The sequence below is a fragment of the Myodes glareolus genome, chromosome 6 (assembly GCF_982192425.1).
Source record: "Myodes glareolus chromosome 6, mMyoGla1.1, whole genome shotgun sequence".
In the NCBI taxonomy this organism is placed as follows: domain Eukaryota; kingdom Metazoa; phylum Chordata; class Mammalia; order Rodentia; family Cricetidae; genus Myodes; species Myodes glareolus.
In genome coordinates this window covers 23897588-24040454 of record NC_142031.1, presented here as the reverse complement: position 1 = coordinate 24040454, position 142867 = coordinate 23897588, and the positions used below count along the sequence as shown (strand labels likewise).

Sequence of the window (142867 nt, the reverse complement as noted above, 5' to 3'; positions counted from 1 at the left end):
TGGAACTTAAAGCCTCTCTTAAAAACTGATGAACATCAGAAATTAAATATCTCTAAATCCAACTTGTTGCACATAGCATGGATGTACAAAATGGAATTTCCCGCACAAGATAAGGGTGCTTACATTGACATAATCATTTTGGAAAATAAGATATCATCTAGGCAATAGAACTAACATTCAAAAATTCTAATCCTAAGTGTTATCTCCTAGAAAACAGCTGCATAAATTTAGCAGAAAATGTCTTGGCATAGAGTTAGAATACCTTTAAATTTCAAAAGTTAAGAAATGATACAGTTGACCACCAACAAGTAAATAACGACACAGAACAGAAGAAGGGGAACTTGGAGACTAGAAGTGGGGCATGGAGCAGGGGATGGGGCGGAGCCTCACAAAGAGAGATCATGAGCAGACAGATTCAAGTCATACTTCAAACATCTGTGTTCCCAAGACCTTACAGCTGACTTTGAGAAAGGCAATATCCTTGGTCATCCAGGTCACACGGCACTGATCTTTGATCACCTTACCAGCTTCTCCATTTTCTATTGTCTCCTCTCCATGGTTTCTCCTACAAGCCAGTTTACTTTCTGTGCTGCTTAGACAACTTAGGATACCCATGCCTTTCAAGCAGAATGTTACCCCCTTAACAGTTCTTCTCCTAAGATAAACACTAAGACTGTGGTAAGTGCCCTGTGCCTGAGTCACTCCGTTTCATATTTAGGGAGGACGGCCAAAGTGAGTGGGACCAGAAGCAAATGCTCCGGCATAATTCAGCCCTGCCTCTCATACTGCTGAACTGTCCCCCAGTGTCCCAAACCAGAAGAGCCAGTAACCCGTATCTCTTACTGGGTACTAGAAGCTGCAGAGAATAGGGGAGCCTTGGCCTGGAGGGAGGGAAGAACGCCCACCTGGACAAGGCTCTCCCTGTGGACTTGATTCTTCAGCAGCATGTTGTTCCTCCACTGCAGGTACTTCTCCTGGTGGGTCTGGATCTCTTCTGGGAGGGTAGAAGTCTGACGCTGGATGTTCCCATCATTGGGAGTGGGCTGGAGAGATGGGGCTAACAGTTTTGCATCTGTGAGTTCCTCCTGGGAAATGGGTATCCCGAACTCTTGGCTCAGGTCTCTAACCATGGAGGAGGAAGGGAGCAGGTCTCTCATAATCACCTCCTTGAGCCTGGTGCTGTTGTGGCAGATGTCATGGATCCTGAAATGAAGAATGGCCAGCCACTCAGTTTCACCTGCATAATCATCGCATTTCACAGCAGAAATGAAAGTTCAGCTTGGCCAGGGGTGCTGGGTCAGAGCTGGTTTAGTTGGCTAAGTTGGACTCCTGACGTATGCTCCTTTTCCCTTTCCTCCAAGTCTGCTAAAGTTAGGGACTGCCCACGATATACCCTGGGTATTTTTCTGTGGCTGTGGGTCTGTCCATGGTCTTCCTCAGTCCCACACCCCACTAGGAAACCACCCTAACATGCTAGTCAGCCCTCAGCAGGTAGATCTCAGGGTCCTCCTGCACCAGAGAGGACGATGCCATCACAGCTCACTCCCGCATAGAGTTTGAGGCCTGAGGAGTAGTCCCACCTCCCCAGCCCCAGAACTTCCTGTTGGTGGCAGTGGAGTACACCTGTGTTGCCCTGCAGTGGACAGAGAATATACACCAACACCATCTGGGAACTTCGGTGTGCTACTCACTGCCCCTGCTGTTTCCCAAGTCTGAAATGAGGTATGTGGCTGAATCTGTGGGCCTGCCTCTTGCTTGGCCTTTCTGGATCTCTGCTTCCTCAACCATCAGAAACAAAGCAAAGACAGAGTCGCTGTGGTTGTAGCATTGTGTTGTTGCTGTTATCAAATATCTAACAAGAAGCAACCTAAAGGCAGAGGAGTTGGTTTGGCTTTTAGTTTGAGGGGATACGGTCCCTGTGGCTAAGAAGGTGCAGCTAGCAGGAGGGTAAGGTGGCAGGTCACACTGCATCCACAGCCAGGACACAGAAAAAAAATGAACGCTGGCACAAGCTTTCTCTCTTCTTTTTAGCCAGTCCATAATCCCAGCCCATGGGGTGGTAGCACCTGCATTCAGGGCAAGTCTTCCTTTTGCGAAAGACCATCACAAACATACTAAAAGATATGTTTCCCTGATGATTCTAAACACCATTACATTGACAATGAAAATTAACCATCACAAGTCCAACCCTTTCAAACTTGACCACTAAACACATCACTTAGAAATTATAACATTCCACCTCTTGATTCTAAAGTCTTATTTTTATCTCATAATCCAAAATACATTTAGTCCAATTCTAAACGCTTCCATTAAACACAAAAGTGTTTAACAGTCCTAGAATTATTCAACAGTCCAAAACCCAAAGCCTTTCCTGAGATATGAGGCAATCTCTCAACTGTGAGCTCCTAAACAATAAAAAAAGAAGCCACATGAATCAAATACATTACGACATGGAAGAATATGCCAGACCAAAGCAAAACAGAGGACAAACATCAAATCCTGAGGCTCCATATCCAGCATCTGAAACTTGTGACAGAATCGTCTGGGCTCCAAACCCTCCACTCTGCCTCCAGCAGCAAGCACTGCAGCACATTAGTGTTCATTGACCAAGTCCACTCTGCACCGAGAGCTTTCCTAGCTGCTATACCATGGTCTTAACATCTCCAACATCCCAAGATCTCCACTGAAACTTAGACCTCACCTTCACAGCTTCATGCAGTGGCCTTTCGGGATGTGCTTGCAGGAACTCCAACCCTGCCACGTACTTTCTGGCCTTGCTGGCCTTCAAGAATCTTAGTACAAGCCTCCATGACTCTGTTACTCTTGTATCCTTATTGCCTGCAAAACCAAGTTCTGCTACCAAGTTCTACTATCAGTTCAAGATGAGCCTGGACCACTTGGATCACAACTGCATTGGCCTCTATTTCCTGAGGCTGGTGGGCAACACTACCCAGAATAGCCCTTCGGTGGTATTCTCAGACTAGGCCTTCTCCTTTCAAATAGCTCTACATTTTCACAAGATGGACCTTCTACGGGTTGGGTCTGGCCCTCTGGCACCTTTCCTATTGAACACAGGGTTTCTCTGTAATGGGGCTAATCTTTAATAATTGCAGCTGTTTTCTCAGCAACCCTGCCTGCCAGTCCCTTTCCCATACCAAACAGCACGTTTTCATCTTTCTGCCCAGCTTAGTGTTGAGCCGAATCAGAACGGGAAGCAGTAACCACAGCACAACCTGACGCCATCCCATCCTGAGTTTTCCTCCATCAAGCAAAGTAGCCCATCACTTTTTTAATTCAACCTCACCAGAATACAGTCAGATGGTTTGCCTAAATATAATCCAAATGCCCTCTAGTACATTAGAGCGCCTGTCTCTCTCTGCGGCCTTGACCGTCAGCGCTTCTCTCAGCTTTCTGGATTTCCAAATTCCTCCTAGATTGGCTCATCAATCTCTGCTTAGGGCATTCTTTAGTTCTCCAGCCCCAGCTCCAAGCCCTTCCACATTCTTCTCTTGAACCAGTTACAAGGACGTGTGAACCATGGGTTCATGTTTATCACAGCAACAGCCTCGCTTCTCAGTACGGATTTTCTGTGTTAGTTACTTTCTCCATTGCTGTAATCAGCTCTTGACAAGACTTAACTTCAGGGAAGAACAGTTTCTTTGTCTTACACTTCAAGGGGATACAGTCCATCATGGCAAAGAAACTGGCAACATCATGCCCACAGACAGGAAGCAGAGAATAAGAAATGTTAGTACCTTGCTGTGGGACAGTGGTCTTGTACTTTGTAAAGATTTGTCACTTGTATTTTAATAAATGCTTATTGACCAGTAGCCAGGTAAGAAGTATAGGCGGGGCAACCAGAACAGGAGAATTCTGGGAAGAAGAAAGTCTCAGTCTGTAGTCAACATAGAGGAAGCCAGACACAGAGGAAGCAAGATGAAAACACCTCACTGATAAAAGGTACCAAGCCATGAGGCTATCACAGACAAGAATGATGGGCTAATTTAAGATGTAAGAGTTAATAAGAAGCCTGAGTTAAAGGCCAACCAGTTTATAATTAATGTAGACCTCTGTGTGTTTCTTTGGGGCTAAACGGCTGCAGGATCAGGCAGGACAGAAAACTCTGTCAACAGTACCTTTCTCCTCTCTGAGCCCACAGCCCATGATGTGGTACAGGCCACATTCAGGGCATGTCATCCATGATCAGCTAACCTATCCAAAAACACCTAACTAGGCACACCCAGAAGTGTGTTTCCACAGTGATTCTAAAGTCCATCAAGACTTTAGATCAACCATCACATGGCAAACACCTTTAATCCTAGCACTTGAAAGGCAGAAACAAACAGATCTCTTTGAGTTCGAGGCCAGACTAGTCTAACATAGTGAGTTCCAGGATGACAGCCAGGACCACATAGAGAGACCCTGTCGCAAAAAAAATAAATAAATAAAAAATAAAAAAATAAAAATAAAAAAAAATAACCACCACAAGCACCTAATACAAAACTTATTTTGTGAACAATGATTCCCTCCAGTATAGAGTCCCCAACTTTATCGCATCACCTACCAAAATAAACACTCTAGCCTTTGCAACTAATACCAAATACTGGAGCATCACAGACTCTTCTCTGACTGAAGGAAGAAGGTAAAAGCCTCCTCTGTCCTGAGTTCTTGTCCCATTGCTCTTTCTCCTGAATTTGTACCCCCTTAACCCCTTACTCCCCTTCTTCTGCTTCACTAATTCAACAGCACTAGCTGAGGTCAGATCTTCCTAAAAATAAGAGGATAGGGATTACAGCCTACCCCATGCTTGGGAGAGGCTGTCAGGGTGATGGCCAGTGACTCCTCAAGTCTTGCTGCCTTCCTGATGCTCTACTGCTCTTTTGGGCCTCAAGGGATGCACAAGAACTACCCACACATCACCCCGCATCACGCAGTACCCATGCAGCACCCAGCATCACTGGACTGCTCATGCAGCACCCCGCATCATGGATTGCCCATGCAGGATCCTCGCATCACTGGACTGACCATGCAGCACCCCTGCATCACTGGACCTCTCACGCAGCACCCCACATCATAGACTTTCCATGCAGCACCCCACATCACTGGACTGCCCACGCAGCACCCCTGCATCATGGACTGCTCACACAGCACCCCACATCATGGACTGCCCATGCAGGATCCCCACATCACTGGGCTGACCATGCAGCACCCCTGCATCACTGGGCTGCCCATGCAGCACCCTGCATCACTGGACAGCTCATGTAGCACCCCCGCATCACTTGATCCTCATGCCCAGTTCCTTCTGAACTGGGAAATTGACAGGTTTCAGCACCTCTCAGCCAAAGCTGGTCTGCAGAGGGATGGTGAAAGGCTCAGGACACCTGGAACAAAGGCAAGGCTGGCAGGCAGGACATAGCAAATGGACATCTAATGCATGAGCTGACTCTACAACAGGTTTTCTCAGCGGTAGAGATGGAGTATGGGACGGGGCTCAGGAAAGAAGCCAAGGGAAGCATCAGGTAAGAGGAAAGGTTGTAGCTGATGTTGCGGTCCACATTCCCGGTTCTCACTGGAAATTATGCTTTGGCTGCTCCCTCCACAGATCTTTCAAGAATGTTCCCAGGGGAGCAGACACAGCAGAGCTGCTCAGTCTAGAGGCCCGTCCTCTTCCCGCTAACATGTGCTCATACATCTCAGGAGAACCTGCATCTGTTTCTCCCGGAGCCTGGGAAATGCAGAGCATTCTTGTCTGCTGCCCCATGGCCCACCTGACCTCCAGAGAGTGGGATGCCCCTCCTGTCCCATCCACACTCACCTGCTCAGCGCCTGAAAGGCCATGCGTGGCACAGCCCCACGAACATAGAGTGCTGGGTACCGCAGGAGCAGCGACACGGGCCTGAACAAATGTACATGGTACAGAATGGTCTCCAGGTCAGCGTACAGGCGATGGCGGAAGAGCAACCTGGAGTCATACAGCACCTTGCACGCTACACGATTGGAGGTAGTAACCCTAGGAGGAAGGAGGATCAGCGTTGCCCGTGGGTCCTGGGAACACTCGATGCCTTCGCTCTGCCTAGCAGGGTTTTCCTTTGTTCTTGGTAGACTATACCCAGCCTGGGACCCTGAAAGTGGTGGCTGGGGCCAGCTGTTCCCATTCCTGCTTCTTTGCCCGTCCCTCATCTTGGTACTCCAGCAGCAGCAACCTGGCAGGGTTCCTAAATACAGCTGGGCTACGAGTGCCCTGGTTGCCGCCCCTACACCCTGAAACCTGGTGAGCTCTGTGCCCATCCTCCTGTGCCCTCGGGAACCTCTCCTTGGTCACTGTAGTTCCTCCTTTGTGAGTTGGGTCATTTGCCAAGATGTCCACATAGCCGCTTTTATTGCTATCATACTGACTCAAAGAGTCTCTCCTGGCAGGACGGCCTTCTCATGCCCCTCCTGAGTGCTGGCACCCCTGACCACATGCACACCATATTCACTGTGGGATTTTTTTATGCAGTCAAGATTGCCAACTTTGTTCCATACACTGTAAATATTTCAGTTTGTTGCTTTTGTCTTCAAAAATTTATAATGTTTTGTTGAACAAACATTACTCGTTTTGATGTAGCCAAAAATGTATCATTCTCTCTATTCTTTGTGTCTCATTGGAGAAATCTTTCTCTACTCTGATGTCATGAATGTGTTTTCTTGATTGTCATCTAAATTTTTCAAAAGTGGATTTTAAAAATATGAGCATGGTGGTTCACACCTGCAACCCCTGAACTCAGAAAACTCAGGTAAGGGAATTTACACAGACCTAACACCGACCTAAGCTACTGAGTTCCAGGACAACCTGCGTTACAAAGTGAAACTTTCTTTAATGTTTGAGATAGCAGACCATGATAGTCTAGCTAGTTGTGCTTTGTCGATCACAGAAGAAAAATACCACAGATCCCTCCCAGCACCCCTGAAAACAAAATCTCACAGACTGAGAAGGGTGAGAAGCCATCCCTCTTTACATGGTAGCCTATGTAGAAAACACCAAGGAATTTACCAGAACAAAGACAACTCCTTCATTCAATGAGTTGATTTATGAGCTTATGAAAATCAGTTATGTCTCTGCAAATGATCAAAGAATATTTGGCACCTGAAATTTAGTGTAGACTTCTCAAAATAGCAAAAGTATAGATGGAGTGAATGTGTGGCTGCTGGAATTAGGGACAGTGAAAGAGGGTAGGCTTGAGTCCATGGCAACAGGAGGAAAAACTTCGCGGTGACAAATAGTTCTGAACCTTGATAACGCTGGCTGCGTAATTCCTGTGTGACAGACTTCGTGCGCCGCATGCCCACGTGGCGCTGTCAGAAACCTGCATTAGCTACCCCATCAGAGTAAGCTTGTAAGGGGTACAGAAGACCTCTTGGGCATAGTTTATAGTGTCTTGTTAATATAAAATTACCACAAAATGAAGAGTTTAAAACCCACATAGAGGGGTCAGAGAGATGGCTCAGTGGTTAAGGCGCTCACTGATCTTGCAGAGGATGTGAGTTTGGTTCCCAGCATCCACATGCTTACTCTCAGCCACCTGGAACTCCAGTTCTAAGGGATCTAGCGCCCTCTTCTGTCCTCCATGGGCACTGCACACACAGGGTGCATAGACAGGCATACAGGTAAAACACTCATACACATAAAATGAAATAAAATAAATTTAATAAAAATATTAAATCATCATTTAAAACTATATGAAATTTTTTTCTTGTTTGTTTTTGTTGTTGTTAATTGTTTTTGTTTTTCAAGACAGAGTTTCCTCTGTGTAGCCTTGGCTGTTCTGGAACTCTCTCCGTAGACCAGGCTGGCCTCAAACTCAGAGACCCACCTGCCTCTACCTCCCAAGTGCTGGGATTAAGGCATGTGCCACCATGGTCCATCTTAGGTTTTTCTCTTTAAATAGGTGAATTTGTTTTTATGAATGACTTGACAGGGATTTATTTCTTTCCTATGGGGGAAAAATTGTCCAAATATCATTTATTGAAAAATACCCTTTTCTACTATTTTTTGTCTACTACAGACAAAAATTATTTGATTTTTTTTTCTTTTTTAAAATAGAGTCTTGCCCCAGCAATACCACTTTTGGTATATAAACAAAGGATGCTCAACCGTGCCACAAGGACATATGCACAACTATGTTCATAGCAGCATTGTTTGTCATAGTCGGAACCTGGAAACAACCTAAATGCCCTCAACAGAAGAATGGATAAGGAAAATGTGGTACATTCACACAATGGAGTACTACACAGCAGAAAAAAATAATGACATCTTGAAATTTTCAGGAAAATGGATGGATCTAGAAAACATTTTGAGTGAGGTAACCCCGACCCAGAAAGACAATTATCACATTAACTCACTCATAAGTGGTTTTTAAACATAAAGCAAAAAACGAGCCTACAAATCACAATCCCAGAGAACCAAGACAACAATGAAGACGCTAAGAGAGACTTACATAGATCTAATCTACATGGGAAGTAAAAAAAGACAAGATTTCCTGGGTAAATTGGGAGCATGGGGACTTTGGGAGAAGGTTGAAGAGAAGGGGAGAGGCAGAGCGGGGAACAGAGAAAAATGTAGAGTTCAGTAAAAATCAAATACACACACACACACACACACACACACACACACACATATATATATATATATATATAAAGGGGAAAATTAGAGTCTTGCTGTGTAACCACATTATATGTCTTATTGCATAGCACACTACAGTCCACATTTTGGTGATCAGTTGAAGGACATTCGGTTTCTATTTTTTGACTAGTATATACTATTACATTCATTTATAGACCTTGGCGTGGATATAAGTTTTTGGTTGTCTTACATATACATCTAAAAAGAAGTCATGCATCTCTCTGGTGTCTTTCCGCTTGTCAGCACATCAGGACAGGCCCCACAGTGGTACAGTTCCCTCTTTGGTAGAGAGAAACAACTTCTGCCCTCCTGCTGTTAGTACATGAGATTGAGGTTTAGGGCCATGAAGTATGCCCTTCCACTAAATGAGGATCTTATTCTTCAACAAGCTAAACCTCTAAACTTAGGGGAGCCCTCTATAAGTGTCATGTTCTAAATCACCCTAAATTTTGTTTCCTTTAAAAATGTTTAAACATTGTGGAGTGATGGTGCATGCCTTTAATACCAGCACTTGGGATGCAGAGGCAGGAGGAGCTCTGAGTTCAAGGCCAGCCTGGTCAACAAAGTGAGTTCCAGGATATCCAGGATTGTTCCACAAAGTAACCCTGTCTCAAAAAAAAGCAAGGAAAAAACCTTTTTATTATCATGTGTGAGTACCATGGCATGACAATGCATAGAGATCAGTGGACAATGTTGTTCCTTTTGCCTTTATGTGAGTTCTGTGGGTTTTACTGGGGCACCAGGAGTGCATAGAAAATGCCCATATTACTAGGCATCTTACCATCCCAATCCCAAATTCCCCCTTCCCTCTAGGACATCCAGGTCTGCCTGTTCTCAGTGTCTAGAGGACACTGAATCTGGCCTTGTCTTTGAAACACCTGCTCCATTTGACTGTATCCGAGTTCCATGTCTTCATTTTGAATATGACAAAGTTGACTTACCTGCTCTGGTAACTCTCCCACAGTTGCCTCAAGCCCTGTTCCGCCAAGCCTTCCAGAATAAAAAGGTGGATCCTTCCGTCCAGCAGATGGAAGCCAGTGAGCACATCTAGGCTCTGCTGCTCTTGGATCTTCACACGCACCTTGAAGGCCGACAGGATCTGCTGGATGTTCTGGAGTGGATGACTGTCCAAGTCCAGGGCTTTGGCATTGATCATGGTGATGTCCTGCAGCAGGTTCTGTAGGAGGACCAGATTCTTGGTATTGAACACAAAAATGATGCGGCCAAACTGGGTCCCCATGAAGTCAAGCTCAGGAGATGTGAGCCAAGTACTCAGGGGCACGGCAATGTCCACTCGGAGCTTGAGAAGAGAGTTGGCCTCCAGGTAGTTGCCTGTGGGCATTGAGGTATGCTGGAGGACATCCATGGGGGCCCGGAACCCTACAAACCTCCTGTTCCTGCTATCCTGGCTCTGGCCAGCAGACTTTGGCTCACAGTTATGAATGGGGACAACCAGGTTCAAGTATTTATAACCAAGGAGGAGGTCAGCAAAACTGACCCGGGCAACCCCATAAGGGTCCCATATCTTGTTCTGGGACTCAAAGGGGTTATTCTCTGTGTCTTTGGGAGAGATGAAAGCTTGGAGATTGACGTACGAATCCACAGGGTCCTCTCCAAACAGGGCAGGTTTCCGGGAATACTCCTCTGACTTTCGGTCCCTGTCATGGACTTCAACCACCATAGGGGGCCCTTCCAGGTACTCCCTCAGGTCACTAGGGTGCATAGATCCAAGGAAGATGACATTGATATCCTGGAAAAACACATGTGTCCCATGGGGCTCCCCCTTGGTCTCATGAACTGGAGTATTGTGGAACTGGTATCTGCAGTACACAGGGGTGCACAGCCTCTACAAGAAAGCAGGAAAATGATAAGTTACATTCCACCTGTGTGCCCAGCCTCCACAAGAGAGCAGGGACAGCAGGTCACACTCCACCTGTGTGCCCAGACTCCACAAAGGAGTAGGGGCAGCAGGTCAGACTCCACCCATGTGCCCAGCCTCCACAAGAGAGCAGGGACAGCAGGTCACACTCCACAAGGGAGTAGGGGCAGCAGATCAGACTCCACCCGTGTGCCCAGCCTCCACAAGAGAGCAGGGACAGCAGGTCACACTCCACTTGTGTGCAGGTGAAATGGATTTTCAACTTGACTCTAGCCAAAAACATTTTATAATAAAACAGTGAAAAATGCCAGTATTCTCCAAGGACTCAGACAAGACCTTATAACATTCAAAAAATCTCTAAGACACAATGCAGAATTACACAACACACAAAAAGCCAAGAAAGAGATTGACAGAAGCCAACTCTAAGATGACTCAGGTTGGAAACATGAGGGTTTCAAGTCTGCTATTATGGCCACATCACAAGAAGTAAGCATGGTCTCTATTCAGGGCATCTGTAAAGGTCCCCTGTCTTGGCCAAAAGTACAATGAAGAAACAGCAGAAACCAAACAAGAGATTAAAATTTCACTGGATAACCTTAAAAACAAAATGGAGACAGCAAAGGAGAACGAGGTGAACTTAAAGAGAGCACATAGAACTATGAAAGACAGACAAAGAAAAGGAAAGAATTCTGTGAGACAATTGCAATAGTATTTGTACCATGAGAGTCCTGGGAAGAGAGAGCAGAGAGGACGTAGAAAGCTATCAAAAGGAAGAATGCACGGACATTGCCTCGCTTTGGAAAAGGCACAATCTCACAGGCTCAAGACACTCAGTCCACCAATCAAGCTTAACTCAAAAAGCCCACATCCAGATACATCCTCACTTAATTGTTTTGCTCTATTTAGTTCTATTTTCAAAAGTGGGGGTGGGGGCAAGAACATCTTAAAAGCAGCAAGGAAGAGGCCTGTCACACCAGGAGACGAGCTGTCATGGAGGACAAGAAGAGAGGCTAAAAGATGACATCATCAACTTAGAATACTAAACCACTGAAGATGCACCCCAGGCATGACGTGGAATGGATACTTGTTCACTGAGAAGAAAACTAAGACAATCTGTTCCTAGCAGCCATGCTTTAAAAGATTACTAGTGTAGCTTCCACCTGTAAGACGTCCTAGCAAACATAAAGATGGAGGCTGAATCTGTCTTTTCTGGGAACTTGATGCTAAGTACAAAGCCCCAGCATGAGGTAGGAGTAGATATTTCAACTGGCATAGAAAGGCCTGTGGGTGTGGCGATTTCTCAGAAAATTAGGAAGTAATCTACCTCAAGATCCAGCAATACCCAAAGGAAGCTAATTCTTACCACAAGGACATGTGCTCAGCTATGTTCATAGCAGCATTATTTGTAATAGCCAGAACCCAGAAACAACCTAAATGCCCTTCAACCAAAGAAAGAATAAAGAAAATGTTCATTTACACAATGGAGTACTACTCAGCAGTAACAAAAAAATGGCATCTTGAAATTTGCAGGCAAATGAATGAATCTAGAAAAAAATATTAAGTGAGGTAACCCAGACCCAGAAAGACAAATATTATATGTGATTACTCATAAGTGGCTCTTAGACATAAAGCAAAGAAAAACCAGCCCAGAGAACCTAGACAACAAAGAGGATCCTGAGAGACATACATAGATCTACATAGGAAGGAGAAAAAGACAAGATCTCCTGAGTAAATTGGAAGCATGGGGGTCACAGAAGAGGATAAAAAGGAAGAGGGGAGGCAAAGAGGGAAGCAGAGAAAAACGTATAGCACAATAAAACCAATAAAAAAGATTTTCACTAAAAAAATTATCAAAAATAAGGAAGAAAGAAAGACCTGTGGTTTTCATGCTCTATTTCAGTGAAAATTATTTTTTAAACTTAGTTTGACAATTTTATATAAACTGATTTCAAAATAAATGTATAATGTATGTGGTTTTATTTTCTTAGAAGAATATGTATATATGTGAATTTACTCACACTAAGATATATCATGTGTTAATTTTCCACTGCCATGATAAAACATCATGAGTAAGGCAACCTCTAGAAGGGATGATTAGAGATTACAGTTCCAGAGGGACAGGAGCCCAGCATTATCATGACAGACAGGGAAGCTTGGCATTGGGCAGGCATGGTGGGAGTCCACATATAAACCATAAACAGGAAGCAGAAAGGGGGAACTAGGAATGGCATGGAGTCTTTGGACTCTCAAAGCCCACCCACAGAGATGTCCTTCCCCCAGCAGGAACCAAACACTGTACTGTATGAGACTATGGGAGGCTTTCATTCAAAACACTACACGTAATAGTTTCAGAAGGCAAAAAGAAGATCCTACACGCTTTGAGGAAAGTAACAATGTCTTCAAAACACTGGGCACTGATTTTTAACCAGTAAGTCCCATGTGTTGGCTAGTTGTTTTTACTTTGGTTGGTGGTTTTGGTTCAGGTTTTTTTTTGGGGGGGGGTTCAGTCAATTTGACACAAACTGAAGTCATCTGGGGAGGTGGAAGATCAATTGAGGAATTTCTTCTATAGATTGGCCTGTGGACAAGTCTGTAGGGCATTTTCCCCATTAATGATTGATGTGGGAGGACCCAATCTAAGCCTACTGCGGATGGTCCTGTGTTATACAAGAAAGCAGGCTGAGACATCCTGGTCTACATAGAGAGTTTCAGGACAGCCAGGGCTACACAGAAAGACCCTGTCTCAAACATAATAAAAGAAAAGAAAACAATAAAGGAATCGGGCTGAGCAAGCCATAGAGAAGCAAGCAGTGTTCCTCTGTGGCCTCTGCTTCGGTTCCTGCCTCCAGGTTCCTGTTTGAGTTCCTTCCCAGGTTTCCCTTGATGATGGACTCTAAACCATAATATGTAATGAGCCCTCCTCGCCCACAGATTGGATTTACTGTTTTATCACAGCACTAGAAAGCAAACTTAGACATCAGCCAGTTTTCCAAGTATGAGAATATTAAATATAGATATTTGTAGAACATGAAATAATGTGTAGGGGATATCTACTAAAGGCTGCATTTCAGCAAAAACAAAGAGCAAATAGAAGAATAGGAAAGCAGTCCTGAAAACAATGATCCAGAGAAGAAAGAGGGAACTCCTAGGATACACAGTAGCTCTGAGCCTGGAGGGTTTACAGCTGCAAGGACACATCTGGGTGCTGCTGCTGTGATGGGGAAGCCCACACATTTCTGAGCAGGCCAGCGATCTGCATTTGCAGCACATTTGGGGAGAAGCGAAAACCCTCAGGTGGCTCCTACTCTCAGGAACCTCATCTCTTTCATGTCTCCCTACAGAATCCAAAATGGGAAGTTGTGGGTGATATTTCTTACAGTGAGCACCTGAAAGAGTAGATGACACACAGTAACCAGCCGGGTGTGATAAGGAGGTGCTCTTAATGGGAAAAGGCAGGGGTTCAGTCTTACCTCCAGGTCATGAATGGATACAGGCTGGGTGGGAAGGCAGGAAGCACACCTGATCTTTATGGTCAGGGGGTTCAAGTCTTGTTTTTGCTCTTCAGTCATGATAGGCACTTCTGTTTTCAAAGTCAAAAAGCAATCTAAAATGTTGGCAGACTTCTCACTGCCCCGGCTGATGACCGTTTTCCAGCCTAGAAGGAGACAGATACAGCTTTAGTCCACAACAGTTAGAAGCAGGTTCTCATCAGAAACCTGACAAGAGCTAATGGAAAGTTCACAACTACAAGGGGAGCTGGCATCTTCGGTACAGGAAGGTAATCTGCAGGTTACCAGAAGAGAAACACAAACACCAACCCGGCCTCAAAACCTTTGATTTACAACGGTGGTCTGCCTGTAAGATACGTTAGTGCAATAGTGGCACAAAGCTTGGAGGAGTAACCAACCATCCAATTTAAGGTACACTCCATGAGATGGAACCTATACCCAATGCTACTTGGGTGGCCAAGAACTTGAGACTAGATAATCCAGGGTGAAGGTAAGACAAAATACCATTATTCTGGCACTACTGGCAGGAGATACAGCACTCCATTGAACTGGAAGTCCAGACACCACCCTCACACCCCCACCAAAGCCACTTTCGGCTTATAATGGCCTTAAGCCAACAGGCTAAGAAAGAAATAACAGTGTTAGGAAGTATACTGATCCAGATCACCAAGGGAAAATCAGTGGAGGTCAGAAAGATTATGTCTGGAGTGCAGATCTTCTAGGGCTACCACGTCCTGTGATGAGACATGGGGATGGGATGTGGGAAACTGCAACAACCTAATCCGGGCAGAATGACAAGGGGTACAGACAAGACCTTTCAGGAATGAAGGTGTGGGTCACTCCTCCAAGAAAACAGCTAAGACCTGCTGAGGTGTTTGCTGAGGGTGGAGGAATGGGTAGCAGAGAAAGGTAGTTATAAATACTAGCTGGGGCCACACGACCAGTGGCAGAAAAGAGGATTATAAAGGGCATGTATGTATTTTGTAAACAATGTGTTTGTACAGATATGATGTGGGCTTCCCCTCTGTATGCTGTGAATACCATTGGTTAATAAAGAAACTGTCTTGGGCCTGTGCAGGGACTAGAGGTAGGCTGGGAAAACTAAACTGAACTAGGAGAAAGAAGGTGGAGTGGTGAGGCGCCATAGAGTCACCAGAGGAGAAAAATGCAAACTACTAGTTGGAACCTTGCTGGTAGGCCACAAGCCTCATGGTAAAATGCAAAATAATAGAAATGGGCTAACCAAAGATAAAAGAACTAGCTAGCAATACGGCAATACGCTTAAGTGATTGGCCAAGCAGTGATTTAAATAATATAGCTTCTGTGTGATTATTCGGGAATCTGGGCAGCTGAAAAATGAACAAGAGCCTCCTACAACACAGATATTTGTGATTTCTTCCCTCTATTTCTTTATCATGCAATGTAACATCAATTAAGATGATATTATATTTAAGTTTGAGATACTAAAAGAATGTCCCTCAAGAGACACTGCCATCTATTTTAAATTCATATTGTGTTTTCAGTTGTACATGGGATAGTTATATCATGTTAGGCAAATGATCTGATTAAATATATAATGCATTTGTAGCTGTACATGTGATAGTTACATCTTATTAGAAATAATTATGGTTAAATATATAACATGTTTGCAGTTGTATATGAGACAGTTTTATGATGTTAGAAATAATTATACCTTGGTTGTTGCTTTTATCTAGAAATTAAGCATGACATAAAGAGATATAATTGTGTTTTAAGTTGACAAGGGGCAGGCTTGTGTTATGGAATAATCTTGTACACTGTGAAGATGACTTTCCCAAGGCACCTTCTAATTGGTCTAATAAAAGAACTGACTGGAGGTAGCTAGGCAGAACACAGAGAATGCTGGGAAGGGCAAGGTCTGAGGAGTCCTGAGTCAGACCCATGGGAGAAACAACATGGGAAGTTCATAGATGAGATTAAAAAGCCTTGGGGATGCACATAGTTTAAAGTGGGTTAAATTAACTTGTAAAATTGGCCAAGCTATTTATAATTAGTAACGAGTCTCTGAGTGATTATTTGGGAGCAACTGCCAGGAAACTCCACCTACAGACTTGCGATTGCCATTCTTGGTTGTCAACTTTGACTGCATCTGGAATTAACTAAAACCTATGGCTGGGTACAGCTCTGGGAGATTATTTTTCTTAATTAAAGCATTTGACATGCAAAGATCCACTTCTAATCTGGATCACACCTTCTACTGGCAGCCTATAGAAGGGCATGGAAGAAGGAAGCTTGCTCTTTCTGTCCTCCTCTCTCTCTCTCTCTCTCTCTCTCTCTCTCTCTCTCTCTCTCTCTCCCCTGTGGATCAGGCTGTAGTGCTTGGGCCTCTGCTCCAGCACCATCCTTCTTGCCATGATGATAAATAATGGACTAAGCCTCTGAAACCATAAGTAAAACCCCAATTAAATGCTTTTTTCATAAGAGTTGCCTTAGTCATGGTGTGTCTTCACATCAATAGAACAGTACTAAGACAGAAGTCCTGCTTGTTGGTGGAATGTGGGCTTTATATTAGAAAAGCAGTTGAACATTTTAAGCGGTCCTTAATGGATCATACTAGTAGGAGCCTAGAAGACAGTGGTGCTGAGACAATGTAAATTATTACAGCTCAGCTCAAGAAGTTTCAGAGGGGAAGAATATTAGTAAGTGGCCTAGAGACCATTCTTATGGTATCTTAGCAAAGAATGTGGCTGCTTTTTGCTCTTGTCCTGAAGCTAAATTGAAAAGTTTGGGATTAATAGCTTTAACAGAGGAGACTTCAAGACAACCTAGTATTTACTGACTGTGTCATGTTTTTGCTAGTGGTCACTTTTAACACAGATTTACAGTGAAAAGGAGCAAACAAGACCAGAAGAAATATAAAACGCACAGGTTGAGGAGAAAAGGAGCCCCAGAAAGTGTAATGGAGAAAAGTCCAGGGCTCAAGGAGATAAAAAGCTTAAAGAAAAGCCTGGTGCTAAATGTAATAAGGAATGGTTCCAATTTGTGAAAGGAATTTAAAAAGCTTAAGCACTGAGGACAACCATAAAGAGCTATGATTTGTGTGTCAACTTGACAAGGGGTGGGACAGAGAGCTGATACAATGTAGCTGAACAGAAGGGTCAGGCTCCAGCCCCAGAAAGCAGCAGAACTCAGTAGCTTCAGCCACCTGGTCCTGGCTTTAGCATCTAGACTACAAGAAAGGGTTTACAGAATCTCCCTCTGTGACTAAGGAAAAATGCTGAGGACAGGCATGTGTCAGGGGTGGTCCTGCATGGAGGCCCAAAGAGGCTATTGTGTGAAGCTGCAAAGGTGAAGTCTGAATTGTACTGAAGATCCCAACCTGTTGGAGATGCCAAAGTTATGGGATACCTGCCAAGGAAGGCTTCAGAGTGGGTGTGGAACCCGCCCAAGGGAGAGAAGTGTGTTATAGTCAGCAGAGCTGGAAGGAGTTGGAGATGTGAACACTTTGGCCTAAGTCAAGGAGATGCAGAATTTCAAGTTTTCCCTGTCGGTTTTCAGTCTCACTTTGGTTCAGTATTTCCTCACTGTGCTCCCTTTCCTCCCTCTTAGAATGTTAATGTATATTCTATGCCATTGTACGTTGGAAGCATATGATCTGCTTTTTTATTCTGATTTTACATGAAGTTACAATTAAATTGCTATGAGTCATAAAGACTTTGAACTTTGGACTTTTAAACAGTGTTGAGACTATGATAGACTGTGGACTTTTGAAGTTGGACTAAATGTATTTTTTTGCATTATGATATGACTGCAAGTCTATGGAGGTCAGGGAATGTGGTGATCTGAATAAGAATGGCCCCATAGGTGCATATATTTGAATGCTTAGACTCGATTTGAGAAGGATAGGAGGTATGGTCTGGCTGGAGAAAGTATGCCAATGGGTGATGTGGGACGTCATTCTATATATGTGTTGCATTTATTGGTTAATGAATAAAGCTTCCTTGGTCTACGACAGAACAAAATATAGCCAGGCTGGAAGAGAAATGGAGAGAGAGTAGACAGAGTAAGGGAGATGCCATGTAGCTGCCGAAGGAGAAGGACACGCTAGAGCCTTCCCTGTAGGCCACAGCCTTGTGTCGATAAACAGATGAATAGAAACGGGTTAATTCTTAGATGTAAGAATTAACTAGGAATATGTTTAAGATATTAGCCAAACAGTGTTGTAATTAATACAGTTTCTGGGTAATTATCTGGGTCTGGGCGGCTGGGAAACCAATGCACAGTTTCTGCTTTGAGGTTTTAAAAGCCCAATCCAGGACCAGTGGCACTCGCTTTTCATCCTCTCTGTGGATCCAGATGTGGAACTCTCAGAACTCTCGGCTGCTTCTCCAGAACCATGTCTGCCTGCGTGCCACTGTGCTCCCCGTCATGAGGATAATGGACTAAACCTCTGAAACTATGAGCAAACCCCCAATTAAATGCCTTCCTTTATGTGAGTTGCTTTGGTCATGGAGAACTAAAGAGGAGCAGGGGGAGGGGAAAACCATAATCAGGATATTTTATGTAAGAAAATAGTCTATTTTCAATAAGAGGGAAAAAAGAAATGATGAAGAATAAAGATTCATGCCACAGGGAAAGCCTTTAAGAAGAATCAGAACACCAGACATGGTGGCAATCATTTGTCATCCTAGCACATAAGGGGTGAGGCAGGAAATGCTCAAGTTACAGGACAGCCTGGCCTACACAGCAAGACTCTTGTTTCCAAAATTCAAGAGCTGGGATGTAGCTCAGTGGTAGGGGGCTTGCCTAGTATACCTAAAGCTGGGGGTTCATCCTTAGAACTAGACACACTGGAAAATACCCACAGATGGAATGTCGAATGCCAACATCCCAAACAAAAGTCTAAGCTCCCTAAGAGACCTAAATTTTTATCATTTTATCTCGACTGTCTAAAGGTAAGGTGCGTATTCCCTGAATCACAGTGCGTACAGTAAGAAGTACAGGTGCACGGATGCCATGCATACGGGGATAACTGTTTCAGTGTGTGGCTTCTACACAGCTGACCGTACAGTTCTAGACTCGAGGCATGACTTTGGGGTCATGAGCGAGCGGACCTGGAGCCTGGCCTTCACTTCGGACAATCCCAGGGGTCAAGCTGCAGTGGGCAGCTAAATGCAAACCAAACATCAAATGAAGGCAAGGGACACCCGTGTAGGTACCTGGAGCTGAGGGGCAGGCACCTCTTTAACTGTGGCCATTATTAAACAGGCATCTGAAGAGGACATGACAGGCACCTGTGGCATGCACCCGACTTCCCCTCCCACCCGGTGCACATGACAAACCATACAGCACACACCACAAGTGTCTGCAGCACCCTGCCCCCAGTTAGGATGACCAAAACTGTTTCCACCTTTACAAGGTCACCTACAGGAGACACAGAGCCCCAGAAGGAACACCCTGGTTCTCCGAGCTCTAAACTGACATCGCTGTCGCCTGGTCCTTGGGATACCTTCTGGAGCTGCCGTCATTTTCACTTTATGGACTGGAAACTGAGCTTCAGACAGGTTAAGGAATCGCCCAAGGTCTCTGAACTCTTACTCTGTAGAGTCAGCAACCTGCCCCGGCTGCTTCCTTACCCAACCCTCCACTCATCACCCCCTCCTTTAATGCAAGAGTTCACCCCCAACCTCAGGATCTCCCAAAAGATCCCCCTGGGGACCAACTGCTATCTGCTATGATGGGATAGAAAACCTCTGGCCTAACCTAAAAAATAAAATGGTGTGAGTTTTGGAATAGATAATCTCAGGCTATGATTTCACGTTGGGAAGCAGCCGGCCCTGCGTCAAGGCCATTCTAACTGACCGTCACCTGCAGTTGTTAAGGTCAGGGTTCATCTCCGCTTTCCTGGAACCACCAGCATCCGATATCTGTCCTCCCAGTGATCTGTCACCTCCCTACCAGCCACTCAAGTCCCTCTCTTGGCAAGGTCCTGTACTGAACAGTTCACACACATTGTTCTGTGACACCTTGGCTTGACAGGTGTGTGGGTTGGTGCCATCTCAGATGAAGCCTGCACCTCTGCAAAATAGCCAGTGGGGGAAGCATAATCCTCCTGAGAGTGAAAGCCCAGAAAAAGGGTTGGAAAAGGTTTGAAATTATTTTCTTTAAATAGAAAAGAAAGGATTGTTTTCCCCCATGTTATTTTATTCTTTTTTAAAATTACATAATTTAATCTAAAATGTATCCTGAAGATTTCATCAAAATATATGAATATAATAAACATCTGTTCATTGTTGGCCAGAAGGCGGAAGCATAATTTATAAAACATGGAAAATTGTACAAGTCAAAACAATACAATCCTTGCTCCACTACTGACCTGTATTGGCTGTGTAGGTTACTTAACCCCATTTGTCCTCACTAGAAAACAATGGTGACAACGAAAACCCTCTGCCCCCAACACCATCCCCAGCTCATTGGGAGGATGGACAGAAGCCTCTCATGAGAGGTAAATGACAGGACATGACGGAATATATTACAAATAGTCCCTATAAACCACATCCTTCTGTTCCATGTACGAGATACTTCGATAAGGACCTGTAGGAACGCAGTCACTAAAGGGTGGCACCTTAGGTACCAAACAAAGCTGTGACAGTTATGTCCTGACAAGTTTCCTTGTCCTTTGGAGTCAAACACTCCCGTTGAAGCCCTGGTTCTACACATATAAGCTGTGCGATGTTGCAGGGTATAGACCTCCCTGGGCCTGCATTTATTTTTCTGTACAGCTGAGTGATTCCTGAGGTGACAGTGAGGAGGAAATGAGGGACCGAGCAAGATCTCAGTCTCCACAAGTGTCTCACAGGCGAACATTCTAAGTACCAGCAAGGAGCGGCATGATGGCCAGCTGGATGGAGAAGATGCTCGGCTTCCAGGCCGCTGATGCCGGCTTCATGTTTGCTTCCTCCTCTGTCTGGTACTTCTTCACTTTCTTTGGGGCTTTCTTCTTCAACTCTGAATCTTTCCCTTTCACTTTAGAACCAAAGGAAATCAATGTTAGAAGGGATTTTTTGATGCTTTGACATATGAATTCACATATGCTACAGAGACCAGGAAGGTTCTGGAAGCTCCTAGAAATCAGGCCTTACCTTTTGTACTGCTATCTCTTCTCACAACCAGGGAGGTAACTAAGATTAGGTGACAAGCTATCATCAGCTAGTGGAAGATATGGAGTGAAGGTGTCCCCAACCCCTCGGAGACTAAGGTCACCATGGTGATGACACTGTACTGAGCTCCATCTGCTTAAGTTACTCAGCACAGAACAGCATATAAATTGGGCTATAGAGCGGAGCTAAGTTCCAAGCCCAGTTCCACCTTCCTACAGGAGTGGGGAGGGGCTTCTAATCCTAGATATCTCATCTGTCTAATGAAAGCAGAATGTTGGGAAGAGAAGAGGAACAGAGAGTAAAATGCTCAGCTCAGTCAGGCCTGGTGGTGATGCCTTTAACCCTAGCACATGAGACAGAGGTGGACCCACAAAGGTGAGCTTGAAGCCATTCCAGTCTACATAGAGATTTCCAGGCCAGGCAGGGCTACATAATGAGTCCTTGCCCTAGGGAGAGAAAGGCAGAGAGAGAGAGAGAGAGAGAGAGAGAGAGAGAGAGAGAGAGATGCTTAGCTCAGGTTGGTCTCAGGCAACAGCAGCATTAGCTGTTAGCTTGGGGAGCATGGCAGCCAATGAAAAGTCTAGAGAGCCCGGGCTCAGATACACACATGGGACGGTTGATTGGAGCCAGAGGGGGCATCTCAGAACGGCAGGAAAGCAGGGAAGTGGCAGCGACTGGTCATTTTAAGCAGATGAACCTGCAGGGCCATCCCATCCCATCTCTGAAACAAACTCCAGAACAAACTTCAGAATCATCAGGCAGGTCTCTTGAGCCTGCCTGCACTGGTGTCATACGAGGAAGATTTCCCAGGTGTTAACCACAGTACAGACTAGAAAGAGGCAATGAAATAACTTTCACACAAAGCAAGACACCACAAGTGATGTCCTAAACCATGTCCGGGAAGGTCACCTGCCACCGACATCCATAACTAGCAGATGGTGTGAGGCAGATCATGTAAAGTAGGAAATGCGCAAGCCTCTGAAATGCTGGGCAGCCACACGGGAAGCCAAAGGTGTAGAGTCAATGTGGCTGGACACTGGAAGTCGGAGTAGGGAAGACTTTCAGCACAGATTGCTGGGAACAGTGAAGCTCCACCTAGACGAGAACAACCAAAACCAGGCACAGACAACTGTCTTGTCCACAAGTCTTCCAAGCATTGAGAACACGGTGATCACTGCAATGGTATCAGGCATGGCAAGACACTAGGAATATCAAGTATTCCATGATAGAATGGGGTGATGGACAGTGGTCTATCTACCTGACAGGGTGTTCTGTAAAAGTAAGAATGAAGGTAGCGTCCTTACATATGTGCACATGAGTAAACCTCAGAAATGAAGTTGAGCACAAAGAGCAAGCTGAAGGCATTGGAGAGCACTGAACAATTCCCACATCCCACAGGAATAAGAACACTATATTATCTGAACGCGTGAGAGTGCATGGGTTGGAGGAAGGAAAAGAAGAAAGGTATGTCCCTCAAAAAGCAGGATGCCAGGAGCATGTACACTGTATCTGTTACCTTTTGTTCCTTAAAAAAAAGGAAAAAGGGGAGCTAGAGAGATGGCTCCATAGGTGAAGGACTTGTCCCACAAGCATGAGGACCTGAGTTCAAATCTACAGAACTCACATAAAGCCAGATATAGTCGCTGTAGTCCCAGCGCTCCAGGGTGAGATGGGAGAGACGGGAGAAGCTCCCAAAGTCAGCCATGCTGGTGTACGCAGACACAAACAAAGTAAGAGACCCTGCCTCAAACAAAGTAGAATGCAAGGACAGACTTTCAGGGTCAACCTTCTGACCTCAAAACATGTATTGTGGCATTCATGGAACACTATGTGCACACATGCACATGTGCGCACACACACATACCGCACACATAAGTACACACATGTAGAAAACAAAAACAAAAACTGGTAAAATATCACAAAATATTGAATCCTAAATTGTGGTGCATAACTTACATTTTCTGATAATTTTTTTCTGTCTTCATTCAAAATAAAAGGAATGGTTGGAAAACTCTCATTAAAATGCTTACAAAGCATTTTCTAGAGAAGAAAACCCTCTGGAGGACTTGAAAGATATTTGAATGTGAGTGTGGGGACCACACCCTAGGGCCTCCAAAGTAGAAGAGAGTGTTATGCTGCTGTCTGTGCCTCCAGCACACAGACAAGAGCAGGAGTCAGTCTCTGCTGCCCCAGAAACCAGCGGATGACTGGCAGGTGAGGAAGCAGCTGAGCAGCTGCCCCAGACTAAGGTGAAGCAACCCATCCAGGGAAGACTCAACTTCACTGGACACCTGCCCGACTACCAAAAACATGGTGAGAAAGTTCAGGCTAAGAATGAGCAGGTAGATTGGGCAGTGTCTTAGGTTTCTGTTGCTGCAATAAGACACCCCCAAAAGCAACTTGGGAAGGAAAGGGTTTGTTTGGGTTACAGGCCATAGGCCATCACCAGGGAAACCATCAAGAACTCAAGCTGGTAGTAACCTAGAGGCGGGAGCTGAAGTGGAGGCCATGGAGAAGTGCTGCTTACTGGCTTGCTCTTCTGGTTGGTCAGCATGCTTCCTTAAACAACACAGGACCACAGCCCACGGGTGGCACTGTCCCCAGTGGGCTGGGCCATCCCACATCAATTATTAATCTAGAAAATGCCACATAGGCTAGCCTCCAGCCAGCTGATGAAGGCATGTTCTCAGCTGAGATTCCTCTTCCTAGATGACTCTAGCTTGTGTCAAGATGGAAAAAAGAAAAACTCAACCAGGACAAATGACTTCTGGGGATTCTTGTTGCTCCGCAGGCGAGGATTTTGTACTTTGCATGAGACAGCCCATGACATAAGATGCTGGGTCCTTCATCTCCCCAAGGAGCAAACTATCCCTTGTCTATCACGGAGAGCTTTTCTATAACCCTGACAACCTGGAGTCTACCCACAAACATGGTACGACCATGCCATGTTCCACCTGTTCATTGGGAAGTTTGTTTTAGAGAGCAGACATTTTCATGTCTACATTCCCTCAACTCATGGACCAGGAATCCAAAACTACTGGTGGAGTGGAAAGGATGAAAATTCTGTGGGTGAGTGAATGAACAGACGGATGGATGGACAGACAGGCAAGTGGATGAGTGGATGGATGGATGGGTGGGTGGATGGATGACAGATGGATGGATGGATGGATGGATGGATGGGTAGAAGGGCAAGTGAAAGTGTATATAGCATAGTATAGTATAGTATAGTATAGTACAGCACAGCACAGCATAGTATAGTCAGATGCCAAACAATCTTATTCAAATACCTTAAAGTTAAATATTTCATAACTTTTCAAGTCTAATGTTATAAAATGTCAAAATCCCATTGCAACTTACATTGAGACTTTTGTTTTTCTATCATGTTTGTTAAGCTGCCCAATGATGATCTCTCAATGAGTTCACTGATCTCCGTCATGGTTGTTCCAGCCAAAGAAACAGTCGCTTTCACGGTGCCTCGTCTAGAAAATGCTCACAGAGACAGGACAGTGAAGATAAGCATACAGGCGCCACATCTGCCTAGGAATTTTGTCAAATGTGGATGATGTCTCAGAAGCTTGGGGCAGCCTGGGACCCATTAAGTCCACCAATCTCTCTAGTAACAGTGATCAATGGGCCACACTTGTATGACCAGAGCTCAAACCAACTAGAAAATGTAAAGAAAAATGATATGTTCTCAAAGTATCTAAGACTATGAAACATCTAAGAACTCTCAAGAATTAGCCACAGCATCTACGGGAAGTGAATATTAACTCCACTAAAGTCTATAAAGAGGGTGCACGTTTAAGTAAAAGGATATGCCATGATCATGGGTGGGGCAACGTCAAATAAATGTCAATTTTCTCAAATTAATATGAAAATTCAATGAAAAACAATATTTCAAAGTCAAAAGTGTTAGCTAGACATGACTACATGCACCTTCAGACCCACACTCAAGAGGCTTAGGCAGGAGAATGGCTTGATCTTAGGAGTGTGAGCCTAGCCTGAGCAAAAGAGACTGTTGCCAAAGAAGACCGAGCAGAGGAAGCCAACGCTGCCTACTGCGTGTGGTCCTAGATCTACTCATAGCACCACAGAACCCCAGCTGGGGGTCCATTCTCCACCCTGGCTTCTCCAGAACCAGCTTGACTATCCGAGGATCCAGGACGGCGACTTTCTGGAAGCCCTAGTCGAAACTCCACAGACTGAGACTGCAGGCTGAAACCCTGGCCCCAAACTCCAGCTTTCTGACTAAACTCACTGGAGGCTCTCGTTGCCTTGTGCAGAGAGTGGGGATTGACAGTTCAATCAAACATGGAGGGTCCGTCTCTGAAAAACATTCCTGCCGAGAGGCGGTGGGTGTCGATTTGGGGCACCTGGCAGCACCAACTTCCTTTCCTTCTCTGGTCTTTCTCTTTCCCTTGGTTGCTTCACCTCCACCTTAACCAAAATCAGCAAAAAAAGTGTCTAACGACCCAGAGCAGGGCCAATGAGGAGGGACCTTACTCTGACACCAAGTAAGCAACTCTCCTTACCGAGATGCAGAAGGGTCCTCTGTCTTGAGTAACTTTTCATATTCATCATCGTTCTTAGCAGGGGTTTCAGGCTCTGCTTGGTGAGAATCAAACATTACCAAGAGGCTCCAAGCTTCACTCCATGCTGGTCTCATCAAATGATGTCCCTGCTCATTTCAGTGACACATCTGCTGGTGGAGGCCTAACACAGCAGCCCTCGAAAAGCAGGGTGTCTTCATGAATGAAGGACACACACCAGATTAATTCCCATTATTGGACAAACAAAAATGCATGGAGCCCGACCCACTGAGAAGAAGCAAGGCCTACTCTAGGTGAAAGTGTCCGCTTCAGCTGCTTAGCAGTACACTGTGAAATAATTGCAAGTTCCCAGCTCTAGGGAAGGGTCAGCTAAACTACAGTCCTTGTAGATAAAATACTATATAATATAATATGACACAGCCACCACAAACCAAGTTTACAGGCAGTTCTTAAGGACATGAGACTGTTTGTGATAATATACAAACCCTCTGAATACAGAGTGCTATGCGTATCTTGGGTAAACCCATACGCTAAAAACATAAACAAAATGAGTCCTAGGACAAAAACAGAGAACACAACAACCAAAACGCCTCGTCAACGGCGATTGGTGATGGAATCGTAGATTATTTTCCCACTTTTTTATACTTTTCTATAGTGACTGGATTTTCTCTTAAAATTAACTTCCAGAGCCCAAAAATGTCTTACTGTGTTTTGTTTTGTTTGGTTTTGAAGTTGTGAAACAGATATCCACTAAATCAGCCGCATGTCAGATCATGGTTGCAATTCCAACATTTAGGAGGTTAATACTTCACATTCAGGGACAGCCTGGCCTACTAGCCTGCAAAGCTAGTTCTAAGCCAGGCTTGTGAGACGCTGGCTCAAAGAATCAAAAAAGGGAAATAGAAGGGGGAGAGAAGACAGGGCAGGGCAAGGGAGAAGAATCAACCATCAAAATCAAGCCACCCAGGGCCACGGAAACAATGACTGGACGGGTCATGAACGCATAGTGGCCTGTCTCGTGACACATTGCTGAGCTCAGGTGTCCACGGCCATCACTCCTCACCTTGTAGAGACTTCAAGAGTTTTTCTGCCTTTTCCTGGTCACTTGGTGAATTCACCTCTTTCGACTCATCAAGGACAATGCTGGGTTTATCCCTGGTAATTGCAGACAACCTTTTCTGACTTAAAACCAAAAGTTTCACTTCCTCTGGAATGAGAAAATGGATACGTCAAAAATGCCTACTAGACACCTACCACACCCAGCCCTCTGGCACGTCCAATGGACATTTGCTGAGGACAGAGGATAATCTATGTAACACTGCCACCAAATACTAGGAGGCGCAGCCACACACCTGTTAGGGCCACGTGCTCATACCTCAGATTCCCCTAAGCACCTGTGCGTGACATGTCACTGGATCTCCTCATTTCACCACAAGGAAGGAGTTGCCATGTTCTTCATCCATATGTGAGGAAGCTAATTCTTAGGTAACTTTTCCACACCAGAGTCCTAAGAACAGAGGTTCTCAACCTGTGGTCCCCACCATATCAGATACCCTGCATCTCAGATGTTTGTATTATGATTCATAACAGCAGCAAAATTAGAGTTAAGAAGTAGCAACAAGATAATTTTATGGTTGGGAGTCACCACATGAGGAACCGTCTTAAAGCATTAACACATTAGGAAGGTTGAGAACCATCGCACTAGAAGAACCAGACCTGCAAGCACTTATTGTTCCAAGCCAGGGAGCTGCACCCTTGGGTCAGTCCCTCTCAGCGCGGAGAGTCCCACTCACAACAGTGCCAAGCTGTGAATGTATGAGGGGGGAGCCGCACCCTCAAGTCAGTCCCTCTCAGCATGGAGATTCCCACTCATGACAGTATCAAAAATGCTGTGAATGTATGAGGGGGGAATTGTACCCCCAAACCAGTCACTCTGACAGCATGGAGGCTCCCATTCATGACAGTTTCAAAAATGCTGTGAATATATGAGGGGGAGTCGCACCCCCAGGTCAGTCCCTCTGTCAGCATAGAGGCTCCCACTCATGAGAGTGTCAAGCACTCCATGAATACGCTATGAATGTATGAGGGGGGAGCTGCACCCCCAGGCCAGTCCCTCTCAGCATGGAGACTCCCACTCATGAGAGTGTCAAGCACTCCATGAATACGCTGTGAACGTGTGAGGGGGGAGCCACACCCCCAGGACAGTCCCTCTCAGTGTGGAGACTCCCACTAGTGTCAAGCGCTCCGTGAACACATTGTGAATGTGTGAGGGGATAAAGTGAAGACAATCATGGGACCTTCCAGAAAGAAGAGAAAAGGAAGTTAAATTTGACTCACTGATGGAAGGCAAATGAAAGTTTTGGAGAAAGCAATGGGACAGAGAGGCCCTAAGATGTAGCCAGCTGCCAGAAGGAAGCTCTGTGAGGAGCCAGCATCCTTAGTAAAGGGGAGCCGGGGTGCTCTCTCTCTCTCTCTCTCTCTCTCTCTTTCTCGTCTCTCTCTCTCTCTCTCTCTCTCTCTCTCTCTCTCTCTCTCTCTCTCTCTCTCTCACACACACACACACACACACACACACACACACACACACACATGGAACCTGAAGGAGCAAATCCTAAAAGACCTTCAGTGAAACACAGGGGTCAACTGAGAGACACTGGCCGGGTGGCAGGAAGGAAGAGACTGGGGTGGGGAAAAAGACTCTAAGAGTGTGGGGACAGAAGCAGACAGACACAGGACAGAGCTCCAGAAAGCCTTAGTCAAGGAGAAAGCAGGTGCTTGGAGAGGGTCAAGAACAGGGCATAGGAGAGGCCACCACGGCATCTGTGGATTTCACCATCACCAAACATCCAAGGAGCTGAGCTCAAGGAAGCACCAAGGCTAGCTCGGCCACAGATGTCCCGTTAAGACCCTGACCTCGAGCACGTGATCCGCCAAACAAATGTCCTTCTGCAGCACAGAACAGACCTCTTAGGGTGTTTCTTTTTTTTTTAATTTTCCTTTCTTTTAGTTATTGATTTTATTGAGCTCTACATTTTTCTCTGCTCCCCTCCCTTCCTCTCTCCTCCCTTTCAACCCTCTCCCATGGTCCCAATTTACTCAGGAGGCTTTGCCTTTTTCTACTTCCCATGTAGATTAGATCCGTGTATGTCTCTCTTAGGGTCCTCATTGTTGTCTAGGTTCTCTGGGATTGTGAACTGTAGGCTGGTTTTCTTTGCTTTATGTCTAAAAGTCACTTATGAGTGAGTACATACAGTATTTGTCTTTCTGGGTCTGAGTTATCTCACTCAATATGATGTTTTCTAGCTCCATCCATTTGCCTGCAAATTTCAAGATGTCAGCACTATTTTTCTGCTGTGTAGTACTCCATTGTGCAAATGTACCACATTTTCCTTATCCACTCTTCGGTCGAGGGGCATTTAGGTTGTTTCCAGGTTCTGGCTATGACAAACAATGCTGCTATGAAAATATGCATATGTCCTTGTGGTACAATTGAGCATCCTTTGAACATATAGCCAAAAGTGGTATTGCTGGGTCTTGAGGAAGGTTGTTTCCTAATTTTCTGATAAATCATCACACTGACATCCAAAGGGGCTGTACCAGCTTGCATTCCCACCAGCAGCGCAGGAGTGTTCCCTTTCCCCCACATCCTCTCCAGCATAAGTTGTCATCAGTGTTTTTAGTCTTGGCCATTCTTACAGGTATAAGATGGAATCTCAGAGTTGTTTTGATTTGTATTTCTCTGATGGCTAAGGATGTTGAACATTTCCTTAAGTGTCTTTCAGCCATTTTATATTCCTCTGTTGAGAGTTCTCTGTTTATGTCTGTACCCCAGTTTTTTATTGGATTATTTGTTCTTTTAATGACCAGTTTCTTGAGTTCTTAGAGTATATTTTGGAGATCAGCCCTCTGTCTGATGTGGGGTTGATGAAGATCTTTTCCCATTTTGGAGGCTGCTGTTTTGTCTTGTTGACTGTGTCCTTTACTTTACAGAAGCTTCTCAGTTTTAGGAGGTCCCATTTATTAATTGTTTCTCTCAGTGTCTGTGATACTGGGGTTATATTTAGGAAGTGGTCTCTTGTGCCAATGTGTTCAAGTGTACTTCCCACTTTCTCTTCTATGAGGTTCAGCGTGGCTGGCTTTACCTTGAGGTCTTTGATCCATCTGGACTTGAGTTTTGTGCATGGTGATAGATATGGATTTACTTTCATTCATCTATGTGTTGATATTCAGTTACGCCAGCATCATTTGTTAAATATGTTTTATTTTTTCCATTTTATATTTTTTGTTTCTTTGTTAAAAATCAGGTGTTCGTGATGTGTGGATTAATATCCGGGTCTTCAATTCGGTTCCATTGGTCCTCCTGTCTGTTCTTATGCCAATACCAGGCTGTTTTCAGTACTGTAGCTCTGTAGTAGAGTTTGAAGTCAGGGGTTGTGATGCCTCCAGAAGTTCCTTTATTGTACAGGATTATTTTGGCTATCCTGGGTTTTTTGCTTTTCTATATGAAGTTGAGTATTGTTCTTTCGAGGTCTGTGAATAATTTTGCTGGGATTTTTATGGGCACTGAATTGAATCTGTAGATTGCTTTTTGTAAGATTGTCATTTTTACTATGTTAATTCTACCTACCCAAGAGCATAGCAGATCTTTCCATTTTCTGGTGTTTTCTTCAAATTCTTTCTTCAAAGATTTAAAGTTTTTGTCGTACAGGCCTTCCCCTTGTTTGGTTAGAGTTATTCCAAGATATTTTATGTTATTTGTGGCTATTGTGAAAGGTGATATTTCTCTGATTTCTTTCTCAGCCCATTTATCATCTGTGTACAGGAGGGCTACCAATTTTTTTTAGTTAATCTTGTATCCTGCTACATTACTGAAAGTGTTTATGAGTTGTAGAAGTTCCTTGGTAGAATTTTTGGGGTTACTTATGTAAACTATCATATCATCAGCAAATAGTGAGAGTTTGAGTTCTTCTTTTTGATTTGCATCCCCTGATCTCCTTTTGTTGTCTTATTGCTCTAACTAGGACCTCAAGAACTGTATGGAACAGATATGGAGAGAGTGGACAGTCTTGTCTTGTTTCTGATTTCAGTGGGATCACTCTGAGTTTCTCTCCATTTAGTTTGATTTTGGCTGTTGGATTGTTGTATATTGCCTTTATTATGTTTAGGTATGCCCCTTTTATTCCTTCTCTCCAAGACCTTTATCATGAAGGAATATTGTATTTTGCCAAAGACTTTTTCAGCATCTAATGAGATGATCATGTGGTTTTTATTTTTCAGTTTATTTATATGGTGGATTACATCGACAGATTTTCATATGTTGAACCATCTCTGCATCTCTGGGATGAAGCCAACTTGATCATGGCAGATGATTTTTCTGACATGTTCTTGGATTTGATGAAGTATATCTCTTGAGATGTACCTGAGGTCATCTTTGCAGCCACTCATATTCATGTTCACATGGGCTGGGATTTACCAGCTCCCAATGTTACCACAACATTGTCTGCTTTCCTGCTAGCCTGGCACCTCAGGCTTCCACAGTCAGGGACTCCACAACTTCCAGTGTGATAGCCAGAGTGAACCAGGGCTATGGGGTTTGCTCCCACTGCACCCTCAGTAGTGAGGCAATCTGGCAGCCATGAAGGAGGAAAGTGAGTGAGACACATTCTCAAACATGGTATCATTTAGCATAAAGGTTAAGGATTGAAATTTTCTGCCGGCTAAAGTTCCAGTGTTTGTCTCTCCTCTTGGGGTTTTTCTATCCTCGCAAGAAGTAAGGTGTACACTAGGTATCCACAGATCCACAGGGAGGCTATGAATAATGATCACCTCTGGACAGACACTATATGATTTTACTTTTTCCTCCTTTTTTGTAGATATTTCTAACTGTATTTTTATCTAGTGAATCTATACTGTTCCTTTAATGGAAAAAAATGTATTTAAAATAAGAGGCAGGGACACCAGGATTGGGACAGAGCACAGGGAAAAGATCTTGCTGTGGCTCCAAGCACCCTAGGCGGAGGCCATGGCCCTCCCTGCAGGGCCCGGCACTGGTGAGGCTGTGACCAAGGGAACGACAGTTCCAGGTCACCTAGGCAGGTTAGTAATAAATATCCTATCTCAAAGTAAACTTGGGGGAGGACCATGAAAGAAGGTTGGAGTGGTAGCTCAGAAGTAGAGCATTTGCCTCGCACGTACAAGACACTGGAATCCACTCCCAGCTCTACACCGAGAGCCCTGTGGAATGGGCTGCATACAGACATCAGCGTGCTGTCCTGGAGGGGCAGCATTTGTGTATACAGATTTGTGTTTGGAGGGGTGAGAGTTCATGCGGAGGCCAGAGATTGAAGTTGAGTGCCTTTCTCAATCATACTCTACTTAGTTTTTGAGACAATTTCTCACTAAACCTGAAACTCACCAATTTGGTCAGGCTGGTGGTCACCAGTTCCAGGGTCCCCTATCTCTACTTCCCCCAAACTATGGTTACAGGCGCATGTCGCCACATCCATCTCCTTCCCGTGAGATTCAGAAGGCCAGATTTGGGTTCTCCTATGGTTACAGGTGCATGTTGCCACATTTGTCTCCTTCCCATGAGATCTGGACAGTCAGATTTGGGTTCCCATATTTGTTGAGCAGGCACTGACCAACTGAGCCACCACCTCAGTTGGAAGAGGTAAAATTCTTAACAGTCTTTTTCTTTTCCTGGAACTAGAGACAGAACCCGGAAACTCATACATGCAACACGTGCTCATTCCCACTAAACTGTATACACAAGAGAAACCTTTCTTTTGTTTTATGGTATCCCTGTTTAATTTTGAGTAAACATACAATATCAGTTTGGGGAGACAGGCTGTGATGGGAACTCACCTCAGAGCAGCTGTGGAACCAAAGGTAAGAGAGGTACATAGACACTGCCCAAGTGCACAGACATGCCACGGCTCCCCAGGTGTATCCTGGGTGGATGGCACACCCCAAGACAGAGAGCACTGTATGCACCAGGTTAATGATGAGGCCACAAAGAACATTGGCTTTTACCTGATATTACAGATTCAAAATCCCCTATCTTAAATGCTTGGGACTTAAAACTCTTTTCAGATTCCGGAATATTCTCATATATAAATGAAGTGCCTTAAGGGAAGCCACCCAGCTCTAAACAGGAGATTCCTCCATGCTGAATCTCCATTTGTTGTCTGGAAGGGACATTACAAGGTACTTTGATGAGCCTTTGTTTTTACCACAATCTGTCACATGACTTCAGCTATGGAATTTCCCACTTAAGTTACCGTGGCAACACTCGAAAAGTACCAAACATGACATCACTTCAGACTTTTGATTTCTGGGCTAGATATGTCCAACCTGTAGTGAGAAAACACAAGTTGCCAGAAACCCTGAAGATACAAGCGAAGCACCTAACTTACCGAAAGATTCTGGGTCTTCCGTGCAAACGGCTGTCTTCAGTCGGTGGTACCTGACCTTCTTAGAGACTTTGTCCTTCGTGTCCCAGAGCTTCAAGGTGATTTTGTGGAAGTTTATTTTCTTTAATAATTCCTTTGTCATGTTGACATTGAAAGTCTGGCTCCAAGACACCCAAATTTTGTCATCTTCTCGCCATGGTTTCACAGTCTGTGTAAACACCATTCAGAAACTGGGAAATGAAGGACCAACCTACACACTGGGCACTTTCCACAACCTACCCCCAGCAACAACATAGCAGATGTGACACCCTCTCTCCTAGCTCCAAATCCCAGGGAAGAAGGTTCCTGTGTACTGGACTCTGTCAGGGTCGCCAGTTCCTTGAAAATCTAAGCAAAATGCATGCATAGTGTCCCTGGTGGTTACTTCCCAGCGATGACTCAGAGCCAAACCATTGCAGGAGTTTCCATGTGTGCATGCATGTTGGAATAGTCCTTGCACATGAACATTCTCACACATATGTATATATACACATACTAAGAATGCTCAGTACTTAAAAATAAAATAAAATAAAAACTTTGCTTAATGAAACATTCAAGAAAATACAGGGTAAAGCCATCTAAAGACCATGTAATTGCATCTCCAGGCCCATTCTGCATCTCACTCATGAGATTACCCATAAACTCACATATCTAGAAAGCTCCAATATTGGGTCTGCTGCATGTCAGTGGCTCATCCTCTGCATCCTCAGTGTGACACTCCATGAAAACACACACACACATACATACCACACACACACACACATACACACTCACCACACACATACACACACCACACACATACACACACACACATACACCACCCACCTTTATTCCTGATTCCAGAAACACTTTGGCCACGCTAGGAAACATCACAATATCAACTTTTTTGGGTTCTATATCATCGGGCAGGAAAAAATACTCAATGTGGTAGAATCGACGATTCTTGGCAGCCCGGATGTCTGGTTTAGGGGCTTTCTTTTTCTCGGCAAAACTTGTGGCTTTTACCTTTTGACCTAGAAGACACAAGTTTCAGGAGCCTTGTTCTAACCTTTGGGAAAGAAGATCTAAGCCCAGAGCTCCCCAAAGGCAAGACACAAGGCTGTAGTTTGGGAATGTCTCCAACAGTCCATGTGCTCCTGGTCAGTGCTGTTATCGGGAAGTTATGGAAGATGAGAGCTGGGCTTCCGAGGAGATCAGTCAACCTATCTCGATCATGAGGTTTCAGGCCAAGTGAGAGTTTCAAAATAGAAGGCAAACATCCTGAGGAACAACACGCAAGACTGACCTGTGGCTTCCACATATACATGGACACACATGCATACAAGCATGTACACAGAAAGAAAGAGACAGAGAGAGAGAGACTGTCTTTTGAATAATAGTAACTGAAAAACTCTGGAAGCAAGTCAAGTATCCACCAGTGAGGGGTAGAAGAGGACCAGAGTGTAGCTCAGTGACAGAGTGCTTGTTTAGCCACAGTGTCTAAGGTGTCCATTTTTTTCTGATTTTTAACTTTTAATTTTATATGTAAAGGTGTTTTGTTTGGTTGGTTTCTTTTTAATTGATTTTTTTTCTGATTTTTTCGAGACAGGGTTTTTCTGTGGCTTTGGAGCCTGTCCTGGAACTAAATCTTGTAGGCCTCGAACTCACACAGACCCGCCTGCCTCTGCCTCCCAAGTGCTGGGATTAAAGGTGTGTGCCACCACCGCCCAGCTTTTTTATTAATTTTTATAGAGCTTTACATTTTTCTCTGTCCCCCTCCCTGCCTCTCCCTCCACCCTTCAACCCTCCCCCAAGGTCCTCATGCTCCCAATTTACTTAGGAGATCTTGTCTTTTTCTACTTCCCATGTAGATTAGATCTATGTAAGTCTCTCTTAGTGTCCTCATTGTTGTCTAAGTTCTCTGGGATTGTGATTTATAGGCTGGCTTTCTTTGCTTTATGTTTAAAAATCACCTATGAGTGAGTACATGTGATAATTGTCTTTCTGTGTCTGGGTTACCTCACTCAAAATAATGTTTTCTAGCTCCATCCATTTTCCTGCAAAATTCAAGATGTCATTATTTTTTTCTGCTGTGTAGTACTCCATTGTGTAAATGTACCACAATTTCCTTATCCATTCTTCAGTCGAGGAGCATTTAGGTTGTTTACAAGTTCTGGATATGACAAACAAAGCTGCTATGAACATAGTTGAGCACATGTCCTTGTGGCATGATTGAGCATCCTTTGAATATATAGCCAAAAGTGGTATTGCTGGGTCTTGAGGAAGGTTGTTTCCTAATTTTCTGAGAAATCTCCATACTGATATCCAAAGGGGCTGTACCAGCTTGCATTCCCACCAGCAATGCAGGAATGTTCCCTTTACCCCACAACCTCTCCAGCATAAGTTGTCATCAGTGTTTTTGATTTTGGCCATTCATGCAGGTGTAAAATGAAATCTCAGAGTTGTTTTGATTTGCATTACTCTGATGGGTGTCCGTTTTTAAATGCAAGTGATAAACCAAGATTACAGGATCTCACTTCTCCTAAACTAGATAGATAGATAGATAGATAGATAGATAGATAGATAGATAGATAGATAGATAGATGTGTCCATAAATGCTTAGATATTGAGGGTGTTGTGATGTCTAATCTTGATCATCAACTTGACTGCCTCTAGAATTAACTAAAACCCAAGATGCTGGGCACCCCTTCAAAGCATTTTCTTAATCAGATTATTTGAAACAGAAAAATGCATCCCAAATCTGGGCAACACTTTCTAGTGGCAGCCCAGATAAAAGGACAGAGAAGAAAACTTTGCTTCTTGCTACCTTGCTCTCTCTCCCCCGGCAAGTCCATCTGTTCTGTTGCTGTGGCATTCCTTCTCCAATTAATATTAATTAATTAATTAACCAATATTAATTAATTAATAATATTAATTAACCAACACCATCGATCTCCAAAATAGACTGGTGACCAGCAGTCCTCCCGGAATCCCCCGGGCCTTCAACATCAGCTCAGGACTGTGCAGACACCCAGCCCTAGGAACTGAACAACTACCAGATTCTCGGTCTCTCTAGTATGAAACAGTCATCGTTGGGCTGCTCAGACTACATCCTGTAGCTCAATCTAATAAATCCCTTTAAGATTTATATTAAATCACCTGGGAGATGAGCCTCTGGACAGATATGATTGAAATGGAAAGACACACCCACTGTGGGCAGCACCATTCCCTGGCTGGGATGCTGGGCTATAGATTTGGAAAAGAGGACTGAGCCAGGGCACGCCTCACCTCTCCCCGCCTCTTGTCTGTGAATGCCCCTCAAGCTCCGACACTGGGACTTGCAGCCCTGATGGGCTGTAGAACTGAGTCAGAAAAAAAGTTGCATCTGTCAGGGCATTGTTATCACAGCAACCGAACAAGAAACTAAGACAAGGAGGAAGGAATGGATCTAGACATGTTTTCCCAGCTAGAGTTGTGTCAAGGGTCTTGTGAAGTTCTGCAGATGTGTTCTGCAAATCCCCTTGGGTGAAAATGATAAAAATAAGAACAGCATGTTCACAATGCGCTGCAAGGACATGCAGGCCAAAGGTTGCTCAACTGAGCACCGGCTTTCATTTGGCTGGTTTCAGACAGACAATTTTTCCAGTTTGTTTTGTTTAATATCAACAGGCCCAAGATTTAGAAGAAGAAAAAAAAGTGCCTATGGAAAGAGGAGGTCCCCACACAATGACAAAAGTTTGAATCCCCAAGCAGATAGCGCAATTACAACAAGACAGAATCGCAAGGAGAAGAATCAATCAAATGGGGTACTTAGAGGAGGAAGGGATGGAGAATCGCAAGTTAAAGCACTGTTTTCTGTTCCCTGCTGAACCATGTGAATTGCTCTAGCAGGAACAAAACTAGCAGGAGGCAGCCAGAAACTTGAAGAACTGCGGTCTATGTGCTGGTTACTGAGCTCATGGGCGTGAGATGCCGGCAAAGCAGCTTAGGGAAGTAGATCCTTTTTGGCTCACAGTTCCAGAGGATATGATCCACCATGACCTGGGAGTTATGACCACGGGAGCAGGTTGTAGTTGGCCACATTATAGCCACAGTCAGAAAGCAGAGAGGGAGGAACACTGGCGCTCTGCTCACTTCCTCCTCCTTACTTCTGGACTCCAGCCCACAGAACAGTGCGGCCCACATTTAGAGCTGGCCTCCGCCTCAGTTAACCTAGCCCCGATAACCCCTCACAGACACAGCCAGCTGTCTGCTTCCATGGTGAAATTCCCATCAAGTTGGCGATCAAGATAAACCACCACAGACTAAGTTTGCCCTCTTTGTGCACAGGCCTGTCCATAGTAAGCAAGTGGCTGGGCTAGCCCATCTACAAGAAGTAAAACTAAAGACATATGGAACAGTGGAAGGAAGGTCACCTGTCCAAGCCCAACCTAGACTGGCAACCCGATGAGGAAAACAATGGCTCCCATTTGCAATGAACAAGTGTGGGCCCGTTGGGTCTGCAACCCTACTAAATTGATACACTTCTTGACTCAAGAGACTTTGGTCAATGAATCTGGGATGTATCTTACGAAAGGCATTGGGTAATGAACAAGCTGTTTATGGGAATCAAGTCTTAACTTCTGCAAAGTTGTTCAGCTAAGGGGGAAGAAGAGGAGGTAGGGAGGAGAGGGAGAGAGAGAGAGAGAGACCTCTTCTTGGTGTACTTGGTGAGTCACACAATTGCTTTCATGCCTAGCCAACAGCTGACCCCCCTGAATTTTCTGTTCTTTTTCTGACCTCTGCCTCAGTTGGTGCCAGTCACGCTCCATGAAAGGGGACTGGGTGGAGAGAAAGGAGGCAGGCTATGTGCCCTCAGCCCCAGAGGCAGTCAGCAGCGTCCCACTGCCTTGTGCAGAAGTAAAACTGCCCTTTAGCACCTACCTGTTTGTGCAGGGAAGGCCAGCGAGATGACGAATCTGCAGGGGACAACCTGGGGGACATCGGGGGTAGAGGGGCAGGCTGGCCCCTCCGAGGAATGCAGGCTGCTGAACTGGTCCTCGGAGTCCCACTCCTGGGCTGGGGTTCTGGATTTCAGGTACTCCTCTGTCTCATACTCGCTTGTTGACTGGTAGGCACTAGCGATGGAGGAGGCAAGCCCCAGGCTTGCTCTTTCCTCTTCCTCCCAGTCCCAGGCCTGCAGGGCCATGTTGTGCAGCGCTAGAAGGTCCTGGTGGGAGACAGCAAAGACCCCAGGAATAAACCTGCCCAGCGCAGGGAGCCCCACCCTCCCAGGCCCATCTCTGTCTTGTTTTCCATGCTCCAGGCTTCAATGGAGGCCCGCTATACAGTGAGTGTTCCACATTTGGGGAGCAGGAATGGGTGAAGAAACCAGAGAGTGACAGCTGGCAGTGACAATCAGTGATGTTCTTCTGACCTGAGCCCAGTTACTCCTCTCTCAGGAATGAGGAGTTGGTCAGTGGGTGCGCTGGACATACAGATCCAGGTGAGCCTAGGTCACCGCTGACCCAGGAGGCACCCGAAGCTCTGACTCCTCTCAAGAGGCTAAGGCAGCGTCCTGGATGTGGCCCCAGTACAGAACAGACAGCTGCCACTTGCAGAAAGGGAAACTGAGCCCGCACGGTACACACAGGGCCCTAACAAGATGCCCTGAGACAAGACACAGAGAACTCTGGCTCAGGTATCGCTCAGGTTTCAAGCCACAGGACCCCGACTGCCAGAAAGTCAGTGCCTGGGGGACCTGGGGCGTCTGAGGCGAATAGAGACTGAACCCAGGCTCAAGGGTTACCTGTGAGTAGGCACACCTGTTGGCTCCTGCACCTGCTGCGCAGTTGCAGCCACACTGATCAGGGAAGCTGAGCGCAGGCGCCTAAGGGTAGCAGATCCCTAAGGGACTTTTGTTAGGCGGTTGCCAGGAGACCTCAGTCCACGGCTGGGGGCGGGGCTTTCTTCCCCCGACTGAGTTCGGCTCCTGCCTGCAGGCTCTGGGAACCTTCTTTGAGCTCATAGGGGCTGGCAGGCGAGGAGGGGCTTCACGCCACGTGGCTTCTGCGTGGCCTTGGTGCACCAGACCAATCAAAAAGGTGAAAGGCAGATTCAGAAGCTATTGCCTTCACCCATTCGTTCATTTACCCAATCTTAAAAAAAAAAAAAAAAAAAAAAAAAAAAAAAAAAAAAAACCTGTCACTCTGAACTCCATACCTATTGTGCGCCTGGTTGCTGGATTCTCTCGATAGCTCCACCCACTCTCGCCTCCCACGCTTAAATAAAGGTAAAAAAAAGAGATGGCCTGTCTCTACATACTCAGACCCGAAAAACCTCTCGTTAGCTTTCCTGCTTCTAGGACTGATGTCCTGAAAATATCGTGAAAATTCCGTTTCCCAGAAATGAGAATACGGGGTTAGAAGGGTAAAGCATGCTACCCACCGCAAAAAACGTTACAGCGTGGCCTGAAACCTAGACTCCTGACCACCAAAGCCTGCGCTCGTCTGTAAATCCCACCCACACTGAAGCACCTTAGCTAAGCACCCCAACTGCTGCCCCTGACCCGGAAGATCACAGCACACCAAGTGGCCTGAGCCAAAGAGGAGCAACACACAGTGGACTGGTCAGACAGGACAGGGATGGACTTCAAGAGGTAACAAAAGCCAGGCAGGCAGAGTAATGAAAGCAAAAAAGCCCACGCAGAAGAAACGACGGATACAAGGTCTAGAGGGGTGAAGGCTCGAGACAAGTTCATAGAAAAGTGATGCGGTGAGATGGCTCTGGGCACACAGCCCAAAGGGGCGGTGCGGGGGGGGGGGGGTGGCGGTTGGGAAAGGGGGGTTAGGTCTTCTAGTGAAGGAGTGTTCCTACTCATCAACCAATTTAGTTTTGTTTGTTTTTTTTAAAAAAAAAAAATGGGATACAAGGCTCCACCCATACACATTGGATTGCTGAGAAAAGTAAAGTTTGAAGTTGAACTATGACCTACTTTAAGTCAAACAGCAGAACTTCAGTAGAATTGGAGCTGGAACCAGGTCCCAAGTCTCCCAGAACACACTTGTCTAGATGAGATGGTGTATCCAGAATACTGCATACTGAATGGAACCCTCGGGTTAAATCAAGATAAAACCTGAACCGTGAGGAAAACTGTAAGGGGGTCCACACTGAAAGCCAATTTGCTTGCCCACAGCTCCAGCATCCTGAAGTTTGCCTCTGTGAACCAAGGCATGCTGAAAATACACACGGTACTGGAAGAACCAAAAGCTACTGAGATTCAGCAGCTCCTAAAGCCATCGGGTAGTGAGAGCAGCTCAGCAGTACCACCCCTCAGGAGCAGACAAAGCATCCCCACTCAGGGTCCACCAACCACTTTGGCTCTGATTTCCCACCAAATGGTCCTTTGATGTTTAATTTAAGCAGTTACTTTTATTAAGTGCCTATCTGGTTAGAGTTTCTATTGCTGCAATGAAACATCATAACAAAAGAGCAAGTTGAGCAGGAAAGGGCTTATTTGGCCTACACTTCAACATTGCTGTTCATCACTGAAGGAAGTCAGGGTAGGAACTCAAACAGGGCAGGATCCCAGAAGCAGCAGCTGATGCAGAGGTCATGAAGGGGTGCTTGCTGCTTACTAGCTTGTTTCCCCTGGCTTGCTCAGCCTGCTTTCTTATAGAACCAGGACCACCAGCCCAGGGATGGCACCATCACCATGAACTGGGCCCTCCCGCATTGATCACTACTTGAAAGAAATGGATCTCATGGAGGCATTCCTCAACTGAGCCTCCTTCCTCTCTGATGACTCTAGCTTGCGTCAAGTTGATATACAAAACCAGCCAGTACAGTGTACAAATATATACACTACTGGTACAGAGGCCTGGAGGACTCACATTTCCAAGAATACACATGCCCTTATAATAATGAGCCAATTGGTAAATTCAGCTCTGCATCTGAATTAAGCATCTTTATCCTTTCTTTTCATCTCAGGATACTTTCTAACATCTACTTCCTGAATAAATAGCAGGGAGCTTAATTAAAATCAGGAACAAGTCTTACTGAGTGTCAAGATTTTTATTGCCCACTGTTGAAGGAGGCCGCTTGTTTGTTTTCCGGCTACCCAGAAACCAAAATAATCACACAAAAACTATATTATTTAAATCACTGCTTGGCCATATTAGCTCTAGCTTCTTATTGGCTAACTCTTACATATTAATTTAACCCACTTCTATTAATCTGTGTGATGTAGGTGGGTCTTCTGTCTATGTGTTATTTTCATTGGTTAATAAAGAAACTGCCTTGGTTCTTTGATAGGACAGCAGCTTAGATAGGTGGAGTAGACAGAACAGAATGCTGGGAGAAAGAAGCAGATTCAGGCAGACACCATGATTCTTCAAACCAAGACGAATGTAGGCTAGAATCTTTCCCGGTAAGCCACCACCTCGTGGTGCTACACAGTTTATTAGAAATGGGTTAATCAAGATGTGAGAGTTAGTCAATAAGAGGCTAGAACTAATGGGCCAGGCAGTGTTTAAAAGAATACAGTTTCCATGTAATTATTTCGGGGCATAAGCTAGCCAGGCGGCTGGGAGCCGCGTGGCAGGAATGCAGCCCGCTGTTCATTCTACATCTGTGTATCACCATGTGTCTGTGGCTTTCCTGCTAAAGTTCTGTCTGGTTCTGGTGGGGCTACGTGATTTCTCTCTAACTCTACTTTCTTTTTTCTCACAGCATTCAGTTTAGCTTTCCCTGCCTACCTAAATTCTAACCTGCTAGAGGTCCAAAGAAGTTTCTTTATTCATTAATGGTAACCACAGCATACAGAGGGAAATCCCACATGACCTCCTTTTGTGTTTAAATGAAAAGAAAGGCTTTATCTTCAACATAATAAAATTACATATAACAAAACAGGTATCAATCAAGAATTATAGTTACAATATTTATATCTACTTTATCTTTTATTATAACTAATGAAAACTATAACTATCACTATAAATTCTTCAACACCATCAAAGACTCCAGAAGGATGTAATATTACCTAAGTAAACAGGAAGTACATTGTAAGCAACTTCCAAAACTCTAGAAATGACAGAGACATCTTGCTGCCTGGAAAATCACCCAAAGTTCTTCTGTACCACTGAGGCATTCATCTTCAGACTACAGGCCCATAGTATCCAGCAGACTTTTCCATGAGGCAGGAAATTTCAAAGACAGTTCCACTTATATTGGCAGTTTGTTAGTTACTTTCTTCTGTGTCCTGCACAGAAAATGTCTGACAGACTCATGAAGCAGAAACCCTGAAGAAACACCTTTAGGCAAGTTCAGCAGTCATTTCTCTGTGGGTCCTGCATGACCAGTTCATCAAGCAGTCCATGCAACAACAGTTTCTTGCCCAAATGGCTAACCAACTCCATAAAGAGCCTCTATGATGCCCATTTTCCTCTTGCAGTAATTGGTGCAGGAGCAGATGTGTCTCATTGTCATGAAAAGTCCTAAATTTGTAAAACATTTTAAATGCCATGTTCTGAAGGTCTCTGAAAGATTTGAAGAATACCCATCTAACTGAAATACATCTCTATATATCTAGAAAACCTAACTAACATGTCTACAAGTTTGACTATTATAGATGGCTATAATACCTATATTTTTTAAATTACACATTATACATCACATTATATTTTAAATGAGCTGTACAAGCACAATACCTTAATCAAGAGCAGAAATACATATACACAGTATAACAAAATTAACCTTAAATTTGTATCAATAAACCAAGAGCCATACCAATGTGAATCTCTATAGCATATCCCCTTTAATGTAAAAGAGTATTTACAAACAATATTTGGGAATATGGGCATAGTTCTATCCAAACTTCTTCCTGCTGTTTATTTTATTTTTTGAGGGTGTTCAAGACAACCTTTCAGGAGGTCTTGGCCTATCAAACCATATTAGTCTGGAAGAATTCCACAAGTCCTTATCCTCTGTGGAAACAAAAGAAGAACCTATTTTCCAAAGCAACATATCCTTAGACTCAAATTCTGAAGTCAAGATACCTTTAAAGTATATATATTGGTTACTTAGTTCCTTCACAGTCAAAAAATTCAAAGAAAACACAATAATATACATAATCCAGACACTCTGTGTATATTCCATCTTTGCATGGCTTGTTTTTACTCTATTACTAAAACCTACTTGAAGTCTGGCTTTACTGCTTCATATCATCAGACATCAGCTACTGGTAAGTGGAGGTACCTCAGCAGTAAGGCACAGCCAAACTGAGCAGGTCTCTCCCAGGAAGTAAGTGTGTGTGTGTGTGTGTGTGTGTGTGTGTGTGTGTGTGTGTGCGCGCGCGCGCGCACGCACAAGAAAATGTGAAAAAGGGGCATGATCTTACCATGGCAGTCTGGTAAGAGTCCAAAGTGCCTGTGATCACATTCCCTAGGGGAGCAGCCGTACTCCACAGGCTCAGGGTGAGAGGCCGTAACTCTAGGCCAAAGAGCCAAAGCCCATCCTAAATGCACATCGGTGTTACCCAGAATGCATCAAAAATGAGATTTGCCGGGCTGGGTGTCACAGGCCTGTCATCCTAGCTACTCAAAAGACCAAGGCAAGAGAATCACAAGTTCAAGGCTATCTTGGGCCACAACATAAGTTCAATATCAGCCTGGGCAGTTTAGGGAGACTGTCTCAAAATAAAAAGTAAGAAGAACATGTAGCTCAATAGTGAAGAGCTTGCCCAGTATGTGCCAGACCCTTGATAAATTCCCAGCCTAACAGTAATGCTAGCAGCAACATGTTAATAAGAATAATATGCTAATGATATTCTGAGGTTTCTCTCCAGGCCTTCAGGGATAATTCTCCAATAACAGGGCTTAGGGACCAGTGGCCCTGTGTTTTCTGAGCTATGCCTCCCCCAGGATAGCCTCTCGCAAGCTCTTCTTCCTTTGTATGGTCAATACCCCTCCCATCGGTGGGTCAGACAAACAATGTAAGACCACCTCGGTCAATAAAGTTTGTAGGAAGCAATCCCATGTGACTTCTGAAGTCAGCTCCTGCGAACTCTGTTGCTCTCTTGTCTGGGCCCTTATCCACAAATATAGCCTCCATATTGTCAACAAATACAACAAGGATTGCATGGAGCTGTTCTGACAGCTCCCACCCAACTGCCATCGTCAGCCCCCAGGCCTGTAAGTATAGTGGCTGCCACTACACAGAGCAGAAATGGTCACCAAGCCATCCCTATATCACAGATTCATGAGCAAATTGCTGGCCTCTTAATTTACAAAATGCTAACTTTACCCTTTCAAAGGATCCTGAAAGATGTGTTGTGAGCCCCACCACAAAGCAGTACTAATAACTCCCCCCCAAAAAAATTCTTTCATGCCACAATACAAAGAATAATCTAGAATAAATACATCACAGATACACTGTGGATTAGGTGGTGGCAGGATCTTGGGTGACTTTTGCTTCTTAGTATATTTCTAGACTGTGTAATGACACTTTGAACAGGACACTATTGGAAGCAGCTCAAACAATGCTGAAGCGACTTCAAAAGTGACTTCTTTGACCGGACTTCAGTTCTCCACCACAGACATCCCACCCCCCAGCACGTACAAAGGAACCACAAACCTTCGGAGTTTGCACGCTTTGAACCTCCAACAAAAGCCTTCTGGGTCCAAGTGGGATTGTTTCAGGGGTGCCTAGTAACACAGCCCACAGATAGACAGAACTAACAGCACACCATTATAAATCCCTCCCCCACTAAGCCGCGGGAGGCTGGGCAACAGCTCCATGGGAAGATACTGAGAAGCTTTGTTTTCGGTACTGACTGGCCCAGGAAAGCCAGTTTGAGGGAGTTCGTCACCAGAGCAGCCACCAACATGGGGCTGGGAACGGTGCATGTGGCATCTTAGGCTGAGCTATCAGCCTTCAAAACTGTCATGAAATAAAACCAGGCTCATCTGCAAAGACAGGACTCCCCAGCCACTTGCTTTAGGGACCCACATTAAGCTCCAGGGCCAGGACTTACTGGTCCAGCAGAAGGTACTTTTCACTACTAACATCTGGAGCCATGGGGGTTCCAACACCATGAGGTTAGAAAACACTCAAATCCCACTGATGCCTGCTAGAGGCAGTTTTCCCTTATGAAGCTGTGAGTTCATATTCACACAAGTATGCTTGTGCAAAGCCAAACAATCAAGTTCTACTTTGTGATGGTCATGGGAGCACCAGGTCTCCAGTCCAGAGTGGCTCTGGCCATGTATGAGGCTCACAGACGATGTGGTATAAGGGTTGCTTTAAAACTCACGCACCAATAAAAGACATATATCATTTGTGAACACACACACACACATGAAATAGATGGAAAGCAACACGCCATGATGCCACTTGCTGTGGCAACCATGGGGAGGCAGCTAAAACAGGAACCGTACGTCAGTTTCTTCTGGTGTGTTAATACTATTTCAGGTGAGCCAATCAGGCGGCGCTCCTCCCACGTGGTCTGGAGCTTCATGCAGGAAGCAAACAATCCACTGAGGAAGACATAATCTGCCAGGGCCAATAGGTTCAAAGTAGGTAAGGGGTGGGAGCTGTGCAGGGCTGGACAGATGCCAAGGCCCAAGGCAGGAGCCCATTAAAGAGCAGAAAGAGGTTATAAGGGAAGTGGCTATAATGGTAGTTAAAGGGGGACAATAGGTTCTGACAAGCAATCCTTAGGGTCAAGAAGATGGTGTTGCCTTTTATCCCTCTGAGAAGGAACTAGTGAGTTCTGAGTAGAGGAGGGTCATGGTATGACTTAAGATTTAATAGCATCCCTCAAGGAGTTCAAGGGTATGAATATATATATATATATATATATATATATATATATATACATATATATATATATATATATATATTTCAAGTCCTTGGTGATGTGGGCACACAGGAGAGATGCTAAGAGCTTGGCCTAGAGTGATCCCAGTGCACTATGGGGGAGGCAGGTTCAGGACATGTTTCAAAGGTGGGGCCACCGAGCATCCTTACAATTGGATCTAGGGCGAGGGTAAGGGGTGCCTTATTATGGTTCAGACCTACAATGACTTCCAAAGTTCTGTGTGTGAAAACCTTGGTCCCTGGAGTGTTGCTATTTAGAGGTGGTAAAATCTTCAAGAGATGAGGCCCAGTAGTATGCCACTTGGGTTGCATCCTTGAGGAGAACAGTGGGATCCCAATCCCATCCTTTCCCTCCTTTTCTTCCCACCCCTGAAGCGTACGGCATTGTAACTCCACCGTGTGTGTGTGTGTGTGTGTGTGTGTGTGTGTGTGTGTGTGTGTATGCTACCACAAGCCCCAAGGAAAACTGTGAGCCGAAGTGCACCGCTCCTCCTCCGAGAGAGGTACCTCTCTAACCTCCTTGGGTACCTGTGACAGTGATGGGAAGCTGATGGACATGGGCCTGAAGAAAGAGGTTGACAGCAGAAACCAATGCAGAGAAAGTTCAGGCTGACAATCTCTGTCACTCGACACACTGGAAATCTCATGGCGTGACTGTCAGTGTCAGGGAAAACAGGGAGGCCTCTTTGGAAAAGAGATGGGCCATTCTCAAGAAGATCCTAAACCGCCACAGGGCCCAACTGGCCGAATTAGATGCCCAATACTGTGAAAAATGATGATGAGACGTGGGAAGAAAGGGTTTGTTTGCCATATAGCTGATACTGAGCCAGTCCAAGGCCGGAATGGAAGCAGAGGCCATGGAGAAATGGTGCCCTCTGGCTTGTTCTACACGGCTTGCTCAGTCTGCCCAGGGGTTGTACCACAAACGGTGCAATGGCCCCCATGTATCAATCATTAACAAGAGGAATGCCCCACAGACTTGTCTACAGCCCAATCTGATAGAGACAATTCCTCGCTCAACATTCCCTCTTCCTAGATGATCCCAGCTTTTTCAAATTGACAAAAGAAACCAGCACAGCAACCAACCCACTCTCCAGTATATGCCCACAAGACAGTAAATTATGTGAACTCATACCCCCCAAAAAAAAAATCCATTGCAGGATCGCTCACAGCAAACCCCAACACCTGTGAGCTGATGAATGAATAGCGCAGATGTGGTCTATCCACACAGTGGAGTAGCACTTGGCACTAAAAGAGAATTAGAGTACAGGACACGTTACAACACAAACATGTTAGTACGGCTCCTAAAAGCCCGGTCCCCAGAGGACCGCCTTTAACTTTTCCTGTTTTTAAATCTTATGTGTATGGGTGTTTTGCTTGTTTTAATCTGTGTGCCATATGCAGGCAGTGCTCACGGTGGCCAGAAGAGGGCATCAGATCCTCTGGGACTGGAATTACAGATGGTTGTGAGCCACCTTGTGGGTGCTGAGAACGGAACCCAGGTCCTCTGGAAAAACAACCAGGGCTCTTAACCACTGAGCCGTCTCTCCAGCCCCAGAAGGCCACCTTCTGTATGATTCCAGATATGTGAGTGTCTAGAAGAGATAAATTGTGGGCTCAGAGCGTAGTGGGTGCCAGTGACTGAAGGATGACAGCCAGAGAATGAGCAGGACGGGGGTGGCTCGAGGGGGTGGAAACGTTGAAGCACTAGTTGTAGCTGTGGTGTGGCAACTGTAACATACTAAACTTGTTGATGTTGCATCTTTAGGGGCAACCTCCTGCTTAAGCAAATGAGTGCACTAAAAGCAAAAATTTCACCATCATCACCAGAAATAGCAACTATATCTGTCTATAACTGCATTAATCTCCTATGCAGTTCCTTATTGCACATCTGCAGAAAACATTTAGTAATATTTTGTGCACTGTTGTTAGTCACATATGTACTAGCATTCCCAAAAACTGCTGCAGCGTGTGTCCTCACTCATCCTTGTTTGGTGATCTCTCCTGGCTGGGCTCCTCATGAATGTCAGCTTCTGGCCATGGTACGCAATAATGCGCTGAATGAACACGCTGCACGTGTGGTTTTCTAAGGGAGAAGTCAAGAAGTGGAATTGATGTGAATTACTCTGCTAAATTGCCATTGAGATATATATATATACATATATATATATATCTCCATCTAAAATGCATGTGATGCCTGATTCCTTTCCAGTTTGAGGTGGTTGAACCAAGTGTTTAAGAATGAGTAGGATAGGATAGCTGAGCAGTGGTGGTGCACACCTTTAATTCTAGCACTCGGGAGGCAGAGGCAGGCAGATCTCTGTGAGTTGGAGGCCAGCCTGGTCTACAAGAGCTAGTTTAGTTCATGGGCGGGGTGGGGGGGGAGTAGGATTAAGGACAAAGTGCTAGTCTGGTGCTATAATGGAAGAAAGAAAATCATAATGCTTTTCAACTGGGAGCTAACACTTATCAGGGATGTACACAAGACAAGATCTGTCTTTCTAATAGCCAAGGGTCGCTGAGTTTGTCTTTTGCTCCATTTATGGCTGGGTAAAGGTTCCTATGGTAGGTAACAAGAGGGGCCAACGCCACAGCTCTCTGTGAAAGAGAAAGGAAAGGCCTGTGAGAACTCAAGAGGAAGCGGTCTGTCGTCCATCTCCCAGATTCAAGTTCTAGGGCGCCAGAGAAAATAGTGGCCAAACAGCCACGTCAAGTCCTTGCCAAGTCACTTCCTGGAGCCCGAAGGTGGTAGACGACCACTTTCCTCTCACCAAAACCCTAACTCCGTCTACTTTTAAGTTTGTTCCCTCCTCTGTCCTACTTAGATAGAGAGAGGGAGAGTTTAGGAAGCTGTCCGGAGATGAGGCCTCTCCACTCCCAGGGGCAGCGGACGCCAGGCGGATTACAGGAGCAAGGATTGGGAAGTGCGGGAGAGGACCTCTGTTGCCCGAAGCGCTCCCACCTCTGGCCTGGAGAGAGCCTGGAGAGACCAAAAGAACTGGCCCAGGCACTGGTTACAGCGATGGGGATGCAAATGGAAAGCAATGGGGAACGATGGGGATGCGAATTGGGAGCGATGGGGAGCGCGGGTCAAGGTCGTTACAGCCCCAGAGTGAGAGCACGCTGCTCCAGCGCCCCCCACTGAGACAAACACAGATGCCCTGCACGGCCCACGCAGCTGCCTGGACAGGGTCCCGCGCCTCTCCAGCCTGGCGGTGGCCGCCCGGCCCCTCCCTCCGCGTTCGCCGGCGGCTGTCTGAAGGCGCCGCTGGGCCCAAAAGAGTCGCCTGGGTCTGGGCATGGAGGGCGCGGCGGGCGACCCGTACCGGCGACCCGCGCGGCGCACGCAGTGGCTGCTAAGCGCTTTGGCTCACCACTACGGGCTAGACCGCGGCGTGGAGAACGAGATCGTGGTGCTGGCTACCGGTCTGGACCAGTATCTGCAGGAGGTCTTCCACCATCTGGACTGCCGGGGTGCCGGGCGCCTGCCGCGCGCCGACTTCCGCGCGCTGTGTGCTGTCCTGGGGCTGAACGCCGACGGGGAGGCGACCACCGAGGACGCAAACTCCGCGGAGGAGGCCGCTAAGGACTCGGCTGCGGGAACAGTTGCCGGAGGGGACGCGGACGTCAGGGAAGAGGCACGCCTGGCTCTGGGGGCCGACCCTCCCGAACTCACTTTCCGCCAGTTCCACGCACGCCTCTGCGGCTACTTCAGTACCCGAGCGGGGCCCCGGCTGCCCCGCGGAGCTCTCAGCGAGCACATCGAGACGCAGATCCGCCTCCGCCGCCCGCGTCGCCGCCGCCGCCGGCCTGGCTCGCCCAGCCTGCACGGCGGCGCCAGTGGAGAGCTTGTGGCGCATCTAGAGGAGGAAAACAGCAGCCTCCGCGAGCTGGTGGAGGACCTTCGCGCTGCGCTGCAGAGCAGTGACGCGCGCTGCCTGGCCCTGCAGGTGCGCGGGATGCCGGGGGTGGAGACAGCATCCCCACCTTGGCCCACTCCCTCCTCCCCTGGCCCTCACCGTTCCCCCACTCCACCCCCCTCATTCCAACTTGCACCTCAGTTTATCGTTCCTTAAAACTCCAGCTTCACAGCCCTGTCCCTTCTAAACCCAAGAAGGAACCTGTCTAGGCAGTCACATAATGACGGGTCAGCAAGCATTCTTCTCCTGGGAGGTTTAGGGGAGACAGAGAAGAGGACCTCCCTTCCTCATGTCAATGAAACCTGTGGAATCCCTCAGCGCCAGGCTTCAAACACAAGTGAGAAAGACACAGGATGGCTAGCACTGAGGGCCAGGCCTACTCAGAGCTACTGAGGTGGAGGCATTGGGCTAACTGCAGAGTTAGCCTGGCCTGTGGGATCAGTCCACGAACACTTGAGCTCTGTGCACAACTTGGTGTTGAGTGCAGTGCAGGTGGTCGGCAAAGGGAGAAAAAGGCCCTTATGGGAAGAGAACCAAAAATTAAAATAAAATAGAATACTTTTTAAAAACTGGCAAGATGGCCTCTGTGGTTCGTATGTGTGGCATGAAAGCTTTAGACCGGGCACAGGGAACCCTCGAAGGGCGCAGTCATGTGTGGGGTGCCTGAAACTGACTAAAAGAGTCTGTCCATCCTTCACGCTCAAGTATTTTCTAGGTACATTGTGCCAGCTCCCTCTATGCTTTGGAACACTGCAGTAAACAAGACAGACCTAGTACATAGATCTCAGGAAGGGCGGCAACACCCGTCTGATGTTTAGGCCGTGCCTTGAGTCCACAGAAGTAGGAGCAAACGTTGGATGCATAAGTTAGGCCGCGAAGTCACGACTTTGGGGAATTACTGTCACTATACAAAGAACAGACTGTGGACTTTCTGTCCCTGCTTTCAGTGGGGGGAGGGGTGTTGCACACACACGTGCATTATTTGGTCGTGCCCCTGCTCAGTGAGCGAGCTCTGTGGTGTAAGGGGAGGTCCGGTAGGCTCCTGGAGTGGGTATTCACTCTTGCTTCCCGCGGGCAGGTCGGCCTCTGGAAGAGCCAGTCGGACATCCCGGAAGCAGCGGCGCACAAACTGCAGCGCGCGCAGGGAGCGCTGGCAGAGGCAGAGGCGCGCGCCCGGCGGCTGCAGCGCGGTCAGGTGGAGGTGCGACTGCGCACCGAGGAGGCCCGCCAGGCGGTGCGGCGCAGCTTGCACCGAGTGCGGGAGCTGGAGGCGCTGGCGCTGCGCGTTCCCCGCATGCAGCGCCAAGTGCAGCGACTGGAGGCGGAGCTCCGACGTTACAGGTGAGTAGAGCGAAACTGGCGCGGAAAAGACCATGCGGGTCCGTTCCCTAAACCTAAGTGTGCAACCCGGTCAAGCGCTCTAGTGTTCATTTCTTTCTGTCTTCTGGCATTCATGCATAGGTTCTTCCATTTCTTACATCATTGTGGACTCCATTACCGTCCATTGGTTCATCCTCTATCCGTTCACCCTCCTATTCATCCATGAAATCCTTTTACTTGCTACTCATAGATTGCAATCAGAGACACTCATTCTTAGCTCTTCAATTTGATCCTGATTGTCACTGACTGCATGCTGCATAAGGGCCCTGAGCAAAGCCCTTAATCCTAGGACAGCCAAGAAAAGAGGGGCCTGTTATGACCCCATTCTTCAGATAGGAAACAGATTTAGAGTGACCTTTTGTGCTGTCTGGATCAGGGCAGGAAGCTAGACTCGGGAGAAGGCACTGATTCTGGCAAGACGACTGACAGATGTGTGACTTTGGCAAGTCACCAGCTTTCTCCAGGCTGTTGCTCGTGGGTGGAGCAGACTGGACCCTTTGCAGAGTAGAACAGCTGTGAGACTCTGCCTGGCTGTGCTGGGTGCTCTCCTTGACCTGCACATGCGCTGAGACCTTCCCTGGGCCACTGCCTACCTGGTGAGGGGTGTGACTCTGAGCCAGACAGACCAAAATCCCTGGTGAGCTGCCATCAGGGAGCATGAGCCTTCCACAGGGGACAATATGAGGAGGTGGCAGAAAGGGACAGCTAGAGCCTGGGGCAGCTGTGTTCCTGCTGCAGGCTTAGCCCGTCCCCTGCCCCAAAAGTGGGAGCAAAAGGCTGAGAAAATGGGAACAATATGGGCAAAACCCTCAGGGCCACCATAGCACATTCCAGAAACTAAATGGAAGTCAGTATAGCTGGGGAAATCTAGCTGGAGAAGCCGGGAAAGGCTGGGCATCTGGAGCCTAGTAGGAGCATAACCTTGATCTTCTCCTTAGAGAGCATGAAATCGTGGAAACGGGAAACGTCTCAAGCCAGGGTGGCCCAAGCAGATTGCATTTCAGAAAGAAAACAAAAACAAAACAAAAACTGCCCCGTTTCAGCTGTGACAGGGCAGAGAGGAGGGACAAAGAATAGGAGATGGCCTAGAGGGGCCAGTGAGGACAATTCTCCCCGAGAGAGGGTGATCTGAGCCAGGCAGTGGGGGTGGGGGTGGTAAGCCCAAGAGGTGGCTTTGAACTTATGCCCTCAGAGGAGGCACCTCACCCTTGACTTCTGAGGCACTCACAGCTGGGAGAGGCTGACCCTGGCAGCTCCAAATGTTTGGATAGTTGCTTCCTGTTTGCATAGCTGATGGGCTACAGATCTGAGCCGGTTGACATAAGGGCCATGTTTATGAGGAGAAACAAATGGTCTCCTTCATTTTGCCTTAAAGTCACAATTACTCATTTCTGCCTTAAGACGACTACGGCATGAGGTGTAAGCATGGTGGAGAAGGTGGATTCCTGCCCATCACAGCATTTGAGTCTCAAAACTGCTGTGCATGGTGGAGATCTCAGTCCTCCCTTTACAGATTATGGGAAGGAAAGAGAGGCTGTGGGGAGTTAAACATTCCTGAGGCCGTGCAGCCAGAAGTAGGAAGGGAAGGTCGACCTGCCCCACAGGCAGGGTTCTCCTCTCTACTCTACGTGTGCTGGTGATGCTGTTCCCCTGATGCTGTTCCCCTGATCACAAGATGGCCACGGCACCTACAGGCCTTGCATTTACCATTCAGGCACAAGAACAGGCAACTCCGGAGGAGGGAGATGCTCTCCCAGCGAGCCTGTGCCTTTGTGTTCCCACTCAGAACTTGAACCTGGATCTCACTGGGCGGAATTGTGTCGTTTTCTGCTGCCACCCACAGTGGTGTCTGATGGTACTGGTGAGCCCCAAATGCCATTAGAGCTCCATTCTTTGGGAAGAGGAACTAGCCGCTGTAGAAGCCTCAGATGAGACACCACACATCTGGAGGGACGAAGCTGGAGAGAAGAGGAAAGGCCAGGCGACCTAGAGTCTGAAAGGAGAAAACCAAGAACCAGAGGGTGAGGGTCATGCGATGACCGGGTGAATGAATGGCTCAGGAGACAGGCCGTCTCTGCTCACCTTCTGTAGCCAAGGCTAGCAGGCTGTGGACTGGATTCTGCCAAAGTTTTCAGTCTTGGAAGAAAGGAAAGAGAGAGAGGCAGAATCGCCACAGCCACTAAGCATCACCTGATACCCGGCACCTTTTCCACGTTCTTGCTGGGAGCTCAAACCCAACCTGAAGATCATTCTTATTGTATCACAGGTGAGAAAGCCAGGCCAGAGAAATGTGTGCTAGCAGGACCCAGTAAGTAACAGACAGGCCTGAAACCCCAGTGCACAGCCCAGTGCCACACGGTTGGCTCTGGTAAGACGCACAGTCCTCTTGGTTCTCCCCACTGCGCTCATCTCTCACCAAACAGCCACAGGATGTTTCGCCAGCGGGGAGGGTGTGGTGGTCAGGCTCCGCGTGGAAAGGGTTATTTCAGGTCGTGGTTTCAGATGTTTCTGACATAGCCCTTGGGTCCACTGATTCTGGGCGACAACAGCATATAGCAAAAACCTCTCACCACGCGATCGCCACGAGGCAGAGAAAGGAGTGTAAAAGAACCAGGGTTGACTACAGCTCACAAGAGCATGCTCCAGTGTCCTGTTTCCTCAAGTCAGGCACCACCACCTTCCTTCCACCACCCCTCAATAATGCCACTGTACTGTGAGTCCATCAAGAGATTGAGTATAGTGGTTATGTCAGAACTCTCAAGATCCCAGCATTTCCCCAAAGCCCGTCATCTAGCAACTCAGACCCCAGCATATGAGCCTGTGGGGACATGTCTCGTTCAAACCACAGTGGAAAGACTGTGAGCTACACACCCCCTCTGCTGCCACATCGCCAGTGTTCAGATGTCTCTGGGGGTTAAGCTGCGTCCAGGATGTACAGATGGGAGGAAGGGACCACACTCCAAGCATTAACCTCTCTGCCCTCATAGGTGACACCGTCCCCCCCATGCTCCAAGTGCTCCGAAGATCTGTCTTGGGGACAGCATGAAGCCATTTGGAATGGCCTGACATCCTGTTCCAGTTTTCAAAGAACCTTCCACTCTGATGCTAATTAAGGATGCCCTAGAGTTGGAACCTTGTCAGCTCAGGGTCTGGTGGCTTTATTAAAATCACAGATCAAGAACCCAGTTGAACGAGATTGTTCCCAGCTGCAATCAAAACTCTGCCACTTCTGTTCAATGGCTGGCCAATTTCCTGTCTCTACTACTTCCATTTAGTTCTTTTTCAAATCAAGCTTCCTTATTCCATCCTGCTCTGTCCTGTGCTGTAGGTTCCATCCGGTCCTCTCTAGTTTTTAGACAGAGTCAGCCTTCTGTTAAACAAGGCTTCTCTATGCCATAGTCAATCAATGGAGACCAATAATGCCAGAAAAGGCTGTGTCTGTGCCCAACATAGTTCTGTGGAGTCACTGTTTCTGTACAGCATCATGTTACAGCCATGCATGCAGCATTGACGTCACGCTAAGTGTTATAAGCTCTGGAGAGATGATTTAAAGTGTGGGATGTGTGAAGATTCTGTGCAAACACAGCACCAATGTATACAAAGGTTGAGCAGCTGTGGATTTTGGTGTCCACGAAGATCCAGAAGCCATTCTTCTGCTGACTCTGAGACAACCACACTTGTTCTTTGGATCGCTGTAGTCTCTGAGTTCCCACAAGTGTTCTACGCTTGCCGTCTCTGTCGTGATGATGCATCCCTGGCATGCTGTGCAGTTTCTTTGCTGTAAGCCTATGGTGAAGCTGCAGCCCTTGAGAGTCCCAGATAGAAGCAGGGTTTTGGAGTTCTCTCCCCGTCTTCACTATAGCCTGGAGAACGAAGATGGAATCCTAACCACTTTAAAATTCGCTTTTTAGAACTGAGTTTCCCATTTTATTCCTGGCAGAGGTTAATACTCACACCTTGGGGTAAAACCCCAGGCCTGGGAGTGCAATTTTTATCATCTTACGTCATTTGACCTCTGACATCTGCAGGAGCCTCTTGCAGGCTTAGCAAGCTGTCGTTTGTATGCCACACTTGTGGGCATTTTGTTAGCACCGTCTCCTGCTCCTCGGCTGAGCTAGAGGCTTCTTCTTACTTTCCTTTGTTCTTTTTCATGTTAAATTTTACCCATGATACCTGTTTGTAGATGGAAGGAAAATTTCCAAAATGCTTCAGGCCACCACCTTGCCCACTGACTTAAAAAAATATAGTCAATATTTACATAATTTATTTATTGATTAAACCATACTTTATAAGCATGCTCTGTGGACTAAGACCTGTGTTGTCTTAGTTTTATTGCTGTGAAGAGACACCATGACCATAGTAACTTATAAAGGAAAACATTTAATTGGAACTGGCTTACAGTTTGAAGGTTTATTCCATTATCATCATAGTGGGAAGCGTGGAGGCAGATGTGGTGCTGGAGAAGTAGCTCAGTGCTCTACATCTGGATCAGCAGCAGCAGGAAGAGAAAGTGACACTGGGCCTAGCTTGAGCATCTGAAACCTCAAAGTCCAACCCCAGTGACACACTTATTCCAAAAAAAGCCACAACTCCTAACTGTGCCACTGCCTATGAGCCTACGAGGGCCATTTTCATCCAAACCCCTACATGTACCAAATCCCTCAAGGACACAGAAATGGAATATAAACACCATATTCAGATGGTCTTCTGGCCCCAAGAGGCAGGTCCTGGCCACACATATTAGGGCATAAGTTTCATGGGCAGAGGGGCCACAAAACTGCTGCTGGTGCCTTCAGACTTGGAAGATCCCAAGTCAGACAGAAGTCCCCAAGTGTAAAAGGGTCTTAGGCCTCCTTGGGGTATAGAAGTGCCCAAGCGCACACTTGGCCCGGTTTTCACCTATTAGGATCAGCAGTCCTCCCAAGGGGAGTGTCCATGTAACTCCAGTCCCCAAGACTGGCCCCTCTCCCACCCTGCCTCACGTGAACCAAGGTCTTAGCTTCTTTCTCCATTCCCACAAAGCAGTCCACCTGGGTCCAGCAAAGGTTTTTGCCTCCAAGACTGTAGCAATGTGGTAAGGAGAGAAGATGCATTGCTGTCAGAAACAGCTGCAGACGGAGCATTTGTACCACCATGCATAAAACATTATTCAGCCTGATCAGCTGCTTCACTGCCCCTTCACCCAACTTAGACACAACCATACATACCCATCTCACTCCGGTTTCTCTCTCTCTCTCTCTCTCTCTCTCTCTCTCTCTCTCTCTCTCTCTCTCATTCCTTTCTATCAGCCAGTTCTCTTGGATAAATGCAAGAAAGTTTAACTTGAGCTGACTTGTGAAAACAAAATTAATTCTTAGAGCTAAAAAGCCTATGTATGTCCAACATCAGGTGTGGTTGAATCCAGGTCTCAAACAATGTCAACAGTCTGTTGGGATTGTCTTCACCTTCAGGCAGGTTCTCTCCCCCACCATGCAGAGTACACAATTTAATCCCTTGCCTAAGCCGCCCCATAGAAGTTCAGAACTCAGCCTCTGGGCCACCTTGGAAATATGCCCCACGTTGAATCCATCTGGCAGGCCAGGATAATTTGATGCTTTCATTAACCATATGCTCACTACTGTAACCACAGCAAGGCCTGCCCTCTTCTGGGACTAGGACCCTCACAAAGAGGACCATGGTGTGGACACATACATACAGACACCATAGCCTCATGGGAGCATGTGGACACATACATACAGATACCATAGCCTCATGGGAGCATGTGAACACATACAGGCAGACACCACATAGCCTCATGGGAGCATGTGGACACATACATACAAACACCACACAGCCTCATCAGCTCATGATCTCTGTCTTAGAGTTTTTATTGCTGTGAAGAGACACCATGACCATGGCAACTCTTATAAAGGAGAACATTTCATTGAGGTGGCAGCTTACAGTTCAGAGGTTCAGCCCATCCTCATCGTGGCAGGGAGCATGGCAGCATCCAGGCAGACATGGCACTGGCTACATCTTGAGCAGAAGACAACAGGAAGTGGTCTCTAACACTGGGAGTAGCTTGAACATAACAGTGACACACTTCCTCCAACAAGGCCACACCTACTCCAAGGCCACACCTACTCCAAGGCCACACCTAATAGTGCCACTCCCTTTGGAGACCATTTTCTCTCAAACCACCACAATCTCACAGCACAAATTCCCATCCTTGTCCCAGGAACAGCCTACCTGGGACTTTTCAAGGCTCTGGATAGCGAAGCCCAGGGAGAGACCTGGTCAGATATAACCCAGGCTCGTCCCCATGCCAGGTTTCCTGTCTGCGAATGCATAGAGGTTGCTGGGAGGACTCTGTGTCGCTCAGACACCTCAACACTTGCTAGGGAGCGTTAACAGACACATCATCATGCCCAGTGTCCCTCCCTAACTGTTCCCTCCAAGGAAACAGCAGACTTGGTGTTCTGTGACCCAGACCCAACCCAGACCCACACACAGCCAGATGGCAGGAACAGCTGAGTGGTGGCGAGGACATGTGGGTGGGTGCTAGCCTCAGAAATGCCTCAGAAGCTTGAAGCCAGACTGTCTCGAGTGGCCTGGAGGCCTGGAGGGCAGCACTGGCTCCAGGAAGTGTTATTCTGGCCCCGAGTGTGAAATCTGTGGTGCGGTTGTAGTCTTTCTGTCTCTTGAGACCCCCCCTGCCCAGCCGCCAGCCTTCAGAACACCTGGCTGGAGCTCAGATCCGGGAAAGGATACAGAACCCCCTTTCTCTTCCTACCACTGAGTGGGGCCAGAGGGCTGGCCTGGCCTCTGTGGCTTTGTTGTCAGGAGGTTGAAAAAGCCAGGAAGGGAGAGAGACAGAAGACAAACAGTTCAGTCTGCAGCCCTCCATGTAAGGCATACAAAGATGAGGCCATTCAAGGGTTACCTCCTTTCTTCTCTCCCACTGCAACAGCCTGCCTGATGTGGAGGCCACCAACCAGTCAGAAGGACAGAGAAAAGGACAAAGCGGGGCTGGGGCATCTGTCCTATTGTCCTTTGAGGCCATGTGGGTGGCTGCTGGTAGGAACAGGCCCTTCTTTCAGGGACAATGGAACAATCCCAAAGCAGAGACAAGCTGGGGAGAGGCCCAGGCTCAGAGGCCTGAATACCCCGAATTCAAATTCCAGCTTTTTCTATATGTTATGCAGGACCCAGAGGTGTTTTTCTCTCTGTCAGCTCAAATTCTTCATCCATTAAGTGGGGAAAACTTCTGTTCCTCAGTTTTGGTGTGCATTCTGTATGGGGAGGGGAGAGGCAGGACTGAGTTGTGGAGCATGACCCTAAGCAAGTCTTTCTTACTTCCAAGAGCCTGTCTCCTCATCTGTAAAATTAGGTGATGAGAACAATACTGGCCCCCACTTCTGAGTGTTTCTGCCAGGATGCTCCACAAACCAGATGACAGATCACACTAAAACCTCATTTTACCTATTAACCATATACAGGCCCTGTCTCCAGCAGCCAGATTCAGTGTTTAAATCTGGGGATGCCTTGCCCACTGCAAGTGGCTTTTCTCTGGGTTAATGCTTGACATTAAGGTTACATATCACTCGGGTCTTTCGATCTGGGCCAGGGAGACCCACTGCAGAACACAGGCTGACATGATATGCAGAACACAGAACTGACATGCTATTCAGAACACAGAACTGACATGCTATGCAGAACACAGGGCTGACATGCTATGCAGAACACAGGCTGACATGCTATGCAGCATACAGGCTGACATGATATACAGAACATAGGGCTTACATGATATGCAGAACACAGAACTGACATGCAGAATACAGAATTAACATGCTATACAGAACACAGAACTGACATGCTATGCAAAACACAGGGCTGACATGCTATGCAGAATACAGAACTGACATGCTATGCAGAACACAGGACTGACATGCAGAACATAGAACTGACATGTAGAACACAGAACTGACATGCAGAATACAGAACTAACATGCTATACAGAACACAGGGCTGACATGCTATGCAGAATACAGGCTGACATGATATACAGAACACAGGCTGACATGATATGCAGAACACAGGGCTGACAAGCTGTGCAGAGAAATTTGACCTAGATGAGGACAAGCCATAGAAGTTGGAGTAGGGAGTAGGCAGAAAGCCCCACATGCTGCCCTGTGGCTATCTTGGCTCTGTCTGTTTGCCTTGTGCCTATCCTAGCCCAACACTGCCTCCGGTGGCTGTCCTGGCTTCTACCCTGTGCCTAGCTCCCTTCCAGGCACTTCTGAGCTTCTCTAACCACAGCCTCTCTAGCCTATTTGCCATGGCATTCATAGCTCCAAGTGATCCAACCTCTGGCCTTTACTCTGCCACAGCTCACGGCATTGTGTCCACCCACCCACTCATCCCATGAGTCCACCACACCCTTCTGCAGCCCCTAGGTCAGTTTCCCATGGCATCACAGGTCTCTGACAGATATCCCATCCCACTAAAGCAGTTCCCTGCTGTCTCCATAGTCTATCCTTCCCATCATCCCTTTGTTCTGTGACAAACATATAACCTTAAGACCTTCCTTAAGTCTGTCTCCCTGGTGGGGCCAGCTAAGCTGTGAGGTCTGGGTCCATTCTTGGTAAGGACAGGGCTGCCCCACAATATGTTGTGGGGGATCAGAGGACAGTACCAGCAGTGTGCTGACCAGCTGGAAGTCCACGGGCCCCCACAGAACCCAGCAGAGATGTCCAGAAGACCCCCGGGCTATCCTCTATGCTGCCTTCTTTATGGCTCGTTTTCCACGTCTCCCTGGCAGCAGTCCTGGCTCTGCTTCCTGCTGTTCTTCTCCTGTTTTCATATGCTGGCCTCCACTTCCGGGAGGCTCCTCAGCTCAGGAAATACCTCACAGCAAAGGAAGCCACTGTGTAGAGCCCCCAGGACCTACAGGGAAGGCTCCAGTCCCATGTTGACACCGCCTGGTAGGGGGAAATCTGGCAGCGGGATACCTGCCATCCAAGGGTCCAGTGAGCCTTACGGCTTTGTGAAACGTCCAAGGTAGAACGACTTACACCACTGGAGGCTGAGAGAACGCCCCTGTGTCAATGTCCATCCATACCAGCAAAGGCCAAAGCCTGGAGCATAGTTAGTAATCAACCTGAAGATCCGAAAAGTAAAACAACCAGCCACTGGCTCATGCCTCAACCTCAGTCTGAAATGGCGATCCTGCCTCCTGGAATCTCAGATGAAGATTGCATGTTGAGACCTGTTTCCTCCCACTTTGTAATCCTCTCTAGGGCTGGGATTAAAGGCGTGCACCACTGTCATTAAAAGCATGCACTGCCTGGTTTCTATAGCAACTAGGATTAAAGGTGTGTGTTACCATAACCTGGTCTGTAAGACTGATCTGTGGGGCTGTTTTACTCTCAGATCTTCAGGCAGTCTTTATTTATTAAAATACATTTGAAATGCTACTACAGTACCCCTTTTGTCTAAAAAAAAATAAAAAGGCTATAAATTATATAAGGAAACTATATACAATAAGTACAATGACTATATACAATATATATAGTCAATAAATACATCAACAATGTCTAGTCCATTTGCATTTGACAAATTCAGAGAAAATATTTCATTCATATCTTGGAGAGTCTAAAGTCTTATTCCTAATTTACTTTCTATCATAACTCACTTTCTGTGTGTAGTAAACTATAACTATAGTTATCCAGTCTTCAACTCCCCCAGAGACCCAAGAAAGAAATAATATTAACTGGGTAAGCAGGAAGTGCAAGCAAGTGACCTCCAAAATATGTAATGACAGAAACAGCTGGCTGCCTGAATAGTCACCCAAAGTTCCTCTGCAACGTTGGGCATCCATCTTTACCCTACAGGCCTAGCACATTCGACAGACTTTTCTATGAAGCAGAATCTTTTGTGTCCTGCTTATCTAATTAGGACAGCATACTGTCAGCAGTCAAGGCAGGGGCATTTTCCTTGCCCAGTGGCTTATTTTTGCCACAAAGAAAGTAAACTCCATGTGGAGTTTCTTCAGTTCCCATTATCTTCTCTGAAGTAGATTGATTGGTGCTGCCAGGAGCAGGCATGACTCATTGTCATAAAAAAGAAGAACCTAAGTTATTAAAACATCTTAAATGCCATATTCTGTAGATCTCTGAAGTGTTTGAAGATGACCTATCTAAATTATATCTTTGACCTTGAAAACATAACTAATGTGACTACAAATTTGATTATACTAGGTGATTAACTGTTTGTCTGTATTTCTTTATCATTCTAAACAGTTGAGAATAGTAATTTTCAAGGACTAGGAATTTGCACTACATCGCTAAATGAGCTGTACAGGTGCAATACCTTAAACAAGATTAGACATGTATGTACAATATGTTTTAACAAAATTAATCCCAAATTTGTATGAATTTACAAAATTTGTATATAATATACAAAAGTAAAACCAATGTAAAACATTAAAAACTAATAGGCACTTTTAAAAAGTAGGTTTAATTATCTATCTTTTTATCTTATCATATCTATATCCTCCCTTTTCCTTTTCAAAGTATATTCAATAATCTACCTTTCTATCTTACCATATTTATAGCCCCCTTTTTTCTTTTCTTTTTTCCCTTTTTTCTCTCTTTCTTTCTATTTTTTTATTTTTTGGTTTTTTTGAGACAGGATTTCTCAGTAACTATGGAGCCTGTCCTGAATTCACTCTGTAGACCAGGCTAGCCTTGAGCTCACAGAGATCTGCCTGTTTCTGCCTCCTGAGTGCTGGGACTAAAGGTGTCTGCCAGTACTGCCTGGCCTTTTTTTTTCAAAACAAGAACCTCGAATCTAATTTCCTTTGTTTAGCTCTTTTCCTGATCATTATCCATAACAACTTGTAATCAACACATTAAACAAAACCAAACATTCATAATCCATTTTTTGGGAATGTGATCATAGTTTCTAGGCTACTTCCTGCTGATTGGGAACACTGATAATCCTATGGGAACCCAAAGAAAATTTAGGATTATGGTTCCAGTCCTTACTGGAGTATTCTGTGAGGCTGGATCATTTCAGCCAGCAGTCTTGAAGATGTTCTGGATATAGAACTCAGGGGAAACTGCAATAAACGTACCCTGAAATGGTGAATCATCTGGGTCATCTGTTCTCACTGGAGATTTTTCAGGGGGTCTTCCTTGATCAAACCTTACTTTTTAACCCAGAATGAATCCACAGCCTCTCACTTCCTATGGAAAGAAAAGCAAAACTTCTTCTCCAAAGTAACATATCTTTTGACTTAAATTTTTGTGGTGCCTGCACCACCTGGAACTGTGATCAGGCAAGAGCTTGGGAATTAAAGAACACACAGAGACACGGGTCACTCTTGAAGCAAGAATGCCAATTTTATGATGTTCCCAGGCAGCTTATATAGTGCTGTCCTTGACTAGTGGCCATGCCCTAGTTCTGGGGATTTTTCACTACAAGCCCACCAGAAACCACTTCCTTGCTCTCAGGAACTCATGAGGATCCCATGCCCAGAGCAGTTGCAAGCATAGAAAAACAAGTTGTTTACCTCCAACAGGCAAAAGGTCATAGAAAGTTCAGGGTCTGAGGATCTGCAGCTCCCAAAAAATTTTGAAGTCAAGGCATTTTGATCAAACCTTATTTTTCTTAATCCAGAATGAATCCACAGACTTTCACTTCCTGTGGAAACAAAAGCAAAATCTCTTCTCCAAAATAACATATCTTTTGACTTAAATTTTGAAGTCAAGGCATTTTCAAGATATATAGGTTGGATTAATCCAGCAGCATTAATAATCAAATGTCTTTTAGCACCTGTTGCTCCTTCCTCAGCAGTCCAACAATTCAAAGACAACACAATAGTATACAGTATCCAGATTCTCTGTGTATTTTCCATCTTTGCATGGAAGCTAAGCGGGGCGGAAGGGAGCTGGGAGTGCTAATTTTTGTCCTGAACCCAGATGACTAAATTTGGGTTCCGATTCCTAGAACAGGAATTCTAATCCCAGTCCTAGCCTGGCCACTACAAAAACCAAAAGCAAGGTCTCAGTGCCTTGCCCTGGCTTTGGTATAGCACAGTAATGTGTCTCTTGATGGCAAGGACAAGCTGCTATGGTTGCTATGGAGGGACTTGCAGATGTTTTAGGAAAGTCTTTACTTGCTTTCAGACAGAAGATTGATGCTGAGCCCAGGAGAGCTCAGAAGCAAGGCGGAGGCCTCTGGATGACAGGGGCCTCTGCCTATGGTTGTGTCCACCTGTGCCATGCTGTGGGCTCCAGAATGCATTCACCCCTCTATTTCCGTAGACCTCAGCCTTGACTAACAGGTCCCCATATTTCCAAGACCACCTTCTGGACAGAGAACCTTGCTGGAGCTTGTTTGCTACAGATGCAATCTAAGTAAATGACGGAGCACTAGAGGTGGCCTACCCTCTCCAGCTGGAATCTGGTTCTGTGGGGCTGAGGTGGGTAGAGGTGGCATGGGCACAGGACAGGAGCAGCATTTCTGAGTACCTGCTGTCCATGAGGCAGTGTGCCAGAGTTCTTGTCTACACAACCCCCTTTCACACTCCTCCAGTAGTGCTGTAAGAGGTTTAGTAATGATAATACTTGCAGCTGCAAGTCACATGAACCCAACACACAGTGGCTTAAATAATGACATTTGTGCCCTCGAATATAAAATCCAGGGGCAAATGGTTCTGACAGGTAAGATATGTTTCCAGAACATGCTTCTCCGCCTACCTTTATCCATTGGCCATCCTGTCTGTGGGATGACCACAGGGTTCTAGCAACTGGGGAGTTCATCCTAGGGCCTCAGGCAGCGCTGGGCAGAGTGTAACCTGGGAGCAAAGGTGAGGGCAAGGTTGTCGGTCAGTTAATCACATTCTGCTCTGACAAGCTTGGCAGAAATCATTACTTACCTCACAAGACAGAGCCCTGCCCCATGCTAGCTTGGGACAATCTATTAAGAATGAGTTTTCATTCTTAATAAGTTAAAGAAACCTTAAAAAAGGGTACTTCACACCATGAAGATTTCATGAAATTCTAAGTGTTTGAGAAGACTGTCTAAGGTTTTCTTAGCATACGGCCATGTTTGTCACCCAAGCATCTCGGTGGCTACTTTTGTGCGTCAATGGCCATGTATGCTTTAGAGCCTGAAGTGTTTTCAAGAAAGAGTCTGTCAGTTCCTAAATTAAATGCCAGTAGCTGGGCTGGGAGAGTACTTGCCCGGCATGTGCAGGTCCTGGGATGCATACATACATGGTACATACATGACAATACCCTCATGACTAGCATGCTGCCTTGGTGCCATCACCTCTGCCGTTGGGGCACCTTGTGTGTCCTGAGTAGAAATCTTGGATGAGGTAGGAACCAGCTTTCTGCCTCTCTTCCCAGTCCCCTCCCTCCTGTGATGTCAGTGGTCACTAGTCACCTCCCTACCCCCTCAGTTGCATTGTCCATGGATTCAGTCAGTGGCCAATCGCAATCTGAAAGTGGAAAATGCCAGAAGTAAGTAGTGTGTAAATTTCACATAGCACACCGTTCTGGGCAGTGTGATTGAATCCCATGCCGCCACTGTCATCCCTTTGCATATCCATGCTGCGTATGCAACCCACCCCCTAGTCACTCCACAGCCATCTTCATTGGCTGATGTTGGGGAGTTTGATGTCAGCTTAAACAAGCTAGTCACCCAGGAAGGGGAACTCTCATAATGCACCCAGCAGTTATCTGTGTAGCATTTTCTTGATTAACGATCGATACGGAAGGGTCCGGCTCTATGGGTGATGCCACACTAGGCAGGTGGCCCTGGGCTATGTAAGAAAGCAGGCTGAGCAAGCCGGGGGTGGGGATAAATCAGTAAGCAGCATGCCCATGGCCTCCGCTTCAGTTGCTGCCCTGACTTCCCTCAGTGATGGACTGTGACCTGAGACTTGTAAGACGAAAAGCCCTTTTATCCCCAGCTTGCTTTTGGTCATGCTCTTTATCACAGCAGCAGACACACGGGGCTTATTTTATTGCTGTAGTAACTATGTGGGATGCAAACCATTGCTCTTGACCTCTTGCTGTGCCTGGTTTATAGGCTATACCTACTTCCAGGTCTGCAGTGGAGGAAACCACACAATGAGCTTAGCGCCTGAGCAGTTGCAGGCATCTATGCACCGTGATGAGGACTCCCCCTCAATGCAGGGCTCTGCCTTCCGCTGTACGTGTTCCTGCACAACGTGTGTCTTCCACTTGCATGGATGGTACTTTGCACCCTCATGCTCCCTCCTCCTCTCCCTCCTCCTCTCCCTCCTCCTGTGCTCTTCATGTGCTCAGTGCTGGGTTTCAGCCCACGTTGCCTGGTCCCTCAGTACCGCTTCTCTTTACACAGTGCTCCACCCATCCCAGAGGGAGCCACCCCTCCTTAGATGACATTAAGTGAGCATCATCCTATGTGCCCCAGGAAGCCTTGTGTGGGGCAAATACCTGTGCCCTCTGACCGAGAATCACGGACAGTCCCCAGCGTGCTATGATGTGATCAGGTTCCTTTGCCTTGTGGCTTGTGCTTTTGAAATGAGTTGTCCACCCCGGGTCACAGATTCGTTTGCTGTGTGTTGTTCTATTTGCTTCTCCTCCGCACTCAGATCTCGAGCCCACCCTTTGAAGGGTGTGGACAGGGGTCATTCCAGTTCTCTCCGCATGGGACAGCCTGCTGTCTTCAGTCATTTGACCCAGAAACCCAGCTGGGCTTTTCGTCAGTTCCTCCTATTGGTTTCATCAGGCAAATAATTCCTTCCAAAATTTGGAGCTTTCTTAGTTTGTTTTCTGTTGTCATAACAAAATACCCAAGTTTGGGTGGTTTGTAGAGAACAGAGATTTATTTGGCTTAGGAAGCCCCAGAGTGTGGTGTCAGCATCTGGCAAGACCCTCACACTGCAGCAAAGGTGATGCGGGCCTCACATGGTAAGCCCAATAACCCTGACCATTCTAACAAAGTCACTAATTTCCCCATGGAGACTCCCCACATGATCTCATCTAATCCTAACCTCTCCGCAAAGGTCCTGCCTCCAAATACCATCGGCATCTTGATTTGGGGATTAAGTTCTCAACACACATTCAAACCACAGCAGGGGTGGCGTGGAGAATCTTGATTGTAGCATATTTTGTGTTTAGATGAAGAACAGAGTCCAATTCTGGGCTCATATCATTGCAGAAACACAAGCTTTTGCCACATTAGCATAGCAGGGAACTGAGCTAGTATCCCGCAAGTGGGAATTGCATTTCTGGGGGAAATGGGCACAAACTAGTCGCTTACCTTTAGCCTTTGTTTTAGATCCATGTCCATGACTGGCCTGTGCTGACTGGAGATGGGGTAGAAGTTTCTTCCCTTTCTCTCTGTGCTCACAAAAGTGGCACCAGAGTCATGTATGGCTACTGAGCACTTGGAATGTGAATGGTGTGGTTCAGTGGCTATAAAAATAATGAATTTGTAGCTATGTTTAATTTTAAATTATTCTAAATTTAAATGGCCAAACCTTTAACTGGTGGCTGCCATATTGGATGGTGTAGATCAGATTTAAACTGTGAGACCAATGTAGGGGAATAAAATGAGAAACAGAGATGACCTGTAAACAGGAAAGAAGCCAGGAGCAAGCACGGGAGCGGGCATCTGCTGGGTACTGACTGTGTGTCAAGTTCATAGAGCCCCTGCTCAGCCCCAATCCCTACCCCATAAGCTGGGGGCCTCCTTCCTCTAAAAAGATGGAAACCAAGCCTCAGGACTGACCCACAGTGGAGCCAAAACCACCACCCTGAGAGGTCCCAGAGAAAAAGGCAAGATAGTGGCAGGCCATGTGCAGACAGGGATCTTAGATAGTACCCTCCTAGGTCACAGATATGGTCTTATGGCTGACCAGCAGCCCCTTTGTGCCTGTCCACAAGATGTCCCCAACATGAAACAGGCTGGCCAGGAAGACACAAGGCCAAGATCGGGAAGCAATCAGGACCAAGGAGAGGCTTCTCCACAAGGACGCTTTGGAGGCCTGTGGGAGAATGACTACAGAAAGGGCTTCTCACACCCATGGTCCTGTCAGGAAAACAAGCCCCTGAACCCCTCTCCTACGAAGCTTCCACATGGCCAGATAGACATTGGTACATGAACCACTTCCACGGCAATGATCTAAGATCAGAGCTGAACTCTGCATTGTGAGTGGACAATTTCCTGCAGTTATAATATGCAGAGGATTTTCAGTATAATCTTCAGGGGATTTTCAGTTATAATATGCAAAGAATATTCTGAGAACACAAGGCTGTGTGAGTGGAGGCGCTATGCTTTGTTTTGTTTGGAATTCCCCAAGAGTTGCTCATCATTTCCCAACCACACCACAGATGGTGGAAGCTGTGTCCTTACTGCTGAGGGACACTGTAGCTTCTGACACTATGTCTCCATGAGTCTGTGTGTCTACCTGCTATCTTACTATCTGAATATGTTTCCTTAGCCTGTGTTTCAAAATGTCAGATATAGCCGGGCAGTGGTGGCACACACCTTTAATCCCAGCACTCAAGAGGCAGAAGCAGGCGGATCTCTGTGAGTTTGAGGCCAGCCTGGTTTACAAGAGCTAGTTCCAGGACAGGCTCCAAAGGCTCCAAAGCTACAGAGAAACCTTGTCTCCAAATAAAACAAAACAAAATAAAAACAAAAACAAAAACAAAATGTCAGCTATGTAAAGAATGCCAACAATATCCAGGTAATATTGCCCTGACTCTTCAGTTCAGACTTGCCCATTCTGTGTAGTGTCTGAAAACTTCATTATACCTGAATATTTCATATTGGATTATAATATGAAATTATTTTCCCCACTTAAGTTACAGTATCATGGCATTAATCTGTCAAAATAAAAAGTGGGCTATTTATCCAGCTTGTTTTGAGAAAGCAGAGAAATGCTCTCCAATGTCTAAGTTAGTCAGCTTTCTATGATGAAAACCAAGTACCTAAGAAACGCTTGGGGTTCGGGCTGGGTCGGGGTAGAGCATGGGTTCAGTATACATGAGGCCCTCTGTCCAGTCCCAGAAGATGGAGGAGGGGTGCTTGGCTCCTGGCTATGGTTATCCATGTTCATTGTTGGTTAGCCGTGCTGGTTGACCTGTGGTGAGAAACTTAACTTTTAGCTTTTGGGTTAGATCCACGTCCATGACTGGACTATGCTGTCCTGACATGAGCTAGAAGTTTCCTCTCTTTCTCTCTGTGCTCTCGAAAGTGGTGCCAGAGCCAGGTTTGGCTACCAAGCACTTGGAATGTGTTCAGCGTGGTAGGGTGGCTAAAGAAATGGATTTGTAAGTTTGCTTGTGGGTGGGGGACCAGGAAGCAAAGAAAAAAGGAAGGAATGGGATCCCAATAATACCACCCCCAGGAGCACACCCCAAATTACTTTATCCCATAAGGCCCTGCCTCCTAAAAGGCTCCATCTCCTCCCAGTAGAGGTAAACTGGCACCAAGTCTTCAACACATGGGCCTCTAGGGAACATTTCAAATGTGTGCCTAGCAGCACCGTGGCTGCAGTCTATTAGAGTCAGGGTATGCCGCTCTCCACTCTCTGTGTAAAGGAAGCCTGTCTGGGAAAGAGCCCCATTCCATGATGCCCCAAACTGCTTGTTACTAGTATTTGGGCATTTGCTAACCTCAGACTCTGCCAGGGCCCTAGCCATGTTAGTCACACGTATGGAGTGCCTGATATTCTCACCATTTCCCCTTTAGGTCGGCGCCTGCCTCTCTCTCTCTCTCTCTCTCTCTCTCTCTCTCTCTCTCTCTCTCTCTCTCTCTCTCTCTCTGTCTGCAGTGCTGACATAGAACCCAGAAGCTCACACATACTAGACAAACTCTACCCCTGGCCTATACCTCTAACCCAGCTTAAATAATTTTTATTTTTATTTTGTTTTGGGGTTTTTTTTATTTGGTTGGTTTTGGTTTTGGTTTTGATTTTGGTTTTTGGTTTTTTGAGACAAGGCTTCTCTATTGCTTTGGAGCCTATCCTGGAACTAGCTCTTGTCGACCAGGCTGGTCTCAAACTCATAGAGATCTGCCTGCCTCTGCCTCCCAAGTGCTGGGATTAAAGGCGTGTGCCACCACTGCCAGGTTCTTAAATAATTATTAAAGGAAGTCATATCATATCACACCTATAAATTTTAAAAGATAATAAAATAAACAAAACTAATGTGCTCACTATTTTAGGAGACATTGAAGTAAATGATTAGCTAGAAACACACAGTCTGTTTGTTCACCTGGGTGCTCCCTGAACTCACCCCAAACATCAGTGAAGGCAGGTAGTCCACTCCTTCATTTCATCATCATAGGACCCCCCAGTGTCCAGCCCAGAGTAGAGCCCCATCATCGTTCACTGGTGAACAAGTCGGGAAATGAAATGAGGAGATCAGAGAGGGTGAGGGAGCTGTCGAGTTCACACAGCAAAGCCATGGTCTCCTCCAGGGTGGCAGCTTCTGAGGCCTCTTGGCATCACAGAACCAAGGCTGGAAGGGAAATACAACATCTGGCTACTGTCAGACTGTTTAAGCCCTGGGCTGGCAGCCAGATGTGGCCATAGACTGCAACATGAAAGCTATCAGAGGCTCAGTAGCATTCCAGGAGGGGTGGATGTGGCCAGCTGGAGGGAACACCCAGCAACACAGAAGACCTGGGTCTAAGGAAGAGTGGAAGTCACCAGAGTTCATTTCTCCAGGACCATTACACCACCAGGGAGGCTCCAACAAAGCCTTCTGGGCCACCGGCATCCTGACATCTACCAGAAACACCCTCTCTCTGCTGAGGATACCAAAGGAGAGGGGTACTCAGTGAAGTAAGGGTCCCCCTAGGGAACACAGACAGGGAGTACAGGGTGTCTTCTGGGGACCTAACAAGGGCTTCTACAGCTGTGTTGACTTTGGAGGACCCAGTTGAAGCCCGATCAGCAGACAGGAGCCACATGGGACCCTCATGATTCTCAGAAAATGATTCTGCCTCTGCCAGCCTGGAGTTCTTGGGAAATCCAAAAGTTTTTCCTTGCCTCACTCCCTTGCCAACACTGCCTTGGGGGTCTTCTTCCCAGATTCACGTGTGTGACCTGTAGTCCCCAAAGCTGGCCATGGCTACGTTGTGTCACCCTGGGGCTTCCTTTCCCTTCAGTACAGCTTAGGGGGCATCCTGGAGAATTAGGGTCCTCTCTGAGGTAGGCAGAGTTCTCTGTGCCTCCATTTCCTTCTCTGTGAAATGGGAACAGCGACATTACTTATTGTTATGGTTGAAATATGAAGTGTTTGAACACTTAGTCCCAAGATGTCTAGGGGGCCTATGAACCCTTAAAGAATGAAGCTTAGCTGGGAGAAGTTGTTGGGTTGTTGGGGCGGGGGAGTCGGGGGAACTAGTTTTCTGTGAACTTGACATAAGCTACAGTCATTTGGAAAGAGGGAACCTCAACTGAGAAAATGTTCTTACCAGATCTGCCTGTTACAAGCCTGTGCTGCCCTTTCTTATTTAGTGTTTACTCTGGGAGAGGTCTTTTAGGTCAATCTACTTATTAGCTAACTCTCACATCTTGATTAACCCATTTTTCTGATCTATTTTAGCCATGTGACTCAGTACCTTTTTCAGTGGGGCAGCTTACATCCTGCTGCTTCAGTGGCCTGGGCAGGAGTGGGAGGAATCAGCTTCCTCCTTCCCAGAATTCTCCTGCTCTCCTTGCATCATTTCCACTTCCTGTCTGGTTTTCCCACCTACACCTCCTGCCTGGCCAATTAGCATTTATTTAAAACATAATTGACAGAATACAGACAATTGTCCCACACCACTTCCCCCTCTTTTTTTAAAAAAAAAAAAAAACAAAGGAAAATATTCATCGTCCATTTTTTGGGAATGTGGGCGTAGTATTCCAGGCTACTTCCAGCTGGTTAAGGGCGCTGATAATCTTATGGGGACCTAAAGAAAATTTAGGGTTATAATCAAGTCCTGACTGAAGTATCCTGTGAGTCTTGATCATCTCAGGCAGCAGTCTTGAACCTGTCCTGGATGAAGAACTCCGACATCTGGGCCATCTGTTCCTACCGGAGATTGCTCAGGTGGTCTCCCTTGGTCAAAGATGATTTTTCTTAACTCTGAATAAATCCAGAGCCTCTCATTTTCTGTGGAAACAAAAGCAAAATCTCTTCTCCAAAGTAACATACCTTTTGACTTCAATTTTGAAGCCAAGGTATTTTCAAAATACCTATCTTGGATTAATTCTGCAGCATTTATAAGCAAATATCTTTTAGCAGCTGTTGCTCCTTCCTCAGCATTTAAACAATTCAAAGAGAGCATAATAGCATACAGAATCAAGATTCTCTGTGTATTTTCCATCTTTACGTGGCTTTATTTTAACCTCTATTTCTTTATTTTTACTTTTAACTTTTGGCTTTTTGAGACAGGTTCTCTGTATATCTTTGTCCTGGAATTCCCTCTGTAGACCAGGCTATCCTTGAACTCCCAGAGATCCGTCTGTCTCTGCCTCCCCAGTGCTGGGATTAAAGGTGTGTACCACCACACCCAACTATTCTCTTTCTTTCTTTTTTATTTTAAGGCTGTAAACATTTTTTTCAAGCCTGCATATATTTTTAACACACTGTAAACCATTTAGAAGTTTTTTTACTCTTTGAATCTCTCTTTACTGTATATCTCTCTTTTTCTGACCACATGGGCCTTTAATTTGCTAAGGAATATAGAGAAGACAACATTCAAAAGCTCCTATGGTATTTCAAGGTCCTTGCCAGGAAGCAAGCTGCAACAATGTTTCCATAGTCAGGACTGCCTGCTTGAAAGAGTCAGAGTTTTCCCTGGCCGGAAGGCCCAGAAAGCTGGCATTTTAAAACAGCACAGGTTTTTTTCCCCGCTTCAGCTGAAAACTGAAATGCTTTACTCTAGTCTTTCCCAAGCATTCTCAGACTTTCTGTGGATGCAGTTATCCATGTGGGCACAATTATGTAACATGAGTGGGGCCTGTTTGTTTGTGTTTTTCTGTCCCACCCGGATCCCCCAGCCTGTTTAGCCCCAATAAAAATCAATCACACAGCAGATCTCAATAAGTTATAATGCTGATTGGCCCATTAGGTCAGGCTTCTTACTGGCTAACTCTCACATCTTGATTAACCCATTTTTCTGATCTATGTTAGCCATGTGTTAGTCTTCTGCTGTCACTTTAAGAACTAATCACGCCCACCCCAGCCACTTCTGACCCCACCTCCCCTCGCTGCCATCTTCTCTCGCGTGTGTGCGTGTGTGTGTGTGTGTGTGTATGTGTGTCTTTGTTTTCTCTATGTTTGTCTATGTTTCCCTTTCTTTAAGTAATAAATGTCTAGCTTTATGTATAGCCTTATGTCCATTTACTCTGCCATCCACCGCATCCAGCCACCTGACTCTGCTGCTCGCCCGGGGACCTTGACTCTCCCGGCCGCATGGCGCTGCCACTTGCAGCTGCTCCACAAGCTGTCCAGGACATCCCACTATGGTATTATTTTTAAAAAGAACAATAATGTGGCTCAGTACCTTTTTCAGCGGGGCAGCTCACATCCTGCTGCTTCAGTGGCCTGGGCAAGAGAGGGAGGAATCATCTTCCTTCTTCCCAGAATTCTCCTGCTCTCCTTGCATCATTTCCACTTTCTGTCTGGGTTTCCCACCTACACCTCCTGCCTGGCCAATCAGCGTTTATTTAAAACATGATTGACAGAATACAGACAATTGTTTTTGTATCCACAAAAAGCCTGAGAAAGCTTGGAAAAGACTAGAGTAAAGCATTTTGGTTTTCAGCCGTAGCAGCAAAAAAAGCTGTGCTGTTTTAAAATGGCGGCTTTCTGGGCCGTCCTGCCAGGGAAAACTCTGACTCTTTCAAGCAAGCAGTCCCGACTATGGAAACACTGTTGCAGCTTGCTTCCTGGCAAGGACCTTGAAACGCCTTAAGAGCTTTTCAGTGTTGTCTTCTCCATATTCCTTAGCAAATTAAAGACCCATGTGGTCAGAAAAAGAGAGATATACAGTAAAGAGAGATTCAAAGAGTAAGAAAACCTCTAAATGGTTTACTTTCTGTTAAAAATATATACAGGCTAAAGGTTAAAGTTCTCAAAATAAAAAGAAAGAAAGAAAGAAAGAAAGAAAGAAAGAAAGGAAGAAAGAAAGAAAGAAAGAAAGAAAGAAAGAGTAGCCTGGGAGGCAGAGACAGATGGATCTCTGGGAGTTCAAAGATAGATAGCCTGGTCTACAGAGGGAATTCCAGGACAAAGATATACAGAGAACCTGTCTCAAAAAGCCAAAAGTTAAAAGTAAAAATAAAGAAATAGAGGTTAAAATAAAGCCACGTAAAGATGGAAAATACACAGAGAATCTTGATTCTGTATGCTATTATGCTCTCTTTGAATTGTTTAAATGCTGAGGAAGGAGCAACAGCTGCTAAAAGATATTTGCTTATAAATGCTGCAGAATTAATCCAAGATAGGTATTTTGAAAATACCTTGGCTTCAAAATTGAAGTCAAAAGGTATGTTACTTTGGAGAAGAGATTTTGCTTTTGTTTCCACAGAAAATGAGAGGCTCTGGATTTATTCAGAGTTAAGAAAAAATCATCTTTGACCAAGGGAGACCACCTGAGCAATCTCCGGTAGGAACAGATGGCCCAGATGTCGGAGTTCTTCATCCAGGACAGGTTCAAGACTGCTGCCTGAGATGATCAAGACTCACAGGATACTTCAGTCAGGACTTGATTATAACCCTAAATTTTCTTTAGGTTCCCCATAAGATTATCAGCGCCCTTAACCAGCTGGAAGTAGCCTAGAATACTATGCCCACATTCCCAAAAAATGGACGATGAATATTTTCCTTTGTTTTTTTTTTTTTTAAAAAAAAAGAGGGGGAAGTGGTGTGGGACAATTGTCTGTATTCTGTCAATCATGTTTTAAATAAATGTTAATTGGCCAGGCAGGAGGTGTAGGTGGGAAAACCAGACAGGAAGTGGAAATGATGCAAGGAGAGCAGGAGAATTCTGGGAAGGAGGAAGCTGATTCCTCCCTCTCCTGCCCAGGCCACTGAAGCAGCAGGATGTGAGCTGCCCCGCTGAAAAAGGTACTGAGCCACATGGCTAACATAGATCAGAAAAATGGGTTAATCAAGATGTGAGAGTTAGCTAATAAGTAGCCTGACCTAAAGGGTCAATCAGCTTTATAACTTATAGAGATCTCAGTGTGATTTTTCTTTGGGACTAAACAACTGGGGGGCAGGGCAGGACAGAAACACAAACAAGCAGGCCCGGCCTTTCATGTTGCACACACCATCCCCCTCTATCCTCCCCTCCACACCATCCTCCCATACCCTCCCCCCAACACCCTCCCTCCACACCATCCCCCCCACCCTCTCCTCCACACTCTCCCCTCCATACCATCCCCCCACCATCCACCTCACACCCTCATCCCCACACACTCCCCTCCATACTCTCCCCTTCACGCCCTCCCCTCTCTATCCTCTCTTCCACATCATCCTCCCCCATACCCCCCACTCCAGCACGGATTATAGCTCCTCAAACCTGGCGCCCAAATGCATCCTTTAAGTTGTCTCTGCTAATGGTCTGTCACAGTGACAAGAAAAGAAAGTAACAGCTGGAGTCCTGGACTGTGACAGAAATGTCCATGTGCTAAAGAAGCTGCGGGGCACAGGAGCTGCTGCAAAGCAAGAGGCATGGGCATGCTGGGTGGTGGTAGCGCATGCTTTTAATCCCGGCAGAGGCAGGCAGATCTCTGAGTTCAAGGCCAGTCTGGTCCTACAGAGTGACCAAGACAGCCAGAACTACATAGAGACCCCTGTCTTTAAATAAATAAATATGGTTATTTTATGTCAGTTTTTTTCTTCATTATCTGACCTTGTATACATGGAAAACAAACATCCCAAATATAGGAACCTTGGAGTACCAAGGAGACTGACAGGGAATGAAGTGGGTTTTCCAAATCCCAGAGAGAGGAAGATTCCTCAGTTAGAGGCTTTCATGGCCAAGACATAGAATGTTTAATTACATACTTTTAATTAATAAGTGTGTGAAAGTATGGTGGGAAGAAAGAAGAGTCTGTGAATCTAGCTAGCCCAGTGGTATGTCTGTAATCCTGACATGGACTACAACAGTGAGATGCTGTCTCTTTAGAAAGCAAAAGTGACAGCCGGAGAGACGGCTCAGGAGGCAGAGCGCCTGACCGCTCTGCCCGAGAACCCGAGTTCGATTCCGGGCCCGGCACCACATGTAGTTCCATGACCGTCAGTCAGCGCCGCCCGGAGGCCTACAGAACAACCCACACACAGTCTCCCACCATCCACCGTAGATCCGCGTAGAGTAGTGGGCAGAAAGAAAGAAAGAAAGAAAGAAAGAAAGAAAGAAAGAAAGAAAGAAAGAAAGAAAGAAAAGTGAAACATGTAAACTTCCGAAAATTCCACACAGGCTGGGGAGATGGCTCAGCCTTGAAAAGCACGGGCTGCTCCTCCATGGTTCTCACAGACACCTGTAACTTCAGTCCCAATGGGTGCAAGACCCTTTTCTGATGTATAGACACCCTCTATGTGGTGTATAAACATACATGAAGACAAAACGTCCATATTTTTAAATTAATTAAAAATCCACCCACTCAGACTGGAGCGATGGTGAACCAGTTAGGAGCACTCATGGTTCTTGCCGAGGACCCAGGTTCAGTTTCCAGCATTCATCTGGTGACTCACCATCTGTAGCTCTAGTCCCAGGGGCTCCCACACCCTCTTCCAGCTTCCTTGGACACCAGGCACATGTATGGTACACAGATGTATTCAGGTAAAACACTTATTCACATAAAATAAAAATAGGGGCTAGAAAAATAGCTCAGCAGTTAATGAGCCCTGGCTGCTCTTCCAGAGGACCCAGGTTCAATTCCCAGCACCCACATGGCAGCTCACAACTGTCTATAACTCCAGCTCCGGGGCTGGCACAGACATACATGCAGGCAAAACACCAATGCACATAAAATAAAAATAAATTATAAAATAAAAATAAATATTTTTTTAAATATCAACCATCTTAAGTCCAGAATTAGCTAGCTCAGCCTCTAAAGATGTTGGGGCTCTTACCTAACTACTGGGCAGTTCTCTCAGATGCTTGCTCATGACCACAATATGACTATTGCTACCCCAAGTACAGCATTACCACATGACTGCCCAAAAGCCAAAAGGGCATTTCCTTTCCCGTGATTCTTGTAGGGTGGACACTAGTCTTGTAGTGTTTGCAGACTTGCTTTGCATCTCATTCTCTAAAGTTGGGTTTCATGTCTGTTCCCTGTTGGCAAAGAAAACTGGAACATACCTCAATATTCTTTCTGACTCATGGGAGCCTGACTTTGCCAAGACAATGGTGGTGAATCATGGGTGGCTTACCTGTGCAGAGTAAGAAATATCTCAAAATCTATCTCCTCCCTGCCCACAGGTCGGAGGGACCTTGGCCCCTAAACCCCCCACAAACCAGTATACATCCAGTAAACAAGAATGGCGAACCTGAGACCAGAGGAACCAGAGAAGAGGACGCCGCTCCAGGGGGAGCCCAGCAGTCAGACGCCTGCTTAGGGAGCAGAGACACGGATGAAGGTCAGTCCCCAAGTGCCCAGCCTGCTGCCAGGCCCATGGTCAGTGAGGTCATGCCTCATCCCTGCTCTCAAGGGCCGAAGCATCCACGCCACTGTCAGACTCCAGACAAACCCCACCCTGCCACTCAGACTGGTTTCCAGTCCCCTGAAAGGTTCATCTTCTGGTCTTCCCAAGAACCCGACACTTGGGAATCTAGCATGCCGAGGACTGGGTCTCTGTCCTTTACACCCGGGCTCAGAGCCCTGCCACCTACCCTGCCTTCAGCACCATGACAATGCAGATGAGTGACGGGGGAGGAATCAAGGGAGGGACATATGCTGTCAATATTAGGAACATTGTCATGACAGTGGAGCCCTAAGAACCCATGGGGAAAACAGGTAGGGAAATAGGTGTCCAGAGCCAGGAATCCCTGATGTCTGAGTCAAAAGGCTTCCCAGGTCTCCCATGAGCTAAGGTCTCATTTTGGTTTTAAATACTACTTCAACTAGGGAAGTCTGAAAGTGTCCCGTCAGTCAGCACAAACTACTCCGACTAAAAGGAAAGTATGGGATCTCAGAAGAGCCCATAGATTTGAAGCCACCTCTAAGGCCTGGCCTGCTCCCCTTACCCTGATGTCAGTCACACTCAGAAGGCATAACTTCCCTGGCTCAGCCCATATCCTAGCCCCCAAGTGCAACATGAGGAGGGCCTGTTTGTTTGTGTTTCTTTTCTGCCCAGTCCCCCCAGCTGTTTAGCCCCAAAAAAAATAACACAGAGGACTCTTTAAGTTATAAAGCTGATTGGCCCATTAGGTCAGGCTACTTATTAGCTTATTAGCTAACTCTCTCATCTTGATTAACCATTTTTCTGATCAATGTTAGCACTGTGGCTCAGTACCTTTTTCAGCGGGGCAGATCACATCTTGCTGCTTCGATGATCTGGGCAGGAGTAGGAGGAATCAACTTCCTCCTCCCCAGAATTCTCCTGCTCTCCTTGCATCATTTCCACTTCCTGTCTGGTTTTCCCACCTATACCTCCTGCCTGGCCAATCAGCCTTTATTTAAAACATGATTGACAGAATACAGACAATTCCCCCGCACCACCCAAGCATAGAACTGGAAGATCAGCCCTCATCTGAGTTCATTTTGGCCATACACTCACTGACTCCCACATTGTCTTCTGAGGGGTCCCAGCTCTTCCAGAACCTTTACTGTGGCTAGAGAGGACTGCCTCTGACTGGCACAGCCTGACGGGTACCCAGAACTGGCATAGACAAGGGTCAGGGTCTCTAGGGGACTTTGGTATGCTCCTGGGGACAACAGCTTTGCCTGGGCTATAGGACAGAGCCGCTGTCACCATCCACTTCAGTCAAGATGGAGTTCATCAAAGCTGTTGGGGACCACAGGCCGCATATTGGACACCTCTTCTCCCACAACCCCCCAAACTGAGAGCTGAGAGTCTTTCTGGCCTGATGCTAACATCCCACAAAACCCTTATCCAGTTCCCTAATCCAGGTCACATGTCCTGAAATGGAACTGAGGCTCAATCCTGACACGACAGATGCACCCTCACGTGTCGCCTGAGGAAACAGAAGATGTCAGGGCTGTATCTCAGGGATTCACATGCAGTCTCCCAGGGCCCTGGGCCAGGAACGGGAAGGGGACAGTGCCACCCGTGCCTCACGTCATACATGTTCCTGGGGAGGGCTGGATGGTCCTCACAGAGGATGTGTCTCCCCAGCAGAGGATGAGCAGCTGTTCCGCTCTGTGGAAGGCCAGGCCGCCTCTGAGGATGAAGAAGAAAGGTGGCGAGAACAGTCCAGGCCCCCACAGGCCCATGCTGAGGTATCTGTGGTGCAGCCCTCAGGCTGTGTGAGCAGGTAAGTGGCTGGATAGCTCTGACCTGGCAGTGAAGACTAAGAGCACAGACCCACGCACCACCACCACCACCACCACCACCACCACCACCACCACCCCGCGCCCAGAAGGCAGCTTCGCCTTGCAGGGCCCTTCACACAGCTTCAACATGAGATGCTGACAGTTGTAGAGTACAGACATCCTTGGCCCCTCCTGGGAGTGTAGCTCAAAAGTGGGAAAATTGTCCCCCCAAGTGCAAGGGTGAAATGAGAAGACCGTGGAGAGCCTAGCCTGTGGGTGGATTTAGTCCCCACCAGCCATGACTCCCTGGATCCCCGACCCAGGACCTCTTCTATTCCTGTCACTCTGCAGGTTTCCGTCACTTCCTACAACACAGTTCAAAGCCCTCCTCCCTCCCCAGCCTGGCTCTGAGCTGCTTTCTCAGCTACCCACAGGTGTTGCCCTTGTACCATCTTAGAGGACGATAAAAATGAGCTCAGTGACCATGGGTAATTCAAAAAATTGCCTGGTTTTTCTGGGCCTCAGTCACCTTGTCTCAAAGATGGGTCTGTAACACTGTCTGCAAGGACATGAGGTTAGGATGTAAGATGCTCTCCGGGACAAGATTAGTACACTGTAAAGTGCTGTAGCTTTCAGGGGTGGATGTATCACCCATTCTTTATGTCCATACAAAACACTTGCTAAGTACCTGTTTGTGTGCCAGGCAAAACTTGAACCACTGAGAAAACAATAAACAGATGGCTGCCTTGCTGTCGTGGGCCCCCTGCTGTAGGGAGGAAGGGGAGCAAGTGTGAAGACAAGGCAGTGGAGTAGAGCTGGAGGCAATTCTGCCAAGCAATGAGAAGGGTCCAGGAAGAAACAGAGACTTTGGGGCATGCTGGAGAGCCTGGGCATTGGCTGGGCAGGCTGAGTGAGGGGGATGGGAGGAACACCTCCGGCAGTCCCTCTGAGAAGCCAAGGAGCCCCAGGAAGATGCTGAGCAGACAGGTCCCATGCCAGCATCTGCTTGCAAGGCTGGAACATGGGACAACAGGTCCCCACAGTGCTGGCTTCTCCTCCCCTGCAGGTGTGATGAGCAGACAACTGAGAAGCTCAAGACTCCCTTTGGCCGCTGTGATGGTGCTGACCACGTCTGTAACCTAGAGCTGGAGACCCATGTCACCAGGCTCGGGGAACAACTGCAGACCCTCGGCTGCAATGGAAAGACCCTGGGGACACCGGAGGAGGTCAGCATGACCCTAAGGTCCCAGGTCTTACAGCTGGAGGGACTTGCAGCCATAGCCCACTCACAGAGCTGTGAACAGGACACAGGAGATGCGGTCTCCTCTCGCTTCGCTTTGTGGGAACTTTTGATGGCCAGTTAGAGAATGCCGTCCCAGATTAGCTTGATTACGAAGCAGACGCTTACAAGAACTGAGGGGGACAGCTACGTGGCCTGCAGGCACCACTGTTCAGAGGCATAAACATGGTTGCCTTCTGTCTGTGTCTCCCTGAAACCTCAGCCTTGAGTCACAGACTGAGAAACCTAGGGGTCATTAAGGATGGCACTTTAACAATTTAGTTTAAAGATGTTGATTGGCTCTATTTGTGGTTCTGGAACCAGGCAAAATGTCAGCCCACCAAGCAGCGAGTGTCTAATGTACACAGGACTAAGCATGTTCCTGTGAGGAAGGAGACGGGGAGGTGACTGGTAATGCCAGGTTCCTACGGGTCCTGTGTTTTGGTAAGGATTAAGCTAGACACACTATCATTCCAGGCCCACTGGGGAAGTCTCCCCTGACTTCTCCAGGGACACATGACAGCCAGGTCTCCATATCAGTGTCCAACTCTGCCCTAAGGATCTCCACCCTGCACTCTGGGCCCCAGGTAGAAGCTGAGCCCTGAGCATTAGAAAATCAGGAGTCAGAGCAGGGCCCCACAGTGTATGTTAGAGCAGGCTGCCTGGTTTCAGTGCCAGCTCTAGTACCCGTGTGACCTTCTGTGCCTTGATTTCCACATTTGCGACGGTGCCGCTATGCATGCGTCAAGTGAGTAGATGTGGGTAGTGAGCTGCTGACAGCTCAGCCCTGACTGTCCCTGTCTGGTGAAGACCCCCACCCCAGGATTCCAGGTTGATCTGCTATGTTTCCGGCTGTGTCTCTGTTCTCACTGCGCTGCAGCTCCCTGAGACACTGGTCCTAATACCCAGGATCTCCCGGGAGAGAGCTGCTGGGCTTCGGAAGGCCCACCGTGAGATAGGAACTGGCAGTCAGGGAGCGCCCAAGGAGAGACACAGCTGTCGCTTTTCTAAGTAAACTTCAAGGTGACAGAGCAGGAAGGCTCCAGAAGGGGTGTCCTCTAGTCCTGCCTGCAGTGGGCAGAAGCACAGGGTCTTTGGTTCTCCTGCCCAAGGCCAGAGGGAATCCCGAGCACTCCCCCCCAGACCAAGAAAAGCCTGTCACGTGACACGCCTGATTTAGAGGGTGAGCATTGGACATTCTCTCTGTTGTCAAATCTGGGATCCTGGTAGCACTCCTGGTCACATTGCTGTGGAAAAGTGGGTAGATGTCTGAAATGTCCTCTCAGTCAGAGTCCCAGGACGAGATGAGATGGAATGATCCCTAGCCCTGTAGTGCATTCTCTCTGTAAGTCAGTCAAGCGCTCTGCTCCTGGTTGCCAGCAACGCAGATCTATCAAAAGAAAAGAAAAGGAAGAGAATGGAGTTGTTAGACTAGGAACTGTGTGTGTCTGCTCTCCATCCTGCTCACCCTACAGTTTGGGGCAGGCACTTAGCTCCTCTGGCCTCAGGGTGGTTTATCTGCATGGCTACCTTACATGCAGAAGGCTAGACTAGGCGATCTCTGCAAAAGTGTCAGGGAGGCAAAGCAAGCTGTGAGCACCCATCCCGGGGATGCAGGTGCAGGGAACACACCAGACCCTTTATCCCAGGCAGAGCCACAGACCATGGTGACGACCGAGCATCTGAGGCTGGAGCTGCAGATGGTGGAGACAGAGCGGGTACGACTGTCGCTGCTGGAGGAGAAGCTGGTGGACGTGCTACAGCTCCTGCAGAGGCTCCGGGACCTGGTGGGGCTCTGGGGGTCCTGAAGGGAAGGGGGGTCTAGAGGTGAGCTGGGAGACCCAGAAGAAGGTGATGGTGAGAAGGGCCAAGGAGAGTCCATAGGGGACCCGAGGGTGACACTGGAAAGCCAAGGGAGGCTGGAGGGTGAGGGAGCCTGTATGGCACCCCTAGGGCTCTGGCTTCCATGGTCAGCCGGGGCTCCTCCACTGACCCGTGTGACCTTCTGTGGTCACACTTGTGGCAGGAGGATTGCCACAAGTTTGAGTCCAGCCTGGCACATTCTACCCCAAAAAAAAATTTTTGGTTGCTTTTGCTTGTTTGTTATTTGTTGTTATTGTTTGGGGGACAGAATTTCTCTGTGTAACAGCCCTGGCTGTCCTGTAACTAGCCTTGTAGACCAGGCTGGCCTCAAACTCACAGAGATCTCCCTGCCTCTGCCTCCCAAGTACTAGGATTAAAGGCGTGTGCCACAACCACCAGGCTCAAAAAAAATTATTTAAAACTAGCCAGGCATGATGGCATACATTTTTTGTTTTGTTTTTGTTTTGCTTTTTTGAGACAGGGTTTCACTGTAACTTTGGAGCCTGTCCTGGAACTAACTCTTGTAGACCAGGCTGAACTCAAACTCACAGATATCCACCTGCCTCTGCCTCCTGAGTGCTGGGATTAAAAGGCTGGCATACACTTTTAATCCCAGCACTTGGGAGGCAGAGACAGGTGGACCTCTGAGATTTCATGTTTGCTGGGAACATGGGCTACCCAGGTCAGGCCGGGTATTGCATAGCTGGGCAGACAAAGAGCTGGGAATGAGCTGGAGACCAGCTGAGGCCCAGCCCAGCCCCAGAAGCAGTGAGGTGTGGCAGTGTTCTCTTTGTTTGGGTTTATTTGTTTTTGAGACAGGATCTCACTACATACCCCAGGCTAGCCTGGAAATCTTGGTCCTGTGTCCACCTCCTGAGTGCTAGAATTACAGGTGTGGCCTCTTTCTTTTTGATTCTTCCTTTCTACATTGCCTTCCCATTGCTTAGATGCTCATAATAAACAACGTGTTCTGGGGTTGAGATGATCAAATGCTTAAGAGAATTTAGCCACCATCTTCCACGGGGGCATCTGCCCTGGTCTTTGGTGAAATGGAGCCTGCACACTGCTCCACTCCAGCCTCAGGGGTGGGAGGCATCGGGGGAGAACAGGGGAGGAAGACAATATGAGGGGACAAGAAGGAAGGATGGGGACAGGAAGGGAGGATGGGGCAGAAGGGAGGATGGGGCAGGAAGGGGGATGGGAGCAGGAAGGGAGGATGGGGCAGGAAGGGAGGAGGGACAGAAAGGGAGGAGGGACAGAAAGGGAGGATGGGGGCAGGAAGGGAGGATGGGGCAGGAAGGGAGGATGGGGACAGAAAGGGAGGATGGGGCAGGAAGGGGGATGGGGGCAGGAAGGGAGGATGGGGACAGGAAGGGAGGATGGGGACAGGAGGGGATAAAGAGGAACATGAAGTGGGGATGTGGGACCAGCCCCAAGGAGCTTCATGGAAGCTTCCAGAAGTCTCTACACTCTACCTCCTAAGTGGGGCACAACCTGATCCAGCCTCTCTTTGTCTCTCTTGAAGAATATATCAAAAAGAGCCCTGGGGAAGATTTTGCTGAATGCCCTGGACCGGAGCCCCTCACAGGGTAGGCAAGGGTGGCAAGGGTGCCTGGCAGAGAATGGATGGCAGCTGTGGGGCATCTGGACCAAAACTCCAGCACTGTTCTGAATTCTGGTCTGCAGAACCGCCTCTGTCCCCACCCCACCAAAACAGACTCCAGACCAGAACCAAGCCGCAGAGACCACAGGCAGCTATAACCACCCAAAGCCAGCATGGGCCCAGCAGACAAGGGTGGGGTTGCCTGCTGGCAAGTCCGACTATACTGTTCCCTGAGCTAACTATGGGCCAGGACTGAGGCAGCGCCTCTGTACCTTAAAGCCCCCAGCTCTGACAGCTGACCTATCAGAGAGGAGTTACTCCACCAACCACATAGTCAAAAACTACCCTGTCAAGTGCCTGGGATTCGCCTAAAGCTCCAGGCCCTGTGGCCCCTGCTGCTCAGGCAAAGCAGAATTTCTGGCAGCAGAATTTCGCCAGTTGTGTCCCCTGCAGCTGACCCTACCTCATAAGGTCACAGGGAGATTCACAGGTGAGTCTATACTTGCTCGCAGGATCTTCAAACAGCCCACTATCAGTGGAGAGAAGGTGTATCAAGGATAGCAGTTCTCAGCCTTCCTAAAGCTGTACCCCTTTAATAGAGTTCCTCATGTGGGGACCCCCAACCATAAAGTTATTTCATGGCTACTTCATAACTCTAATTTTGCTTTTGTTATGAGTCATAATGTAAATGTCTGATATGCAGGATATCTGATACGTGACCCCAGGGGTCATGACCCACCCAGTGAGAACCACTGATCTAGGCATCAAGAAGGAATATAAGGGCTGGAAAGATGGCTCAGAGGTTAAGAGCATTGCCTGCTCTTCCAAAGGTCCTGAGTTCAATTCCCAGCAACCACATGGTGGCTCACAACCATCTGTAATGAGGTCTGGTACCCTCTTCTGGCCTGCAGGCATACAGACAGAATATTGTATACATAATAAATAAATAAATAAATAAATACTTAAAAAAAAAAAAGAAGGAACATAAGGAGCAGGTCTGGGCAGGGTGGGCAGTGGTAACTGGGCAAGTGGTAGGAAAGCCGCATGGAAGAGAGATGTGACTACGGACAAGATAAGGAAATCTACCCTTTTGTTTCTCTCCAGAGGGTACACGTGGCACCTTGGCCATCCTGAACACCTTGCACCAAGCCTTGGTTGGCTGTGAACTCCTGCAGAGAAACCCCTCAGCGCCAGGATCCACAGCTCCTGCGCACACGAACCCCTTCCTCATCTCCTGCTGAGCTTACTGGCCCTGCCTTGGGCCACCATGTTCATCCTAACCATCATCAGACCAGCCTTGACTTGACAACCAGACTTGCCTCCCTGGTCGACCTGACAACCATGGGACTAGCTTTGGTGGTCACAGGACCAACCTTCACAGTCAGACTGACTGTCATCACTGTGGCTTCCTCTGTCGTCCTGAGCGCCATCAGTGCAGCCTCCATGGCCCACCTGACCACTGTTGGACTGACTTCTACCGTCTGAAATGGTCTGACTGTTGTCACTTCTGCAGAACTCTGGCAGCCAAGGCTCCTTCCAAAACTGGGTCTGGCAGCTGCTCCTTCCTGGGGCCTCTCACATTCTCACAGAACCCCCACACTGAAACCCTGCAGTTGCTAGATCAGCCTATACCTGAAGCTGTTGATCTTATGCCGGGCACAGTACACAGTACATCGAAAATCTCTGCCCTGCTTGCTCCAGCTGATTCCCTGTTATCTGACCTGCTCAAGAAGGGCCAGTTCTGACCCTGATCAGGCTACATGTGTGTTAGAACCTTGTGTGGTCAGATGTGCAAGGAGGAACTCCAGGCAAAGGGAACAATCCATACTTTGGCAAGTCTAACTTTGTGAGCTCTGCTATGACCTCCCAGGAAAGACAGAAGAAAATCACGGAACGCTTCTGGGGAACAAGGCTCATGACCTCGTGGAATACAACTAGCGCACCCTGGGTTTTATTTTGCTGTCTTCTTGGTGCCAGGGCTGCCCCAGCACTGCAAGAGCTCCCCCACCAAGCACACCCTTCACCTCTTTCTGTTCTTTTCCTGCCCTTTCGCTGGAGCATGGCAGGCACAGGTTTCATCAGAACCTTGACAAACTGAGAGAAAGAACATTCCTGCAGCCAGATCCCCCAGCTGGCCTGTCCCAGCCAAGTGAGGGGGAACCAGAGCCGAGTTCAGGCCCACTGAGACAGCCGTGATCACAGGTGTTGTGTTTAGTTCTGTTGTTTTACACAGGCTCAAGGAGAGAAGGAACCAGGAAGGCTTTGCCATCGCGGAGCCTGGGAAGCTTTGCTGCCCAGGAAGCAGCACAGTTATTGAAAGTGGACTTTGATTAGTTGTAGATGGGTGTTGTGGATGTTGAGACAAATACTAGGAAAAGAAGGAGGGGGCCGGGATATACTAGGAAAAGAGAAAGTGATATTATATAAACTACTTCTTCAAAACCACAAACGGCAGACTAGGAGCTGAAGACAGAACAAAAGTTATTAAACATGAGCAGTTATGTAAGGCATCAACCCCCCTCCCCCCGTCAGCAGCATCACCCCCCCCCAAATAGTAGTGGTCTCATTACAATAACCAAAATATCTGGATTCTCAGACCAAACGACAAGATGTCTACAAGGAGGCTGGAGGGATGGCTCAATAGATAAGATCACTTATTGCTCTTGCAGAGGACCTGGGTTCAATTCCCAGCACCTACAGAACCACTCCCAACTTCCTATAACTCCTATTCCAAGTAATCTAAATTGCCCTCTTTTGACTCTGTGGGCACACAAGTGGTACACAAACATACACTCGGGCACAAACATAAAAAATAAATAAACTTTTTTAAAAATTCACTTTAGATATAGACACATGGGTTAAAGTGAAGGGGTAAAGGAAAATACTACTGTACCAACAGTAATTCAATGAAAGCCTTCAAGGCAAGGAAAAGTATCGGGGGAGAAAAAGGTATCACATAATGTCAGAGGGGTCAGCTCACCAAGAAAATAATGTGTGTACTTAACAACAGCCACAAACTACCTGAGACAAAAATACAAATGCATAGTGATGCACGCCTTTAATCATAGCACTCAGGAGACAGATGCAGACAGGTCTCTGAGTTCGAGGCCAGCCTGGTCTACATAGATCTTGTCTCAAAAATACATATTAATAGAGCTTCAAGAAACAGATGAGTCCACTATTGTAGTTGCAGACTTCAACATACTTCTATAAGAAATGAACATATCCAGCATGTATGGCATTAGTAACGCTGAACACACCAGAGCCAACAACCAGATGGGTTCAACGACACAGACTACTCATCCCACACTGGCACAAATGCAACCTCTTCAAACTCGGACAGCAGTCTTCACATTCCGGCTACAAATGTCCTCCGCCAATCAAACTGTGGAAACCATGCAGATCTCTCAAGAGACAGACAGCAAAATTAAACTCGTAACATAACATTTAAGCATTCCATAAATGCTTAAAGATTGAATAGCATATTTCTACATTAAATATATATCAAAGAAAATTTTCTAGAGTAATCTGAAAACACTTTTGGCTAAATGAAAATAGAAACATATCACATCAGAACATACAGGACACGAGAAGAGCAGAGCCCCGAGGGACTGCATGGCAGGGGAGTGAGTGTGTTTGCAAAGTCAGTGTTCCTCCACCTCAGGAAGCTGTCCGGTGAAAAACAGATTGTAAGACCAACTTGCCAAGTACATCCGAATTTGAGCTATAGAATCAACTCAAAGTATACAGATGAAAAGAATAAAAATTAAAACAGAAATCAGACTCAAAATAGGATATCAGAAAAGAAAATCAACAAAGTCAAAGCTGGTTCTCAGGAAAGATTACAGAAGTAGTTAATAAAAGCATCTTGCAGGGGCTGGAGAGATAGCTCAGTGGTTAGGAGCACTGGATGCTGTCTCGGAGGACCCAGATTTAATTCCCAGCACCCACATGGCAGTTCACAGTTGTCTGTAACTCCAGTTCCAGGGGATCTGGCACCAATGCACATAAAATTAGTTATTAAAAAGAGTTTAAAATATTTAGTTTTTTACAAATAAACTTCTCTCCCAGCTAATCAAAGAAAAAACAGAAGAAACACCTTACTAATACCAGCGGCGAAGGAGGGATGTCATTACAAGACAAATCTCAACAGAACTAAAGGAGTTGAAATATGACTGTAAATAAGTCTTGTGAGTCAATGAAAGGGATCCATTCCTTGAAAAACACATAAAAGCCACACATGAAGAAACAGACAATCTGATAGATATTAGATAATATAGTTAACAATTAACAAAACAAAAATAGCAGGCCCGGGACAAGCTCTCCGGCACATTCTACGCTGACCTGTAAGAAAAGGGCTGTACAAATCATCTAGTCTCTTCCAGAAAACAGAAGCAGGCCTTCTTTGCAGCCCCTTCTGAAAGGCCAGGATTGTCATTGTGCCAGCAAATATCTCAAACAAAAAAGAGCAAAATGCCTCCTAAGTACAGTTACAAAAAATATTCAGCAAAATATAAAACGTAAGCAAGTCACGGGCAACAGTGTGAGCTGGAGACGAGCATTTGCCCTTCACGTGGGACCTGGTTCAATCTCCAGCACAAAAAAGAAAAAAAAAAAAAAAAACAAGAATTGCTCACCTTACCCCAGTGGAACTGGCACACTGTTGTATGGGAAAGAGGCTCTAACCCATGGCCACTTCCATGTCCTACAGACAGCGGTGCTGATACTCTGCCCTTCTTGGGCCTTCGGAGCTTGCCCGATTGCAACCTGTCATCTTTTCGCTAACCCAGGGTGCAGAGTCCCTGAACATGGATGGGACCTGAGCACAGGCCTGATGCTCCTAGCCAAGGATAAAGTTTAGGGTGAGATGACCCCAGAATCTTCCCTGGATGCAGATTGGGGTCAGGGCCAGCGCATCAGCTGTGAGTGGCAGAAAACAGTGTGCTTCACCTCACATCCACACCCCAGTGACAAGGACCCTATCCACTTCCACGCAGCTCAACAGCAGAGCCCAGCATACCTGACCAAGGACGAGCTCCGCCCACTTGATCAGCCCAGGGACCTTTACAGAGCTCAAGGCCTGGGATGCTGTGACAGGAGAGGGGAAAGAAGGTGCTGCCCAGGGAGAGGGATGTTGTACAGCCACTGAGCCCTTGGCCGCCACGTCTCCAGAGAGCAGCTGTCATGGAAACCTCAGTGTCAACTTGCGTCAAAAGTAGGATATGTGAAGGAGTCCCCTCAAACAGAACCTCCCGACACTGAACCCAAAAATTGGTTTTAAAAAACAAAAAGGTTAGTTGGTGGATACTGAGTCCCAGAACCCTAGCCCAAAGTTCCCTTTACTTCCTGTGAGTCCTGGGGATCGCTGCGCACCAATTAACTCCTTGGTCTGCTGCTCAATAAAACTGCTGTCTTCTTTTTTATTGAAAAAAAATTAAATAGGCCCTTTAATTCTTAATCCATATGTATGTATGATAATGTAACTTATATCCAAAGATTAATTCATATTTTTTCAATTATTTTACAAACCATGTGTTGTTGAGAACATTCCAGGCCTGAGGCATGATAAATGAATAGGTAGGACTCTCTGTGTAGTCATCAGATGACAAGGTTTGGAAGCAGGGAAGTTCAGTAACTATACTCTATTTGCACATTTGTGTTTCTATACTGGTACGATAAATAATACCAGACAACGGCTGTAGAAAGTCTACAAAGACACAGAATCGATACCTATAACACTAAAATAATAACCTTTATAAATAATCTGATACAGATCAATTTCACATTCAATAACTTAGAAAAATAAAGCTAGTGTTTCCTATTTTTTCATACACAAAAGCAAAGTAATGGTTGGAACATATGCAATTTATACTAAATATATCTTAGAAAAGAAGATAAAAAAATTTATTAATCTTTTTCAATGCAATCTGTAAATACATTAACTTAAACTCATTGCATTATTTTATAGTACTGTTATAAATTAACTTTATCAGGTAGACGAAGTTCTGTTAAGTATTCTAAAATTCCTTTTCAATGTGAAAATCTAGGATTTCTTTGAAAACAGTTTTAGATTATGTATTCAGATCACACGTTCTCCCCTCCCAACTCCTCCCAGATCCTTCCTCCCCAGCCAACTCCACACCTTCTTTCTTTCTCTCTTTAAAAAAATAATCAAGTAAAACAAAGAAATAACAAAATCAAGAAACACAAACCATGAAAATATGCAAGCAAAAGAACACTATAACAAAAAAAAATGCCTAAACAAAGCAATCTGAGATTAAAAAGTCGGCAAAAATACCACTGAGTCTGTTTTGTTCTGGCCTTCTACTGCTGGGCATGGGGTTACCCTGATGTGTGCTTAATATCCCAGTGAGACTCCATTGGAGATAATTGAGTTTTCCTTTGCAATCAGGTATTAATTGAAGATAACTTCTCGGTTAGGTGTGGGAACTCATGTCCACGTCCCCCTCTCAGAGCTGGGACCCCATCTGAAAACTGTTGTCTTCTTGTGGAGACCTTATAATTATTTGATCTTAGCGCTAGGTGCCTGATTAGCATAAGTGAAGTCCTAGGTCCTGTCCCAGCGCCGAGAGAAGAAAGGACTCTCTTCTTGACACATCACAGAGTCTTTGGCATGCTTGCTCTGGGATGAAACTCTTCACTCCTTCTGTTGAAGGTGAGCAAGTGTGATGGTTTGAAAGGAAATGGCTCTCATAGGGTGTGGCACTATTGGGAGGTGTGACTTTGTTGGAGTAGGTGTGACTTTGTTGGAGAAAGTGATCATCATGGAGGTGGGCTTTGAGGTCTCATGTGTGCAAGCCATGCCCAGTATGACATGCAGTTGCTTCCTCTGCCTGCGGATCCAGATGTGGAACTCTCAGCTCCTTCCCCAGCACCATGTCTGCCTGCACACTGCCATGTCCCACCATGATGATGATGGACTAAACGTCTGAACTGTAAGTCAGCCCCAATTAAATGCTTTTCTTTATAAGAGTTGCCGTGGTCATGGTGTCTCTTCACTGCAATGGACACCCTAACTAAGACAGCAGGAGTCGCAGGTATAAGCCATACCAGACAAGCAGAATGTGGTGGGGACACAGACTCAGCCACAAAGCATGGTGGTACCTTCCTTGCTGGTACACGATTAGTGCTAACTGGTCTTAATAATAAAAACCCAGAGCCATATATCAGGGGAAATGCTGAAAGATCAGAGAGACAAAGGACCAAGCCACAGCCAACTCTTACCTCGCTAGCTCCTCAGCAAGAAAGAGAGAGAGAGAGAGAGAGAGAGAGAGAGAGAGAGAGAGAGAGAGATCCAAGCTCCTGTCTCTTCCCTCTCGGCCCAGCCATATCACTTCTTGTCTGTCTATGTCTGTCTGTCTGTACAGCCCTCCAGACCTCTATGGTTAACTAGTGGTCAGCTCAGCCCTCTGATCCTCGGGCAAGCTTTATTTGTGAGAGCCCAAACTAAACATCACCACACCTTGGTATCTCTTGGCCACTGTGTCCTGAGTCCATCCAGGCAGCCCTGCCCAGAGGGCCTTGCGCCCTCCCAGTCTGCCAATGCCCAGCAGGGAATGGAGAACTCTAGCCATTAGCTCAGGCATCTTTGAAGCAATTCCACCAGCCCCGATCAAATCTTTCAGTGGTGACAACCCCAGCCCTGCTGCGATCCTGACTGCAACATCTAGAACCTTCAAGCTAAAACAAGCATTTCTGACCTACAAAAACCAATAAAAACCAACAAACGTTGCTATGAAGCTGCTGCTGTGGGCAGTGTGTTAGAGCTGTAGATAACAAACACATTTCCTGTGCTGAGTGCATGCTTCGTTAGCAGACATGGTGGGGAGGGAGGCCTGACAGTGAGCCCTAGGCCAGTTGAAAGTATGAAGCCAGCTGACAGGCACTCATAAGCCAAAAGATGATGGGAGAGGAGGGATGCTTGCTGCATGCCTGCTCGGCCTGATGCTTCTCGTTCACATCAGACACAATGCACCCTGGCCAAAGGCTGAGCAGGGATAGGGTTAGGATGCAAGGCACAGGCAACAGCGGTGGGGAAGGTAGTAGAAGAGGGGACCATGTACATGCTGAGGCTCCGGGCGCCCGCCCCATGCGTACACAGTGCCCTACCACTTAGAAAACATAACTCCAAGATGAATTTGTTTCAAATTTAAAAAAAAGATTACCTGGAACTTGAGACACCCAGTGTAGAGCCCTTGAATGGAAAGGCAAGAGCAACATACTGGCTAGCTGGGTGAGGAGCAGGGCTGGGAGCATGGTGATTCCACACCAGTTTGGGAAAACTTGATACACAAGTGTCTGAGAACAGATGTCCTGTCTTCCCCCTTCTTTTCCTTTTCTAGAAGTCCTTCTCTGGAATTTTGGAATGTACTAAGTGTCTGTAACTCGTTACAAATGTTTTCTTGGAAATTCTAACCCGTGTTCTTCTCTCACCTTCTGGCAGAGATACTCCACTGACCTTAAATTGCTTCCCTCCCGATACTCCCAGCTAAGAGAAAGTAATTCTACACTGTCACCACTAGGTGGGGACACACTCGCTGGATGGAAGCACAGAGGACAATCTTTCCAGCTGGGAGCAGCCTGAGCTGGGAGTTCAAGTGCAACCAGGGAGGCCCTAGGACACGTGCCATTCCTTTTTTAATTTCCTTAGAATCTGCTTGATTTTTAAACTTATACAGTATAAGATTGTAAATGTATATATTTTACTGTTTTGTTTCTTTGAGATGGGTCTTGCTTTGTAATCCAGGTGCTCTCCGACTCCCAGTCCTCCTGTCTCCGTTTTCTGAGTCCTATGATTATAGATATATCTAGTAAAATAGTTTTCTATGAATTGAACACATTCCATGCAGAGAAAGACAGGCTTGTGAGATGCACGCATGCAAATATCACATCCCGAGAAAGCAGAAATGTGCAACTCTAAGAGGCTAGTAGTGTGTTTGTGATCAAGTCTCACTGTGTAGGCCAGGCTGGCCTCGAACTCACAGAGGTCCACCTGTCTCTGCTTGCCAACTGCTGAGATCACTCAACCCCACTCCCCACCCCCGCTTTCTAGAAGCAGCAAACTGTTAGGGAAGGACACTGACCAGCCCAGAGGAGATTCCTAGGGCTTGGCTTGGCTTATCCCCGCAGAGCAGCCCTCGTGGTGGGGGGTGGGGTCACTCCAGGGCTGAGCCTCCGTGAGTCCTCTCCAGATAAGGCTGCTTTTGGTTCCTCCCTGGTTGTGCTGGACACTTTAATGTCAACTTGACCCAAGCTGCAGTCATCTGAAAGGAACAAACTTCAACTGAGAAAACATCTCTGAAGGTTCTGGCTTTAGTGGTTGATGGGGGACGGCCCAGCCCATTGTAGGTGGAACCACCTGTGGGCTGGTAATCCTGGGTTCTTTAAGAAAACAGACTGAGCAAGCCATACCGAGCAAGCCAGTAAGCAACACCCCTCCAAGGCCTCTGCATCAGCTCCTGTCTCCAGATTCCTGCCCTATTTGAGTTCCTGTTCTTATTGTAGGGTAGTATTTTAAGATGTGTTACATTTGTTTATACTGTGGAACATTTGTTTTAATTATGCAAGGATGTGTTGCATTCTTTTATGTTGCATTTGTAAAGCTGTGCTACTTTGCCTGCCTAAAACACCTGATTGGCCTAATAAAGAGCTGAACGGCCAATAGCTAGGCAGGAGAAGGGATAGGCAGATGCAGCAGAGAGGATAAATAAAAGGAGAAAAAAAAGAGAAAAAAGATCAAGGAGCAAGAGAAAGAGGAGGACTCAAGGGGCCAGCCACCCAGCTACACAGCCAGCCACAGAGTAAGAAGTAAAGAAATAGAGAAAGAAGAATGGTTAAAGAAGGTGTGGAACATATATACACTAGAGTTTTACTCAGCGGTAAAAAACAATGACATCTTGAATTTTGCATGCAAATGGATGGACATAGAAAACGCTTTACTGAGTGAGGTAAGCCAGACCCAAAAAGAGGAATATGGTATGTATTCACTCATAAGTGGATTCTAGCCATAATTAAAGGTCTTTGAGCCTATTATTCGAGATCCTAGAGAAGCTAAATAAGAAGGTGAACCTAAAGAAAATCATGTACTTATCCTCCTGGAGATTGGAAATAGACAAAAGTCCCAGGTAACCTCGGGTGCATGGGGGGGGGGTAGTTGGAAGGGGAGAGGGTTAGAGAGAAGGGAGTAGGGAGGAATGGGGAAAACTTGGGGGACTGAGATGGGGGGAGGGAGGAAGGATGGATATGGGATCAGGGAAGAATATATCTCAACTAGGGGAGTCATTTTAGGGTTTACAAGAGACTTGATTATAAATGGGATCCCAGGTCCAAGGAGAGATCCCCAGACTGTTCTCTAGACAGAGGAAAAGGTGCCTGAACCGGCCTTGGCCCATATCCATACTGATGAATATTTTGCCTATCACCATAGATCCTTCATCCGACGATGGATGGCGATACAGACGGAGACCCACATTGGAGCACCGACTGAGCCCCCCATGAGGCTCAAATGAGGAGCAGAAGGAGGAAGAACATGAAAAAAAACTCAGGAGCGCGAGGGGTGCGATCACCCACTGATACAAGGGGACTGATCTAATGAGAGTTCACCAAGGCCAGTTGAACTGGGACTGAGCGAGCACGTGATCCAACCAGATTTTCTGAATGTGGCCGGATTCTCTGAATGTGGCTGGCCCGGAGCCTTTCTGAAAAGCCATTGACAATGACACTGGGACTTGTTTCCTCTGCATATACTGGATTTTTGGGATCCAGTCTGTTTGGACACTCACCTTCCTGGACCTGGAGGGAGGGGGGAGGAACTTGAACTTCCCACAGGGCAGGAAACCCTGACTGCTTTTAGGGATAGAGAGGGAGGAGGAGGGGGAGGGGGGAGTGGGAGGGTGTTGGGAGGAGGGGCGGAAATGGAAACTTTCATAATTTAATAAACTTTAAAAAAAAAAAGAAATAGAGAAAGATAAAGAGCCCGGAAGGAAAAGAAAGAGGATGACTTAAGAAAAGCTGGCAAGAAACAAGCCACGCTAAGGCCAGACACTCGTAAGTAAGAATAAGTCTCTGGGTATGTGTGATTATTTGGGAGCTGGGTGGCGGGGTCCCAAAAGAGTAAAGAGTAAAAACAACCAATTACATGTCATGATTTCCTTCAATGATGAACAATACCGTGCAAGTGTGAGCCAAATAAACCCTTTCTTCCCCAACTTGCATTTTGGTCATTGTACTTCATCACAGCAACAGAAGCCCTAAGACATCGCTCCTGTAATTCCTCATCCATACACCTCTTAGGAATCCCAATAAAAACTTGTCGGCTCACTAAGATGGACTTTGGTAGAATTATTACTTTAGTCTGTCAAGGGTTCCTTTCTGGGCATGGTAGCTGTGTGTGTGTGTGTGTGTCCATTCATGTACAAATGGAGGCCAGAGAAGTATGTCTGGCATTGTCCTCCATCACGTGACACTTTGTTTTTTGTGGTTAGGTCTCTATTGAACCTGACACTTGAGCTAGGCTGCCTGGCCAGCAAGCTCCTGGACTCTGCCTATCTCTGCCCCCTACCCCCAGCCCTGGTTTACAGGTACAGTTGCTAGCGCCTGGCTTTTGTATAGCTTCTAGATTTGAACCCTGGTCCTCTTGTGTCCACAGCAAGTACTCTTAGACCTCCTGAGCCTCCTCTCGGCCCTATAGCCTGTTGTTTCTCTTTCTAACCAAGTTGACAAGTCTTCCCACCATAAAGCCTTCAGTGCCCCACCGTCTGAATGAACAGGTCGTCTGGATGAAACATGTCCAAAGAAAGTATCTGAACTGAACCAAACCATGGAGCAAATGTGCCTAGTAGATGCTACAGGACATTCCCCCAACTGCACAGCATACCTCCTTCTCGTCAGCGCATGGCCTTTTTCCCAATAGACTGTTCTATCACTATCAAGAAGTTTTGGGGGTTTTTTGTTTTGTTTTGTTTTGGTGGGTTTTTTTTTAATTTTGTTGTTGTTTAGTTTGGTTTTTCAAGACAGGGTTTCTCTGTGTATCCCTAACTGTTCTGGTACTCACTCCATAGACCAAGCTGGCCTTGAACTCACAAAGATCTGCCTGCCTCTGATTCCCACGTGCTGAGATTAAAGGCATGCACCACTACCGCCTAGCTAAGTCTTTAAAAACTGAATCATATTATGTATCTTCTCCAACCACAAATCAACAAAAAAGTTAAACTACATGGATATTGAACACCATGATTGTTAGGATTCGAGCTTATGTCCCTGTCACCTGGCAGGGTGCACTCAGCCCCCTGACCAACCTAGGGTCCTATGGCTGGCTGCTTTGCCTGTATACATGTGTAAAATGTCCCTTTGGAGACAAGTTCCACTCATTCCAGCTCTCTTCCACTGTTCTTCTGAAGAGGCAAGCAGGTCTCTCTGCCTCTCTTTCTCTCTTTCTCTCTCCCCTCACTCTCCTCCCTTCCCCAGAAAACTTCCTTCTTATGTAAACAGTCTGATAGTGGGATTGTCCCCTGCCATGGGATCCGTGGCCCCACCTAGCACAGTATATCATTACAATGATCCTAAACGATGAAAACGATGTTTAAAGAAAAACTTTTATAGCTAAAATAAATGCAAAAGACAGGGTTTCTCTGTCTAACAGCCCTAGCTCTCTGTCCTAGAACTTGCTTTGTAGACCAGGCTAGTCTGTATCAAAGGAATGAAGCAGAAAATGCTCCAGCAGAATACTGAGCATCCTTCTCTGGCCTCTGAGTGTGTGCATAGCCCCCACACACAAACACACACACACACACACACACACACACACACACACACACCAGACATACACCACACACTTGATCACATTTCTATTTTTTTTTAAACTTCATCTTTCAACGACAATAATCTGTTCCAACTTCACCCCCACCCACCTCCTCGAGAGCGTCCTCCTCTCCAGAAGTAATAAGCTTTCGTGGCCAAGGTCCACATCTTTGCAAAGGTTTGAAACAAGTGACCACTGAGGGCTCCACTCTTACACTACTGACTTTGGTAATGTGGCAAATCGTGGGATGGAACGCTAGTGATGCTGTTTTGCTCTGAGTGCCTCCTGGTGGACCATGCAGTAAGTAACAGCCCTACGTCCGTTGCCACCAGCTTGGACTACAGCTGCAAACCCAACATTCTCACCACTCTCCCTCCAACACCGGCTGGACAAACACCGATGCAGTTTTCCACCATATGCTTCATTTGTAAAAAATTCATCAGTTTCAAGGTATTTTTCCTCTTGTGTGCCTTGAAAGCAGCAATAAGACAATAATTCTTTATGTGTGCCCTTTATAAACATATCTTACATAAAATGTGAAATTGTAGGGGAATGTGTTACAGTAGTGTTGCTGGGATATCCTGACTTATCGGGAATCCAGGATATACTTAGAGCCACAGTAGGACAGCTCTGGAGGCTGGAGCTGCAATGGGGCAGCTCAGCCCTGGAGGAAAGGTGTCCTGACTATCAGGAAGCCAGGCTACCTGAAACTGGGGTGCAGTGGGGGATGGTCTCCCCACAGGATATAGGGATCCTGCTCTTCTCCTAGAGCAGAACTCAGCTATAGCGCTACAGCTGAGTTCTGCTCTGTTCCCTTACGGGAGTTTCCTAGCAGAGCTATCTGCTTCTTCTCCAGCCCAAGATGTTTCTTCTGCTAACACTCTGCTAAAGAGAAGCCCCCTGCAGAAATGTAGCAATCTCCTCCGGCTCCAGCTAAAAGTTGTCCACCTGTCCGTCCCTCCTCCACACACACCCCCTAAGGAGCATCCTAGCAAGGTTCTTGTGCTCTGCCTTGCTGCGGTCCCTAGGGAACATCTCAGCAAGGTCTTTCAGCTCAGTCCCCGAAGGGATGCCCCAGCCAGGTTCTTCTGCTCTGTGCCAGCAAATGAAGGTCGGCACCCAAGACTCTTTTGAGAAAGAGATTTATTTGGAAAGGAGGAATCCAGGAGAGTGGCTGCCTCTGCCAGGGAGGGATTAAGGGCAGCTCTTATGTGAAGTGGTGGAGAGGCTTCTATAGGGCTTCTTAGGGGTGGAGTTTTCCCAGGGAGAAGGGGGATTGGTTAGTTTTCCCTGCTCAGGGACTGGTCAGTTTATCTGGTCAGAGGCAGAGATGGCTGTGACTTCATGGCCAAACTGTGTTTCTTTCACTGGTCCTTTTTAGCTTTTTGACTCTAATCTTGGGACCAGGGCATATTTCCTTCACTGGCTCTGTTCTAGGGACAAAATGTGTTTTTTTGACTCTAGTTTCAGAGCCAGGGCACATGTCTTTAGTTCTGAGTAAAGGGATAAAGATTTTTCTTTCCTGGCTCAGGCATCAAATACAGGGTGTGTTTATTTCTCTGGCTCTGGGGTCAGAGTCAGGGTGCTCAGTGATTGGTTGGTTTCCTGCTCCAGTTGTCCCTTTTACCCTTCAGAAATACCAGTTGTTTAGCTCACCAGTTGTTTAGTGATGCTCACCAAGATCCCAGCACTTCGAGGGTGGAGGCAGGAGATTCAGAAATACAGTGTCATCCTTGGCTATCTATCAGGACCAGCTTGAGCTACATGAAAACTTGTCTCAAAAAATAAATCAAACAAACTGGGGCTGGGGAGATGGCTCAGCAGGTAAGAGCGCATGGTGCCAAGCACGGTGCCCAGCACAAGCCATTGATCCCAGCACTCGGGTTCGGTGAGTTCCAGGCCAATCTGGTCTATATGGAGTTCTAGGCCAGCCAGGGCTACATAGTGAGTCCCTACCTCAGAGAGAAAGGAGAGAGAGTGAAAGAGGGCGAAGGAAATGGAAGGGAATGACAGCAGAGCAGACTTGGAGAGGCCGTCAGGTCAGGTGGCCCACAGCCACCTGTAACTCCGCCTCCAGGGCATCTTGACTCTGCTTCTGGCCTCCATGGGCACTTGTACCCATGTGTGCACTTGTTGAACACACACATGCGCAGATACACATAAATACATCTTTTTGAATGAACAATTGCGTAAATAAAATAAAGTGTTGTTTCATCTAACTGAAGTGCAGACTTTGAAGTGCCCTTAAATCTAGCAATGAGCTGCTCAAACTGGTCATTACTGGAACAGTATGCAGAAACGAGAATAGTAATAGAAACAGCATCATTCAATAAGGGGATTTTGTGACAAGACTTTCTTTGGACCACCAGCTTCTTATTAAGTAGGAAAGGCTGGCCTTAGTTTAGGCTTGTTCCCAACTAACTTAACCTGTTTATATTAACCTACATTCTGCCACATAGCTCGTTACCGCTCCTTGGTAGTACACGTCTCACTTCCTCTACATCTGGCTAACTGTAGTTGAACTTTCTCATTTGGCTTTTGGGGGTCCACTAGCTCCCCAATAATGACACAGAGACTTATTATTAATTATGAAAGCTTGGCCTTTAGCTTAGGTTTGTTCCCATGTTTGCTGGTGTCCCCCCCCCCCTCCCCGCACATCAGATTCTTTCCCAGTTCCCCTCTCTCCCCAGAAGTCCTGCCTAGTCCCTCCTGCTGAGCTATTGGCCATTCAGCTCTTTATTAAACCCAATCAGAAGGCGCCTTTCACACAGTGTGATCACATATCCTGCAACAGCTGACGAATCTCAGCACAGAGTTTCTATCTCTCCCTGGAAGTCCCGCCTACCCTCCCATCAGAAGGTGCCTTAGGCAGGTGAGGAAGACAGAGACACATCTTCACACAGTGAACAAGAAGATTATCCCAGCAAGATGTTATAGTTTCTTATTCTTGCTTGTTCCCATGAACCATTTCTCCATTTTAATAGCAGCAGCTAACAAGAGCTCTTCTCCTATCTTCTAGGGGTTTTTTTTAGGTTAATTTTTCAATCAAAACAGTTTTGTAAGATATAAATAGATTCAGTTAACATTAGCAAATTTTTCAGTCCCCTCATTTTTTAACTTGGAAGTTTAAGTAATTTAAGGTTTTCTTTTTGTTAGCTGTTGTGTGCTACATCTCGGGGTGAAGTCTCCATCATTGGTTGTTAAGGACCCTGTTACTGGCACCTCTAACTACTTCTTTTTTTCTTTTTCTTTTTTCTGAGATAAAGTCTTGCTGTGTAGCCCTGGCTGGCCTGAATCTTACCATGTAGGCCATGTTGGCCTCAATCATTGAGACAATCTTCCTGCCTCTGCCTCCCAGTAACGGGAGTGAGGAGCAGTGCATCACATCTGGCAGAATTATCTCTTTTCATATAAAAGACCTAGAGTGTGGCTGTTTGAGAGTGCATAAAGCTGTTGGGGTTATAAATTAAGGTAAGGAGAGAGAATATTCACATGCCTTTAACCAAAATATATATAAGTATTTCAGCCCCTTGTTTTTATGGATGAGTGATGAATCTCATTAATTATGTAAAGTATAGCCAGATGTGGCATCGTAGAGCTTTGATTCCAGCACTTGGGAGGCAGAGGCAGGTCGATCTCTGGGAATCTGAGGCTAGCCTGGTCTACAGAGTGAGTTCTAGAACAATAGAACAACCAGGGCTAAACAGAGGAACCCTGTCTCAAAAAAAAAAAACCAGAAACAGTATACACTCAGCCATTATGACTAAACAGGAGGAGACAAAAAACATGGGCCCAGAGGGCTGGAGAGATGGCTCAGAGGTTAAGAGCACTGACTGCTCTTCCAGAAGACCGGGGTTCAATTCCCAGCACCCACATGGCAGCTTACAGCTGTCTGAAGATCCAGTTGCAGGGGATCTGACACCTTAACACCAATGCACATAAAAAATAAAGTTAAATAAATCATAAAAAAATTAAAAAAAAAACATGGGCCCACCCAAAGGACACTATTATGGTGAGTAAATATTGTGGGGTATGGGAGGGAGAGAGAGAGAGAGAGAGAGAGAGAGAGAGAGAGAGAGAGAGAGAGAGATTTATGTCCTGTAGAGAGAGGCAGAGCTGAAGGAGCGAAGGCAGTGAGGAGTGGGCTGAGATGGGTGACAAGCCATGGTAACTTCCAGGCCTGGGCTGCTGCCAAGGACCATGTCTGTGCCCATGACCCTGCCACAGCCATGGTCTGTGCTGATGTCTGTAGCTCCTGTTACCACCAAAGGCAGAGACGAAAGAGCTGCACAGAGTGGGTCCTGCCCCTCGCCAGCTGCAGCACTAGGGAGAGTGGCCCCTGTATCTCACCTGGACAACACAGTAGAGCTGGCCCTGATGGTGTGGCTGCCATGTGATATTTGATTGTGTTCTGACAAATAAAGCTTGCCTGGAGTCAGATGGTGAAGCTAGTCACCAGCTGACTAGAGAGGCTTGGGGGACTGAGGAGAGAGAGCACACAGGAAATAGTAAGGCAGGACTGAGAGGATCTCGGGCCTTTGAGGATGGAGGAACAGTAAAGGTAGGAAGTGTCTGTGGCTGCTCCCTGTTCTCTGATCTTTCAGGTTCTTACCCCGATATCTGACTCCCAGTTTTTTATTAATAAAGATTAATTAGATTAACACTTCATTGGGCACCCAACATGGGGCCAGACTGTCCACATAAAACCTGACAAAGCTTTAAAAAAGATTCTAGACTCACAAAAACAAAGTCAAACTTGACTTCTTGGTAACCACTTTTTCTCCAGTGGGCTCTATTTGCTGGTGGCAAACAGAGGCGTGGTTCCTTTAAAAGAGTCAGTCTGCCACACAGGAAGCAAGACATGCTAGAGAACAGGTAATGCCATGAGCCACATGGAAATACATAGATTAATAAAAACTGGTTCATTTAAATGTAAGAGTTAGCTAGTAATAAGCCTGAGCTATCAGCTAAGCATTTATAATTAATGTAAGCCTCCGTATGGTAATTTGGGAAGCAGTTGCCAGTAATTTAGGAACAGGCAGTCAGGACAGGAAACATCTGTTAACATGTAGGTGTGCAGGTCCTGAGGGTATAAAAAGCAGTAGAACCAGCCCCAACCCTTGCTCCTTGCTGTATGGGGTGAACTAGCCAGGGAAGTGCTGGAGAACTCACCCTAGTGGTGAGGATGGGGGAGAGCTGGTGGGCTGACCAACCCTGCAATCACCCAGGCCCACAACTAGGGCTATAAGTTGACCCACACCAACACCCATCTCATCTATGATCTTTTGGAGCATATGAAGGGTCTGGTCCTTCTAAACCAAAGCTGCAGGATCTCCATGACACAAGGCAACAACAGGATATCCAAGAGGAGTCCCAGTGAGGGCCCAGTATAGTGTAGCAGAAACCAGAGGCCTCAAACCAGACCAATGACTCTGCAATGAACACTTACCAGTAACAATGCATGGACTAAAGGGTGTACCGTGTGACTCACTGTGTCACACTACAGTTTCCATGATGAGATATTAATTTCTCCCCCCTCCCCTTTCTTTTTTTCTTCTCTTAAATTTTATGTTATTTGGGAGAGGGAGGTTGCCAGGGCAGAGAGGGAATACAAAGGGACGGGAAGATGAATGGGATCGAGACGCATGATGCGAAAGCCACAAAGAATAGTAAAAGGTTTTTTAAAAAGCATGTTCTCAAGCCTAAAATAATGTCACCAGTCATCATATATATATTGTTTATATACACTTAGTTACATTTTTATACATTGCTATAATGACAGTCCATATGGCAATGATGAACTTGCTGAATATTCAAAACTAAAAGGCAAAAATCTTGGTGGAAGAAGTTAAGAGCACTGGTTGCTCCTTCCAGAGGACCCAGGTTAAATTCCCAGAGCTCACATGTTGTCTCACAGTCATCTACAACTCCAGTTCCACGGATTTGACACCCTCTTCTGAACTAGGTGGGTACTGCATGTATGTGGTGCACAGACAGACATGCAGGCAAGACACTCATATACATAAAATAAAATAAGTAAATCAAATTTAAAGAAATTATGGAAGAATATATTCCTCTTTTTATGACAAAGGAATAAACATGAAGCTGTCCCAAATAGAAAAACAATGGCCACTCAAAGTATGTTTTGCCTTTGTGTGACAATTACTGTATTTGTTCATCATAAAGGTGGAAATTGAGTGTTCAGTGCAGTTTCCAATAAAAGGTAATTTGACAAGATGGCAGGTAAAGTCACTTACCGCTAATTCTAATGACCTGTGTTCAATTTCTAGAGCCCACATAATGGAAGGAGAAAACCGACTCCTGCTATCGTTCTCTGCCTTGCCTAGCATGCATGCATGCTATATGCTTGCACGCACACACGCGTGAAAACACAGAATAAATGAAAAAAGAAAACCAAAGGACACAAAAACTGGAATAAAAAAAAAAAAAACATGTTCACAGATCAAAAGAATTAATGATGCTAAAAGGACCACACTGCCCAAAGTTACCTATAGATCAATGCAATTCCTATCTAAATACCAATGACTTTCTCCACAGAAATAGAAAAAAAATTTTGAAATTCCTACAATGGGGCTGGATAGCTGGCTCATTAGTTAAGAGCTCTTGTTGCTCTTGCAAAGGACCTGGGATCAGTGCCCAGAACCCACGCGGGGTTCACAACCATCATAAGCTGAGTTCCAGGAGATCCAGTGACTCTTGTGGCCTCTGCAGGCACCAGGTACACACATGGTACACAGATGCAAAGCAGGCAAAACACGCATAAACATGAAACAAAATTTTACACCATTTCCCTAAAAATGGCAGAAGTACAAAAGAGTCAGAATAGCCAATGCAATCCTGAGGAGGAAGAGGAGGAGGGGATGAGAACAAAAATAAGAATTATCTCTTTGAGCAAGGCACGGTGGCACAGGCCTGGAATCCCAGCCCTTGGGAAGTAGAGGCAGAAGGACCAGCAGTTTGAGATCTTCCTCAACTACATAGAGAGTTTGAGGCCGGCTCTCACTCTGATCTGGGTAAAGCGGTTGCTTGAGTTCACATGGACTAGCAAAAGCAGTTGTATTTTAGCAGAAAGTAGCTGTGGTTGGCTGCAGCTTCTTCAAGGCCGTCCATTCACTCAGTGTTCATCTTAGCAGGATGGCCATGAGAGCAGTCCCAGCCAACCACAGAGGAGCTGAGCCACGTGGTTGACAGTCCTCAGCCCAAGGCTGTCAAGAATAAAGACCTGAGTCAGGCGGAAAGGCATGTGCCTCTAAACCCAGCACTCTGGAAGCAGAGTCAGGTGGATCTTTGTGAGTTCAAGGCCAGCCTGGTCTACAGAGCAAGTTTCAGGACAGCCAGAACTACACAGAGAAACTCTGTCTTGAAGGGAAAAAAACAAAGGACATGTGTAAGAACTCTTAACAGTCTTTACCATGAACAGACAGCATTAAAAGTCGGCACTGCAGCTTCTTATGAAAGCCGAGCCGCTCCAACCGCGGTTAGCAGGACTTGTTTGTCTTGCTAACAGTGCACAGCCGGGTTCCAGAGCCCTCCCCCCAGGGAGCACCTCTGATCCTCTGGCACCACAAAGGCCCTGTGCAACCCAGATAAGAGGACTCTATGAGGAAGCTACACCCACGAAGCGATGCTAAGCCAGAACAGTGCTCTGGATGTGGTTTTAGCCACAGTGGGACGGGGAAGATCCAGGAACGAGTGAGCTCTGGATGATTCTACCTGGGTGAGCAAAAATACTTCTATTTGGTACACGTGTGACGCTGGGACTTCAGACTCGGGCCCTTGCACATGTTAGACAAGCGCCCTGTGTTGAGTTGCACCCTAACACCAGCCCCCAGAGGCGTTGTTATTCATGGGGGGGGGGGGGTAAAGAAATTTTTAATTTTCTTCTTTCTATTCTTTTGAACATTACAATTTTTCCTCAAAAAAGAAAAATTGTATGTGTAGAGTTTTGTTGCTACTGATGCCGTTGTAGCCTGCTAAAAATAAGGAAATCTTAGAAACCTGAATAGATGAGACATGGACCACATAGGCCTAGCCAGGAGCACAGCCTAGAGGCTGTGGGATCCCTCACCCCCCACACCCCTCCCACCCCCCACACCCACACCCCTCCCACCACCCCCACCCCACCCCTCTCACACACCCCCACCCCACCCCCCACTCACCCAGGGACTTTGGCCCACCTTGAGGAGAAATCAGCTGCCCTGAAGATGGGAGAATGAAGACTCCTGATGCCCAAGGCACTACCATAAAGGGGGTAGGTGGACTCACAGCAACTGAGGCCCCAACTAGGGCCAGAGAACTCACGAACACAGAGACATAGACTCCAGGCAGTTATAACCTCAGGGGCCAGAGAAGACCTTCCCTACTCTCTCTGAGCCAGCTGCAGAAGGTTGAGGAAGCTGGCCCTGGTGAACCAGAGCTCAGTCAATGAGAGTTCCGTGTTTATTCATCCCCCATACTGAAAGTAGAAGTGGGCAGAAGCTGTGAAGAAGCACATAGCCCCTAGGGGCCTAGAGCGAGACCCAGTCATAGCCCAAAGGCCTGTCTAGTGGGAGGGACAGGGGCCAGTCTGCAGAGAGGGAAAGGCATGTGGTAAAGTGGAGTATCCCCTTCTGCCTTGACTCTGGGCCAGCCTGACTTCTGCTACCTTAGAACTGCTGAAGAACCAGCCACAGGACATGTTGGTGGCCTCTGTCCCAGCTGGCATGACACTTGCCCTGCTGAAAACGATCCAGTGTGCCTTAGGTGGTGGCACTGTTGTTCCCAGCCTCAGTTTCCCTCTCCATCCCTAAACCCATCTAAATCTCTCCAGACCAAAGGCCAAGATCCTTACTGTGTTTGTTGATCTTGGCCAACCAGCCATGACCACAGCACTGGCCAGGGGTCTCTTCTTTTCCCTCATGATCCATCCTTCCTCCTTCAGTCCCAGAAGCCCCAGTTTCAGCAAGTGTCAGTCTAGCCCAGGATTTACCAGCCCCCCCATCTTCTGTGCACAGGAACATCTGATAAGTATCAACTGACATGGTTAATAGTCACAATTTCACAACTGTGGAATTATGATTTATTATAAAAACGCACACGTTCGAGTTTTAATATCATGATGTTTATATCTGACCATTAGGCCTGATTTTGATTAATATCTTGTAATATCAAAAGCACTAATTAAATGGAAACTACATTTATCTTGTAAAGAAAACATGATGGTTTCTAACAGGGGTGAAAAATGAAATCACACTCAAAAGAAAGAGGCTACAAAAGCAACTATGAGATATATATTGGTCTCTGGTTACAGCCGGGCCCTGCCTCTGAGAGATTCAGAGCTGCAAACCTGCATCTCTACAAGAAATGGAAGGAGAAGGCGCTAAAGACACCATGGACAAAAAGGAGCCTCCCTCACTACTTCAGAGGAATGGAGAACTACAATCAGGCATTGTTGTACTCTACCCCACTCCTCAGGGAGGGGTGCAGCGTCAGGGTCATTGCTCACGTCTATAAGGAACTCAGAGTCAACCATCACTCAGCTGAGCATCTTCTCCTTCAGGAAGCCCCCCCCCAACCACTAGGCCCAGGCAGGGGGCACCCCGGTTGACCTTCAGACACACCACACAAAGCCATAGGTTGCCTGTGGTACAGAGGTGCCCCTCCCGTAAAGTGAAGTTGGCCTGCATTTCCATGCCCAAGGCCCTGGGACCCTGGAAGCCTCCTGCCTCTGAGATAGGCCCTCAGGGCTGCACTTAGGGGATAAGCCAGGCTATTTTCATCATTTCCTTCCTCTACTAAAGCAGCGGCCACCACTGCCAGTTCCCATAGCTTACACACGCTACCACCACAGCCTTGACCAGGATGCCACCAGCTCGTAGAAGGTGTGCCCCAACCAAGGCCTCACAGGTAAGTGGGTCCAGCATGACCTCCTGCCTGGTGTTCACTCCAGATGAGCTGGCAGAACGAGAGGGGACACTGTGTCTCTCCCTTGACCCTCTCCATAAAAAGATGGAATGTGGGAGAACATTTGCTCTACGATGTCAACCAGCAACTTGGCTGAATCAGGATCCGTGTGTCAATCAATGAGCACTCCCTGAAGCCTCCTGTGAGTTGGACCCTGGTAGGAGAGCAAATGCTTGAGAGGGGGAAACAGTCCCTAATCGTAAACTGGGAGGGAAGGCAGGAAACGAGGCAGAACCAGACGGACCTGAGACATTTCCCTGACTGCACTCTGCCGTGGACTTCTGGGTTGCCCTGGGTGAGTGCGTCCCCTCTCTGGGCCTTCACTTCTCAGCTCTGGTCATTGGCCTAGATGAGTAGCTTTTAGACAGGTCCCTGTGAGGTCCCCGCTGAGCTGCCAGCTGGAAAGCCCTGCAGGTTTTTTGAATCAGGTATCATGAGGGACGGCCAAGGTGCAGAATGGATGCCATGGCCTGACTCCAGGCTCAGGCAAGGGACTAAGTCTGGAAGGTTCATTCCCAGCCTCTGTGGCCAGTCCCTCAGCAGTCACCCGCTCCCCTATTTGAGCAGGGGCTGGGATCTCTGCCAGAGACCTGGGCTACATAGTGAGTTCCAACCCAACCTAGAGCACAGAGTTCCTGCGCCCTCCAGAGGCCTGGAAAGAAGGGACACACCTTTGTCCAGCACAGGTATCCTGGTATGGGCTGACAGGCCCCACTCTCATTGCTCTCTGCCCACAGCTGGCCTGCCGGATGACTACCTGGGGGCTCCTGTTTCTGCTCTGGCCCGTGGCCACAGCCACCCAGGCCTGCCCAACGCCCTGCACCTGCCAGCCCTTGGAAACCATGGGGTTAAAGGTGAACTGCGAGGGGCGGGGCCTCACAGCCCTGCCTGTGCTGCCAGCTCACACTCGCCAACTCTTCCTGGCCAACAACAGCCTGCGTTCAGTGCCACCAGGTGCCTTCGACCACATGCCACAGCTGTGGAACCTTGATGTGACACACAACCCCTGGCACTGTGACTGCGGCCTCACCTACCTGCGCCTCTGGCTGGAGGACCACATGCCAGAAGCCCTGCTGCACGTCTACTGTGCCAGCCCTGACTTGGCCACCAAGCGTCCACTGGGCCAGCTGACAGGCTATGAGCTGGGCAGCTGTGGCTGGAAGTTGCCACCATCCTGGGCCTATTCGGGGATCTGGTGGGATGTAGCACTGGTAGCTGTGGCCATACTGGGCCTGGTCCTACTAGCTGGCCTGCTGAACACATTCACAGAGCCTCTGAACTGAGCCTAGCCCATGACACCAGGCTGGCAGTCCAGACCTAAGCCGGGTGCCCAGAAGCACTGGCCCGAGTCGGTTCATGCCATTAAAAGCCCACACAGGAGAGCTGCTGAGATTACTCAGTGGGAAAGACACTTGCTGCAAAGTCTGAAGACCTGAGTTCAATCCCCAGGACCCATATCATAGGAGAGACTCGAATTTCACCTTCACACTCATTCTGTTCATGCACAGCAAATAAATAGATGCAATTTTTAAAAATTAACAATGAACCCACTGCATAACCTTTTTGTATAAACTCAACATAGTAATTTTCTTAAATCTGGCTTCTTCTAGAAACCTGCATTCGTTTTGTTTGAACCGGGTTTGAGGCTTCTCTCTCTCCTAAAGTTTCCCACCCAAACACCCCAATTCCATAATCTCTGAGCAGCCTGAGCCAGGTCCTGGGACCAGCTCTCATGGCTTCTGCCAGCCGCCTCACATGACCCAGTTGACTGGACACAGGACTGCAGGCCCCATCGAAAGTCTCCTGGACACAGCAGTGGTAGGGCAGAGTGAACTGAAGATCCAGGGGAGAGGGAGCATCGTCATGGTGCTCTCCCCATTGGCCTGGGACCTCTGTTCCAGCATGGGAGGCCTGGGGGCTCCCTGCATCTCCTCTGACCTCCTCACTCTTCTCTACCTGCTCTTCCAGTGTAAAGGAGAAAACAACTCTTCCCCACGTGCTGGCACCAGCAGCTTCTCAATTCTGGGTCCCATCCTGCCCTAAGCAGTATCAGAGTCTTACCCTGGACATATCTACCTACCTATCTATCTATCTATCTATCTATCATGGAAGTTCCATAGTTACCTGTGAGCTAGGAACTGTGCCAACCAGGATGAGCCTGTGAGTCAGAGGTTCCACTAAGAAGGCCAAGAGGGCAGAGTGCCCTATATGACACGGGCCTGCAGGATTCAGTAAAGAGTAGGAGCCAGAAGTTCAGGATGGAAGACAATGGGGAGTGGTGGGGACTGGGGTAACTAGACAACCTGGGCTTCACTTATAGGCCTATATGTCTACATGGTGGGAAAGCCAGGCTCTCAGGCCATAGTTAGTACCTGAAGTAGTCACGTAACCTTCCAGACAGGCTGCCGCTAACCTTACAAAAGGTCAGGATGTTGCTCTGCTCCTTCTCTGTAATTTGAAGGATGCCTGACTAGAGATGCTAATTCAAGCCTATGTGACTGAGCTAGCATACAGACCGGGAATATATGACAGAGGAGACACAGGTAGATGTGGAAGTGATGTGGAAGTAACCAAAACCCATTCACCTGGTTACCTAGGAAACAGAATGCTAATGGTTTTACCCCTCAGTTTACATTTTGGTATAAAAGCTGTTTGGAGAATAAATGAGGGGAATTCTTCAGCATGTAAACTCAGATTTCATGAGGGACCATTGAGAATCTCCCTCTCGATAAAGCCATGTGAGTTGTGTCTTTATTCCTGTGCTTCCACGCCGGTCCAGGGAGAGATAGTTTATGTTGGGGTCCGGTCCAGAGAAATAATTTATGGTCTTGGCTGCCACCGGACCCTGACAACCACTGAGTAGAAAGTCCTCTCTAGCTGGAGCTCAGATGTAGAGGGTACTGTCTATACGTTCTTTAAGTGTTGGCAGTCAAATCAGACTTTACAAAGATCAGGCCATGGTGGCTATGCCTGTAATCCAAGCACTACGGAAATGGAAGCAAGAGGATTGCTCCAAGTTCAAGGCCAGCCTGGGCTACACAGTGAGTTCCAGCCTAGTCCAGAGCACAGTCTTGAGAGAGAGAGAGAGAGAGAGAGAGAGAGAGAGAGAGAGAGAGAGAGAAGCCAGCAGTGGTGGTACACGCCTTTAATCCCAGCACCCGGGAGGCAGGAGGCAGGTGGATCTCTGTGAGTTCGAGGCCAGCTTGTTCTACAGAGGGAGTTCCAGGATCATCAGGATAGTCAGGGATACAGAGAGAAATCCTGTCTCAAAAAAAAAAAAAAATGAAAGAAAAGAAGGAAGGGAGGGAGGGAAGGAGGGAGAGAGCAGTGGGAAGAATGAAATGCAACTGCCCACATGGAGCCCAGGGGCCGAGAGCTTGCGGCTCCTGCATTAGAAATCAGCAGTCACATGGACACCAGTAGCAACAATGAACTCTGGCATCTAAATCCCCTGTGGAAAACCCTGCACATTGAGGTATTCTCGGGTACCTCACTAACAAGCAGTCTTCCCGGGCATATAGGGGATATGGGCCTTAAGCCACCTACATACAGGCCACTATGACCCTTTCACAAGCCAGAAGTGGTCAAAAATCTTCTGAAGCCTGACAGGGTAGTGAACATCTTTAATCCCAGCTTTCAGGAGGCAGAGGCAAGCAGATCCTTGTGGGTACCAGGCAATCAGGGCTACATATTGAGACCCTCTCTCAAACACACACAAAAAAATGAAAATTTTCTGAGCACATGCAGGTCCCAGGGACCAAGGCCTTCCGTTCCCAGTTCTAACATGAGGGACAATCTAGATCCTCCTACACCAAAATTCCACTACTGCCCCCTCCTGGCACTCCAGTATGCACATATAGGCCTTCATCCTTCTGGCTAAACTGGCTCTGTCTAGAGAGAACCTGCCAGTTGCCCCAAGCCTCAGGAGGCAGGAGTTGGGGTGTGATTTCCCAGAGGTCTCAGAGACAAGACTGGAATTTCACCACAGATCAGGTGCCAGAGTTTTGGGTTTGAAGGTCTCCCAAAGGTCCATGAATTGGAGGCTTGGGTCCCAGCCTGTGGCACTAGAGAGGATGTGGGACCTGCAGGAAGAGGTGGGGGGGGGGGTCTCATGAGTGGAAGTTAAACATTGAGGCTGTGCCTGTGGAGGAGGCATTGGAATACACACCCCTCTCTGCTTCCCGGCTACCAAGGAGGGAGCAGTAGCCACCACAGGCGCCTTCCATGACTGCTGCCTAGACACAGGGCCAAACAACTGAAGTCAGCAGCCCAAGCATTTCTCTTCTCTTCCTTTTGTGTGTCTGTGGGGGGTGTGTGTGTCTGTGTTGTGTGTGTGTGTGTTGTGTGGTGTGTTGTGTGTTGTGTGTGTGTGTCTGTGTTGTGTGGTGTGTGGTGTGTGTGTGTGTCTGTGTGTCTGTGTTGTGTGGTGTGTGTGTGTGTATGTGTAGGTGCATGTGCAAGCATGTACATGAGCATATGAAGGCCGGAAGTTGGTGTCTGGTATCTCTCAGCCACTCCTCACCTTAGTTTTTTGAGTCAGAGTCTCTCACTGAGCCTGGAGCTCGCTCACTCACCTAGATCACTTGGCCAGCAAGCCCCAGACATCTTCCTGCCTCTGCCTCTCCAGTGCTGGGGTCACAAGTATGCACCCCAATGCCTGCCATTTGATGTGGTTGCTGGGAGACAAAGGGAAGTGGGCATGGTGGCGCATGCCTTTAATCCCAGAACTTGGGAGGCAGAGCCAGGCAGATCTCTCTGAGTACAAGGTCAGCTATCCAAGTGAGTTTCAAGCTATCCAGGGCTATATAGTGAAGCCCTGTCTGAAAGAAAAGAAAAGTTCTAAAGAATCCAGGTGATGTGGTCCCCAGAAGGGTCAGACTGACAGAGGCCAGCAGAATGTGAGTGCTGGGGCTGGCCATTAGTATCGGAGGGCACAGAGCCTCGACATGGAAAGATGGAAGTTCAAAAAAGATGGTGTAGCTGCCATATAAAACTTTGTCAAAACAGGATGCCATAGAGCTACACATTTCTATGCAAATGAATAAAATACTATACTATGCACATTTTTAAAATTTATTTATTTTATGTATATATAAACACATAAATACACAGGTGTTTTGCCTTGTCCTGTTATAAAGATTTTACAATTTAAACACACACACACACACACACATACACATAAAAGTGCTGGAGAGATGGGTCAGTAGTTAAGAGCACACACTGTTCTTGCAGAGGGAGTTCAGTTCCAAGCACCCATGTCTGGCAGGCAGCTCCTAACTGCCTGGAACTCCAGCTGCGGGGGCTTGGACACCGCTGGCCTCTTCAGGCACCCGCATTCACGTGCATGCACACACAAATAAAATATTCTTAAGGGCTGGAGAGACAACTCAGGGGCTTAGAGCATTGAGCTCTTCCAGAGGACTCAGTTTAATTGCCAGCACCCATGTGACAGTTCACAGCTATCCATAACTTTAGTTTGATTTTTAAATAATTTTAAATACATAAAAACAGTGGGGGCTGAGATACCAATCAGTAGTAGAAAGGCTTGCCTAGTGTGGTGGTTTGAAAGAAAATGTCCTCCCCGCATAGGCTCCAAGGGAGTGTCACTACTAGGAAGCGTGGCCTTGTTGGAGGAAGTGTGTCACTGAGAGTGGGCTTTGAAGTCTCAGAAGCTCAAACCAGGCCTAGTGGCTCACTATCCCTTCAAGCTGCCTGCAGATCCAGGTGTAGAACTTACAGCTAAACTGGGCGGTGGTGGCGCACGCCTTTACTTCCAGCTCTGGGGAGGCAGAGGCAGGCAGATCTCTGTGAGTTCAAGACCAGCCTGGTCTACATGAGCTAGTTCCCAGGATAGGCTCCAAAGCTACAGAGAAACCCTGTCTCAGAAAGAAAAAAAAAAAACCTCACAGCTACTTCTCCAGCACATGCTTGCCTGTACACTGTCATGCTTTCTGTCATGACGATAATGGACTAATCCTCTGAACCTGTAAGCCCGCCCCAACTAAATGTTTCCCTTTATAAGAGTTGCTGCGGTCATGGTGCTGCTTCACAGCAATAGAAACCCTAACTAAGACACCTAGCATATATAAAGCACTAGGTTCAAACCCTAGCGCCACAAAATAAAATGTTTATAAAATAATATAACGTATCTCTGTAAGTTCCTGCTACGGAGCTAATCTTTGTCCCTCCAACTTAATTGTCATCGTAACAGCATTAAAGGCATCACCTCGAGAGGAGATCTGCTCCGTTCCTTTCTCATCACATGATGACCTCCATGTCAGGACTCATGATGTGGCCTTAACCAGATACCCCAGAACTGTGAACAAAGAAATCTCTAGCGTTTGAATTTGAATGCTCCAACTTGCCAAATTGAGACTCACAGACGGTGACATGCCTCTAGCCAAAGACAAGCACAATTAACATTTTTCTAAGCCTTTCATTTTCTAATTTAGAAAGAATATATTTTCTCTGAAAATAAACTAGCACTGCGTGACGGGAGAGTCACTGAGCACCACGTCACAGTGCTTCCTCTGGTGACTCTTCTGACTATTGTCGAGGCCATAACCACCTTTATTCCCGTTTCCTTCTTTCCTGTCAGTGCTCCTGACTTATATGAACTAAAACTCACGATCATAATCAGTAGGTCAGAAAATAGAACTGCAAAGAAAATGAAAAGCGCTGAACTACCACCCTGCTCCACCCCGCAGACACCAATTATCCCAGTCCAGGCCGAGTGCCTTGCCCGGCTCTCTCCCCAAATGTATGTAATCAGAATTTATAACACTTGAATCTTTTCCTCCCTGGTATAATTGGGAACATATCTTCATTGTTCACATGTAGTTGGCTGTTCTTTTTGTTCTTTGAGACTGGTCTCCAATTGTGAAGGCTGGCCTCAAATTTACTGTGTAGCTCATGCCGGCTTTGTAACCATCACCCCAGCCTCTACCTCCGGTGCTGGAGTTGGAGATGACCACCACCACTCGGCTCAGCGGTCGTCCTTAGGGAACGCCCCAGGGCACCATCATACCCGCCACTGCATTTCATCCATTCATCTGCTCGGAATGAACGCCAGTCTGAGTGAGCTTCCACACGACACATTCCAGTGTTTGGAAGGAATACCTCATGGCAGCCATTTCTACACCATGCCTTCCCTGTTATGCTCAGATGATTTCTAAGTCCCTCCTCTTAGCTAAGAAATAACATTCAGATTGAAGCACAATGCAATAAGTACATAAAAATGTAAAAAATAAAATTTCGACTGGCTGGGGAACCTGGGGTGGATGGATATAGATTGGTGCTCTCGACCTCGGACAGAGGAGTTTCCTTCTGCAGTGAACAGCCGTCAGTGCCGACTCATAGCTGGTTCAAATGCTGAAGAGAGGGGACTGTGAGGGCTCAGCCCTAAACGAGACATCTGTATCAACCCTTCCAAGGCTCAGAGAACACTGCAGAAGAAGGGGTGGGAAGAACGTTTGTGCCAGGAGATCAGGAGGGATTCTATAAAACGCCGTCTTCTGGATGAGCTCACAGCATTTACAGTTACCTGGACAAGACCAAAGCACTCAGAGTTCGACATGGATGCGGGAGGCGTTCATAGCTTGGGAGCTACTGCCAACTGATGACAGATGAGGGAATCGTTTTGTTCAGTGTGGTCACTGGCTGGCCATGATCTTACAGTGAATTACTTAAAAAAATAAACAAACAACCAGAAAAAAACCACGAAGGTGAGAAGGAGGAGTACTTGTTGTTTGAGGAGGGGGACACATTGTGGGGAGGGACACACATTGTGGGGAGGGACACACGTTGTGGGGCTCTACAGGGGAGGAGGGTTTAGGGAAGATATGATCACACTACTATTTCTAAAAATCTGAGAAGCCCAGCATAATGGCGCACGCCTTTAATCCCAGCACTCGGGAGGCAGAGGCAGGTGGATCTCTGTAAGTTTACAGCCAGCTCAGTCTACATAGTGAGTTCCAAACAACAAAAACTCTGAGGGGCTAGACAGATGGCTCAGCACTAGGGCACTGGGAGGAGGAAGGAAACCCCCTGGAAAGGAAATAGAATAGATAGTTACAGATGGATTTGGGAGGGTGGCGCTAGAACAGCAGGATCAAATGAGGTGGAGGGAAGAAACGGGTAAGGAAGGGAATATGGGGAGAGACAGCTAAAACTCATGGCCATTTGAGGGGTCTTATGGAAACCTAATATAGTAGATATAGATATAGATATAGATGGGTTTTCACACACACACATGCACACACATATATGTGGGTTCATACATATATAGGTATGTATGTATTGTGTGTATATGTATGAAAGAAAACTAAATTGGAATCACCAAACAATGAGGGAGCCAAAGCCCTATAAGACATCTCTCTTCATTAAATCAAACCTCCAGAGCTGTGAATAGGCTACATCTAGTGTTGTTGGCCAAAGGGAAACCCCAACCAACCCAGGCTATTGCCAAGGCTATTGCTTGCTCTCCACAAATTGGCAGTAAGGCCCTGTTGCTGAAGACAACATCTAAATAACCTACGAAAGACAGGGAAACCCAGCTGGTACCTACCTGGAGCCTTCGCCCATACTGACTAGTGCACACGGTACTGGAAGGTACTCTGCTTACTATCTGAGGAGAAGCATAAACAGCAATCTAGCTACAAACCCTCTGATCCACAATGGGGTCCTGCCTGCAAGATGTGCAAGCGCAGTAGTGGCACAAGGCCTGTGGGAGTAACCAACCAACACCTGGCTGGAATTAAAGCCCACTCTGAGAAGGAGCTCATGCTCAACACTGCCTGTGTGGCCAAGAACCTGAGACTAGATAAGCCAGGGGCCTAGAGGGAAACCAAATGCTGCTGCTCCATTAAAAACAAAAACAAAGCAAAACAAAAAAACGGAACAAAGAAATGTAGCAATAAAATAACTCCTAACAACATTCTGCTACACTCATAGATCAGTATCTTGCTCAGTCATCAGCAGAGAAGCTTTCTCCTGCAGGAGACAGGAACAAATACAAAAACCTACAGCTGGACTATGAGCAGAGAGTGAGAGACCTTAGAACACTCAGTCCTAAACGGGATTCTTCATCAAATCTCTCTCCTCCAGGGATCAGAAAACGCTGTAGAAGAGGAGGTAAGAAGACTGTAAGTGCTGGGGACACAGACACACAACACACAAACAGACTGATGGACACAGACACGAGGACACCAAGAAAACAAGGCCTTACACACAACTGGACTGACGTACATATGAACTCAGAGACTGTGGCACACTGTGGCCCATGCACAGGGTCCACACAGGTTTAAGTCAGGTGGGGTCCCAGTTCTGAGGGGAAGTAGACACAAGCTCCCTTCTCTAATTCAGAAGCTTCTCCAATGAACCACTCGCAAAGGAAAAACTAGTTTTGCTTTAAAAAAAAAATAATAATCTCACTAGATATACAAACCACATTTAAGTCAAGGTCGCAGGCCCAGTGGTAGATGGACAATACAACATGAAGTCAAGATATTTTGGGGAGGTTTTTTGTTTCACAATGCTTTGTCTGGTCATCTTTTATTTTTTTAACCTTACAGATTTTTTGCTTATATATTATGGTTTCCTATTGTTTTTATGGGATTTCTGTGTGTGTAAACTTGTTTCTCTCAGCATATGTATGTGTTTCTTCTTCTGCTTTTACTTTGGCTGCTTTTTTTCTGTTCTGCTTTTTATTTTATTATTGTTAGTAGTAGTAGTATTAAGATTCCTGTTTGTCCTGAAACTGAAAAGCTTCTGTAAAGCAAAGGACATGGTCAACAAGACAAAACGACAGCCTACAGAATAGGAAAAGATCTTCACCAATCCACATCAGACAGAGGTCTGATCTCCAAACTATACAAAGAACTCAAGAAATTGGTCACCAAAAGATCACATAATCCAATTAAAAAAAAATGGAGTACAGACCTAAACAGAGAACTCTCAACAGAGAAATCTAAAACGGCTGAAAGACACTTAAGGAAATGTTCAACATCCTTAGTCATCAGAGAAATGCAAATCAAGGCAACTCTGAGATTCCATCTTACACCTGTAAGAATGGCCAGGATCAAAAACACTGATGACAACTTATGCTGGAGAGGTTGTGGGGTAAAGGGAACACTCCTGCATTGCTTGTGGGAATGCAAACTGGTACAGCCCCTTTGGATGTCAGTGTGACGATTTCTCAGAAAATCAGGAAACAACCTTCCTCAAGACCCAGCAATACCACTTTTGGGTTTATATCCAAAGGATGCTCAATCGTGCCACAAGGACATGTGCTCAACTATGTTCATAGCAGCTTTGCTTGTCATAGCCAGAACCTGGAAACAACCTAAACACCCCTCAACCGAAGAATGGATAAAAAAAAAAAAAAAGTGGTACAAATGGGTGGAGCTAGAAAACATCATTTTGAGTGAGGTAACCCAGACCCAGAAAGACAATCATCATATGTACTCACTCATAAGCGGTTTTTAAACATAAAGCAAAGAAAACCACCCTACAAATCACAATCCTAGAGAACCTAGACAACAATGAGGATCCTAAGAGAGACATACATGGATCTAATCTACATGGGAAGTATAAAAAGACAAGATCTCCTGAGTAAATTGGGAGCATGGGGACCACGGGAGAGGGTTTAAGGGGAGGGGAGAGGAATGGAGGAGAGCAGAGAAAATGTAGAGCTCAATGAAAATCAATTTAAAAATATATAAAAATTTTTAAAAAGTGAAAAAAGATTCCTGTTTGTATTCTAATGAGAGAGAAAAAGAAAGGGTATGGATTTGTGTGGGTGGGGAAGTGGAAAGGATCTGGAAGGAGGTGGGGGAGGGGAACTGTAATCAGGATATATTGCATAAAAAATATTCAATTAGAGAGTGATAGATAGTCCAGCAGTGGGGGCACACACCTTTAATCCCAGTACTCTGGAGGCAGAGGCAGGCAGATCTCTATAAATTCGAGACCAGCCTGGTCTACAGAACAAGTTCAAAAAAAACAAAACAGGGCTACACAGAGAAACCAAGTCTCAAAAAATAAAAAAAAAAAATTAAAAATAAAATAAAAAAAAGAGGAGGAGGAGAGGGTGCGTGCAAGTGCACAGGCTGCTTTCCAGAGGACCCAAGCTCAGTTCCCAGCACACACATGGTAACTCACTACCATCTGTAACACCAGTCCCAGGAGATGGTAGGTCTTATGCCCTCTTTGGCTTCCATGTGCACTGCATGTACATGGTGCATGGGTATACATACAGACAAAACACCCAAACAAAAAAAGTAAAATTAAAATAGGGGACTGGAGTGCTGGTTCAGCGCTTAAGAGCAGTTGTTGTTCTTGTAGAGGACCTGGGTTCAATTCCCAGCTCCACATGGAAGCTTACAACATAAAAACAAAACAAATAAACCTTTAAAAAATAATAAAATAAAAATAAAGAAACTAAAATGAAAAAAATTAGAAAAGAATCTGAGGTAGAGGCAGAGTCCACACTTTAAACAAGTCACTGGCTGACAGGCACTATGGGCCTTAGGCCATATGAGGAACAGTAAGCTGGAACACACCGGCCCCACCCCCACCTCTTAGAGCCAGTTTTGGCCCCTCACTACCAACCACCTTCTTCCACGCTTCCTGATAAAAGGGCCAGAATTCAGCAAACATAGTATCATAAGAAACAAACTTCCGCTAGGCATGGTGGCACACCCCTTTAATCCCAGCACTTAGAAGGCAGAGGCATAGATATCTCTGTGAGTTCAATGCCAGCCTGGCCTACATAGTGAGTTCCCAGAGAGCTACATAGCAAGAGCCTATCTCAGAGAGAGAGAGAGAGAGAGAGAGAGAGAGAGGTTTCTTTGAATCTACTATGAACGAGAACCCATTGTGTGAGTGCAGTTTCAGAGGGCATCGTATGCAGAGAGTTCTTCAAGCCCCGGACAGGATGGAGCAGGAACCAGATGGATCTGTCTGGGATGGAGGAGGCAGGGCAGAGCATTCCACCAGACCCTACGATGTCACAGACAAGGACAGTTTATCAGCTGGCCTGTATGTATGCACTTGGCGGACACCCAGTGACTGAGTCCAAAACACCACTTTGAACTGAGTCTTTGCTACCTATTAAGACCCTCCTGAGACTACAGCAATGGGCAACATGGGACCCAGGCCTCCTACCCTGAGGATAGAGTGAGCATCCGTAAGATCAGTGCTAGAACAAAAGGCTACCCCTTAGGCACACGGATCCTGCTCCGGGGACGGAGACCTGGGAATGGGGGCACTTGGCCTGGAGAAGCCCATCCTACAGCAACAGTATGGGTTATTCGGCAGCTGGGGAGGGTGTGTAGGAGCACAGTAGAGGCATGTGCTGCAGGCAGCTGTGTCACGGTAGAGATGTGTGCTGCAGGCAGCTATGTCAGAGGTAAGCAGACTCAGCAGCTGTGTCCGCTACCTTCTAAGACACCAGAGGCCATGAAAGGGTCTGAGCAAGGAAGGTGAGGTCTAGTCAATGTCTAACTTGCTCTCAGACAAGCCCTGAGAAGGGCTGGCGGGCCCCACTGCACCAAGGCTACTGGGTACAAAGGATAGGTCTAGCGTGGAGCTTTGGTGACCCTCAGCGAAGGCCGGCAACACTCTGGGCCCAGAACCCAGCTCAGACCTAGCTGAAGTCAGGCTCAGAAGGAAACTCAGGGAGTAGAAAAGGTTCTTATGGCCTTCGACCTGTTTCCCTGCTCCAAAGTCCTGGTATCCTTTGAGTTTGGCCCATAGTCTTAGCATTCCTGTGGTATGGCCAGAGGCATTAGCGAATCGTGGAGACAGACAAGCTTAGATCTAAGCCTGTGGAGGCAATGAAGTAGCCAGTCTCTGGGTTTGACATCTCATGGACACAGTGGGTTGTGTCATTTCTTGCCATACCATAAGCAGGTATTCCTTCTCCCTGAAATATGCCCCTTCTGTAAGCCAGAGACACTTGGTCTCCAGGGTCCTACATTCTGCACTGTGAGGGCTCCTTGGGGCTTTTTGGGGTACCACTAGACCAGTTAGAGCCTACATTTGTGAAAAGCAGAGCCTTGAGAAAAGGAATAACTTTGCCTAAGCCACAGTCAGGTAGACTGTCCTGGACTCATATCGTGGTGAGCTACCAGCTCATGGACCAGTGGGTCAGGCACCCGATTCTGACCCTCATTACCTGGGCACCTGCCATCTTATGGGACTGTTCTTGCCTGGGAACAGATCAGCAAGCAATCTGGGCCCTTTCAATCAGAACTGTTTCTTCCTGTCGTCTGAACCTCTACAAGAATGTTAACTCTGGGCTGAGGTGGTAGCTGACACCTTTAATCCTAGCACTTGGGGGGCAGAGCTGGTGAATCTCTGAGTCTGAGGCCAACCTGGACTACACAGGGAAACCTTATGTCAAACAAAACAAAATAAAATAAGAACGTTAACTCTGAGGTCCTTCAGCAAGGCTTGAGTCCCCCTCCAGACTGGGCCATCATCATCCAAGAGCCCTCCCCAACATGATCAAGTTTGCTGGCAGAGATGTGGCCCAAGCTCTGACTGCTTCTAGCTCAGAGGGCCCAGGACTAAAGCAAGGTCATAGTCAGGGTCCTTTCTCCACACCAGGCAAGACAGCGAGGAGGTGCACCTATGTACCCCTTTCTGCACACCAGGCAGGACAGCGAGGAGGTGCTCCCACCCACCCATCCTGGAGACCAGCCTAGGGACTCCACACAGGCTCTGTGCTCAGGAATGACAGCACCACCATTGAGCGTGGACTCAGTACAGAAATGTTTAATGGCTGAATTGTACACTGGCTCTGTGACATATCCAGAAAGGCAACTTTTCATGTTCCAAAAATAGATTTGATAGAAAGACTTACATTTTCATAAATAGGTAATGTGAAAATTTCCCCAATGCACATGGCATCCTTGGGCTGGCAATTCTGCCCGTCCAGGCCTTGCAGGGGTGAGTTCGGCTGGAGGCCCACCACTGGCAGCATCCTGGGACAGGGCAACCAATTCAATGTGCACCAGGGGCTCCCTGTAGATTTCCCCCAGTTGGGGCCTGTGTCCTTGGAGACAGACTTCTACCCAAAGAAACATGGAGGCCCTTCTTGGTACCTTAGTGGGCAAGCCCTCAGTCCTTCACTCTCCTCCTGCTGCAGTCACGCTGGCCCCGCCCTGCCTCTGTGGGTACCTCCTAGCCCTCCCCAGCACCCAGCCTCCACCTGCTCCTGCTACCCAGAGGCCCTGGACTGCTGGCAGCCAGCCGAGCCTGCCCAGGGCAAGGAAAGCAACTGCTTTGTTTCCTGACTCACACACACTTGCCTGTTTTCTGGTCCTCAAGACCAGGGCTCCTGACAAAGGCTCAGGGGTCCTGAGGTTCTCTGTGTACTGGAGTGGGGCAGGCGCCTCCGCAGAGGGCCAGAGCCTGGGCGTTACTGTCTGAAGGGATGGCAGCAGCTTCTCCAGAGGAGCCAGCTTCAGTCCAGGACTCAGGGTCCTCCTAGGCCACAGAACCAAGAGTCCAGGGAAGAACTCGTTCCTGCCAGGATACTAAAGATAAGGCCTGTCACTGGGGAGGGGCCATCTCTCTTCAGAGATGTCCTCTGGGTCACTTGTGGGATTCTGTGCTGTCAATAAGAAGGCAGGTTGGCAGAGACTTGGGAGAGGAGGGTCACATTGGGCCCAGACTTGACAGTGAGTAGAGAGGTGGGCAGGCTGTGGAGGCCATAATGAGGGCCCTGGACCTGGCCCTCCAGACCTGTGCTTGGCAGTGGAACTGGAACCCAGAGAGTAAGCGGGCAGGGTGGTTACCAGGGCAGTGGGGAGTGCTGGGCTCAAGGAGACTTTGGTGTCCGGGCTAAACTCAGAGCAGGGCTGCTGCTGCTCAAGAGCACAGGGATGGGCCTCGCCACACCTCAGCGCCTGGGGATTGTGGAAAGGGAAGTGAGGTGATCTCCCTAGTTGTTGGGTGAGCCACGAGGCCACCAGTGAAGAAGGCTCCCTGGGCCAAACAGGGCTTACTCAGCTCTACCCATTCCACCCTTACGGCAGTGATTCTCAACCTTCCTAATGCTGAGCCCCTCCCAGCACAGCCACGGTGACCTCCACTGGAGAAGCCCTCTAGGCAGGCTCTGGTTCACTTGGGCCATCCTCCACCTCACCAGAACCAGGCTCAGCTAATCCACAGGCTACCCCAAGTCTCCTACCCGAAAAGGGGCCAGTGGGTCTAGTCCTGTTTATCTCGTTCAGCACAGTTCTCTCCTTACGCTGTTAGGGAGTTGCTGCAAAGCCCTGTTTCTGGCCCCGTGGTCAGATATACCTAGGAAAGAGGCGACAGACCAGAAAGCTTGAAAGGAGAGGAAAGGGTAGGCTACCAGCAGGAAGGGGAGATGCAGGGAACAATACCTGATCCATGATCAGACTGGACTGAGCCTGACCCAAATGGCTGGGGCCCATGGCTGATGTGGCAGTTTGAGTGTGCAGTGAGGGGGTAAAAGGGCACAGAACTGGGCTGACTCAAAGGACCAAGGACGACCTCAGAAACATTCATTCCCTGGCTCAATTCCTGCACCTACTTGCTTTGATCCCTGAGCCCCAAAGGACAATCCTGCCTCCTAAGAACCCCACTCTTCCTTCTGACCCCAGCAGGAAGCATCTGTTAAGGAAGGCCAGGGACCAGTGAGGTGTGAGACGGCTAGGTCTCAGGCCACCACGTCCTCATCTTCTTTGTTTTGAAACCGCAAGTTAGGCCAGGACCATGGGGAACTAGAGTCGCCCTGAACTGAACTGTGGCAGGGAAGGTTTCCCCACGAGGCAAGGCAGCAACCACAGGGCCCTCAACCTCCACCTCCACCTCCGGGACACAAAAGAAGCTGCTGTCTCGGTGCTGTCACTCCTGGCACTGAGGGCTGAGCCCAGGGCCTGGCGTGAGCTCAGCAAGTGTTCCACCAGTGAGTTATCCCCCACCCCCACAAGCTGCTTCTTTTTCCTTTCCTATCTCAACCCTCAACCACACTGAGAGATTAGCTGCTTTGGCAACCTGACTGGCAAAATGTTGGGCCTCAGGCCAACAGACCATATCCAGCTGGGCCTGGCCATGACCCTACACTTGTGTCAGTGAAAATGAGATGCTACATGGAAAAGCAGAAAAACTCGAGAAGTCTTGGTAAGGCAGCGAGCCAGGCCCAGCGAGATAAGTGCTCCAAGCTGGCAGTGAAGGGAGGACGCTGCTTCCGCCTGATGGGCTCAGGATTCCCAGGGACAAGGCTCGGCACCCGCCTGTTGGCCTAACTCATGTGCTTTTTACACTCTGGTTAGAGGCCGGAGAACGACCTGGAGGAACCTGGGGTTCCAGCCACATCCCTGGAGAGCAGCAGTCAAGGCAGGAGAAGGTAAGACCAGCACGTGGGGGCTGGGCAGCACGGCCGGACCGCTTCCCACAGAAGTCTATGCTGGAAGGCTCAGGCTAGTCCTGGAATGTGAGAGCACAGAGGGAGCAGATGCTGGCTGGCAGGATGGTCCACAACCTGCCCTAGGCCAACGGCCTTCTGCACAGGACACCCTGCTTCTCCCTTTCTACCCAGCATCCAGGCTAGGGGTGCAGAATCCCTCTAGAGAAACCAGTGCCCTGGAGGGCCGGCTCTACATGGTGGGGCTTGACAGGCTGGAGACAAGGGAGGTGGGGAGGTCTTGGCCTGGCCTGCCTGCCCTGCCCCCCCAGTCAGCACCCACAGCCCCAGTTCTCCACAATGTCCTTGCTGTCTAGCTGGATGTGGTCGGTACTCTTCTCACTGAACATGGGGCCTCCATGTCTCATGATGAGTTCGGTGGCCACTCTGGTGAAGGCCTCCTCCACATTGCTGGAGTCCTTGGCAGAGGTCTCGATGGCACAGAGGATGTCATAGTGCTCAGCCAGGCTCTGTGCCTCAGTCAGAGGAACCTCCCGGAAATCGGCAAGGTCTGACTTGTTCCCTGTGGAGGAAAGTCAGGCAGAGTATGAGAAGACCCACAGTACCAGGCCAGCACAGTTCTGCTCAGCTGAGCCACACCAGGAGCCCGAGAGCAAGAGCATGTCCCCTTCAGCAGCTCCAGGTAAACACTGCTGGGCATAGTGACTCGCCCTCCCTAAAACATTCCTTTGGTGGCAGTGGTGGCATGGTTTTTTGTTTGCTTGATTGATTATTTGTTTTTGTTTTTTGTTTTCCCCCACAAGTCAGGGCTTCTCCTTGTAGCCCTGGCTGTTCTGAAACTCACGCTGTAAATCAGGCTTGCATCAAACTCACAGATCCGCCTGCCTCTGTCTCCTGAGTGCTGGGATTAAAGGCATGTGCCACCACTGTCTGGCTTAAAATAGTCCCTTTTATTTTATAAAAATGTTATGTGTATGGGTGTTTTGCCTACATATAAGTCTGTGAGCCAAATGGATGTCTGGCAGCCACAAAGACCAGAAGATATAATATCCCCTAGAATCACAGATGGTTGTGAGCTAAAATGTAGGTGCTGGGGAAAACTCAGGTCATTGGGAAGTGCTCAAAACCACTGTGTCATCTCTCCAGCCCCTATTTAATCTTTTTCTTTTTTCTTTTCATTCTTTTCTTTTTTGGAGATAGGGTCTTACTATGTAGCTGTACCTAAACTGGAACTCAGTATGTAGACCAGCCTGGCCATAAACTCACAGAGATCTACTTGCTTCTGCCTCCTGAATGCTGGGAATAAAGACATGCTTCACCACACCCAGAATATTTATATTTAATCATTTTTAAAAACTGTTCTCGGCTGGGCAGCAGCGCCACAACAGGCAAGCAATCTCTGAATTCACATCAGCCTGGTCTACAGATTAAGTTCCAGAATATTTAGGGTTATACAGAGAAGCCTTGTCTCAAAAAGTCAAAAAATAAAAATAGAGAGTTCTCTCTAGGTTGCCCAGGCTAGACTTGAACTGCTAATTAAAGCAATCCTCCTCCCTTTCAGCCTCTCGAGAGCTAGGACAAGCTCTTACACTCAGCTGGCAAGACGGCTCAGTGGGTCGAGGTGCTTGCTGTTCAACTAGGTAACCTGAGTTCAATCCCCAGTGCCTTCGTGGTGGAAGGGGAAATACACTTCGTAACTGTCCTTTGGTCTACACACTTGTGCTTTGACATGAGTACACCCATATCCACACACCAGACAGACAGACAGACAGAAGGCAGGCAGACAGACGGATTTCAGAAAGTTTAAACTCTTATTCTAGGCTAGCAAGATGGTTCAGCAGATAAAGACACTTGTTGCCATTCCAGTGATCTGAATTCCATTCCCAGGACCCATTTAGTAAAGGGAGAGACCTGACACTAGCAAGTTTGTCACGTGATCTCTATACACACACATATATGTGCATACATGTACATGCACACAAGCTCAGACACCGACACACTAAATAAATATAAATTAAAAATGCAAAAGGAAAGTTCTTATTCTGTGGTCTCTCATCTTGTTATGGCTGGGGATAAAGCCCACTCACGCATACTAGCTACGTGCTCATCCAGCGAGCAGCAAGCCAGCCACGCTGCCTCCTCTGAGCAGGAGACGCAGCGCTGCTGGCAGAAAGGCTATGCCTAAGAGCTAAAGGGTCTGGTCCAGAACACACAGGGACTACAAAGCCCACTCCAGCACACTCTTGCCTCCAAATCTCAATTTTGTCCAACTTTAAAACTGACTGCAAGCTCCAGGTTCAACTTCCAGCTCTTTTCCTGGCCAAACTCCCTCCCTCCCCAGGCAGGCTTGTCCTGTACTGGAGAAGAATAAAGGCAAGGGCAGAGATAAGACTCATTCCCAGGCCCCGCCGGCCACCATCCCTAGCTCACCAATCAGCAGCTGCACAATGTTGGAGCCTGCATACTTCCTCACGTCCTCGATCCAGTGAGGCACCGACAAGAAGGTGCTCCTCTTGGTGATGTCATACGCAAGGATGGCCCCATTGGCACTGCGGTAGTAGCTCTGGGTGATGGTTCGGAATCTCTCCTGGCCAGCCGTGTCCCAAATCTGTAGCTGAAGAAAAAGGTCAACCCAGTGACACATGTCAAAGGGATAGGAAGGGCAGCCCCACAGTCCCATGCCCAGAACAGTGAGTTCGCTGGCTGAACGCTGGCCCACAGCAATGGTCTCCTTCGAGCCTCAGGAAGCCTCAGGACTGGAGCGATGGCTCAGAGGTCCAGAGGGATTGCTGTGCAATCCAAAGGGCCAGAGTTTGGATCCCAGCACTCACCTAACAAATCTGTGCACACCTGTAACCTCAGTGCTAAGTACAGCAGAGACTGAAGCTTGCTGGCGGTTAGCCTAACCAAGGAAATGTAAGCCCCAGGTTCAGGGAGAGGCACCTGTCACAAAAGGAGTAGATGGGAAGTAATAACAGGACACCCAACTCTCCTGGCCTCTGAATGTGCACACGCAAATAAAAAAAAAGGAAAAAAAGAAAGAAAAAAAGAAAAAGAAAAGAAAGAAACCACCTCAGAGATCCAGTATGAGGAAGAAGAGAAGAGGGGGTGCAGGGCCGCTTGTTTCACAACTCTGGGGTCCCTGAAGAGGCAATTCTGAACTGAGTCCTCCATAGACTGGCTCTCCCTCTAACCCCTGAGCTGCTGATCACGAGAGTCTGCAGGTGGCCCCAAGGGTGCAGTAAGGTCAGGCTGGCTATACATTTGAGTCTTTTCTGTTGCAAGCTCACTGGGTCCAGGCTGTACAGTATTGGATTTCCTAATGATTCCACAGCTGGTGGGGAGAAGGCTGGACTGGGGCACTGGGTACTTAGTTATCTACCTTGGCCAAAGCATGGGGCATAGGATCTTTCTCCATTTATTCCTTCACTTAACAAATGCCAGTGCCCTATGGTAGGCACCCTGCTGGGTATTATACTCTTTAATGAACCTCAATACTGGGAGCCTGAGCTCCTGCATCATCAGGCCCCCTTTCAGGACGGACAGCACTACCTTTTAGCATGTAGCCTCTCCTACCCATCCTTTATCACTTTAGGGTAGCTCTTTCTGATACTCATGCTCCAGTTCTAGATAGAAGACCCTTCATGGTCCTTCCTTCCTCTCTAACAGTTCACACCACAGACAGCATTGTCTATTTCACTCAGGTATCCTGCACCAAGATGACTTTAGGAGCTAGGCAGGGAGCATGAGATACAGCAACATACACACTCACACTCATACACCATACACACACTCACTCACATACACACACACAGTACACGCACAGACACACATATATAGAAGTATAGAAGCAGGGAACCACAAGCTGCTTTCCAGAGATTCAGGGTTCACAGTCCCACGGAGTAAGTCACATGGCTGCAGTAAATCAATCCTGTTTATTAGGTTAAAAACATCTCTGTAAGTTCATTTCCAAGACCTGTGTCCTGTCCTGTCCCTCCCAATGGAAAAGTAGTCTGTCCTGAGTAAGCACACAGTGGAAAGTTCCAGGCTTCTTTCTGAGAAGAGAACCTTGGAAAAGTTAGTTCTCAAGGCAAAAACGGAGATGGTCAGACTGACCCAAATACAAGTTCCTGAGCTATTTTTTATGATGTCTTGGGACATGAGTCAAACAGGAGGTAGGGTTTGAGGGCTCCTCCTTCCCAGCCTCCCCTCCTGTGCTGTCCTCTGGGGAACAGCTCCGTCGCAACTTCTGCGATTCTGCAGAACCCACAGTGTCTAATACTAACTGGTGAAAAGCAGCAGTCGCTCCAGGGGAAGTGCAGTAGGTGGGCAAGTTCGCTCTGCTGTCTGCCATCCTCTCAGGTGAGAGCTGGAAGTGATGAACGCTCTTCCAGCCCTGCGGGTCTTTCCCCCACCCCTCGTGGTCCTGGGCTGGAATGGCAGCCTTTCGGCTAAAGCTAGTGATGTTGCTCTGGGCTTTAGCAGTCAAAGGCTCATATCGCCAGATCCTGAGGTTGGAGGCTCCTGCTCTGGGTTTTAAGCACCAGTGGTCACGTGGCAGCTACTGTAATCCTCAGTCTCCCCCAGCTAGTATTATATATACTCCTAATGAACCTCAACACTGGGAGCCTTAGCTCCTACAGTAATTGGTGTAGCAGTTCTCGGGCCAAATGTGTCCAGGACCCCTGGCCCTTAACACTTGGCAGCTTGCGGCTGGAGAGGTGGCTCAGAGGTTAAGAGCACTGGCTGCCCTTCCAGGGGTTCCAAGTTCAATTCCCAGCAACCCCATGGGGGCACACTACTGCCACGGTTTCTGGTTCAGCTCTTGCCTCTTCATGCTACCACCTCAGCCCACTGTACTCCCTTCAGGAGAAGCCTTTCATCTGACCTAATGTCACAATCCCAGTGTTCAGTACAAGGGAGTGTCCTGTCGCTGAATGTGAAGGTGACCTGACTGCCTGTCTAAAGAGCGGGAAAGGTGCTGTGCCAGGGGTATCTGCACCATCCTAGTGTAGTCCTTCAAACAATCCAAGGACTAGCTTTGCCTCAATCCCAGGTCTCCTGCTGAGCCACCAGAGAGGCATTCCTCTTCTGTCCTGGAGTTCGCCAAGCTTGTGACGGGATGTCCAGAGTCTATCTAGTGCAAGCTGTCTGAAGCAGCCAAGACGGGGCGAAGCCTTGGAGGTGGAGGTCTGCTTGGGTAGCCAGCAGCCGTGGCTGCTGCTTAGCTTCCTTAAGGAATCAGTGCAGTCTGCACATCAGCATGGGAGCCATGAGGCCAATCAGAGTCAACTACTTGGCTAAAAATCCTCTGTTCAAGGTAGCCTGGGTACCAGGAAAAGCTTTAATAGCTGTCAAATCATGTTAGTCCCCAAACCTAACTTATTTAAAGGAAAAATAAACATAAAAGGGTGCTTACAATAAAGGCCTATCATTACCACTGAGAATGGGTTAACCGTACTGAACAGTGCTTAACTCTATCCAACGCCTAGAGGCAAGTCTTGATCTGATAGAGAACTAGAAGGACAAGAAAAGCTGAAACCATTGACCTGGGGACATCAACTGGAGGCAAACAAGAGGGGTTGAAAGGAGCCAGTGTCCGAGGGATGCTGAAAGCCTCTGTGCCCAGAATTCCTCCCGCTCCCTCAACATGATTTGTCGAGGTGCAGCATCAGGAGATACTTTAGTCCCATACTGTAATGTGGCTCCTGCAGGGGAGTTCTGTCGCAATGCAAAGTAGCATCCGCCCATGTGGCAGGATGGCCATGCCAGCTTTTCTGCGGGCTTCCTCATCACACTCTGGACAGCATCAGCCCATCTCGCAGCCACACTAACAGAACGGGGCCATGATGCTTTGAATCCAGACAGGCAGAGCTCAGCAGGATGTCCAGAGGTGTCAGCATTTCCTATCTGTCACCCCAAGATCAATCTTTCTGAGACAGGTTCTCATATATCCAGGCTGGCTTCAAACCCTCTATGTAGCCAAAAAGGACCCTGGACTTCTGATCCTCCTGTCTCCATCTTCTGAGTCCCGGGATTACAGGCATGTGCCACCATCCTAGTTATACGCAGAACAGGGGATGGAACCCATGGTTTCATGCACATTGAGCAAGCACTCTACCAACTGAGCCATATGCCCCACCGCCAGATTACTCTTTACATCTACAGTGTCACAGGAGAGAAGCTGTGGCAGTAGTATCCCAAGCCCCCCACTGTGTGCAAGGCTCCCACAGCGTATGGAAATCTTCTTCAATAAATCTCCTCAGTGAGTTACATCTCCCATAGAATCAAACCCTTGCCTGAATGTTCTTGGTGTGTTTGCCTTTGGCAAACAAGCCCTGCCTCAGTTGCTTACAAAGGGCTCACTGTTCCCAATACCCCTTCTTCCCTTCCTGGAAGCTCAGAACACCCACCTACTACTAGCCACAGGGTTGCAGCACCGAGGGGTGAGCCTGAACCACAGGACCCCTCCCAGGCACCTGGTCCAGTTCAAGTGGGTATCACGGAACCAGGACAGCCCCCAATAGCTGTGCCTACCAGGAGAGTCTTTTGTGACAAGAACAGTAATCTTAGAGTCCAGGCCACAAGTTCTGAGGCTCTGCCTCAGAGCCTTCACAGTTAAGTTTCTAAACTAAAGATCTCTCTATCACCAGGTAAAATGATTGTGTTTTGTTTCTTTCTTTTTTTAAATAGGGGAGACTGAGCTAGGACCTTGTGCATACAAAGCAAGTTGTTCTAGCACTGAGCTGCATCCCCAGTTTCAGACCTTCTTATTTTTCTAGACTTCCTCAGTCAGATGCAGAGCATCACAGGCTCAACTCTGCCCACCTCTTCTCCACCCTCCCTGTGCCCTGCTACTTTGGTAATGAGAAAGTAGCCCCAGCCTGGGACCTCAGCATAGCCTTGAGCCCTTCCGTCCTCCTCTACCAGTCAATACAGAACACAGTGCCAGGCAGCCTCCCAGGTCTCCCAGACAAAGCTGACCACTTTGTTTCTGCTGTCCTCAGAACACAGTGGACAAGACGCCAGCAGAATGGACCTGGCCTGGGAGCAATCCGTGGCCTCGTCTCTCCCCACTCTCAAGTTGTGCCCACACCTCTTACAGCGTTTCCATGGTCGGCATCCATATGGCCACGGCATCTGAGGCCCCTTCTGTCAACCTTCCTGTCTCCATGACCCTGGACAAGGTAGACTGCTGCCTCCTCTGGGCTTATCCAAGCATGCAACGTAATCTCTACACGCACGTCCACGACAACTATGGCCACCATGGGGCCCCGCTCATGCTGTTTGTGCCAGGGCGTCCATGCCTGGCTCAGACTCTCCTGTCACCAGTGACAGCGTTAAGAACATTACATGCCGGGTGTGAGACGAGGCCTGAAGAACACAGACTGATTCTGCTGTATCTTTTCCTCTTGAACACACCAAGCACAGACTCTATGAACTGAGCTACCCCAGCCAGGGCCCAGGCTCTCGATATACCAAGAACCAAAGTCAGAACTACTGAGTTAGGAGTTTATATGGAAGCATTTACCCTGGCACTTAAATAATAAAGTTATTCTTCTGTGTGGTCTCTTCCATGTAGTTCACAGATTTTCATGTACTTCCTCAAATTTTTATGTTTTCTACATATGCCACCTAAATACAAACACAGAAGATGTTAACAAGTCTTAGCTACCAAACTGTTATCTGTTCTGACAACTGCAATTTATTGATTTTTAGCCATGAAATTAGTATATATAAGAAAAAAATTCAGTTTTTCATTGAAACTATATGAAGACTGTTTCTGACTTTAAGACATATTGTGCTGGGTGGATCTCTGAGTTCAAGGCCAGCCTGATCTACAAAACAAATCCAGGACAGCCAGGGTTACATAGAGACTAAATAAATAATTTTGTGCTGGAAATTTAGGTCAGTGGTAGAGTGCTTGCTTCGTATGCATGGAGCCCTATGTTAATTCTCAGCATTGCAAAATTAATTTTTTTCTGGTTTTTCGAGACAGGGTTTCTCTATAGCTTTTAAATCTTAGAGGCCAGATGGTAGTGGCGCACACCTTTAATCCCAGCACTCAGGAGGCAGAGGCAGGTGGATCTCTGTGAGTTTGAGGTCAGTCTGGTCTACAGAGCAAGTTCCAGGGCAGCCAAGGAACCCTGTCTCAGAAAACCACTAGATAGATAGATAGATAGATAGATAGATAGATAGATAGATAGATAGATAGATAGATAGATGGATGGATGACAGATGGGTGGATGGAATTTGGGAGCTGGTGGAAGAGCTTATATTTGCTTATATTAGGCCTCGGGTCTGTTCCCTTGCACCAATATCTCACCAGTTTCTATATTCCTCGACCACAACAATGGCAATCAAGTTGTTGTTTAGTGTGAAATGGCAAGACTTCTCCCAAGAGTCAGCTCAACATCCTCACAGACCAGGGACTCCCCTTTAAGGTGCTAAAGTTTGAATATTAGGTATCTCCAAAGACCCACACGTTAAATAACTGGTGGCCAGCCTGTGGCACTAAAGGCAGGTAGTTGAACTTTTAGAAAATGAAACCTGGTAGAAGGAAGTAGGATCATTGGGGATATGATTTGGAAGGTGTATTGAGATCTCTCTTTCTCAAGTCTTCCTCAGCTCCTGCTCCCAGATGCACCATTTGCCAGGTCAAAGCAGCCAAGGAAAATACAGAAGTCTCCTTTTATGTTGATTTATTTAGGCATTCTGCTAGCAACAAAAAACAAACCAATGCCTGTGGGTTGAAGGCCCAACTGGCAGGTCTCAAGTCAGGATGTCCTCAGTCCCCTTAAAAAGCAGCCACTTCAAAATTAAAATGGGCTGGAGAGGTGACCCAGTGTTAAGAGCACTGGCTGCTTTTCCATCTGGCCTCTAAGAGGACCAGGTTCAATTCCCAACATCCACAATGCTGTTCTTAACTGTCTGTTAATTCTTCCATGGGATATAACACCTGTTTCTAACTTCTGCAGACACCAGACATGCACATGTTACACATACATGCAGATAAACATTTACACACAGAAAAAAAATAAGTATTTTTTAAATATAAAAAAGTCAGGCATGGTGGTGCATCATGCCTTTAATCCCAAAATTAGGAAGGTGGAGACAGGTGGATCTCTGTGAGTTCAAGGCCAGCCTGGTCCTGGACAGCCATTGTTACATAATAGAGAGACTCTGTCTCAAAAAAAAAAAGAAAGAAAGAAAGAAAAGAAAAGAAAAGAAAAGAAAAGAAAAGAAAAGAAAAAGAAAGAAAGAAAGAAAGAAAGAGAGAAAGAAAGAAGTATGAGATGCATCAGCCCACCACATCTCAGACTTGTCTTCAGGACCCAGGTGTGCCCACTAATGCAACATGGCTTTTTTTCACTTTTTACAGTGCTGGGAATGGAACACAGGCGGGCGTACTGGGCAAGCGAATACTCTGGCAATGAGCTATACTTACTCCTAGAACTGGTTTTGTTTGTTTGGTGGGTTGTTTTGGTTTCTTGTTTATTTTTTATTACATTTTATTTAGTCTTGTGTACAGGAAAGGGATGTGCATGTGGAGGTCAGGGCAATTTTTGGAAAAAAAATCTTTCCTCCATCGTGTGGATCCTAGAGACCAAACTCAGGGCCATCAGGCATGGGGGCAAGCACCTTTAATCCCTGAGCTATCCCACGGACTCCCATTGGTTGGTTTTTGAGACAGGGTCTCACTAAATTGCCCAGGCAGGCTTTGAACTTGCAACCCTCTTGTCTAAGGCTTATGAAGAGCTGAGTTCGCAGGCTTGTACAATCAGACCCGAAAAGTATCCATTCTCAGGTTTTGGGGGTTTTTTTGTTGTTGTTGTTTTCAAGACAGGGTTTCTCTATGTAACAGCCCTAGCTGACCTGGCACTAGCTCTTGGAGACCAGGCTAGCCTCGAACTCACAGAGATCTGCCTGCCTCTGACTCCCAAATGCTGGGATTAAAGGTGTGTGCCACCACCACCTGGCTCTCAGAGGTTTTTACATGTGTTCATGATCACAATGATGCCATCCTAAATAAGGACTGCTAAAACAGCTACAGGGACCCATGCCTTTACTCCCAATCACTTAGGGACTGAAACAGAACAATCCTTGAGCACAGTACCAAGGCAAGCCAAGCTAGTCGACATAGATCCTGTCTCAAAAATAAAGCAGGTCATGGTAGCATAAACTTTTAATCCAGCATGCTTTAGGCAGAAGCAGTCTGATCTCTGTGAGTACCAGGCTTTACACCGGCCACCCATGACTACATAATAAACCCGTCTCAAAACAACAACAAAACTACATATGTGTGTTTGTTATATGTAGAGATAGATACATAATAGATGTAGTTAGATAGAATTATATATGTATATATGTGTGTGTGTGTATATATATATATATACATATATATATATATACTTAGAGTAAAAACAAATATAGATGTGACTGGAAAGTATGGCAATGTGACTGAATTTTTGACATCACAACTTAGAACTTAAATGTTCTGATGGGTGCTATTCCTTTTAGGGTTGGCTCCTTGAATGTTCAATCAGCTGTGACATTCTACATCCAGAATCTTTTTGTAACCTGGAACTTTCTCTTTTGGCAGGTTTTCAGGGTGGACCTGATGGTTAGTTTTCAGGGTGGACCTGATGGTTAAGAAGAGCTATGGGCCACTAGGGCCTGCTACTGTATTAGTTCTTTGATCCCAAATGAAGCCTGATGCCATTATGGTGGCTCACATCAGCATCGGGAGGTTGAGACAGGAAGATCACAACATTGAGGTCGGTCCAAGCTACAGAGTAAACTCTGGGTCAGTCAGTCCTACATAACAAAAATAAAATCAAATTTAAAAAAAAAAAAGAGGGTTGAACATACAGCTCGATGGTGAAGCCCTTGCCTATCGTGTGCAGGGCCTTGGGTTCAGTCTTCAGCACTGTAAGTAAGAATCTCGTCTCAAACATCACACTGAGTGTTGGCTCTCTCTCTTTCCATCCAGGAAGGGGAGGTCTCCAAGACAAAGGGAGACAACTGAGGGAGAAGAGGCCAGGTATGGGCAAGCAGGCTTGTAATCCCAGCTCTTCAGACAGGAGGACTGTTCCTAATCTAGAGCAACCCTGGGCTGTACAGCAACCACAGGCCAGCCAGGGTTACACAAGACCCTGTCTCATACAATGACAACAAAAAAGAGAAGCTATTGAATGGTATCTAAGAAGCCATGAAGCAGGCTACAGGTCCCTCATCTAGCATGGTTTGGCTGGTTTCTGTCACGATGTGAATAAAGCATCTTGTATTCCAACATTAGCCTAAAGACAAGTTTTCTTTCTTATTCACAGTGGTCATTTTCAACACTGCCCAATTCATTTGAATTAACAAGGATTTGTTTATAACAAGCACCCGGTATTACAACGCTGAAACTTCTAACTAAAATGTACAAAGCAAATGATTTCTGAGGAGCAGATTTTATTGTTTAATTTTATTGCTTGTTTGATTTTTGTTTTTATTTTCTGGATTTTTTTTCTTTTGGTTTTTTTGAGACAGCGTTTTCTGTGTAGCTTTGGAGCCTGTCCTGGAACTCGCTCTGTAGACCAGGTTGCTCTCAAACTCACAGAGATCCGCCTGCCTCTCCTCCTGAGTGCTGGGATTAAAGGTGTGCGTGCACCACCACCACCACCCAACCAGCTTCTTTTTTTAATTTTTAAATAACACTTATTTGGGGGAGAGGAGCATATATGTGGCACCCAACAAGTGTGGGAGTCAGAAGACACCTTTCGGGAGCTGATTATCTCCTACCACTTGGGTCCCAGGGACTGAACTCAGGCTCTCAGGCTTGGCAGCTAGTACCACTGCCCATGACCCATCTCGCTGGCCCCCAGGACTAGATTTACACGGATCCCCACCTCCCTCTCTTGTTGATCGTGCTTGCTGCCAATAGGGGAGGACACAACACTACCAAGACAGAAAAGCTCCTGACGAGGAGCAGAAAGGCCAGGATAGAGTTCAAGATTTGCAACATCCAGGCTACCTTTCCCGCTTTGTACAGTGGAGACATCTCCCACAAGGGATGAATGAGAAGAGTGTGATGGGGTGATGGGGTGAGAGGCACAAACGCAAGCACAAAAGCAAGCCTCCTGCTACGGACTTTTAAACATGTCTCAGGCCCCAAGTACCCACAGAAGCCATGTAAGAGCCAGATGCTGTAGCTGATGTAGCTGATGCCCAAAATACCAGCACTGGGGAGGTGGGGGCAGAAGAGGCTCAGGCTCACGGTCATTCTGGGCTACAAATTAAGACTTTTATCAAAATAACAAAAAGGAAGGGAAAGAGAAAGAGGCAGGGAGGTCAAGCGGGCTGGGAGCCCATCCTTCCCGCCTCCTCCTGCCACTTCCTCTCTCAGGTACCGAGGAACCATCACTTCCCATTCTGCTGACAATGCACTAGCGTGAAAGCTACACAGGCATCTTAGAGAACAGATAGAAGAGGTGCCATTGTATGGCCAAGGTAATATGTGCTAGGCTGAGGGTTAGCTTGCCTCTGTGAGTCGGGAGCTAGCCCTCTCCCTCTTCCCACACAAGCACTGCCTGAGGACAGTAAGAATCCTCAGGAGGCAAGGCTTAGTTTACAATGAGGATGGTGACCACTGGTATCAAGAACAGATTTCTTCAGACAATCACCGTGACCCAGAACATCTCTTATCTAACAGTCCTTCTGCTATTTCTGAGCAGAACCAAAAAGTCAAATTGATTTTATCCAAATAGGAAGTGTGTAGAGGAAAAGCCAGGTCTTAGACTGAAAGAATTGGGAAAGCAAACAAAAAAATCTGGGTTTGTGTAGTTTAGTAGAAGAGTACCTGTCTATAGTGCATGCGCCATGAATTCCATCACCAGCACTGAAACACAAACACACACACACACACACTTTTAATCCCTCCCTACTGCTACTTTGGAAGTAACAGCAGCACCTATGAAAACAAAGTACATTTATGAAGCCAAGAACAGTTTGAGTCAAGGACAAAGAGCTGAAGCCCTGGAACAAAGGCACAAATCCCATGAAGAAAAATGGTGAAAGCCGGGCAGTGGTGACTCGGGTCTCTAATCCCAGCACTCAGGAGGCAGAGGCAGGTGGATCTCTGTTCAAGGACAGACTGAGTTCAAGGATAGCCTGGTTTACAGAGAGAGTTTCAGAACAGCCAGGGCTACACCAAGAAGCTCTGTCTTGAAAAAACAAGAGAGGGGCGGCAGGGGGTGTGGGGGCAGTGTCTCCACCACATGGCCAGGAGACCTGATAAAGCCATGGAAATCCTCACCAGGTTCCCTGTACTAGGCCTGTGTGCCTAGTGATCTGCAAAGCCAAGTTTACAGAACAGGCCTCTCTGTTGCCCACATAAAGGAAGGAAGAAGCAGTGGGAATGGACTCAGGGTGGCAGGGAGCGGCGAGAGCTGGAGGAGAAACTTCCTACCCCAGTCATCACCCAGAGGAACATGGTGGCAAAGGCAGCAATCAAACAAACCCTTCTGCTTACTTACATTATACATTTTGGCTTTATTACAATATATTTTGGGGCATAAAAAGAAATGGGTAGTACTAATTGTTTTGTTTATAGGGATCAGGGTAGCTTGGGGGCCAAAAGGGTAAGGGAAACTTCCCTGAGTATCCTTTTAGGTCTTTGAAATTTTGCAATTTGAACCACATGAATAGATCACCTAGTCAAAAAAAAGAAAGAAAGAGAAAAAAGCAAGGAAGGGCCAGGAAGACGGCTCAGTGAATAAAGGTACCTGCTGCCAAGCCTGGAAACCTAAGTTCAATCTGCAGAACCCACAGAGTCAAAGGAGAGAAGGGCCTAGAACAAGGGCCTGCTGCTGCACAAGTGCACACACACATACATTAATAAAAATATTAAGAATAATAAATTTTTAAAACATAATTTTTAAAAAGCCAGAGAAATCTGAAATGCTTTCAAGCATATCAAGTTTTTCAATAACCTCCCAAGCAGGTGCATCATTTAGTCATTCGTCCCATTTCAGAGATGAAGAAGCCTGAGACCCCAAGAAAGAACTCAATCTGAAGGACCAAAGTAATAATGCCCAAGCCTTCAGACTTGTGGCTCGTGTTCTTATTTAGACTCTCCAATCAGAGAGACACACGCTACATCCAGTCTCAGACCAACAGGACACTTCAAATAACCATTTACAAAGGCAGCAGCTTGTGTGATCTGACTGGGCTATTTTTTCTTAATCTATTGTCTGTCTATATATGACATGTGTACGTCGAACATGCATTCATACAGAGGTACACATATGCTATGACATGTGTGGAGGTCAGGGGTCAACTCTCAGAAGTCAGTTCTCACCCTCTACCCCGAGTTCTAGAATCAAACTCAGGCAGCCAGGCCTTTTACTTGCTGAATCATCTGACCGCCCCTGGAGTGGAGCTATCTCAGTGTCCCTATTAGCTGATAAACACCCTGAAATATTCTGGTGTCAACTCTTATTATTAAAAACATTTATAAGATTCCTAGGCATAAAAACTGGTTGTGGTGTTACATACCTGTGGTCCCAGCACTTGGGAAGTAGAAGCAAGAGGATCAAGAGGTCAAGGGTATCCTTGACTGCATACTGAGTTCGAGGCCAGCTCAGACTACATGAAGCACTATCCTGGAAAAAACAAAACAAAACAAAAACAGAGAAGAGCCAGTCAGTGTTGGTGCAGACCTTTAATCTCAGCATTCTGTGAGTTCAAGGCCAGCCTGGTCTACAGAGCGAGTTCCCCAGAACAGGCTCCAAAGCTAGAGAGGAACCCTGTCTTGAAAAAGAAAGAAAAAAGGAAAGAAAGAAAGACAGACAGAGAGAGAGAGAGAGAGAGAGAGAGAGAGAAAGAAAGGAAGAAAGAAAGGAAGAAACAAAGAAAAAAAGAAAGAAAGGAAGGAAAGAAAGAAAGGAGAGAAGAAAAGAAACAGAAAGGGAGGGAAAAATCTCAAGAGTGTACTATGGTCTCAGTGAGTGCAAAGGTTCATTAGGTTCATTGGGTTCATCGGCTTCAGAACTTTGGGGCCACCTTTCCAGGCGCAGAAGAAATCAGAAAGTCAGCACTGAACCCAGAAGCCAGTCAAATCCAGAGTTCAAATGCTGGTTTTGCCCCTCAGTTACTGGAGACTTCAGGTAAACCAGCTACTTTGGTTTTCCTGAGTTACTGGTGACTTCGGGTAAGCCAGCTACTTCACTGTTCCTGGCTTCCCCTTCCTCTATAAACATTAACCAGTAAACAGGCATACAGTGAGCAGCATGTGTCTGCCTCTGGCCAGCTGGATCGCCGTGTCCTTAAGGAGCTTATCTTCAACAGGAAGAGGCAAACAACTAGGTGAGTTCACATTTAGGTGAGCGCTACAGGCACATAGACAACAGAAGGGAAAGGCCTGGGAGGTCAGGGGAGGACTCTGAAGGAAAGCAGTATTCATGGCAGAACCTGGTAATAAAACATCAGTTATGCAGGGATCTCAGAGCACAGAATGACAAAAGGGGGAAAGATGCAAAGGTGGTGGCAGGAACAATCTCGGCCTCTCTAGAGAAGAGGGCTAAGAGGAGAGAGGGTGGGGCTGGAGACAGAGACCCGTCTCCTCAAGGAGGATGGTACAGTGCTTGTAATGGGAAATAACTATAGAAAAAGAGAACTTGATTGGCTCTGTCATTTTCAAATGTCCATTCTGGCAGAACTCTCTAAACAAATAAGTAAAATTGAAACACAGAACTGAATAAAAATGGTTTTGCTCTGACAACTGAAACACAGAACAGAATAAGATGGTTTTGTTCTGACATGTTAGCAAGTAAAGCTTCTGCCTTCTTGGCCTTCACTTCAGGGTACTTCCAACCTCTGCAGAGCTGGAACAGCAGGTGGCCTGTCTCTAGGGTTCCCCAAACTCTTACAAAGCCCAGATGAGATGGGAGACAGGCATACTGGTAGAGCTTCCACACTCAGCCCCAGCACCACAAAAAGAATTAACTATAACAATGCCCTCTGGTCTATAAAACATACCCATTAAACAGCTGCCTCACAAGAGCTTCTGAAAAGGACAAGCATAGCATACACAACTCTGCCACTCACAGGCCCACCAGATTGCCTCCGAAGAGGAAAACCTGGAGTGACCATAAGGAAAAGAAACAGCAAACTGCACAGTCCTGTATTGCATAACCTAAGTTCAAGTGCACAGTCCAGCCAGGCTGCACTGGGTGACGGGTTATCTCCACAGGTAAACAGGAATACTGCCCCCTCCTTGACTAGTCAGCACCGGGCTCCACACACCAGGCCCAGGCCAACAGCTTTCCAGAAGGGAATGTCTCCTTCTGCTTCTGTTCTCCACACTGCACTTTGAATGCTGACTGCTGGCATTATCAGAGGGCACAAACTTGACTATGGTCAGACTCCACCCATGTTGGCCCTTCCCTGGCCACCTGCTCCGAAGGGATGGCCCAGAACAACTAAAGTGCCTGCCTGCACCTGGCCCTTTTTCACCTCACAGAAAAACAGACCGAAACCTTGCAGGAAAACCTCTAGAGGCACATAAAAATGACTGTAGACTTTCCTTTTTCTACACGATGGGACAGGAGAGAGGCAACACCCAGAAATTATCCCAACTTTATAGAAACAAAGAGCTAAATATCCCAGCCAAGGGCAACAGAGGGCAGGCCTACAGTCACCCAAATAAACAGAGCCACAGCAGCAAGAGGGTCAAAAAAGATTCTCATCCCCGGGCTTCACTTCCTGAAAAAAAAAAAAGAGGGCAGTACTTTAAAGCTGCCTTGAAGATCCTTGTGAAGCTGAAACCATGAAAAATGGCAAAGGGTTTCTGTCGGACGCGATTCGGGCAAGTTACCAGTTACTTGTGTGAGTTACCAGTTACCAGTTACAAGTTACCAGTTACAGAGTGCTTGTGTGAGCAAGAACAAAGCTGTGTCCTGTCCAGGATGCTGCTGATCGGGAGGGCAGCCACCTAGGTTAAGAAACTGATTTCATTCATCCCAAATATTATTTATCACATCATTGCCAGGACATTGTGGCAACCACATCCTGCTGTTTCTGCTGGGGTCATTGCCAAAGTTTGGTTCTCTCCCCCACCTTCCGGTATCTGTGAAGTTTTCAGTTTCTAGCAATCCCCAGCTGGGGAGGCCCCCACCCCCACCCGGCGCTGGCCCTGGTGGAGTCCAGGTCCATAAAGGAGACTCCAGGGAGGCGTGGCCAGGGAGGAAAATTCTGACAAAAAACTTTTGGCCCTCCGGTTCCAGCAGCCACTACTTCCTGGTCCCTCCCGGTCACGGGGATGTCGTTAATCTGGCTGAGTGCTCCCCAGAGGGCCGCGCAGGGAAGGGTCTGTCCCGGCATGCGCGGCGCTCACGGACCGGCCTGCAGGTTGCCTTCCACCGCAAGTTATTCTGGAGGAGTCCCCACGCCGTGAGCACGGGAGCAGGCTTCCTCCTCCAGGCTCTAGCCGCCTACTGTCACCGCTCCCAGAGCCCAAGGCGGTGCTTTCGGACCTGAACCCAGTGAGGACATAAAGGCCCAGGCCCGTTCCGAAAGAAGGGGAAGCTGAAGGACTGGCCAGGAACCGCCCGCCCGGAGCAAAGCAGCGGCCCGCGCCGCCTCCCACCTTGACCCGCTTGCCCTGGATCTCCAGCGTCTTCATGGTGAAGTCGACGCCGATTGTGCTGCCCTGACGCGCGGAGAAGGCGCCGGTCTTGAAGCGCTGCACCACGCACGTCTTGCCCACGCTCGCGTCGCCCACCAACACCAGCTTGAACAGGAAATCGTAGTGCTCGTCCTGATCCCCCGGGCCCGGGCCCGCCATGGCTCCGCGGGAGACCTGGGACGCAGGGGCCCGGTTTGGGCTTACGACAGTCACGGGCCGAGGTCCGTGCGCCCTAGCCGGCCGACCGCCTGACTACGTGGAGCCGCCGCAGCACCTGAACGGGCTGCGCGGCTGACCGATCGACGGCCCCGCCCCGCCCCGGAGCCCCGCGGACTCGGCTCCGCCCGGGAGCGCAGGGACCGGCCCTCAGCAGAGCTCTCCCCCAGCCGTCGGTGCTGCGGCCCGCCCAGGGCTACCTCAGGCCCGCTCGGGCGCCGCCTTCGGGGCGGGGCGAGCCTCCTTGCTCCCCAGCACCGCCCATCTTCGGGCCGCTCGGTGTCTAGGTCCCGCCCCCAGCACCGCCCAGATGCCCCCTCCCGTAGCCAACGCCTCCTATCCTGTCGGTAGGGTCCCCACTCTCCCTCACAACACCCCTCGAAGCTTCTCACCTCCCTGGCTCTTCCCCGAGCAGCGCCCGCACCCCACCACTGTCAACGCCCCCGATCCTTCTCTCAACACCACCCTGATCCCGCCCTCAGCACCGTTCTTTCTCACTTCTCAGCACTTCAGTAACCAGGGCATGAGCATCGTGCGGATCCGATCTGCGGTCAACACTCCCTGATCCTCCACTTGGTCCTGACCCCGCCCTTAGCACCTCTTACCCCTCCTTAGTCGGTGATCCCGAACCCGCCTAGCTTGGTCCTCGCCTTTGGCACCGCTTCCAAGACGGAAATCCGCCCACACCTCTTCATTGCCCTCAAGCTAACTCCAATTAATTCCCCTCCTCGCAGCTCTTGGCCCTTCCTCAGCCCGGTCTCAGTCTGCTATGCCCCCTCGAAGTCTTTGGCCCCTACTAGTCCACAACTGCCCGCTTTGGCCAGTCCATCCCTACCTAACCTCCTGCCCAACTCAGCCGGGAAAACCGTCCAGCTCGCAGTGGCCTGCCTCTATCCTTGGCCTGGCTTGTACCCAGTCAGGAGCAGGCATGAGGTCTCCATAGCGTAGTTCTGGGGTAGGACTGACGATGAAGTGCTGTGGCAGAACCCACCTCGATGTTCCCACTTCCGGAATGCGAAAGCCCCCGTAACACGCAGCAAAGGCAGCTTCCATTAGGTAAAATGGAAGAGGAAATGAAAATTCTTGAGGGCAAAATAACCCAAAGTCCCATTTGGAAGAATGACAGACCAGACAGGAGTCCAGCCAAATCTGGACTCCCTAGGAATACAGTCCAGATCCCAATCAAAACACACCTGCACCCAAGAAGAGGTATAACGTGTGGGCTAATGAGGTTTGGCCTGGAAAACCAGAGGTCGCAGAAACTGGACCCAAATGTCTGTGAGCAGTCTCAACTAGATCAAACAGGCCCCATCCCTAAAGATGAGAGGAAACTCAGAATGTCCTAGCCTCTTCAGACAACCTTTTACACCTTCCATGGATATTTAATTCAATAGATTTCATTAATGGCTGTGGCGACGCACTGTTCTAGAGCCTTGAGATCCATCCATGAATAAAATACAAAATCGAAACCTTCCCCAGTAGGAAAGAGAAGAGGGCTTCCCAAAACTTAGGGAAAACACAGAGAGCAAGCCCACAGGCGCGATCACCGCAGGCTGTGACTAGCCTCGCTGGCACATGGAGAAAGCAGAAGAGCCGCTTGTTCTGAAACAGCTGAAACTCCATCCCTGTGAGAAATGCCCAGCAGTTCCAGCCAGGAACCTCTAGAGTGCCACTGGGCAGGAATTCCGAGAGCCTTGCCTTGGCACATCTGCAGTGGTGGAGAAACTGCCTCCATTCCAATACGTATGCTGAACCAGAGTGGTGCCCTCCTTGAAGATCGCTCTGGGGTGGGAAGTACCCCTCAGCTGGGTCTAGCTCCCAGGCTGAAGGGAAAAGGAAGTCCAAGAGCCAGGTAAGCATGAGCAAGGGGGAAGGGTAGTCAGTCATGGCTCACTGGTCTCTGCTCTGCCCTGGGTCTAGGGAAGAAGGGATTTTGGTCTGCATGTGGGCTGTGTCAGTACTTTGATTCATGGAGTACTATGACATTTTAAAATTGGACTGTGAAGCGCCAGGTATAGTGATGAACGCCTGTAATGTCAGCACTTGGAAGACTGAGACAGGATTGCCTTTAGTTCAAAGATAGCTTGATTTATATAGTACCAGGCCACTCAGGGACAAGCAGTGTCAGAAAACAAAAACATTCAAAAACAAACAATAAAAGAAGTACCTGTGGTGAGGGCTACACGACTCAGGAAATGTATTAAAACCATTAAAAACAGGGTGAGGGAAGGCTCAG

General features: G+C 47.2%; 4 protein-coding genes and 1 long non-coding RNA gene across 9 annotated transcripts in view; 2 read left to right on the top strand and 3 right to left on the bottom strand.

Annotated features, from left to right (window-relative positions):
* The window catches only part of Cfap92 (cilia and flagella associated protein 92 (putative)), a 48476-nt gene extending 9176 nt beyond the window's left edge, over window positions 1–39300 (bottom strand). For both annotated transcript variants that reach the window (XM_048416654.3, XM_048416656.3), the window contains exons 1-12: window positions 38958–39300; window positions 38093–38378; window positions 34016–34203; window positions 33155–33359; window positions 26803–26946; window positions 25722–25794; window positions 24547–24668; window positions 20906–21055; window positions 14012–14196; window positions 9604–10508; window positions 5816–6010; window positions 906–1203 (exon numbers count right to left, since the gene is read on the bottom strand). In XM_048416654.3, coding sequence (XP_048272611.1) covers window positions 906–1203; window positions 5816–6010; window positions 9604–10508; window positions 14012–14196; window positions 20906–21055; window positions 24547–24668; window positions 25722–25794; window positions 26803–26946; window positions 33155–33359; window positions 34016–34203; window positions 38093–38357 — 2730 coding nt within the window. In that variant the 5' untranslated portion in view covers window positions 38358–38378; window positions 38958–39300. The remainder of the gene's footprint in view (window positions 1–905; window positions 1204–5815; window positions 6011–9603; window positions 10509–14011; window positions 14197–20905; window positions 21056–24546; window positions 24669–25721; window positions 25795–26802; window positions 26947–33154; window positions 33360–34015; window positions 34204–38092; window positions 38379–38957) is intronic.
* Window positions 39301–49267: 9967 nt separating this feature from the next.
* On the top strand, window positions 49268–90552 carry Efcc1 (EF-hand and coiled-coil domain containing 1). 2 transcript variants are annotated; one of them, XM_085690610.2, is made up of 8 exons: window positions 49268–49971; window positions 51020–51282; window positions 76801–76958; window positions 78681–78816; window positions 79881–80040; window positions 81743–81880; window positions 83482–83545; window positions 84664–90552. In XM_085690610.2, exons 1-8 carry the CDS (start codon window positions 49321–49323, stop codon window positions 84798–84800), a joined length of 1707 nt encoding a protein of 568 aa, XP_085546736.2. In that variant the 5' UTR covers window positions 49268–49320; the 3' UTR covers window positions 84801–90552. The 2 variants fall into 2 exon arrangements, with proteins under 2 accessions (XP_085546736.2, XP_085546735.2); XM_085690609.2 differs by having other exon boundaries at window positions 78678–78816.
* Window positions 80371–105076, bottom strand: LOC146894164 (uncharacterized). The gene is made up of 2 exons (XR_015002256.2): window positions 104578–105076; window positions 80371–81483 (listed from the first exon to the last, which is right to left on the bottom strand). It is a non-coding gene; the product is annotated as an uncharacterized LOC146894164 (long non-coding RNA).
* Gp9 (glycoprotein IX platelet) lies at window positions 103978–107884 on the top strand. Of its 3 annotated transcripts, none has more exons than XM_085690612.2 (3): window positions 103978–104117; window positions 105690–106285; window positions 107080–107884. In XM_085690612.2, the coding sequence occupies exons 2-3, from the start codon at window positions 106241–106243 to the stop codon at window positions 107623–107625; spliced, it is 591 nt and encodes a 196-aa protein (XP_085546738.1). In that variant the 5' UTR covers window positions 103978–104117; window positions 105690–106240; the 3' UTR covers window positions 107626–107884. The 3 variants fall into 3 exon arrangements, with proteins under 3 accessions (XP_085546738.1, XP_087763181.1, XP_048272437.1); XM_087907055.1 differs by lacking the exon at window positions 103978–104117 and adding an exon at window positions 104584–104651; XM_048416480.3 differs by lacking the exons at window positions 103978–104117; window positions 105690–106285 and adding an exon at window positions 106317–106484.
* A 12210-nt stretch (window positions 107885–120094) lies between these two features.
* On the bottom strand, window positions 120095–140720 carry Rab43 (RAB43, member RAS oncogene family). The gene is made up of 3 exons (XM_048416645.3): window positions 140377–140720; window positions 125175–125358; window positions 120095–123306 (listed from the first exon to the last, which is right to left on the bottom strand). The coding sequence occupies exons 1-3, from the start codon at window positions 140572–140574 to the stop codon at window positions 123056–123058; spliced, it is 633 nt and encodes a 210-aa protein (XP_048272602.1). The 5' UTR covers window positions 140575–140720; the 3' UTR covers window positions 120095–123055.
* Window positions 140721–142867: the final 2147 nt, after the last annotated feature.

Excerpts from the sequence above, each read along its gene's own strand:
- Efcc1 (XM_085690609.2), top strand. The coding sequence starts at position 49,321 with ATGGAGGGCGCGGCGGGCGACCCGTACCGGCGACCCGCGCGGCGCACG. Across the intron at positions 76,959-78,677 it reads GAGCAGAGACACGGATGAAG|CAGAGGATGAGCAGCTGTTC; the intron begins GTCAGTCCCCAA and ends GTGTCTCCCCAG. Across the intron at positions 80,041-81,742 it reads CCCTGGGGACACCGGAGGAG|GCAGAGCCACAGACCATGGT; the intron begins GTCAGCATGACC and ends CCTTTATCCCAG.
- Gp9 (XM_085690612.2), top strand. The coding sequence starts at position 106,241 with ATGCCACCAGCTCGTAGAAGGTGTGCCCCAACCAAGGCCTCACAG. Across the intron at positions 106,286-107,079 it reads CCCCAACCAAGGCCTCACAG|CTGGCCTGCCGGATGACTAC; the intron begins GTAAGTGGGTCC and ends CTCTGCCCACAG.
- Rab43 (XM_048416645.3), bottom strand. The coding sequence starts at position 140,574 with ATGGCGGGCCCGGGCCCGGGGGATCAGGACGAGCACTACGATTTCCTG. Across the intron at positions 125,359-140,376 it reads TCCAGGGCAAGCGGGTCAAG|CTACAGATTTGGGACACGGC; the intron begins GTGGGAGGCGGC and ends CTTTTTCTTCAG. Across the intron at positions 123,307-125,174 it reads CATTGTGCAGCTGCTGATTG|GGAACAAGTCAGACCTTGCC; the intron begins GTGAGCTAGGGA and ends TTTCCTCCACAG.